Source organism: Argentina silus (assembly GCF_951799395.1).
Source record: "Argentina silus genome assembly, chromosome: Y".
Classification (NCBI taxonomy): Eukaryota; Metazoa; Chordata; class Actinopteri; order Argentiniformes; family Argentinidae; genus Argentina; species Argentina silus.
The window spans coordinates 37201157-37345335 of record NC_139654.1 but is presented as its reverse complement, the minus strand read 5'-3'; the positions used below and the strand labels follow the sequence as shown (position 1 = coordinate 37345335).

At 43.0% G+C, this 144179-nt stretch overlaps 3 pseudogenes across 3 annotated transcripts; all 3 read left to right on the top strand.

Annotated features, from left to right (window-relative positions):
• Positions 1 to 2488: 2488 nt before the first annotated feature.
• Positions 2489 to 8893, top strand: LOC310824102 (cytochrome P450 3A27-like; annotated as a pseudogene). Its single transcript has 10 exons — positions 2489 to 2584; positions 2680 to 2823; positions 3298 to 3386; positions 3497 to 3645; positions 3967 to 4094; positions 4217 to 4292; positions 4505 to 4665; positions 7440 to 7659; positions 7863 to 8025; positions 8777 to 8893. The product of its transcript is annotated as a cytochrome P450 3A27-like (transcript).
• Positions 8894 to 73809: 64916 nt separating this feature from the next.
• On the top strand, positions 73810 to 137145 carry LOC310824101 (cytochrome P450 3A27-like; annotated as a pseudogene). The gene is made up of 10 exons: positions 73810 to 73880; positions 74050 to 74143; positions 74406 to 74462; positions 132154 to 132253; positions 132387 to 132500; positions 132991 to 133079; positions 133190 to 133331; positions 134190 to 134342; positions 136513 to 136728; positions 136932 to 137145. The product of its transcript is annotated as a cytochrome P450 3A27-like (transcript).
• LOC310823663 (cytochrome P450 3A27-like) lies at positions 78941 to 122211 on the top strand (annotated as a pseudogene). Its single transcript has 4 exons — positions 78941 to 79096; positions 85779 to 85998; positions 86202 to 86364; positions 122149 to 122211. The product of its transcript is annotated as a cytochrome P450 3A27-like (transcript).
• Positions 137146 to 144179: the final 7034 nt, after the last annotated feature.

Below are 144179 nucleotides of genomic sequence, written 5' to 3'. Positions count from 1 at the left end.
TGGTTTCACCAATTTTGACACAGAGAGCTTCCAGAAATATGGGAAACATATTGTGGGGGTGAGTCTGCTAAACTGATCCTGGTTATTGTTAACTATGATGGATATATATATCTCTCAGTGTCTACAGTATACACTCTTAAACCAGGCGGACACTGTGCGATTTTCACAAACACAGACGATCCAACCGACGAAATGGTCTCATACACCAAGACAAATGATCTGTCTTGATGCAAGTACACTGCCCAAGCAACAATTTCATGCTTCCACATTAATAATTTGAATCTGTTATTGAGCGATTTAAGTTTTAAGCTTTTAAGTATTCTGTAGTATGGTCCCAAACACAACTTGTGCGTTGCCAATGTTTGACAACATCCTGGATTCTCATTGGTTGAGGCTCCTATATTGCCTCTGAGCACGTCTCAAACTGCATGAATAAAGAGGAGCCACGACATGTCAGAATTCAAATCGGAAGTGATTGTGTCTTCCCTCCATGTCATTGAAAGGGCAAAAATGTAATTAAAAAAATAAAGAAAAAAAGGGTTCTAAAAGGATTCTTTGGTTGAATAACTCTTATGGGTTCCATTTGCAGTGCCCTGCGTAAGTAATGGGACAAGCATTTTTTCTTCTTTTGCATTATGCAAATGTCCAAATTAAGCACTCATGTTTAGTATTTGGTCCCCAAATACTAAACATGTATTTGTATGCAAAAGTGCAAAAGTCTGTGACCCATTGACCCAACCAGACGCTGGGTATCTTCTCTGGTAATGCTCTGCCAGACCTATATTGCAGCGATTGTTGTTTGTTTTTTTAGGATGTTTTGCCCTCCTCTTCAGCAAATTAAATGCATGTTCTATAGGATTCTATAGGATTCACTTTTTGGCCCTGAATAATTTCCTAGTTGCTATGGCAGTATGTTTTGGGTCATTGTCCTGCTGTATGGTGAAATGCCGTCCAATGAGTTTGGAGCAATTAAGCAATTAAGTTGTACTTGGACTGACAAGATGTTTCTGAACACTTCTGAATTCATCTTCATCAAAGGAGACAAGTGAGCCAGTTACAGTGGAAGCCATACATGCCCAAGCCATAACACCCCCTCCCCCATATTTCACAGATGATGTGGGATGCTGTGGATATTGGGCAGTTCCTTTTTTTCTCCACACTTTACACTTGCCATCACTCTGGTACATGTTTTTCCAGAACTCTGCAGGCTCTTTTAGGTACTTTTTAGCAAACCGTAACCTGGCCAGCCTGTTTTTGTGGCTAAGTAGTGGTTTGCACCTTGCAGTGTAGCCTCTGTAGTTCTGCTGGTGAAGTCTTCTGCGGATGGTAGTCTCTGACTCATTGACGCCTACCTCCTGGAGAGTGTTCCTAATCTATGGGGCAGTTTTTTTTAGTTTTTTTTTTTAATTATGGTGAGCATTTTTTGGTTATCCACTGGAAGTCTTCCTTGCCATTTGCGATTTCTTAGCTCACCAGTGCTTTCTTTCCTTTTAATGAAGTTCCAAACTGTTGATTTTGGTAGGTTTAAGGTTTTGGCTATGTTTCATTTTTTTCTGATATTTCAGCATCATAATGGCTTCCCTGACTTTCAATAACATCTCTTTGGTCCTCATGTTGACAAGACACCAATAGCAGACTGCACAAATTATGTGATGGAACACACCTGACGAACACACCTGTCAAGCCAATTGTCCCATCACTTTAGTGTAGCCTGAAATAGGGGGATTATGCATAAAAATGTTGTAATTTCTGAATGATAAACCAATATGTACACAAATAACATCAAATAAAAGATGAGAATCTCTACGTTCTCATTTCAACTCCAAAAAGAAGAAAAAATGCTTCACTGTCCCATTACTTTCGCACGATACTGTATAACCTTCTGTGGAAAAGGGTTCTACATGGAACCCAAAAGGTTTCTTCAAAGGGAGAGTAGAAGAAGAACCCTTCTAGGTAGCACTTTTTTTCTAAGAGTGCAGGATCTGTGATGGGTCTGTCTGTCTCTATCTACGGTATATATCCGCTTGAATGCCACAGCCTATTTGAGTATTGTTGCTGACCATGTGCATCCCTTCATGGCCACAATTGACCCATCTTCTAATGGCTACTTCCAGCATGATAATGCACCATGTCACAAAGCAAAAGTTGTCTTAAACTGGTTTCATGAACATGACAATGAGTTCAGTGTTCTTCAGTGGCCTTCCCAGGATCTGAATCCAATAGAACACCTTTGGGATGTGGTAGAACGGGAGATTCACATCTTGAAAGTGAACCTGAAAAATCTGCAGGAATTGAGTGATGCAATCATGTCATCATGGACCAGAATCTCAAAGGAATGTTTCCAACATCTTGTGGAATCAATGCCACAAAGAATTGAGGCTGTTTTGAGAGCAAAGGGAGGCCCTACCCAGTATTAGTATAGTGTTCCTCATAAAGTGCTCTGTGAGTGTATATCTAACTATCTTTGTTTTTGCTGGTCTGTAGGATCTATGATGGCCGTCAGCCCATCCTGTGTATCATGGACACAGCCATGATCAAAACCATCCTCATCAAGGAATGCTACTCCCTTTTCACTAACAGGAGGGTAATACGCTAAATTGAAGTTGTTGTATGGGGAAAAAAACATAAGGGCTCCTTAAATAGATAATATCATTGTTATTATAGCATTATTAATATTAGGTTAATCTTGCAGTATATAATAATAATAATTTTTCTAGAATATCTATCTCACGGTATGACGCCGTGTTTATCGCTGAGGATGATGCATGGAGACGGATCCGCAGTGTCCTGTCTCCCTCCTTCACCAGTGGGCGGATCAAAGAGGTACAGTCCCATCTCTCCTCTCCTTCTTTCATTCATTCCTTTATACAACACAAATAAATGAATGACTAACAACTCTGACGCGTGTGTGTGTGTGTGTGTGTGTGTGTGTGTGTGTGTGTGTGTGAGAGTGTGTGAGAGTGTGTGTGTGATTTGTACTATGTGTATAGTGTGTATTCATTGTTGTTTGTTGTTGTGTGAAGCAGCAACTTTAATTAATTAATCCAAGACAAATTTTCATCCGGGACAATAAAGTATATTTGATCTTATCTTCGATAAGTAGTATAGAATAATAGTTCATCTTTGGAGTCACTTATTCTTTGACTATATACATAATGTATCCTGTATGGATGTATATTCTCAGGCTATATAAACATTAAAATAATTCCTGTTTCAAACATGATATTAATATATGTTTTGCACATATTAATCCACGTATCAATCATGATATTTTTCCATGTATCCTTCCCAACTCAGATGCTCAGGATCATGAAGCAGCACTCTGGTAACTTGGTCAGCAATCTGAAGAAGACGGCTGATAACGATGAGCCCATTGAACTAAAGGAGTGAGTATTTATCTCCGAGACGATAAGGTGAATTTGTAATTTCAGTGAACTCCCCCTTTAATTTTGTGGTTGTGGTTCTGGTGGTCAGAGATTGTGTGGTTGTGTTCCAGGTTCTTTGGACCATACAGTATGGATGTGGTCGTCAGTACTTCATTCAGTGTCGACATCGACTCCCTCCACAACCCCTCCGACCCCTTTGTGACCAACTTCAAGAAAATGCTCAAGTTTGACATCTTCAGCCCACTGTTCCTCACAGTCGGTACAACTGCCCCCATATAGCTTTCAGTCATTTTGTGCTTAATAAATGAAGCTATTGATTTCATTGATTAGACTGACATAAACCACACTGCCAATGGTTTGCGCTCTACTCATTTGACAAACACATGGGCCGTGTCCAGAACCAACCTCTAGTTCCTAAATGCTGGACACTTGGAGATCTGAGTGGATTGGATACAGAAGTGTCTAGGGATAGAGCCTAGGAGTTGTTTCTGGACAGGGCTGTGCATTGAATAGGATTGGAGTCACGTATCATGGTATTTCCTGTTCCTGTTTGTAACCGTGGCATTTCCTGTCCATCCAGCATTCTTCCCCTTCATGGGTCCTGTTATGGCAAACATGGAGGTATCCCTATTCCCTGCCTCGGTCACAGATTTCTTCTACGCTGTCTTTCAGAAGATCAAGTCCAATCGCGTGGCTAGCACCAGGAAGGTATGTAAATATAACTGATCAAATATACGATCTTCAGCCAGTATTGTGTAATACAATTGTAGAGATTTGGTAGCATCTGGTAGTTCTCATGTGATTTTGATCTGACGTAAGCCTGCTTCCAGAGTCGGGTAGATTTCCTGCAGCTGATGATAGACTCGCAGAAAGACAGCAACTCAAAGGGAGAGGAGCAGAGTAAAGGTGCCTGCCTTAAACACACACACACACACACACACACACACACACACTGTATACTAGCATCTAACACACACATACAGTACCTGCCTCAAACACCTATACCTACAAACACACCGTGGAAATACTCTACTTCGTCCCTTTCTCACACCTACCACCCCATTTCTCCCACTCTCCCTCTCCTCCCTCTCATTCTCCCCCTCTCTCCATCATCATAGGATTGAGTGACCACGAGATCTTGTCCCAGGCAATGATGTTCATCTTTGCTGGCTATGAGACCACCAGTAGCTCTCTGTCCTTCCTGGCCTACAATCTGGCAACCAACCCTCACATCATGACCAAGCTGCAGGAGGAGATAGACACTGTGTTTCCCAACAAGGTAACCGCTCTGCAGACTCCTATATAGTACTATTCATGTGGAACAGGAAATATGATAGTGACAGTGTTTTAGAGGGTACTGATGAGTGTGTAACCCCTGTGCACTGCAGACTCCTACAGATGGTTAGATAGGTGACAGTATTTTGCAGTGTGCTAATGTGTCTGTAGCATCCCTGTGCAGACTTCTGCCCAGTATTATTCATTTGAAACAGGAAGTAGATAGGTGTTGTTGGAATCTTCAGAATACTTAAAAGGCCAGTACCTGAGGACCTGAGGGATCTACAGGGTATATACCTTAAAAGCATGTCTGACATGCAGTGGTGTGCATGACCATAGAGTGATTTCTAAACTAATACAATCATCTTAAAATAAATTATAAAACTAACAAGTAATCAGTGCAGAGACTTGTGTGATATGTGCTCTCCATCTGACTCGTGCTGCTGCATTTTGTATCATTTGCCAAGAGCTTTCTTTGGTCGACCAGACAAGAGAGTGTTACAGTAATCAAGGCTGCTAGTAATACAAGCATGCATTCGTCTCTCAGTGTCAGCCTGGGAGAGGAAAGGTTGCATCTTTACAGCTGTGTTCTGTAAAGGTCCATGTAATATTCAAGCTTTCTAAAAGCTTCCTAACGGTTGTAATGACTATCTTTAATCGGTAGCGATCAGGGAACAAGATCCCTTATAATAAATCCCTTATGAATAAATATTTCATTTACGAACGCTGTTTTGGTTCGGAAAACACGCTTTTTAAAATGCAGTGTCCTACCTGACATTCGGTTTGCATATAAACATGTTGTGAGTGCCAGGGGTGTTCTAGGGGAGTAGACTGACCTTTCTCTGGTGGCTGCCTCTCCCAATCGTGTGCGCATGCAGAAAAACAACAGCTAATGTCCAACACTGCAAGTTCATTTCGGGGGGATATATTATTATTAGGGAGGATGTTGTTGTTTGGACAACTTCAGACAGAATTTCTCCACGATGGCAGATTTCCGGCAAACTTACTTACTCTTCTTTAAGTGATACAAATATGTTTTAGTCACATTCTTGATATGGGTTTCAAAATTAAGATCTGAGTCAATGGTAACACCTTGTTTTTTTGCCTGGTGCTTAGTGTTACTGTAAGTAGTGTCTTTAAGTGTGCAGACAGTTTGACCAGGACAAGGACAAAGAGCATTTTGGCATCAGCATTAATTAATTAATTCTAAGGTCATTAAGAACCTAGTTAATAACTTAACAACATAGTGCTATCTCAGTGCTATGATCGGCACAAAAGCCAGATTGGAACATGTCAAAGGTACAGTTGGGAAGAAGGAGATTATTTAACAGTTTGAACACCTTTTTTTCAAGAATTATAATTTTTTTGCTTAAAAAGGGAAGGTTGGAGATTGGCCTAAAATCGCTAAGGACTGAAGAGTCTACTCTTCAGTCCTTAGCGAGTCTACTTTTCTTCAGGAGGGGTTTCACCATGGTAGTTTTAGGTGCAGATGAACAGACCCCCACTTTGCTGAGCATTTCTGTATGACCACTGCAAAAGAGTTCATAGTGCTTCCATGTGGTGGAAGGTGGGGTAACAAGTCATCAAACACATCTTCAGGTCTTGCCTGAGTGATTCTCCTCACCTAATATTGTTTCTCTTATCTCAGAAGTATGTTGCAAATTCCTCACATTTGTAGGTGGAGAGCAGATCACCAGGTGTCTTGTGGGCGGGATTTATAAGGCTGTCAATCGTTGAAAAGAGCACTGTTTGAGTTGTTATGATTCATTATCAATTTTGAGAAATGATCCGGCTTGGCGTTTTTTTTATTGCCTTATTAAAAGCAGAAAGATGCTCTCGAAGAATATCAAGGTGGACCTGCAGTTTTTGTCAGCTCAGACTTTCTGCAAATTCTTTTAAATTTGGCCACAGCCTTTTTCAGTTTGACTGGTGCTACAGAGTCGATAGTTGCCCTTAGTTTGGTGTTGAAGCTGGTTACTAAATCATTATCACAGGAGGAAGCTGTTGATGGTGTACTATTCATATTCATATTCATCATGAAATTCTCATCTGCTCAGCGACATGGCTAAATAAGTAATGGAGCGAAAATATATTTTTTCCCTACTTCTAATAGACTGACATGCATTCATGTTTAGCCAGGTTTCAGATAAAAACATTACAGTGCAGCTTTCGCTCTGAGATAAGATCAATAAAGGTTTTGCCAGATAGGGACCTAATATTCAAAAGCACCATGGTAATGTTCTCTGGGCTGTTCGGTGCTGCCCGGCCACAGTTAATGGAATGGATACCAAGTTATTCACATTTGAACCACCTGACAGTTTTCTTGTAGTCTGTCGACTGTGAGAGGAAATAATAGACTATAGCACATTCAGTATTCCAAGCAGTCAATCCACTAAAAGCAGCCCAGTTTAGTGGCATTTTGACTTCTGATTGATCCTTGTGTACATCTATCATTTACATTGTTCAGTGGAATCTAAATGTATTTTCTTCTAACTATCAAGATAACATTATTTAGCGATTTTTTTGTTTATTCATGTACAACAAAAAAGCAAGTCTCTATTACACACGTACATTGAAAGTAATGGCGTTCTGTATGCGGGTGTCATGAAATTAGGCTATGCAGATTAGAATAAGTACAGTACTGTGTTCATTTCCCAAAAAAAGAACACAAAAAACTAACAGCTCTTCAGATTTGCGACGAAAAAGAGTTAGTTCTGGGCTACGGCTACGTGAACGACCAATCACTAGTGCTCATGTGAGTGTAATATCCCTGTTCAGGCTCCTATCCAGTACGAGGCTCTGATGCAGATGGACTATCTAGACAGCGTGATCAACGAGTCTCTCAGGTTGTACCCCATCGACTTGAAAGAGTCGCCAAGAAATCTGTTGAGATCAGCGGCATCACCATCCCCAAGGGTATGGTTGTCATGTTACCCATCTGGACCTTGCACCGTGACCCCGATGTGTGGGAAGACCCAGAGGAGTTCAAACCAGAGAGGTAATGGGCCACATCTTAACCACAACCACAATATCAATCACAACAGCAACGATAAGAGCAGTGTTCCACAAACAACCATAAAACAAACCTAAATGCGACGACCAAACACAAACAGGTTTCTTCAACCATGTATAACCATCATATTACTGTGATTTAATTGATATGTTCTTTAACCCCTCCTCCTCTGAACTCTCCGTGTGTAGGTTCAGTAAGGAGAACAAGGAGAGCATCGACCCATACACCTACATGCCGTTCGGGTTGGGCCCACGGAACTGTATCGGGATGCGATTCGCTCTGGTATTGATGAAACTGGCGATGGTGGAGATTCTACAGAGGTTCAACTTCACCGTCTGCAAAGAGACAGAGGTGAGACAAAATAATGATACAATGATTGTAAATATAATTTTGTACCTATGACTTTGTTGCGTTTCTATATGTAGCAGAGGTGATTTTGGAATCACACTCGCGTGATGAGGTAGCCCTGCCTGAGACATGTAAACTGAAGTGTCGCCCTCAGACCTTGAGGATGTCCTCTTGGCTTAATAGTAGCGTTTGTGTCTTCCACATGGGAGACCCGGGTTTGAACCCCCATACTACAATTCTGTACTTGCGTACTGCATGAGTATGTACTCCCCATTTAATTTCCCAGATTGCATTTTTCAGTACTAGGCGCCAATCATCCTCAGTATAGGCTACCTACTAAAATTTAGTAACTAAATGATGGAAGTGTGAGATTTAAAAAAAAGCTATTTGTATTTCTGCAAAACTCCCTCGAGACTTCATAGGGCCATTTTAATGTATGTCGACCCAAGAGACGTTGTCCAGGAGTTTGAGTTTATTTGAATTTATAGTGCAATGCTACCCGAACGTAACAGTGACACTGTATTAGGTAACATTCATAGTGTAACGCTGACATCTGTTTTACTCGTTCCTTCATACTGTAACGACCCTGTGTAAGGCCCGTTAGCAGCTCCGCCAAGGGAGTTAACTCTCTTGGTGTTGTGGCTAGCGCGGCCGGTTTGTAAGCGGAAGGTTGCGAGTTCGATACCCGCTTAAGGCAAGCTGCTCTGCCCCGCCGTTCGCTACAATACTTTAACTGTGTGTCAACTCTCACCAGATCCCCATTGAGATGGACCTACAGAACACTCTGATGCCCATACGGCCCATCAAACTCAAGCTGCTGTCCCGCTGCCAGGAGTCCAACGACAACCAGCTCAAAGCAGACAGCCAGTGATGAGGACCTGCCCTGCTGCAGGTCTCTCAGTTATTATGTTACACATAGATCTAGGATAAGCCCCAACACTGGCTACTTTCAAAAATGGGCTTAAAAAAAAAAAGGGCTTCGCTTTTGCCTTAAATTGAAACTAAATTGGCGCTAATAATTGCACTGTGACCCTAAAATGCACTGTGACTTTTATTCTTTTTTTATGTCTTTTATGCGTTTTTATTCTAATTTTTTTTTCATGCTCTTTCCTTTTTATCTATTTTACGTAAAGCACTTTGAATTGCCTCTGTGTATGAAATGTGCTATATAAATAAACTTGCCTTGCCTCGCCTCGCCTCTGGGCTCTGCTGCTACTGTATGCTGCTCTCTTTGTATCTGTCTATTAGTGGAGGTCCAGGACTAGTTGTACAGAGACAGTTGTTGTCTGTCGTCTGCAGTGCAGGGATTTGCATGTGACTTGTGTATGTTTTGTACTCGTCTGGTAGTGGGTCTCTATCATCACGCTAAAAACGTGTGTATAATCACAAACTAAATCATAACATGAGAATGAACAATATGCCATCAAAACATGACAATGAATAGGTGTTAGATTAGATTCAACTTTATTGTCATTGTGCAGAGTACAAGTACAGAGACAACGAAATGTAGTTAGCGTCTAACCAGAAGTGCAAAAGGAGTGCAATGTGAACAATATATACAGGTAGAGCAGTATAAGCAATATATGAGCAGTATAAGTAGTGCAGTATAAGCAGTATATGAGCAGTATAAGCAGTATATGAGCAGTATAAGTAGTGCAGTATAAGCAATATATGTATTAACAGTAACATTATAAACAGAATAAATATAGAATGCAGTATGAACAGTATAAGCAGTATATGAGCTGTATAAGTAGTGCAGTTACCAATGTATTGGGTCTATCTATGGGTATCGTAGTGCAGCAGTAATCAAAATGTACCTGCATTTTATCGTTTGAAGTGCCATCTCATCTGTCATAAGATTTGACTTGTAAAACTGAAAAGTAGGATACAACTAATAGCCTAAATGTATAAACACAGACCACAACCAAAAAACAACATGGGAAAATCGTTTACGCATCCTCTGCAGCAGGAACAGTGCAGAGAAAAAGTATGTACAGTAAACCCCATAACTGAATACACTTCATACGCTTCAGCGCGACACAGAACGCTACATTGAGGTGGCCTATACTGCAACAAAGTTAAAAAAATGAGACAGACACGTGTCTTCAATAACTTGCATGTTTTATCAAAATACAAGCATTCGGCACATTGTTAACTTGTAGGAAAGTTTAATCAGGTTTTATCAATTGTATTTCTTTAAATGTGAAATAAATATCATCAGTGCAGAGGCTATAACACACTACAAAAGTCACATTAAATCACGGAAAGTAGGCTAGGCTAATTAACGGAACTATATGAATATACAGCCCGAGCCCAGTCCAGGGTTCTGAAAGCGACAAGTAACAAGTGTGCCCATCAACGGTCTAGATATTAGGCCTATACAGTGGGGGAAATAATTATTTGATGGTACTTTATGGTATGAGTATGGTACTTTTATTTTAACAAATAGAGACAGAATATCAACAAAGAAGTCCAGAAAAAACACATTATATAAAGTTATAAATTGATTTGAATTTGATCCCCTACAAACCAGCAAGAATTCTGGCTCATACAGACCGGTTATATGCCCATGAGGCACACAGATTACTCCTGTCACTTTAAGAAAGTACTCCTAATCTCTGCTTGTTATGGGTATAAAAGACACCTGTCAATAGAATCAATCTCTTCCATTCCAACCTCTCCACCACCATGGGCAAGACCAAAGAACATTCAAAGGACATCAGGGTAAGAGTTGTAGACCTGCACAAGGCTGGAATGGGCTACAAGACCATCAGCAAAAAGCTTGGTGAGAAGGAGACAACTGTTGGTGCAATTATTAGAAAATGGAAGAAATACAAAATAACCATCAATCGCCCTCGGCCTGGAGCTCCATGCAAGATCTCGCCTCGTGGGGTAAGGATGATCATGAGAAGGGTGAGGATCAGCCCAGAACTATGCGGGAGGAGCTTGGTAATGATCTCAAGGCAGCTGGGACCACAGTCACCAAGAAAACCATTGGTAACACACTACACCGTAACGGATTGAAATCCTGCAGTGCCCGCAAGGTCCCCCTGCTCAAGAAGGCACATGTGAAGCAGTGGACCCATCTGAAGTTTGCCAATGAACACTTAAATGATTCAGAGAAGGCTTGGGAGAAGGTGATGTGGTCAGATGAGACCAAAATTGAACTCTTTGGCATAAATTCGACTCTTCGTGTTTGGAGGGAGAGAAATGCTGAATGCTACAATCCCAAGAACACCATCCCCACTGTCAAACACAGAAGTGGAAACATTATGCTTTGGGGTTGTTTCTCTGCTAAGGGTACAGGACGACTTCACTGCATTGAGGGGCCAATGGACGGGGCCATGTACCGTAAGATCTTGGACAAGAACCTCCTTCCCTCAGCCAGAGCACTGAGGATGGGTCGTGGATGGGTCTTCCAGCATGACAATGACCCAAAACATACGGCCAAGACAACAAAGGAATGGCTCAAGAAGAAGCACACTAAGGTCATGGAGTGGCCTAGCTAGTCTCCAGACCTTAATCCTATAGAAAATTTGCGGAGGGAGCTGAAGCTTCGAGTTGCCAAGCAAAAGCCTTGAAACCTTCAGGATTTGGAGAGGATCTGTAAAGAGGAGTGGACCAAAATCCCTCCTGAGATGTGTGCAAAACTGGTGACCAACTACAAGAAACGTCTGACTTCTGTGCTTGCCAACAAGGGTTTCTCCACCAAGTACTAAGTCATGTTTTGCTTGGGGATCAAATACTTATTTCCTTCGATCAAATGCAAATTAATTTATAACTTTATATAATATGTTTTTCTGGACTTTTTTTTAATATTCTGTGTCTATTTGTTAAAATAAAAGTACCATAAAAATTATAGACCGCTCATTTCTTTGTAATCGGGCAAACTAACAAAATCAGCAGGGGATCAAATAATTATTTCCCCCACTGTACGTAACATTTGGAGATGTGTTAACACGATCAAAGAAAATACGCGGGAGAGGTCCACTGTTTGAGGCGAAAAAAGACAGGGTTCCCAGAGGAAAAATGAATAAAAATGAGTTCCTCACAAAACAAGGAACCCAAAACCATTTCAATGGAAACGATCGGACTTTACCTTGGAACGTAGCGGATGTATGAGCGCGGCTTTGGAATTATTCAAAACAGCGCCCGCGCTGCCACGATCAAAGAGAATACGCGGTAGAGGTCCACTGTTTGATGCGAAAAAATACAACGTTCCCAGAGGAATAAAAACGAAATAAAAATGAAATATCCCATTGTTCCTAACAAAACAAAGAACCCAAAACCATTTCAATGGAAACATCGGACTTTACCTTGGAACGTAGCGGACACATGAGCGCGGCTTCGGAATTATTCAAAACAGCGCCCGCTCTAACACGATCAAAGAGAATACGCGGGAGAGGTCCACTGTTTGAGGCGAAAAAAGACAGGGTTCCCAGAGGAAAAATGAATAAAAATGAGTTCCTCACAAAACAAGGAACCCAAAACCATTTCAATGGAAACGATCGGACTTTACCTTGGAACGTAGACTGTTTGTGGAACGTAAAGTAGTGTACCTACTGAACTCGAACACTGCACCTACGTGACAACCTACCAACCCCTGCAACCCCTGCACCCCCCCCCCGGACAATTGCACTATTACTCCCCTCCCCTGCTCTTACTCAATACCACTGCTCTTCTGTACATATGTCCATACTGTTCATATTTTCTTAATACTACTGTTAGTACACTGCACATATCTCATATCTGTACATACTGTTCATATGGCATTCCATATTTATATTTATTCTGCTATCTACCTTATGTTACTGTTAATACATATATACTGCATTACCTATACAGCTCATATGCTGCTACACTGTTCATACTGTAACTTATTTATTCTGCTTATAATGCTACTGCTTACTCATATACTGCTTACACTGCACTACTTATGTTATACTGCACTACTTACTGCTCATATATTGCACTACCTGTATATACTGTTCATTGCACTTTCTGCTATTTTGCACTTCTGGTTAGACGCTAACTGCATTTCGTTGTCTCTGTACTTGTACTCTGCACAATGACAATAAAGTTGAATCTGATCTAAAAAAAATGTTTTCGCTGACTGGCGGCACAAGGGTGTGGGTTGGGTGGAGCTCCGCTGTTTGAGGCGAAAAATGACAAGGTTCCCAGAGGAATAAAAAAAAAAATGCCTTTATGCACCGGACACCATAAACAAAGTACCTTCTGGAAAAATAAACTTCTTCGAATCCAAGCCAGCTCTGTGATATTCTAGAAGGTCAGAGTTTAGCAGTTAGCACAGTAACATTGTTGCGAAGAGGTGTATAAATATGATCAGACTTTTTTCTGATAAAATAGTTGTTTTTTTGTTCAACAGTACCACTTTGTCTGTTTTTCCATTTTCTTGAAGCATCTGCACTCGATTTCCAGCCAGCATCATAGTCATGACAGTGAAAGTGTCCAAACAGGTGACCTGAAAAAATATCAAAAGGGGGATGAGGAGAAGAAAGCGGATCTCCACACTGATGAAACATGGGCAGATGAAGAAGATACTAGCGAAAGAAAACAAAAACATGGAGAGGAAAAACTGTCTGTGGAGTATAAGGCAGCTATTAAAGAGAATGACAACATTTGGATGAACTTTCGTTCATCTTGGTCTAATAATGGAATTAGTCTAGTCGTGGTGTGGGCCAGGAGTGACTGCAACCTATAATAAGCCTTCTTTACTTTGCTACAGCCATCGCTGGCCGACATTGTCATTCACTGCCATCAACGGAAATCAATGTTTCCCACATTATATTTCATGCCAACGTCAATCAAAAGTAACCTCAGATTGTTATGGAAATCTTTCAGTGAACAACAACAAACGATGTTTGGTCTCAGTTGAGAGTTTTAATGCATATAGAAAGTATTATACAACGTTGGTCAGCTGGATCAGCATTCCTTCACCAACAGTGTGGATTCAGATACTGATGCTGTGGCTGAGGAGAAGACCATCCTTAACTCCAATGCTCATACGTCATAGGTCTAGGGGTAAACATATCTTGCACCTGTTTGCTGACCAAGAAGCTGGGAAAGAAGCGTAGGCGTTGTGAGCCACTATCTCAAACCTCAGCCTGCAGTTAGGAGTGTTCCAAGGTCACATAACATCTTTGATACAAGAGAAGGAGCAGTCGGTTTTGGTTCTTCCTCAGTCACATAATTAAAAATAACAAAGTACATTGGGTCACAGAAAGGTCAATACATTTAATATAAAACTAAAACAAAATAGTACAAATATTTTTTGCCATTACAAAACCAAGTACTGTAACAAAGTGATGAAGGCTTATCAAAGGTTACAGATGCATAGTCTTGAACCAAAATAAGAAAAACATACAATAATGATTGCTTTGATAATGATAATTATGGCTTTAAAAGACCCAGAAAACAACCAAAATATTGTATGATGAAAAGTAAGAGATTCCCCAGACTGATGAAGAATAATGGACAGATGCCAAAAATAGAAATGAGACATTTTGTTTAATATACTGTGAAGGGGAGGATCAGGTGAAAGTAATAACGGGAGTGGAGAAAACAAGGGAACAAAGCTTTAGTCACAGTGAAAAGGTAATTAGTGAACAGGAGAGAAGTGCCATCAAACTTACTTGAGATTTTTTGATCATTTTGAGTTACAATTCTAGTGTTTCTTTTTTGTTCATCTGGTTCACTTTCTTACCTCTGTATCTATCTAGTTTTCCCGTCTTTTCCAAGGGTAAACAGACCCGAGTTCAATACCCAACAGCCACACTTGGCAGAGTAGACAGCGAACACAATGCAAAGGTGGGCTAACGGAAAACTGTTTTGATAGATTCAACAGTTTAGATTGTAGATTCATTGATAGGTTGGTTGATTGATTTACATTGAGCAGGACCTCTCCCTTTATGTTCCTTCCTCAGATGTCTATCCACAGCTGGGCAATGGTAATTTGCTGAAATGAACTGTGTATTAACAGTCAGGAGAATTCAAAAGGTAAAAAACCAAGTCACCAGCGTGGCTGCGGGGCTGAAGCCAGATTTATTTTGAATGGCCAAACCTGAATAAAGTATTCATTCAGTAAGACGAGTTATGGTTTAGAATGTTTGTAGAGCACACACATACACTCACCGGCCACTTTATTAGGTACACCTTGCTAGTACCGGGTTGGACCCCCTTTTGCCTTCAGAACTGCCTTCATTCTTTGTGGCATAGATTCACCAAGGTGCTGGAAAACATTCCTCAGAGACTTTGGTCCATATTGACATGATGGCATCACGCAGTTGCTGCAGATTTGTAGGCTGCATCTCCATGATGTGAATCCCCCGTTCCACCACATCCTGCTGGGAGTAGCCATCAGAAGATGGGTACACTGTGGTCATAAAGGGATGGACATGGTCAGCAGCAATACTCAGGTAGGCTGTGGCGACAAAGAAACAAACATCTGTTAATACTTAGACACCTGTTCTGTCCTCATACATAGCTGAACACCTCTAAACACCTCCCAAGAGTCTGGAGACAGAATGTCAGTCTGACTTCAGGTTTATTGATTTAGAAAGAGTGAAACTGAGAAAGAGAAACAATAATCAATGATATGGTTTCACATCCACACATTGCCTTGCCATACATCACAGAGATGACCTAACAAAGAAATAGCGACATATAGCTACAGATGTTGTATGATGCAACAATACACAGGTAAAGATCATTTTATGCCACGTCCTACACATTTGGGGTAGTCAATAGTCCTAGGAGAAGCACACCTGTTAACCATCTCAATTCCATCTCTCCTTTCAGTCATAGGGTGAGGGTTAGGGTAGGAGTTTCTCATAGAAGTCTGTCTGTGTGTGGTAATGCTGATCTGCACTGTGACTGCAGCCTTTTAGGAAGTGAATAGGTTGGTTTCACATACACTAAAATATGTGTACTTCAAGTAATCTTGTCTGTCTACAAGAGGGCAGCATATCATCATTTCAGATCTGCGATCAATGAAGGGGCCCAACAGTTTAAATAAATCATATTAATATCTATTGTTAAAGTTGAAGGGTTCTCCCTCGACAGACTCTCTCTCAATGTGAAGAATTACTTTGATGTATTTGAAAATAATCTTCTACATGCAGATGCATCATTTACTACTATGTAGTAGTTGTCATTCACTCATGGCCTGTCTGAAGGTGTTGAGCAGGACAGGTCTCAGCACTCATCCACTCAAGGTCTCTGATCCAGCACTCCTGTCTTCCTTTCTTTCTCACTATCTTTAGGATCGATCCCCATTAGCTGCCGCCATTAACAAACACATATACACTCACTGGGCTCTTCATTAGGAACACTATATTAATACTGGGTAGGGCCTCCCTTTGCTCTTAAAACAGCCTCAATTCTTCGTGGCATTGATTCCACAAGATGTTTGAAACATTCCTTTGAGATTCTGGTCCATGATGACATGATTGCATCACGCAATACCTATAGATTTTTCAGGTGCACTTTCAAGCTGTGAATCTCCCGTTCTACCACTTCCCAAAGGTGTTCTATTGGATTCAGATCCAGTGACTGGGAAGGCCACTGAAGAAAACTGAAGCACTTACACATGGCCACATTATTATGGGGGTTATACGTCCTGTCATCTATAATTGTCTTATCATTATTCTTATTACTAATTTATTACATGGCCCCAGCATTTTCTTTTTATCTTGTAATTGTTATTATCTATTTATATAGGCAGGCCTGCTATGATTTTAAAATCAACACCTTACTTTGCACTTTCGCCCACGTAGCACTTCTTCTCCTAAAGCATTCACACCCTGATGGTTCAATAGCGCTCCAACAAATTCTTCTTGACTTCCCTCTAGTGTCCATTTTTTGGCAGCGGCACACACAGTCCACCCTTTTCCAAAACATTGGTGAAATGGTAGAAGCAGGCCCCAGGGTAACTGTCAATTTATATGTTGGGGTTGGTGAAAGGAGGAATTTTGTTCAGGTTACAATCCCCCAATATCAGTGTCGGTTTGTGGCCTTCAAAATTCCAATCTGTCACCTTATGTTGTAGTCTGGCTTTGTGTTACCAGGGAGTTTTCGATTTTTCCTTCACACTGGCGTCACCTGTTGATGAAAGGAGGAAAGGTGAGATGACATCATCAGCGTGTATGGAGATGTGACTGTGTAGCTGAAGGGTGCACATGGTTGTTAAAGGGATAGAGATGGCTGCTACAGAGGCCCGAGGTTGACGCCTCGCAGGACGGCAACAGGAAGGACTGCAGGGGGAAGATAAAGACATCAGGAGATTTACGAGAATATGTGTTATGTATTATAATATATTAAGATAATACATCATAATTATCATTATTATAGAATTATAATTATATAATATAATTCCAGGAGATTGTCCCTCTCCTTCTCCTGACTGCACACACACAATCTCTATTTTCATCCTGAGAATGAGTGTGTTCGAGTCAAATTTCTAAGAATGTGTCTTCGATGGAGTGATACTGTCCGTCCACTAGAGGGCAGTCCAATGCAACTCATCTCATCTCATAGGGTCATTCAGATCAACACTCCATTCAAAAGCAAGTGGAGGAAATCAAATAAGCATTACACTATGTATGTGTGGGGGGACATGCAGCGTTCGGCCTGTAGAGGGAGCTACAGGACCGTGGCCAGGGTTATGTCGGCGAGGCTCCGTTGCACACCTGTTGCAAATGAAGCCTCGTTGACTAGATGCTTAAGATGTGTGTGCCTCTGCTTTTTCAGGAGGTGGGCTGGGAACGAAGGAGCAGGTTCCGAGAGAGAGAGACGACTGGAAAGTCGCTGAACTTTGAAACGGGCTGAAAAGCCAAATTGACCACTGTGCTAATAAACGGGAGCTACATTCCCTCACTACCATACTGCGTCTGCCTCCGTACGAACAAACATTATTACAGTATGTATATGTATTTCTATCATATCTTGCTACAGTGAAAATACTAGGTTTGTAGGTTCATTTCGTTTGTTTAATCTGGTCCGGGTCCTTATCGTGTAAAAACATTACTCTTCATACTTTTAGACAATATTAAACAATAACAACACCGAGCCCATGGTACTTCTGCACATCTGTATCTGGTGGAAGACCTTGTTGACGAAGATGATGTTGTCCCGCCAGTTGGACAGCGTGCTGCTGTTGGAATGGCTCTTCTCTGTCTCGGCAGGCCTGTTGGGCTCCCCCTCCTCCCCAGTCCTTCTCCTTCCTGAGAATTGCACATAACTTGATTTCTAGATTGGAGTGTTACAATTTCTATTGTGGCTTCTTTTAACAACACAACGAAATAACAAAAACACTCCTTTCAAATAGCCACTGTCGAAGCTGGAGCGGGGTTAATAACACACAATCCAAGATAGAGAAAAAAGCGGAGATCAAAAGTTAGAATTCAAACCAAAATAGCATTTATTATGCATTAACGTTCAACAAAAATATTCTCTGTGGCTCTTCAATGCCATAAACAAAATATATTGATCCCGAATTGTTTCTTTCAATTTGTGACAATAACTTTTGTTAGTTTGCAGTAGCTTGTGGTGATTGTTTGTGGTCAAAAAGCTGTTCCACTTCCCCGTCTAACTCGGATTCTCTCCAAAAACAGGTGCCGCGGCTTTCCACCAATTAAATAGACACCTCCCATAGCGGACCCAGAATCGAAGAAAAAAAAGAATTCACAGGTTCTTGACAGAACAAAAGCATAGATGTAGAGTAGTAGACCGTACATGAAGAGTTTGACTGTAAGACATGGTTATGGTACAGTATAGCACCGTGCTTTGTTAGTCTACTGGGGTAGGCCAGGGCAGTGAACTCACAGGTCCTCAGGGCCTCCTCTGCGTCAGGTTCCTGGTGGTTGACGGCGATGCCCTGGTGTGACCTCTCCTGGAAGAAGGGTAGTCTGTCTACCAGCTCGCCCTCTAGGAAGGCTCCTTCTTCCACCTCCTCCTCCTCCTTTTCCTCCACCACCACCTCCTTCAAATCTTCCTCCTCTCCCCTATCTGGCAATGGCAACTCTTCCTCCTCCTCTGATTTTGGAATGGATTGGACCCTGTGGGCGGGGCTTGCAGACCCAGAGAGGAAGTGACTTCTTTTTCTAAGGGACACAAAGTTGTTGGTGGAATCTATGTTCTTTCAGAAGTCAGAATTAAAGCTCATACCTTCAGAGAGGCGTTCACAACTTTAAAACATTGTAAAATGTAAAAATCTGTGTACAGTACAATGAATTAATTCAAATGCAGTATTTTCTCTCTGCGCTAAAACACATTTCATTCATGTCAACGTACCGATTGTCTTGTCTTTGTTGACCTTCCAGGAGAGAGGTCCCTCATGCACCATCTTCCTCTTGGTGAGATCCATATTCGACAGGAGAATGTGAATCATCAAATCATCATCAAAACTTCAGTTTCTTCTTTTCTTTTTCTGAACATTTTTGGCTTTTACAGAGTAGAAAACAATCATAATGCCTGTTACGACTCCAGATGACAACTCGTCTACGTCTAGGGGCGGTAGAGGAGTCGCAACAAAAAGGTAGTGCCACGGACTTATTGCAGGAATTAAACAGGCACAAACCACAGTGTAAACTATATACAATTATTTATTTCCTCTGGGAAAACACAACACAAGACACACGCCAAGGAGAAAAGGGAACTATGAGCGGTGCCAAAGCAAAGAAATCATAAACAAAGGTGATGTCCTAAACTAGTGCAATAGTAATCTATACTACCAGGGCTATGCTAAAGTGCTATGCTACACTAGACTAGAACATACATGGGGCGGCACCCACTCCTAACCTGGTGAATTGTAACAGAGATGAGCCTACGTGTTGGAAATGTAAACCCATGGGTCTCTTACCTATTCACCTTACCCCTATGGCGTACATTTAACAGACAGACAAATATTGAGAAAAAAACTATACGTAAACAATGACGCAAGTATACCAAAAGAGAACTAAATGTAAATAAGTACGTCGGAGGTTTCGAACAACTAAGCAACAGCGAATCGACAGCAAACATAAGCTACGGTACAACTGGGTCGACTCTCGAGGGGAAGGCCAGCGGAGCTTTTAAATGACACGGACAGCCCTCTGATTGGTCAGGAATGGTGATGACTGATTGGGACGAATGGCCAATTGCTGACGGACACCTGAATGTAGAGTGACAGGTCAAGGGAAAAACAGAAGGAAACACAAAACACAACAAGGAAACGCACATGTAGGAGTGGGAACGTAACAATGCCAAACAAGAATACAAGGCTACGGATAACAGACGCAAGGGAATAACTTACAGAAATTCAAAATAATCAAACAGGAACCTTAAAGGGAAACTTTCTGATTAGAAGTGAATGGGAGAGTAGTGGAGCGCCTCCTCACCTTGAACTATGAGATCATGGGGTTCTCACTCTGCTTCAGTAAGGACAGGTCTAACCGTCTCTGGTAGTCCTCTAGTCCCTGTAAGGATAGGAACGTGCACACACACACTTATGAGCACTGAACAATCACACATGTTGTCCTGTGGTAAATCATGAATCATTATATTACTAACCAAAACATTGAACATACCACAAAAATAATGACAGGTGCTTGCTAATATGCATTCTGACCAACTTGTGCAGCTCAGTGGCATTCTAAACGACCTGCTCCTTCATTTTAAGCATTTAAATCACAGTCCTGGTTGTCCGATCACAAGTATTATCCGATTACCAGTATCAAGTCCTAATTTACGGAAACAAGTAATATGAGATCGGCACACCCCTCATCGGCATGTGACCACCAATGTTGGGTCTAATCAATGGCGTCTATTCACACGGTCCTGGTTACCTGTTTGTTCTCTGCCTCTTTGACGGCCTGGTTAACATAGTTGAGTATCTTCCTGCAGCAGTCTCCTGTCCTCTTCACCTTGTCCCTCTCCTCCATCTCCTCTAGGGGTCAAAAACAACAACCAAACGTCAACCAGTCATCCATCAACTCATCATCTCATTGTTAATGTGGGCCGATAAGTGCACTACACCAGAAAGTGAGCAAGTGTTTTGAGCTGGAGGGGGTGGGTTGGGGGGTGTTAGGTAAAGGGGGCGGAGGTGCAAAAAAGGGAGGTGAAAGAGAAAGCAGTTTTAAAAAGACAAGGTTTAAAAAGTGTGCAGGTGAGGCGAAAAACACATAGGGGGCTTGTAGGAGAACCTCACCACAGGAACATACATGTATTGTAGTCGTTGTGAAATCGTAGTAGTCTATGGTACGTGTGTACTTGGCTATGCTCTCAAGCAGTAGAGGATACTTGGTCAGCCTCTGCATCTCCACAGGAATGATGTCCTTCAGCTGCAGTCGGCGACACTGGCGGTTACTCTCGGTTATTCTCCGCCGTACCGTGGTGGGCGGACAGAGAGGCGGTCGAAATCCACATCAACCTGCTCAGACAATAAAACTATAGGACACTGGTTAGAAGACCCTAGCCTACCTAACTTGCGGTTACTTTCCTGATTCAACTTTGTGTCTACCTTCTTGATTCAACTTGCTTTACCTTCCCTGGCTCCCCCTTCCCCCTTCCTCTTTCATCGTTAGCTGCTCCGCCTTTTTCTTGTTGTGACCGTCTAATTGTCACCTCCGATTTCCATCCCCAAACCTTCCAATCTACCTTCCGCGACCCGTTCCGTAACTTCTTTATCTTACCAGCAGCATGGTACAAACAGTTGACCTTTTAAAACATTTTCGAAAACATTTTACTGTATTACTATATGCTGAGTAAAAGTGATTCTTAATTGAAGAGTTTCATGTTTAGGCTCAGACTGATTCATTTCACATTCTAGGGTTCCATATACACTCATACACACATCACACACTCACACAGACACATCTTATACACTCATATAACACAGCACACACTCACACATCTTACACACTCACACATAATCATACAAATATAGACACCCACTCATTCTTACATTCTCACACATACAAATACACTCTCAAGCACACATACATACATGCAAATACACACAGTTGTTGGTTATACCTACGTTTGATTCCCAGGGTATAAGACACCAATTGTGATTAGGATATCTCAAGCTGATTCCAAAGCTGCTTCCTAACATATTTCTTTAATCTCACAGTGATATCCTAGATAACCAATAATACAATATTGTTCTCTTTTGACAAATTGCAGAAAAGAGTGAAAATCAAGACATTTTACAATAACCCTAAAAACAATTACTGCAAAAGGAAAGACAAAAGGGAAAATGGAGAAAGGGATTACCATAGTAACTCCAGTAGAAATATTAGAGAATAAAAACCCTCTTTTGAATAACCAAATAAGAGAGATGTCAGAAAAATGGGAAAAACGAACCAGTAAGAATTATACTAAGTGGCCTAAGGAAGGGACATTTGATGTTGCAGTGTGTAAGGAAATGGGAACACTGGTAAAAAAACCCACAAACCTTGAGTTAATTCAAAAAAGAGACAGGAGAAAAGAGAGAGAGAAATAGACCTTTAGATTTTAAAATTGTTAAAACAGTAGGATTCTCGGGACAAGCGCAGTTAATTCCAATGGCAACTCCAGTAAGTCTGAAGATAGGAGACAGAGCCCACAACCCTGCCCATACTGATCTCTGACCAGACACCGGTGAATCTCTTGGGGAGGGATGCATTATGCATGCTGGGGATGAAAATATGGTGTTCCCCAGAAGGTGTATATGTAGATAATACGGCAATAAAGACACAAGAAATACCAATAAATGCAAGCGCAAATGTTTACTGGTTAGAGGAAATAAACCATGAAATAGAGCAAACTTGGTTAAAATGGAGAAAATGTATTGAAGCCCAATTGCCAGATGCACGAAAACCACGATTTGACTACCACTGCACAATGCAGTTTGACTCAAATTGCGACTCCTACCAAGAACAAACTAAAAATGTGGTTGTCCCATTAATGTCACAATACATCATAGTGGGAAAACAGGGAGCAGCTATGAAAATAGATGAATCAGAATTTGTACAAAAATGGTATAATATACCTAATGCTGCTCCTCATGTGTCATTAATGGTAAATAAAGGGTATAGAGCAAGAGACTTGGGACCAATGATGAGAACCGCATTAAAAAGTGACTGGAAAAAAACAAGTAACCCATTGGTAAAACATTCTGCAGACAAGGAATTCATAAAAATAATATGTGCCACGCCTATGAATGGTATACCACAGGAAGTAGCCATATTGGTTAAACAACAAGTTCAGATGAAAGAAAAATCAGATAATCAATTGAGCGATGACATGGAAAAACAGATTCCAGAAAGTCTCTGGTCAAAACATGACACTGACGTGGGCTTAGTAAAATCAGCAAGCCCTATAATTATGAGAACAAAACAGGGCAGTGTATTACCAAGAAAAGCCCAATATCCTATGAAACCTGAAGCTGAGGAAGGAATAAGCAAAACAATAGAGGGTTTGATAGCAGCGGGAGTTTTAGAAAGAATAAACAGCCCGTGCAATACCCCCCTTCTTCCAATTCTAAAAGCAGATAAGTCAAAATGGAGATTGGTGCATGACTTAAGAGCAGTAAATGAGGTGGTGCAGGATTGGCCAGCAGAAGTACCAAATCCTCATACACTGTTAACAAATGTTCCTCCGACAGCCAAATACTAGACAGTGATAGATTTATGCTCAGCTTTTTTCAGTGTACCGTTAGCAGAAGAAAGTTGGTACTTGTTTGCATTCACCTACAGAGGACAACAATACACATACACTAGAATACCTCAAGGGTTCAAACATTCGCCTCATGTGTTCAACCAGGTGCTAAAAGCAGATCTAGAAGACCTGGAGATAAACAGCACAGTAATCCAATACGTGGAAGATTTGATTGGAACAATGTCATGAGGACTCCATAAGAGTTCTCCAAAAATTGGCAAAGGGGGGACACAAAGTGTCAAAAACTAAATTGCAGTATTGCTTACCTCAGGTTGACTATCTGGGAAGAACTATAGCGCATGGGTCAAAAGCAATATCACCAGGACAATTAGAAGGCATAAGTAAAACACCAAAACCAGTAAATGTGGGCCAAATGATGACATTCTTGGGAATGACAGGATTCAGCGGAGATTGGATAGAGGACTATGCGATAAAAACAGCAGCTCTGAGGGTGCTGATGAAAACAGCGGGTCAGCAGAACTTAAGAGCCCCTTTAATATGGACAACAGAAGCTACAATGGCATTTGAAATGTTGAAAAAAGAAATGCAGCTATGCACTATGCCTATGAGAAGGCCTCGTCAATCACAACGGGCTACCCAATAACAATATACACACACATCACAAGACAGTGGAACTGTTAGAACAGAGAAGGTTTGTTCTCTTTCATAATATTTCGTTCGATGTCTCACTATGGGATGCACGCCTGCTGCAGCCCTCAGAAGCATTAATCTCATTACACCAATCCTGATTGGCTGGTAAACGTGTGCGTCCGCCTCAGGTAGTCCCACCTACCATAAATAGCGCAGGCGGACGGCACCACGTCATTCAAACACCTCTTCTCACTCGGAGCATATCTCGCGTCCAGGGCTAACTAGCTTAACTGTCCACAGACAGATCTTACCTAGCTTCTGTCGCCGGGCGCTACTAGCCTTGGAGATTTTCTTTTGCTTCGTCGATCACACCAGATCGAAGTTGAACCCAGTGCTTTCCTTGTCCTCCACGACTTGGTCAGCACTGTCCTCGACGCCCCACCACGGCAGTTCGAGCACCGAGCATTAGCGCACCAGCTAATTTTTCGGCTTCTTCAGTTAGCACACCAGCTAACTGTCTCGACTCCCTGCCTGCACACCAGCTCGCGAGGAATGGAGGCTAAAACCCCTCACACCAGAGGGCACGGAGACTCTGGAGCCCGACTCTGTCGCTGCGGGAATAAGATAGCGAGTAAGGATCCACACCAGGTCTGCTCGAGCTGCCTGGGGCTGGAACACGCCCGGCTAGCTATCGACGTCCCCGGCTCGTGTCACTGCTGTGCGGTGTACACCGTCAAGAGTCTCCGCAGACGGCTAGCACGCCAAGCTAGCTTGTCTGGACATGACCCCTATCTCCCTTCCGACGGCGCCGCCGTCAAGGCTGGAGAGGAGGCGGGGGTCGCCGCGGTGGCGACACCGGAGGCTAGCGCCAGCTGGGGCTCCCAGCTCGACCTGGCCGCGGTTCCCCCGCAGGAGGAAGACGTCCTTGAACTGGACTATGGGGACGATGAATATAGTCCCTCGGAACTCCTCATATCAGAGGATGAGGAAGAGGACGACATATTCATCACTCCGGCCCGGGCTGCGCAGCCCGCGGCCTCCGTCGCCTCTTGGGACGGAGGTGAGAGTAGCACACCAGCTTCTCCCCTCCCCAGCTCGGACATGTTCGACGTGTGCAAACTCGCCGCTGCCCGGCTGGCCATCCCCTGGCCCGCTGTCGTAGCTGAGACTACTAGGCTTATCAAGCTGAGTTATGTGAGGTTTTTGTGCAAACTCAGGACCCAGTCACGTGGGAGGAGATACCGGTCATTACCGACCTGTGCCTCCGTGTCCAACGCTGCGCGGTCCAGGCCACGGGAAGAGCGATGGGAACTATGGTTCTGCAGGAACGAGCGCGGTGGCTCAACCTCGCCAACCTGTCAGACAGAGAGAAGGACGACGTGCTGGACATGCCCATCGTCCCGGAGGGGATTTTTGGTTCCGCGTTGGCATCAATGCAACGGCGGTGTGAAGCCAAAAAGAAGGAGGACGAAGCTCTCCAGCTCTGCCTCCCCCGGAAGCCCCCGGCTCCCTCTCCGCCTGCGCAGCGAAAAACCTTCGCACAGGCTGCTTCCCAAGGCTCGCGGTTTAAGTTTCCTAAACCACCGAAGCCCCAGCCCGCCCCGCCCGCTCAGCCCGGTCGGGCCGGCTGGTCCAAGAAACCCCCGGCCTCGGCTGCAGCTCCGCCGGCACAGCCCGCGCAGGCTGCCGCCTACCAGCCCAGGAGGAAGAAGAGAGCGGTCTGACCGCCCCTCTCTCCACCGGTGATTCAGCTGGATGTTCCCCGTTCTCCGGCTTCACCTGTTCGGCTTTCGAGCGTGCGAGCAGGGGCCCCCCACGCCCCCATCTCCCAGCTGCCACGGACCGTGCCAGAGCGAGCCGGGAGAGATGGACATTTGACAGCAGAGGGTTCAGCAGTTGCCCCTCTCTCATGTCCACAAGCACGCACGCACACACACGTTTTCATAAAGAAAAGAAAATGTGTCCCGCTGCCGCATCCAGGCCGAGTGCCGAGGGCGCAGCTAATAAAAAAAAAAAGCCAAAATTATCAAAATAAGCAGCGCGGTGGCAACACCCGCTGTCCCGCCTCGGCGGAAGGCCGCAGCCTTCCCCGAGGCGGGGGTTGTGAGGTCCCCGCCGCTGCGCTGTCCTCCTGGGCAGACGCACGCAGCGCTGCCTGGGCGCAGTGTCACTATTCTACCAAGAGAGGGCGCCACCGCACCGCGGCTGGAGCCTCTCATGGTGGAGAGACTGCAGTGTGTGTCCACTCTCTCCCTCAGACGCGAGAGATGGGCTGCGCTCGCAGCTTCACCCTGGGTGTTACAGACGATCTCGAGGGGATACAGGCTGCAGTTCGCCGCTGTCCCTCCGCGATTCGCCGGTATAATACACTCCCAGGCTCAGGGAGAGTCAGCTCGCGTTTTACAGGAGGAAATCCTCTCACTGTTAAACAAAGGAGCAATTTGTGTCGTTCCTCCCGCACAGTGTCAGAGCGGTTTTTACTCCAGGTATTTTCTGGTTCCCAAACGAGGGGGGAGCGGGATTCGCCCTATCCTGGATCTACGTGCTCTGAACAAATTTCTCAGGAAATACAAGTTCAGGATGCTAACACATACATCCCTGCTGCGCCTTGTGCGACAGAACGATTGGTTCACTTCTGTCGATCTGAAAGACGCGTATTTCCACGTCCCGATCTATCCTCCCCACAGAAAGTATCTGAGATTCGCTTTCCAGGGGATCTGTTACGAGTACCGCGTGCTCCCTTTCGGTCTGTCTTTAAGCCCGAGGGTGTTTGTGCGGTGCACGGAAGCGGCAATAGCCCCGCTGAGACGGCAGGGCATCCGCTTGGCCACATATCTGGACGACTGGCTGCTGTTGGCACAGTCGGAGCAGGAGGCCAGGGCGCACACGCGTATTCTCATACAACACCTATTCGATCTGGGTTTCGTGATAAACGCGGAAAAGAGCATGCTGTCCCCGGCACGGGACATAATCTTTCTGGGATTGTGTCTGGACTCGGTGACTTTCACAGCGCGCCTCTCGGCGGAACGAGTGAAAACTTTCAGGGCATGTCTCGCGCTTTTTCATCCAGGCAAATCTGTTCAATTCAGATTATGTCTTCGGTTACTCGGGTTGATGGCGTCTGCCATCATCGTAGTCCATCTCGGTCGCCTCCACATGAGGGAATTCCAGTTTTGGGTGGCCTCATGCGGGCTGGATCCCGTGCGTCATGGCGCACGGAGAGTGCTGGTCACACCGGGGTGCGTCAGGGCGCTGCGCCACTGGCGAGCCCCGTCTTTTCTGACACACGGGGTGCCCATGGGCGCCGTCCTGTCCAGGAAGGTGGTCACTACGGACGCCAGCCTGACAGGTTGGGGCGGAATTCACGAGGGCCGGTCTGTGAGGGGCCGCTGGAGTGTGGATCTCCAGCGGTCTCACATCAATTTTCTGGAACTTTCAGCGGTGTTCCTCTCCCTGAAACGTTTCCTTCCGTCTCTCATGGGTCATCATGTCCTGGTGAGGACGGACAATACGACGACGGTGGCGTACATCAACCGCCAGGGCGGGTTGCGCTCCCGTCAGTTGCATATGCTGGCACGCAAACTGATCCTGTGGAGCTGCGGTCGTCTCCTCTCCCTGAGAGCGACGCACGTCCCGGGAGCCCTGAACATGGGCGCAGACCTGCTGTCCAGGGGCGCGCCAGTATACGGGGAGTGGGCTCTACACCCGGAGATTGTGGAACAGTTGTGGGCCCGTTACGGTCGGGCCACGGTGGATCTGTTCGCGTCGAGAGAAAACGCGCAGTGCGCGCTGTTTTACTCTCTGCGCAGCACGAACGCTCCCCTCGGCGTAGACGCACTAGCGCACGCCTGGCCGCACGAGCTTCTTTACGCGTTCCCTCCACTGGCCTTGATACCCCCCACTCTGTCCAGAGTGAGAGAGCACGGCCATGCACTGGTTTTGATAGCTCCGCATTGGCCTGCGATGCATTGGCTGGCGGAGATATATCGGTTGCTGCGCGCTCAGCCCTGGCAGCTCCCGCTGCGCAGGGACCTGCTATCGCAGGGGGGAGGGACGGTTTTCCACCCGCACCCAGAACGCATGGCGCTGTGGGCTTGGCCCCTGAGTGGCTCAATCTGTCAGCTGTGGGACTCTCACAACGTGTGATTTCCACTATACAAAGTGCTCGAGCCTCCTCCACTAGGTCTCTGTATGACTGTAAGTGGAGAGTGTTTGAGGGTTGGTGCCACGAAAACGGCCACATTCCATTTCAGTGTCCAGTAGGAGTGATATTGTCATTCTTGCAGGACCTGATTGACAAACGAAAAGCCTTCTCCACGGTTAAAGTGTACTTGGCAGCTATCGCCGCCTGTCACGTGGGGTTTGGGAAGCAAACTGCGAGCCAGCACCCGCTGGTTTGCCGTTTCATGAAGGGAGCGCGCAGGCTTCTCCCCGTGTCCAGACCACTGGTACCACCATGGGATCTGGCTGTGGTTCTGGAGGGGCTTAAAGGCCCTCCTTTTGAGCCACTGGAGGGGGCAGACTTGAAATACGTGTCTCTCAAGACAGTGTTGTTACTGGCCCTGGCTTCAGCTAAACGGGTTAGTGACATCCATGCGCTTTCGGTGCATCCGTCATGCGCTCAGCTCTTCCCGGGGGATGTGAGGATGATTTTGAAGCCCAACCCGGCCTTTGTGCCTAAGGTGGTGGGCTCGTGTTCTCCTGTTGACCTCGTGGCCTTCGCTGCCTCACCGGGAGAGCAGCGGCCACATGCGTTGTGTCCAGTCCGTGCGGTGCGCACTTACATGGGTAAGACGGAGGGTTTCAGGAGGAGCGATCAGCTGTTCGTCTCCTGGGCTAATCCTCATAAGGGGAAACCTATCACAAAGCAGCGCCTATCCCACTGGGTGGTGGAGGCGATTGCTTTGGCCTATACGAGTCAGGGTTTGCAGCCACCTGTGGGCCTGCGAGCGCACTCGACTCGGGGCTTGGCCACATCCTGGGCCTTGTTCAGGGGAGTTTCTGTTCAGGACATCTGTGCTGCAGCGAGTTGGTCCTCGCCTCTCACTTTTGTCCGTTTCTATATGCTGGACGTCTCCGCTCCGTGCGTGGCACGCGCGGTTTTGCTGTCCTGATTAGAACAGAGTATTTTTCCCTGCGGGTTGGTGGACGCTTGATAAGCTTGTCTGGCAATACGGGAGCTACCATATCCCATAGTGAGACATCGAACGAAATATTATGAAAGAGAACTTTAGGTTATTTACATAACCCCGGTTCTCTGAGTAATATGAGTGAGATGTCTCACCAGACAGCCCTTCTTGCTTGGGCGAGTGAGAAGAGGTGCTTATCTTGAATGACGTGGTGCCGTCCGCCTGCGCTATTTATGGTAGGTGGGACTACCTGAGGCGGACGCACACGTTTACCAGCCAATCAGGATTGGTGTAATGAGATTAATGCTTCTGAGGGCTGCAGCAGGCGTGCATCCCATAGTGAGACATCTCACTCATATTACTCAGAGAACCGGGGTTATGTAAATAACCTAAAGTTCTAACACAAGCTAGGAACCTGTCATATTTGTCATTATTAACATACCCAGACATCACTATCAAGAGATGTAGCACAGTAAATCCAGCTGAGTTAATACCACTGGCAGATGAAGGGGAAGAACATGATTGTATAGCACACTCGCTAACATTCACCAGGTTAAGACCAGATTTAGAATCAACACCCTTACTATATGCAGAAGAGACATATTTTGTAGATGGTTCATGTTATCGAGATCATTTAGGAAATCATGCAGGGTACGGCATAGTCAAACAAATAGGGCAGACATTCAGCTGTCCACAACCGTGTTCTGCCCAGTTGGCAGAACTAAGGGCACTGACAGAAGCCTGTAAAATGGGGGAAGGCAAATCAGTGAACATTTTTAATGACTCAGCGTATGCGCATGGAGTCGGTCATCTGTTTGGGGCAGTATGGAAACAGAGAGGCTTTTTGAAAAGTGATGGGTCACCCATACAGCATTGTGAGCAAATTAAGGAATTGATGTCGACTATGATGAAACCAAAACGGTTAGCGATCATCAAATGTCAGGCGCACCAGAAAGGCAATGATTACATTATTCAGGGCAATAATGCTGCTGATGAAGCGGCAAAGCGAGCCTCGAAGTGTGAGGTGGCCGTGTTGGCCCCAATGGTATTAATAGAACCAATAACGCAGCTAGAGGATATAATACGCATGCAACAGATTGCAGGGCCGTATGAGCAATCCATGTGGCTCCAAAGGGGGGCAAAAGGAGACTCTACAGGATTGTGGAGATTGCATGAGGGTACGATAGTGGCACCTACGGTGCTACTGGGGATTTTGATCGCTGATGCGTATGGTTTTGACCATTGCGCAAGGAGGGAAGTTTTGAGAAAGATAAAACTCCAAGGGTATTGGTCACCCTATTTACAGGCAATGGTAGAAAATGCATTGGCAGAATGCACAGTATGCGCACAAAACAATGTGAGAAAGGAATCAAAACACCCTTAGGACACATACCGGTTCCAGACGAACCATTTAAACATTTGGTAATGGACTATGTAGACAGGATAAAAAAGGTCAATGGAAAAGATACATGCTTGTTGTCATAGATAGATTTAGCAGATGGGTAGAAGCAACGCCATCGGCAGAATTAGGGGCAGGAACAGTGGTTAAATTTCTAACAAGAGAAGTAATACCCAGATTTGGAATACCTAATGAGATTAGCTCAGATAATGGTGCAGCATTTATTCAGAAAACTGTGAAACAAGTCATACAGCAGTTAAGGATAAAGCAAAGATTGAGTTGTGTCTACCATCCACAATCACAAGGAATGGTAGAAAGAATAAATGGTACCCTCAAAACAAAGCTGAATAAGATATGTGCCTTATAATATATACCTTACTAAGGACCACCACTGGAACAACTCCAGATGGAACTAAAGCAGTACATGAAACAACTAACTGAGATACATAAAGTTATATATTCACAGGAAAAAGACTAGCAGCCGGAGCCGGAGCCACCCCTGCCCAATCCGATAACTCCAGGAGACCAGGTGTACATCAAAGTCTTCCGGAGGAAGTGGAACGAGCCAAGGAGAGAGGGACCGTACGAGGTAGTGCGAGCCACCCCCACTGCAATACAAGTCCGAGGGAGTCTAACCTGGTACCACTTGAACCACTGCACCAGGGTCCCGAGGCAAGAAGAAAAAGCAAACCAGAGAAGAAGACGAAGGAACGGGTAAGATCGTACAGGAGCACAGAGGAAATGAAGGAACAGGTACAGAGGCTGAACAGGGGCCGGAAATCCAGCCCCCAGCCGAACGGGAAGGACAGTAGAGCCTGGGGGATCCTGGGGAAGTGACTAGTGATATATAAAGTAATAATACTAATCTATATGCTGTCCCAAATAGAACAGGCCCTGCCTAGAGAATTGAGTCAGGAAGTGAAGCAAACACAGGTTGAAACCAAAAGAGATAGGGACAGAGAATATAAGGTAAATACATTATGGGAACAGGCAAAGCAAAATTATTGGTATAAATGGGGAGAGTTTACAGCCCAGTCAGTAACAGAAGGAGATTGCCTCATGTGTAGTCCATCACCACTTAAAAAACTACGAGTTGTACCTAACCCACACACATACCAGGCATGTGCACAGTTATATAAAAAGTCCTGTCCCATAGAAGAATCAAAACGACCATATTGTCCAGCCGAATGTTTGGGTATCTTAAGCAACACCAGATACCATCCGTTTTATGATCAAACTTTTAGAGACCAATTCAGAAAAATAGATGTGAGAATAGATGAGAAAAAGAGGGAGATCCCCGGATTCAATTGATTGGAAGCAAAAGTTTGAATGCTTCGACAAACCACTTAACACAACATATGGCACCGCAAACCTGGGGAAATTTAAAGGGGACTGTCACGTCACGTGGCGTATTGTACCTTGGAATATGGAACAACCTAGGCCAAAAGTAGCTTATAACCAAGCAATATACCAATGCGACCCGTAAGGTAGTACTAAAGTAGCCCTAACATGTTTGAGACAGAAGAAGAAGTATCCAATGAGAGGCGCAGGATAAAACAAGATAGGCAAAGAAACTGTTCTGGACCACTGGTACTGAGATTAGGGGCTCCTGGGGCACCAGGAGGCATACCTCTAATCGATATATATCTTAGCCAGAATGAGCCAGTGGCAGATTACTAGTGGGTATGTGGAGAAGGAAGGCTAATGGCGGCATTACCCGCTGATTGGTCAGGAATATGTGCTAGGGTTCGGAATCGGAATAAATATCATGACTTTAAAATACCTCTCCGCACGTTTTAAAGTTTGATCAGTCTAAATAGCTTGAACGCTGTAGGAGGAGTAGCATACCAAAAAATCGGAAGAATTGGAATAATAATGATAAGAAAAAGAAGAATAAGTATGAGCAATAACAATAGTTAGACTCTCTCTGAACCACTCAATATTTGTTGTGAAACAACACAGCACAAGTCCAAAATGCATGTAGGTGACTAGCAAGCTAGCTAGTTCAAGCTAAAGCTAACAATGCTACCATTGCTACTAACTGACAAATAGTCATGCCATTACCCAGATACATTTGTTGACTGTGTCTACTACTGTAAAATGTAATTAAACGTCACATACCCGCTTCGAAGTCGCTCTCGCTGTCCTCCCAACGGGAGCCCTGCAAAAAAGAAAAACAACAACAACAACCTGTCGTAGAAACGGCTGCCCCAGTCCACGCACAGCCAATCCTGAAAAACACGAAGGCATTTTTCAGGCCTTCCTTGCTAATGCTAGTGTCGTAGATTTTAAGTTATAATACTTAAAAATAAAATACCGTTAACCAGAGCTGTTGATTCATTCAGACTTTATTCCCGCAGAACATGAGCCGACCCCGTTATCTCCTCAGTCACCTGTCTTTATAGATTTCACAGGTTAACGCCTTCTATTCAACGTGTTTCTGATTCCTGTCTACATACACCAATAACATTCAAGAACTACATTTCGTCATCAAGTTTTGTCTAATCAGGCCTTTTGTTCTGACTGTTTGACTTTGTTTATTACGTAATAGTCTTAGTCTTGAATGTTAGTCTTGGTTGCGATAAAAGTTTCCTCTGCACAGCCTCAGCTTTTAACCCACTAACAAAACGGTCACGGAGTGCATCATTAAGATGTGCACCAAACTCACAATGAGTTGAAAGTTGCTTCAAAGCTACTATGTAATCAGACATAGACTCACCGTCTTGTTGATTTTTTTTTTGGAAAACGGAAACGTTCCGCGATGACAAGCGGTTTCGACTTGTAATGCTCACTGAGCGACTCGCTTAGCTCCTCGTAGGTTTGTGTGTTAGGTTTTTCAGGACTGACTAAATTCTTTAAAAGTCTGTAGGCATCCGCTCCGATTACCGACAGAAACACGCTGACCTTTTTGTCAGTGTCCACCTCGTTTGCGATCATCCACTGTTCCAGTCTTTCCAAGTAAGATTCGAAATCTTCCTGTCCTTCTTTGTATTCAGCTAACGCACCGATTTGGAAACTAGCTATCTTGCTAGCTTGTAGTCGCCTTTAGCTACTTAGCTTCCGTTTGCTAGCCTCTTTCTTTCGAGCTACAAAGTTCGTTTATTGCGTTCTACTTGCTGCAAAGTTGTCTCTCGTCACTGGGATCATCTTTCATTAGATATCCCATCCTCGTCGCCAAATTGTAATATATTTAGAGTTATATATATTCACGGTTTCAATAACGGAGACCGAACATTACGTGGATGCTCGTTTACTGATCAATTTTAAGACAGAGTACAGCGCATGTGCACAACAGCTAAGGACTCTTACACAGCCAATAGGGAAAGCCCTTATTAATACATTGGAAACACAAAGTTGTAATAATGCCAATACATTACAGTGACGTATTTTTGTGTTGAAAATACATGTCATGCATCATTATTACAGAATAATTACTGCTACTGACAATTGTCGTTGCTAGGATTGCGTGTTTCTTGTGCCATTTCCCCAGCAACGTGTGTGTAAGACTAGAGTGGTAGGTTAGAACAGAGCCAAATAAGGTGTAATTAAGCCATTACAACAACAACAATCAAATGACCACACAAACCTGACATCACTGTCCTGCCCTCCCATCAGGCAGAATATCTAGCATGTGTGTGTGAGTGTTGTACATAGTCAGAAGGTAGTCCTAGATGATGTACCAGGAAGAACGAAACCCAGATAACAATTCCCAAACCTATCACTAGGTAACATAGAGTAGGCCATTAGAACACAAATCCAATAAGTGTTGTTCAATATGCTTCAGCTGGGTAGTTGAGACCTAGTGACTTTGGAGTCTGCTATTGATGTCTGTCAACATGAAATCTGTCAAGAAATCTGCCTTATTTCACTCTATGGGAAATCCCATAGGAATGATTTTCGTCCAGTGGAGAGATAGAAATAGAAATTCAGCAAAGTGTCTTATTGGTCAATAATGGTCTGTAATGAGAGTTGGTGTCATTACAGATTCACACAAAACAAACTCAAGCAGTAGTCAGTCACCATTTCAAGTTATATTTAATAGTCTAGGACAGTTCAGATTAAAATACATGTTCATCTGGGTTTAAAGGTGAGAGCATAAAACCTCTTCTGATAGAGAGGGACTTCAGAAATGTAATTGGATATAGGGCCATTGCAGATTTTGTCCACAGCCACTCCCATGGCAGTCATAAAAAACAATTCAAAAAAACATTGCTAATGCTTATATGTGAAACACCAAATTTCCTGATTCATGGCTCATTCTGAGAATTGGAATCATATACCAGCTATATACTAACTATGTATAACTTTGGTTTGTGGTCTCACTGAGGTCCAGCTCTCCACCCAGGGCACTGCAGAAGGACACAGCACGCCTCACCGCCCCCCTCTCACAGGGACCAGGTACAGGAGCTGCAGGAGGAGGGCTTTGCTGGAGCTGAGGAGAGACAGAGGAGGGAGCGTACATTGTACAATGAGAAATCCTCCTCATCAGAGATCAGTGTGTCTGTCCTTACGCCAGACGGACTGTGTCTAAGTGGAATAGCTGGTCTAGTCTGGCCTCCTCTACCTCACAGTCTTCGTTAAAGCTAAAGCTAACAATGCTACCACCGTTGCTACTGACGGACTAACAGTCATGCCATTACACAGATGCATTTGTTTACTATGTGTCTACTGTAAAATGTAATTAAACGTGACATACCTACCACCGAGGCATTTCTCAGTACCTTTCGTTGCTAATGCTCATGGCTTAGTTATGCTAGCTCTCAGAAAACCAGCGGGTTCTCCTCAATGTAAACATCAACAGAAGTGTGTTGCTGTGTAGCGCTGGATTCCATAGAACGCTGCTCATGTTCTATTTCTAGAGGTCACATGGTAACGCATTTTTGAAAAGTCTTTATGATGCATGTCATCTATGATTATTATGAATTATTTTCAAAATGGTGTGTTGCTATGCAACCTTTCAATATAGAACATTAGCAACATTCTATGGAATGTTCAATCCGCTCCAGATAACAACAAACTTGAGCTGATGTTTACATCGACACAAACCAGCTGATTTTCGGAGCAAAACGGGCTGAAAAATGCCTCAGTGTTTTTCAGGTTTTGACTGCGGCCTGCCGTTTTTACTTCCGTGTTTTCTTTTTTGCTGGGTCCGCGATCGTGAAGAGGGAAGCGACGGCAGCGACTTCGGAGAGGGTATGTGACGATAGTTGGACCATATCTGAACGATAGATACGTGTTGCTAAAACAACACGGCACAAGTCGAACATGCATGTTGGTGACGAGCAAGCGAGCTAGTTCAAGCTAAAGCTAACAATGCTACCACCGTTGCTACTGACGGACTAACAGTCATGCCATTACACAGATGCATTTGTTTACCACGTGTCTACTGTAAAATGTAATTAAACGTGACATACCTGCTTCGAAGTCGCTGTACTCTCAAAAAGAAAACAGGAACAACAACCTGTCGTAGAAATGGCAGTCCGCTATCCATGCACTCCCGCAGCCAAACCTGCGTTTCTCAGTACCTTTCGTTGCTAATGCTAGTGTTGTAGTAATGCTAGCGCTCAGAAGACTAGCTGGGTCTCGTCAATGTCAACATCATCAGAGGTGTGTTGCTGCGTAGCGCTGGATCAAACATAGAAGGCTGCTCATGTTCTATTTCTAGAGGTCACATGGTAACGCATTTTTGAAAAGTGTTCATGATACATGTCATGCATCATTATTACTCATTATTTTCAAAACGGTGTGTTGCTATGCAACCTTTCAATATAGAACATTAGCAACATTCTATGGAATGTTCAGTCCGCTCCAGATAACAACAGACTTCAGTTGATGTTCACATCGACACAAACCTGCTGATTTTCTGAGCAAAACGGACTGAAAAATGCCTCGGTGTTTTTCAGGATTGGCTGCGCGAGTGCTGGACTGCGGTCTGCCGTCTCTACGACGGGTTGTTCGTGTTTTCTTTTTTGCAAGGTTCGCGATCGTGAAGAGGAAAGCGACAGCGACTTTGAAGAGGGTATGTGACATTTAATTACATTTTACAGGAGACACATATCTCACAAATTGTGTGTGCAATGATTATTTTGCCAGTTAGAAGCAATGATAGCATTGTTAGCTGCTAGGTGGCTAAGTAACCCGTTGACAGTGTCTAAGGGCGTTGCTAAGAGTTACCTTTAGCTTGAACTAGCTAGCTTGCTAGCCACCTCCATGCATTTTAGCTAAAGAGATGTGTGTATGTGTGTGTGTTGTGAGTAGCAGACAGACATCTCTGTGGTGAATACCGTCCTGCGTATGGGACCGGATGGGCAGCTGTCCTCCACTGCGTGGTCGGGGGCTGACTCTTTCTCCACACCCGCTCAGCAGCAGTACACTGATCCTGAGTCACAGGGCCAGAACTGCTATGAGGTCAAACTTAACACTTAAGCCTTTACCATATTATCAAGCCTTTACCATATTATCACTTAGTAACTCCACCGGTTTACATGCGTCATTCTCTCCCATAGCCTCTATTTGACCACCAAGAGGACTGAGGACATTGCCCTGAGGGTCACCACCCTACGCCAGGCCTTCACAGTGAGTCAACCACCCTTTCTCTGTGCTTTCTCTCTTCTGTCTTCTGTCAGATGGTGTTTCACTATTTTTTCCCCCTTTACCAGACCCTGCGCAGTTCCACCCAGAGCAAGAACCAGCTGTACGTGGCTGGGAAGGTCCAGCTGGGAGCACTGGTTCAGGCCAATCACAAGGTAAGACATTGGCTTCCTCCAACAGAGTGAATTATCAAGAGAAAATGTAACAACCGTTTACTGACATTGTCTCTCTTGTTCTGTATAGGACGAGGCACAGTTCATCCGTGCCTATGATGACCTTGTTGGGTACCTGAGTGATCCCTCCAAACAGGGTGACATTGAGATGGAGCTGGCAGAACATCAGGTTAGTTCATTCACTTCAGTAGTCTCACATTGATTACCTGTGCCTGTATTGGGTCCTTCTTTTTAATATCATTGCTATTTTGTTGTAAATGTTTTTGTCTTTTGTTAGATTAGCCATGTCAACCTCATAGACATCCTCTATGAGCTGGTTCTGTTTGGGGTGATGGTGGGGAGGCCCCTGGTGGTGGTGAGTACTGTTCTTATACTGAAGACTGTTACAGGGTGACTTTGTTGACAAGTTCATATGACTCTCTGCTCTCTCCTCCTATGTTTGCTGTTAGCAACCTGGTGGTTTTGTGGAGCGTCTGTACTCTCTCCTACACTCCTGCCTGCCTGCCAGCAACATGAAACCAGAGGCTGAGCGATGCCTGCTGCACCTGAAGGTACAGACAAGTTCTGATGTTGTTACTGTTCCTTCTCTCTAGTATTTAGCATCCAATCTATTGTTCAGTTTAAATGAGTACTGTGAACTAGCAGTAACTCAGAGCCTTACCTCAGGGCGGGCTGATGATGCTTCTGGACGACATGTTTGGTCAGGAGGTTCCCTGGTACTTCAACACGGAGTCTCTGGTCGTTGGAGTCTCGAGCCTCCTGGAGCACCACCTTCAGCTTCTCATGGCGTCCTTCTGAGGGGGCACGCACACACACACACACACACACACACACACACACACGCTATTAAGTAATCGGAATAAGTCATTTTAAATGATTGGAAGTAATTTTATTCTTACCACTAAAGTTGCACTCCCCCTCCCCCTCTCTTTCTCTTTTTTTCTGTCTTTCTTTTTTAGGAATTCCACAGGGTCAAACTCCATCAGTAACCGCAAAGGATACTTCAGTGAAATCCAATAAGTATTCTAGTTAAAGTTTAAATAATAACCTCACATGCCTTCTTGTTATGTCCCCCCCTCTCTCCCTTTCCCCTCTCTCTCTCTGATATGCAGGGCCACAGGAGTCTCATTGTCTTTACTTACATACACTTATTACATATATTTGCAAATAAATGAGTGATGGAGTATCTCAAATTGATTTAATGTCTCTGTGTTTTCTTTTCTTTTGGTGACACTTAACACTAAGGTTTCCTTTTATAATGGGTTTATAATTCAGTTTGCACATTATAAGCATGTGTTGCATTTACAGCATTAGTAACAGTGCAGCCACATATTTTCAAATTATTTGAATTGTCACTATCTATGAATGAATCATTAAAGAGAAGCTACGGGATATGGCAATAACTATTTCTGTATTATTTAACCTCTTATTTTGTGTCTGAATTATCAATGCATAGTTTGTACAAATATAATCAATTGAATCACTGTTTTATCTCATTCAGCCACAGACTCCCTAGTTTATCATCGCCAACTTTAGAAGCAGCATTACTGTTAAGTGTGTCGATGTCACTGGTCTACGTGGAATCCACACACATACGCACCACACTGAGGGCATGTAACAGGGACCCGTTTCCAACTCATTAGCGCTACATTGAGAACTGTAGGCTGAGATTATAGAAATTATCTCGTAGAATCACTTTAATAGTCAAGAAACTACTCAGGAATCATACCACAATTAAACTTGAAAAAGTTCCAGAAGAAACATTGTTTCTCTTTAACAGAGCAATATCCAAGACTGCGTAAAGAGGGAGAAAAATATCTTTCTTAAAGATCAGATTTTAGTAAATAGATATTATTGCACAAAATTGGGCTATAAGAATCTCAAAGACAGAATCAAACATTTCACTCTCTATAGTAGTGATTTTGGTGTCTAGTGTCAGAGGAACATATTTCATCCCCACATTAAGTAAACACAAATAAACTAATTCATATGTAATGTCCTCCAACTTTCCATCAAGAATAAAGACACACTGTGTACTGTGTACCAGTATAGTAACACTACGACTAGAATATATAGACTTGCAATGGAATTTGGCCTTGGAGGGCTACAGGTCCTAGGCCCCCCATTCCCTAGCATCTGATTTCATGTCTCTGCATTGTGTACTGGTTATGGCATGGTACCACTAGGTGAAAGGTCGAGAGGCACATAGAATATTGTACAATTCCAACAGTCCCCTCTTTGATTATTTTAAACAAAGTATAATAATCAAGAATTACCAAAATGAATAATAAAAACATGAAAAAATATAAAAGTAACAATAGGAAATATAAAAGAACCACTTTCCTCATCTTACTAGTGAGTGAGATCTGCTTGTCCTATTTTACACATACAATACGTTGAGTTGACACCATGAGCATCATGTACAGGACTGAGTGAGCGCTGCAAAACATGTTTGTCTACTGATGCTGTATCTTGAACCGTCATCTGCGTTTAACTCACTCACCGCCAAAGAATTCCGGTACACTCACCACCTGGAGTGCCAAGTGTTTTATGTGGTATTCACCTAGCAATAATACTTGGATTGGCTACAAAATGAAGTCGCCCTTGGTGCTCTAGAATGTTGACAATTTGGCGCAAACAACGCTTAGGTTGTGGGTTATATTTCTGCTGGGACCATACATACTGAAAAAAGTATGCACTCACTGCAATGTAAGTCGCTTTGGATAAAAGCGGTAGCTAAATTGCATATATTATTATATATTAGTCTCATTTCCCAATATTTCTCGTGATTACGTAGTACCATTAGCCAATTTATCCATCTCCTCTGCCAAAGTCCTGATATCAGTCAGGGCATAGTAAACACCGACAGGAGCTACAACAGAGAGAAGAAAATGTTGAATACCTGTAGTGTGAGACAGTTTGAATATTACATCAGTCTTAAGTAAACGTCTAGTGTACTGTCCTCCTTCAAGTGTATCTAACCAAAATTAGACAGCCACAAACAGAAAATAAATTAGACAGCCCAAAAATTAGACAGACACGCAAACACAAAATAAATATAACATTGAGTGCTAAAAACAACGCATTAAATGCAGAGCAGAATAATTAGTGCTATTGACAATTGTCGTTGCTAGTATTGCGTCTTTCTTGTGCCATTTCCCTAGATTCACATGACCGTACCTGTTTTCAATTAGTGGCATTTTGGTTAATAAAATGGAGAGCACGCTCCGAAGTTAGCTCTGGCTTCAGTCTCCGTTATTAAAACCCAACACCTATCACAGAGTTAGAGTAGTAACATAGAGTAGGCCATTAGAACACAAATAAATAAGTGTTGTTCAATATGCTTCAGCTGGGTAGTTGAGACCTAGTGACTTTGGAGTCTGCTATTGATGTCTGTCAACATGAAATCTGTCAAGAAATCTGCCCTATTTCACTCTATGAGAAATCCCATAGGAATGATTTTCGTCCTGTGGAGAGATAGAAATAGAAATGTAGTAAAGTGTCTTATTGGTCAATAATGGTCTGTAATGAGAGTTGGTGTCATTACAGATTCACACAAAACAAACTCAAGCAGTAGTCAGTCACCATTTCAAGTTATATTTAATAGACTAGGACAGTTCAGATTAAAATACATGTTCATCTGGGTTTAAAGATGAGAACATAAAACCTCTTCTGATAGAGAGGGACTTCAAAAATGTAATTGGATATAGGGCCATTGCAGATTTTGTCCACAGCCACTCCCCCATGGCAGTCATTAAAAAACAATTTAAAAAAACATTGCTAATTATGTGAAACACCAAATTTCCTGATTCATGGCTCATTCTGAGAATTGGAATCATATACCAGCTATATACTAACTATGTATAACTTTGGTTTGTGGTCTCACTGAGGTCCAGCTCTCCACCCAGGGCACTGCAGAAGGACACAGCACGCCTCACCGCCCCCCTCTCACCTCCCACAGGGACCAGGTACCGGAGCTGCAGGAGGAGGGCTTTACTGGAGCTGAGGGGAGACAGAGGAGGGAGCGTACATTGTACAATGAGAAATCCTCCTCCCTCCTCCTCATCAGAGATCAGTGTGTCTGTCCTTACCCCAGACGGACTGTGTCTAAGTGGGATGAGCTCTGTGCTGTGTCCCTCTGCTCCTATGCTGACAGGTCCACAAAGGAGGAGCAGGAGAAATCCAGCCTGTGCTGCAGAGCTCTGAGCTGCTCTGCTGCTGCCCCCTGCTGGATGTGTGAGGCAGTGCAGCAGTGGAGGAACCTCAGCAGCAGCCTCCTGTCAACACTGCAGCAAGGGATACAGGGTCAGCTGTACCTGGTGGAAGACCTCGTTGATGAAGATGATGTTGTCCCGCCAGCCGGACAGCGTGCTGCTGTTGGAGTGGCTCTTCTCTGGCTCGGCAGGCCCGTTGGGCTCCCCCTCCTCTCCAGTCCTTCTCCTTCCCCTGGAGAATTGCACAACTTTTTTTTATAGATTGGTGTTACAAATTCTTTAGCTGAGTAGTTTTACTGAGTTAATACCTATGTCTGATCTAAATTTCATGTGAATGGCTGCAATGGAAATATGTTGAATTAAACATTTGTTGATGTGTTGAATACTTATTTTCCCCCACTGTATATACACACTCACTGAGCACGTTATTAGGAACACTATACTATACTCGGTAGGGCCTCCCTTTGCTCTGAAAACAGCCTCAATTCTTTGTGGCATTGATTCCACAAGATGTTTATAACATTTCTTTGACTTTCTGGTCCATGATGACATGATTGCATCACGCGATTGCTGTAGATTTTTCAGGTGCACTTCCAAGCTGTGAATCTCCCGTTCTACCACATCCCAAAGGTGTTCTATTTGATTCAGATCTGGTGGCTGGGAAGGCCACTGAAGAACACAGAACTCATTGTTATGTTTCTGAAACCAGTTTGAGACGACTTTTGCTTTGCGACATGGTGCATTATCATGCTGGAAGTAGCCATTAGAAGATGGGTAAATTGTGGGCATGAAGGCATGCACATGGTCAGCAACAATACTCAAATAACCTATACTAATCTTTACTTTGCTACAGCCATCGCTGGCTGACATTGTCATTCACTGCCATCAACGGAAATCAATGTTTCCCACATTATATTTCATGCCAACGTCAATCAAAAGTAACCTCAAACCAAGTACTGTAACAAAGTGATGAAGGCTTATCAAAGGTTACAGATGCATAGTCTTGAACTAAAATAAGAAAAACATACAATAATGATTGAATGGGTGGACTATGGCTTTAAAAGACCCAGAAAACAACCAAAATATCGTATGATGAAAAGAAAGAGATTCCCCAGACTGATGAAGAATAATGGACAGATGCCAAAAATAGAAATGAGACATTTTTTTTAATATACTGTGAAGAGGAGGTGAAAGTAATAAAGGGAGTGGAGAAAACAAGGGAACAAAGCTTTAGTCACAGTGAAAAGGTAATTAGTGAACAGGAGAGAAGTGCCATCACACTTACTTGAGATTTTTTGATCATTTTGAGTTATAATTCTAGTGTTTCTTTTTTGTTCATCTGGTTCACTTTCTTACCTCTGTATCTATCTACAGTTTTCCCGTCTTTTCCAAGGGTAAACAGACCCGAGTTCAATACCCAACAGCCACACTTGGCAGAGTAGACAGCGAACACAATGCAAAGGTGGGCTATTGGAAAACTGTTTTGATAGATTCAACAGTTTAGATTGTAGATTCATTGATAGGTTGGTTGATTGATTTATATTGAGCAGGACCTCTCTCTTTATGTTCCTTCCTCAGATGTCTATCCACAGCTGGACAATGGTAATTTGCTGAAATGAACTGTGTATTAACAGTCAGGAGAATTCAAAAGGTAAGAGGAGACTAACAGCAAAAATATGTATAAAAAGTAGCTTGAGTAGAAAAAATGTGAAACAATAAGCCTACAACAAAAACCAAGTCACCAGCGTGGCTGAAGCCATATTTATTTTGAATGGCCATACCTGAATAAAGTATTCATGCAGTAAGTTATTAGGCTTCTTTATTAGGTACACCTTGCTAGTAACGGGTTGGAATCCCTTTTGCCTTCAGAACTGCCTTAATTCTTTGTGGCATAGATTCAACAAGGTGCTGGAAACATTCCTCAGAGATTTTGGTCCATATTGACATGATAGCATCACGCAGTTGCTGCAGATTTGTAGGCTGCACCTCCATGATGTGAATCTCCCGTTTCACCACATCCCAAAGGTGCTCGATTGAATTGAGATCTGGTGGCTGTGGAGGCCATTGGAGTACAGTGTCACTCATTGTCATGTTCAAGAAACCAGTTTGAGATGATTTGAGCTTTGTGACATGGCACGTTATCCTGCTGGAAGTAGCCATCAGAAGATGGGTACACTGTGGTCATAAAGGGATGGACATGGTCAGCAGCAATACTCAGGTAGGCTGTGGCGACAAAGAAAGAAACAAACCTGTTCTGTCCTCATACATAGCTGAACACCTCTAAACACCTCCCAAGAGTCTGGAGACAGAATGTCAGTCTGACTTCAGGTTTATTGACTTAGAAAGAGTGAAACTGAGAAAGAGAAACAATAATCAATGATATGGTTTCACATCCACACATTGCCTTGCCATACATCACAGAGATGATCTAACAAAGAAATAGCGACATATAGCTACAATGTGTTGTATTAACATTGAAATATAGTATCCTCTCTTAGCTAACATAACCAAGAATACCCAATGTGTTCTTATATAATGCTAGTATGGTCTCACATGAAGAAATAAAAGGTAAGTTTACATAATCACCATGAAAGCCAATAGTACAAGCTAAACTAGCATCTTCCACAACACAAACACTTGTCTACAGTGGGATATTACTGATATCCTCGCCACAGATGTTGTATGATGCAACAATACACAGGTAAAGATAATTTTATGCCACGTCCTACACATTTGGGGTAGTCAATGGTCCGAGGAGAAGCACACCTGTTAACCATCTCAATGCCTCTCCTTTCAGTCATAGGGTGAGGGTTAGGGTAGGAGTTTCTCATAGAAGTCTGTCTGTGTGTGGTAATGCTGATCTGCACTGTGTGACTGCAGCCTTTTAGGAAGTGAATAGGTTGGTTTCACATACACTAAAATATGTGTACTTAACCCTCCTATTATGTTAGGGGTCAATTTGACCCGATTCAATGTTTACTGTCTCTAAAAACATGGTTAAGATACTTTTTTCAGCTATTGATTTATTTAAACTGTTGAGCCCCTTCATTGATCGCAGATCTGAAATGATGATATGCTGCCCTCTTGTAGACAGACAAGATTACTTTAACCCTCCTATTATGTTCAAATAAACTTACAACTTTGATGTTTCGGGTCAATTTGACAACTGTAAACATGCAGAAAATGATTTTAACTGAAAGTCTTAACCAAGTTTCTCTCTCAGCTACTTTAGGCCTTTCTACTGACCATCTTTATAGCCCAGTAAATAATACATGACTGCCCCCAACCTCCCCTTATACATCAAGTATTGATTGTATATGACAATTGCGAAATATGCAAATCACTGTACTCTCATTCATTGACCTAAAATGAAAAACAAATTATGTTTTGGTGTTTGCAGGGCTTTATGTTGATATTAAGTGCTCATTAAAGAGTTCAAATGCAGATTGTATGTCTTGTATATGACTGCTAGCATATCTGGTGGGGCCTGGAACCATTTTGTTGACATTAGCTGCAGTCAGTCTACCCTGTCTTGTAACTGGGGATCCAGACCATAGGAGCTTTCCATTTTTGGATGTCATGTTTCTTGGTGGTTGAGATATGACAAGGGGGTTTATTTGTGTTTGAGAAACCACAGGAGGGTCAGAATGTCCTATCTCACTGGCGTCATTCTCGTCAGAGGAGGATGCCGCATAATCAGGGTCCTCAACATTATCCTCTGTCTCAGACACATCCTCATCTATATCACTTCCATCCTGAAAGATCTGTGACAGAACCTCAGTGGCAGCAAATCTTTTCCTCTGTCTGGTGGTCATTTTCAAAATGTTTAGTTGAGGCACAAATGCAAAGAGAATGGTTTAGAGGGCTGTGTGTGCAGCCCTTATTATAAGGTTGTCCCCGCCCCCATGTTGCTTGAATTATCAAAGCTCTCGCAAGAACTATGTTTGCCCCATCCCATATACTGCAAGAATTATCAGTGTTGTTGTGAGAACGACGTTTGCCCCACCCCACATACTGCGAGAATTATCAGAGTTGTTATGAGAACTGTCATAGTTGTTATGAGTCCTGTCAGAGTTCTCGCGGGAAATATGTCCTCCCTCTCTCATTGCTTCTTGAATGATCAGAGATCTCGTGGGAACTATGTTTTCTCCTCACAGACACACACACACACACACACACGGATGGACACACACACAGACACACACACACACACACACACACACACACAAGGAAAGACACACACACACACACACGGATGGACACACACACACACACACACGGATGGACACACACACACACACACACACACGGATGGACACACACACAGACACACACACACACACACACACACACAAATGAACGTGTAGGTGCCCTCAGTATCATCCAACACAACAAAAACGAGATGGAAATCAGGGTTTTATAGAACAATAGTGCTAGGGGTCAAAATGACCCCAACACGACCGATGCGTACAAAATGTGTACAGGACATGTTTTTAATTTTTTGGGGTTAATTTCATGTTTGCCATGTTTACCCCATCAAGTTAGGAAAAGTCATAAAAAATCTAGCTGAAAAAAGTATGTTAACCATGTTTTTAGAGACAGTAAACATTGAATCGGGTCAAATTAATCTATTGTTAAAGTTGAAGGGTTCTCCCTCGCCAGACTCTCTCTCAATGTGAAGAATTACTTTGATGTATTTGAAAATAATCTTCTACATGCAGATGCATCATTTACTACTATGTAGTAGTTGTCATTCACTCATGGCCTGTCTGAAGGCAACAGGAAGGACTGCAGGGGGAAGATAAAGACATGAGGAGATTTACTAGAATATGTGTTATGTATTATAATATATTAAGATAATACATCATAATTATCATTATTATAGAATTATAATTATATTATATAATTCCAGGAGATTGTCCCTCTCCTTCTCCTGACTGCACACACACAATCTCTATTTTCATCCTGAGAATGAGTGTGTTCAGTCAAATTTCTAAGAATGTGTCTTCGATGGAATGATACTGTCCGTCCACTAGAGGGCAGTCCAATGCAACTCATCTCATCTCATAGGGTCATTCAGATCAACACTGCATTCAAAAGCATGAATTGTAGGTTTGTTTCGTTTGTTTAATCTGGTCCGGGTCCTTATCGTGTAAAATCGTTACTCTTCATACTTTTAGACAACATTAAACAATAACAACACCGAGCCCATGGTACTTCTGCACATCTGTACCTGGTGGAAGACCTTGTTGACGAAGATGATGTTGTCCCGCCAGTTGGACAGCGTGCTGCTGTTGGAATGGCTCTTCTCTGTCTCGGCTCTTCTCTGTCCCCCTCCTCCCCAGTCCTTCTCCTTCTCCTTGAGAATTGCACATAACTTGATTTATAGATTGGAGTGTTACAATTTCTATTGTGGCCTCTTTTAACAACATAACGAAATAACAAAAACACTCCTTTCAAATAGCCACTGTCGAAGCTGGAGCGGGGTTAATAACACACAATCCAAGATAGAGAAAAAAGCGGAGATCAAAAGTTAGAATTCAAACCAAAATAGCATTTATTATGCATTAACGTTCAACAAAAATATTCTCTGTGGCTCTTCAATGCCATAAATAAAATATATTGACCCCGAATTGTTTCTTTCAATTTGTGACAATAACTTTTGTTAGTTTGCAGTAGCTTGTGGTGATTGTTTGTGGTCAAAAAGCTATTCCACTTCCCCGTCTAACTCAGATTCTCTCCAAAAACAGGTGCCGCGGCTTTCCACCAATTAAATAGACACCTCCCATAGCAGACCCAGAATCGAAGAAAAAAGAAGAAGAAAATAATAGAAAAAATAATTCACAGGTTCTTGACAGAACAAAAGCATAGATGTAGAGTAGTAGACCGTACATGAAGAGTTTGACTGTAAGACATGGTTATGGTACAGTATAGCACCGTGCTTTGTTAGTCTACTGGGGTAGGCCAGGGCAGTGAACTCACAGGTCCTCAGGGCCTCCTCGGCTTTAGACGGGGGGATTCCAAAGGCGTCAGGTTCCTGGTGGTTGACGGCGATGCCCTGGTGTGACCTCTCCTGGAGGAAGGGTAGTCTGTCTACCAGCTCGCCCTCTAGGAAGGCTCCTTCTTCCACCTCCTCCTCCTCCTCCTTTTCCTCCACCACCACCTCCTTCAAATCTTCCTCCTCTCCCCTATCTGGCAATGGCAACTCTTCCTCCTCCTCTGATTTTGGAATGGATTGGACCCTGTGGGCGGGGCTTGCAGACCCAGAGAGGAAGTGACTTCTTTTTCTAAGGGACACAAAGATGTTGGTGGAATCTATGTTCTTTCAGAAGTCAGAATTAAAGCTCATACCTTCAGAGAGGGGTTCACAACCTTAAAACATTGTAAAATGTAAAAATCAAAATGAGAAGTGTACGGTACAATGAATTAATTCAAATGCAGTATTTTCTCTCTGCGCTAAAACACATTTCATTCATGTCAACGTACCGATTGTCTTGTCTTTGTTGACCTTCCAGGAGAGAGGTCCCTCATGCACCATCTTCCTCTTGGTGAGATCCATATCCGACAGGAGAATGTGAATCATCAAATCATCATCAAAATTTTAGTTTCTTCTTTTCTTTTTCTGAACATTTTTGGTTTTTACAGAGTAGAAAACAATCATAATGCCAAACAAGAATACAAGGCTACGGATAACAGACGCAAGGGAATAATTTACAGAAATTCAAAATAATCAAACAGGAACCTTAAAGGGAAACTTTCTGATTAGAAGTGAATGGGAGAGTAGTGGAGCGCCTCCTCACCTTGAACTATGAGATCATGGGGTTCTCACTCTGCTTCAGTAAGGACAGGTCTAACCGTCTCTGGTAGTCCTCTAGTCCCTGTAAGGATAGGAACGTGCACACACACACACACACACACACACACACACACACACACACACACACACACACACACACACACACACACACACACACACACACACACACACACACACTTATGAGCACTGAACAATCACACATGTTGTCCTGTGGTAAATCATGAATCATTATATTACTAACCAAAACATTGAACATACCACATAAATAATGACAGGTGCTTGCTAATATGCATTCTGACCAACTTGTGCAGCTCAGTGGCATTCTAAACGACCTGCTCCTTCATTTTAAGCATTTAAATCACAGTCCTGGTTGTCCGATCACAAGTATTATCCGATTACCAGTATCAAGTCCTAATTTACGGAAACAAGTAATATGAGATCGGCACACCCCTCATCGGCATGTGACCACCAATGTTGGGTCTAATCAATGGCGTCTATTCACACGGTCCTGGTTACCTGTTTGTTCTCTGCCTCTTTGACGGCCTGGTTAACATAGTTGAGTATCTTCCTGCAGCAGTCTCCTGTCCTCTTCACCTTGTCCCTCTCCATCTCCTCTAGGGGTCAAAAACAACAACCAAACGTCAACCAGTCATCCATCAACTCATCATCTCATTGTTAATGTGGGCCGATAAGTGCACTACACCAGAAAGTGAGCAAGTGTTTTGAGCTGGAGGGGGTGGGTTGGGGGGTGTTAGGTAAAGGGGGCGGAGGTGCAAAAAAGGGAGGTGAAAGAGAAAGCAGTTTTAAAAAGACAAGGTTTAAAAAGTGTGCAGGTGAGGCGAAAAACACATAGGGGGCTTGTAGGAGAACCTCACCACAGGAACATACATGAATTGTAGTCGTTGTGAAATCGTAGTAGTCTATGGTACGTGTGTACTTGGCTATGCTCTCAAGCAGTAGAGGATACTTGGTCAGCCTCTGCATCTCCACAGGAATGATGTCCTTCAGCTGCAGTCGGCGACAGAGAGGCGGTCGAAATCCACATCAACCTGCTCAGACAATAAAACTATAGGACACTGGTTAGAAGACCCTAGCCTACCTAACTTGCGGTTACTTTCCTGATTCAACTTTGTGTCTACCTTCTTGATTCAACTTGCTTTACCTTCCCTGGCTCCCCCTTCCCCCTTCCTCTTTCATCGTTAGCTGCTCCGCCTTTTTCTTGTTGTGACCGTCTAATTGTCACCGCAGCCGCAACAGCAGCCCAGCGTAGATCCGGGGGTCTGTTCAGCACAAGTCTGAAGAGACGATTATCAGGGTTGCCTTTTATACAGTTTAAACATAATGGTAGGCGCCGCCAAGGCTATCGGCTGATGGGCTTGTGCTTACATGAGAGAGGGCGGGAGAGAATGAACAATGGGGAGACTTTCTTACTGATCAATCAGCGCTTTCTTACTGATCAATCGGCATTCAACATTTCACACCTATCGGCAAGATATGTCTGTTCCCCCATTACTGTGCTCCCTCACCACTCCCTCCGAAATCACCGCTGTTCATATGGTAAATTATACAGTGCTTCTCAGAACAATGGCTATAGAACTTTAGAGGTGTGGCAAGAGAAAATGTAATCACAGTATTTACACAAGTTGTATCATATGAAAGTGTATAACCTGAAAACAGTTAAATCAATGTATTTGGTAAAAAAAAAAGCTCCTTCTTCGAGCCGGATTTGAACCAGCAACCTAAGGATTACTGTTATTGAACATACAGTCCTGTGCTTTACCAACTGCACCAGGGCTGGAGAAGACAAGTTTGTCTGTTAAGGGGGGGTAAGAAGGTGTGAAAAAGAGGGAAGAGAAAGAGAGAGAAATTGAGGCTTCTTTTCCATTATCTACTAGTTTATTTGTCAGTATGTAGTCTAAACGATTAAAGAAAAAGAAAAAATGACGCCTTTTCCGTTTTTTTGAATAGGGGGAAGAGTGGATTCGAAAGGTCACCGGTTCGAATCCCACCAGCACCAGAAATAAAAACAGGCAAAGTTTCCCAAAGTGTTGTTTTGTGTAAATTCAAGATCCCTTGAGCCAATATGTTGCTTCTTGTGACATAACAAACAGACGTTTATGTACACTCGCTGTTGTTTGACTGCTATGGGCCTACAGGTCTGTTACTTGTGTGTGTGTGTAACTTTGTTTATGCATCTGAAATTATCAGTTATAAAATTATCAGACCTCTGTTTCTTTCTCTTATGGACTGCATCACTCGCTATTAGCAATGTGTCAAATTGATTAAATAAAACTCAGATAAAAGATTTATATTTGAAAATAGAATTTTTTTTATTGAAATAAACACAAAAAACCTGTGAGCTGCCTCCTACACATTGGGCAGCACACCCTGACCTTACACAGATGGTAGGGCATCCTCGCCAGGAGCCTGTGGGTGAAGAAGTGCTCTGGTGTTGGGGCCTGGTTGTAAATGAGCACTGGTATCGGTGCTCGTACCAGAGCTTCAAGTTTGGCCGCAGCCTCTGGTTCTCCCACAGAGTGGAGGCAATCATTGGCTGGCTGCTGAAGACATACAGATACAACAACAATCGATACCACTGATAATGGGATCCTTTTTCAGCATGACAAATATGCTCAATGTCATGGCATATACAACCTACCTTATATCTGTTTAATCTGTTGGTGTATTTCTCAGACAAACTTCACCTTCTGGTGGAGAGCATACCACCTCTTCTGACTGGGGGCTGGCCTGTCCTCTACATCAGAGGGCCAAACCCCAGTGGTGGCAGAGGTCTTGAGGCGAGACAGCCACTCACTGTCCTGTCCCCCATGGCCCTGTGCTTCTTGGTCGCCATCTGAGGCCAACAAGAGGAAGAATGTCAATCTAACTGTCAAAGTCTGTCATGGGACTAGGAGCAATATATCTAACTGTGAAAGTCTGTCATGGGACTAGTATAATCAATGAAATCTGTCTACCTGTCATCAATCATAAGCCTTTATCACCATACACTTAATTGTCAATAAAAATGGTTATGAATCAAATCAATCTGTCTAGAATGGATCACTCTCTGCACTTAACAGTAAAATGAAAAGACACAGCGGACAGTTTCAACATTTCGGCAGCAAACAAGTGACAAAACACATATTTCATCATCGGAGATCTTATCTTAGTGATTCAACTAATATAAGGAAGTTATTCAAGTTGGTTTTAGTGACTTGACACAGATTTTCAGCAATCGTACAGCTAGCTTACCTTAGGTAGCACTCGAACTCGCTCGTATCCGTCTCTCGTTAACAGCGAACTCATAGTGTGTTGTTATAAACTGATTAAAGTATTAATTCAGCATAACATTTCCATTGATCAAATCAATATATCATTCAATCAAGTTTTCAGCGAACGTAGAACTAGCGTCTGTCTCTCGTCAACAAACAACGAGAAGTGCTGCAAGTGTGTTGCTATGAACTGATAAGACAAGAAAGTATTAATATATATAAACAATTCCATTGATCAAATCAATATATCAAGCCAGGTTACCGGTGTGATCTGAGCAGTGTGACAAAAGCCCACAGTCACCCGCCCACAAAATGGCGCACAAATGGAATGGAGCGCTGCGATTGGCTCTGCTAATGGGCAGTAATGGCGCACTAACGGAATGCGGCGTTGCGATTGGCTCTGCTAATGGACACTAATGGCGCACTAACGGAATGGGGCGCTGCGATTGGCTCTGCTAATGGAGCTAATAGAAAATTTATCAGTCTTACGTGCTCTGTTTAGCGCCAGCCGGGCCACTTGGTATTGTCGAGAGCCTCCTTGAGACCGAGGATTATTGGAATAATCCCCCTTCTGAAGCTCTGAGTGACATTCCCAGGTGGAAATGCAGGTCGGGAGAGGGCCAGACTTTCGACAGGGGACATAGCAGAGAGGGAGAGAATAGAGATTAGTGTTGGCATGCCAGAGACCACTCAGTACACCAGATGAATTAGTCTGACCCTCTGGTGTCTTTAAACTCAGGATGCCACTACCTACCAGTCAATAAAAAATAAATAAAAAAAAACATCAAATCAAATCAAATCAAATCAAATCTACTTAACCACAGAGTTGGAGAGCAGTGTTGGGATTCATTTATTTTTTAAAACATGCACAACGTTAAATTAGCGCCAATAGGCGGGCAAAAATATTTTCGGTTGAGTGGAGATAACGATCATCAGCTAGCAATAGCAAAACATCTTTTCATATACATTTACATTCATGTTTTTAAAATGCTTTTTAACAGCCAATTAGAAGGCTTGATATTAACAGCCAATAAGAGGGCTGTATTTAACAGCCAATCAGAAGGCTCGATATTAACAGTCAATCAGGGGGCTGTATTTAACAGCCAATCAGAGGGCTCTATTTAACAGCCAATCAGAGGGCTCTATTTAACAGCCAATCAGAGGGCTCTATTTAACAGCCAATCAGAGGGCTGTATTTAACAGCCAATCAGGGGGCTCTATTTAACAGCCAATCAGAGGGCTGTATTGAATAGCCAATCAGAAGGCTCGATATTACAGCCAATCAGAGGGCTGTATTTAACAGCCAATCAGAAGGCTCGATATTCACAGCCAATCAGGGAGCTGTATTTAACAACCAATCAGAAGGCTTGATATTAACAGCCAATCAGGGGGCTCTATTTAACAGCCAATCAGAGGGCTCTATTTAACAGACAATAAAGCTATTATACTGTATTTAACAGCCAATCAGAAGGCTCGATATTACAGCCAATCAGAGGGCTCGATATTAACAGCCAATCAGGGGGCTCTATTTAACAGCCAATCAGACTGCTGTATTTAACAGCCAATCAGAAGGCTCGATATTAACAGCCAATCAGGGGGCTGTATTTAACAGCCAATCAGACTGCTCTACTTAACAGCCAATCAGAGGGCTCTATTTAACAGCCAATAAAGCTATTATACTGTATTTAACAGCCAATCAGAAGGCTCGATATTACAGCCAATCAGAGGGCTGTATTTAACAGCCAATCAGAAGGCTCGATATTACAGCCAATCAGAGGGCCCGATATTACAGCCAATCAGAGTGCTGTATTTAACAACCAATCAGAAGGCTCGATATTAACAGCCAATCAGGGGGCTCTATTTAACAGCCAATCAGAGGGCTCTATTTAACAGCCAATAAAGCTATTATACTGTATTTAACAGCCAATCAGAAGGCTTGATATTAACAGCCAATCAGAATGCTCGATATTACAGCCAATCAGAGTGCTGTATTTAACAGCCAATCAGGGGGCTGTATTTAACAGCCAATCAGAGGGCTGTATTTAACAGCCAATCAGAAGGCTCGATATAATATATACCTTACAAAGAACCACCACTGGAACAGCTCTAGATGGAACTAAAGCAGTACATGAAACAACTAACTGAGATACATAAAGTTATATATATTCACAGGAAAAAGACAAGCAGCCGGAGCCGGAGCCACCCCTGCCCAATCCGATAACTCCAGGAGACCAGGTGTACATCAAAGTCTTCCGGAGGAAGTGGAACGAGCCAAGGAGAGAGGGACCGTACGAGGTAGTGCGAGCCACCCCCACTGCAATACAAGTCCGAGGGAGTCTAACCTGGTACCACTTGAACCACTGCACCAGGGGTCCCGAGGCAAGAAGAAAAAGCAAACCAGAGAAGAAGACGAAGGAACGGGTAAGATCGTACAGGAGCACAGAGGAAATGAAGGAACAGGTAAAGAGGCTGAACAGGGGCCGGAAATCCAGCCCCCAGCCGAACGGGAAGGACAGTAGAGCCTGGGGGATCCTGGGGAAGTGACTAGTGATATATAAAGTAATAATACTAATCTATATGCTGTCCCAAATAGAACAGGCCCTGCCTAGAGAATTGAGTCAGGAAGTGAAGCAAACACAGGTTGAAACCAAAAGAGATAGGGACAGAGAATATAAGGTAAATACATTATGGGAACAGGCAAAGCAAAATTATTGGTATAAATGGGGAGAGTTTACAGCCCAGTCAGTAACAGAAGGAGATTGCCTCATGTGTTGTCCATCACCACTTCAAAAAACTACGAGTTGTACCTAACTCACACACATACCAGGCATGTGCACAGTTATATAAAAAGTCCTGTCCCATAGAAGAATCAAAACGACCATATTGTCCAGCCGAATGTTTGGGTATCTTAAGCAACACCAGATACCAACCGTTTTATGATCAAACTTTTAGAGACCAATGCAGAAAAATAGATGTGAGAATAGATGAGAAAAAGAGGGAGATCCCCGGATTCAATTGATTGGAAGCAAAAGTTTGAATGCTTCGACAAACCACTTAACACAACATATGGCACCGCAAACCTGGGGAAATTTAAAGGGGACTGTCACGTCACGTGGCGTATTGTACCTTGGAATATGGAACAACCTAGGCCAAAAGTACCTTATAACCAAGCAATATACCAATGCGACCCGTAAGGTAGTACTTCCCCCTAACATGTTTGAGACAGAAGAAGAAGTATCCAATGAGAGGCGCAGGATAAAACAAGATAGGCAAAGAAACTGTTCTGGACCACTGGTACTGAGATTAGGGGCTCCTGGGGCACCAGGAGGCATACCTCTAATCGATATATATCTTAGCCAGAATGAGCCAGTGGCAGATTACTAGTGGGTATGTGGAGAAGGAAGGCTAATGGCGGCATTACCCGCTGATTGGTCAGGAATATGTGCTAGGGTTCGGAATCGGAATAAATATCATGACTTTAAAATACCTCTCCGCACGTTTTAAAGTTTGATTAGTCTAAATAGCTTGAACGCTGTAGGAGGAGTAGCATACCAAAAAATCGGAAGAATTGGAATAATAATGATAAGAAAAAGAAGAATAAGTATGAGCAATAACAATAGTTAGACTCTCTCTGAACCACTCAATATTTGTTGTGAAACAACACAGCACAAGTCCAAAATGCATGTAGGTGACTAGCAAGCTAGCTAGTTCAAGCTAAAGCTAACAATGCTACCATTGCTACTAACTGACAAATAGTCATGCCATTACCCAGATACATTTGTTGACTGTGTCTACTACTGTAAAATGTAATTAAACGTCACATACCCGCTTCGAAGTCGCTCTCGCTGTCCTCCCAACGGGAGCCCTGCAAAAAAGAAAAACAACAACAACAACCTGTCGTAGAAACGGCTGCCCCAGTCCACGCACAGCCAATCCTGAAAAACACGAAGGCATTTTTCAGGCCTTCCTTGCTAATGCTAATGTCGTAGATTTTAAGTTATAATACTTAAAAATAAAATACCGTTAACCAGAGCTGTTGATTCATTCAAAGACTTTATTCCCGCAGAACATGAGAGCCGACCCCGTTATCTCCTCAGTCACCTGTCTTTATAGATTTCACACAGGTTAACGCCTTCTATTCAACGTGTTTCTGATTCCTGTCTACATACACCAATAACATTCAAGAACTACATTTCGTCATCAACTTGTCTAATCAGGCCTTTTGTTCTGACTGTTTGACTTTGTTTATTACTTAATAATCTTAGTCTTGAATGTTAGTCTTGGTTGCGATAAAAGTTTCCTCTGCACAGCCTCAGCTTTTAACCCACTAACAAAACGGTCACGGAGTGCATCATTAAGATGTGCACCAAACTCACAATGAGTTGAAAGTTGCTTCAAAGCTACTATGTAATCAGACATAGACTCACCGTCTTGTTGATTTTTTTTTTGGAAAACGGAAACGTTCCGCGATGACAAGCGGTTTCGACTTGTAATGCTCACTGAGCGACTCGCTTAGCTCCTCGTAGGTTTGTGTGTTAGGTTTTTCAGGACTGACTAAATTCTTTAAAAGTCTGTAGGCATCCGCTCCGATTACCGACAGAAACACGCTGACCTTTTTGTCAGTGTCCACCTCGTTTGCGATCATCCACTGTTCCAGTCTTTCCAAGTAAGATTCGAAATCTTCCTGTCCTTCTTTGTATTCAGCTAACGCACCGATTTGGAAACTAGCTATCTTGCTAGCTTGTAGTCGCCTTTAGCTACTTAGCTTCCGTTTGCTAGCCTCTTTCTTTCGAGCTACAAAGTTCGTTTATTGCGTTCTACTTGCTGCAAAGTTGTCTCTCGTCACTGGGATCATCTTTCATTAGATATCCCATCCTCGTCGCCAAATTGTAATATATTTAGAGTTATATATATTCACGGTTTCAATAACGGAGACCGAACATTACGTGGATGCTCGTTTACTGATCAATTTTAAGACAGAGTACAGCGCATGTGCACAACAGCTAAGGACTCTTACACAGCCAATAGGGAAAGCCCTTATTAATACATTGGAAACACAAAGTTGTAATAATGCCAATACATTACAGTGACGTATTTTTGTGTACATTACAGTGACGTATTTTTGAAAAGTGTTGAAAATACATGTCATGCATCATTATTACAGAATAATTACTGCTACTGACAATTGTCGTTGCTAGGATTGCGTGTTTCTTGTGCCATTTCCCCAGCAACGTGTGTGTAAGACTAGAGTGGTAGGTTAGAACAGAGCCAAATAAGGTGTAATTAAGCCATTACAACAACAACAATCAAATGACCACACAAACCTGACATCACTGTCCTGCCCTCCCATCAGGCAGAATATCTAGCATGTGTGTGTGTGAGTGTTGTACATAGTCAGAAGGTAGTCCTAGATGATGTACCAGGAAGAACGAAACCCAGATAACAATTCCCAAACCTATCACTAGGTAACATAGAGTAGGCCATTAGAACACAAATCCAATAAGTGTTGTTCAATATGCTTAAGCTGGGTAGTTGAGACCTAGTGACTTTGGAGTCTGCTATTGATGTCTGTCAACATGAAATCTGTCAAGAAATCTGCCTTATTTCACTCTATGGGAAATCCCATAGGAATGATTTTCGTCCAGTGGAGAGATAGAAATAGAAATTCAGTAAAGTGTCTTATTGGTCAATAATGGTCTGTAATGAGAGTTGGTGTCATTACAGATTCACACAAAACAAACTCAAGCAGTAGTCAGTCACCATTTCAAGTTATATTTAATAGTCTAGGACAGTTCAGATTAAAATACATGTTCATCTGGGTTTAAAGGTGAGAGCATAAAACCTCTTCTGATAGAGAGGGACTTCAGAAATGTAATTGGATATAGGGCCATCGCAGATTTTGTCCACAGCCACTCCCATGGCAGTCATTAAAAAACAATTCAAAAAAACATTGGTAATTATGTGAAACACCAAATTTCCTGATTCACGGCTCATTCTGAGAATTGGAATCATATACCAGCTATACACTAACTATGTATAACTTTGGTTTGTAGTCTCACTGAGGTCCAGCTCTCCACCAAGGGCACTGCAGAGGGACACAGCACGCCTCACCGCCCCCCTCTCACAGGGACCAGGTACAGGAGCTGCAGGAGGAGGGCTTTGCTGGAGCTGAGGGGAGACAGAGGAGGGAGCGTACATTGTACAATGAGAAATCCTCCTCCCTCCTCCTCATCAGAGATCAGTGTGTCTGTCCTTACCCCAGACGGACTGTGTCTAAGTGGGATGAGCTCTGTGCTGTGTCCCTCTGCTCCTATGCTGACAGGTCCACAAAGGAGGAGCAGGAAAAATCCAGCCTGTGCTGCAGAGCCCTGAGCTGCTCTGCTGCTGCCCCCTGCTGGATGTGTGAGGCAGTGCAGCAGTGGAGGAACCTCAGCAGCAGCCTCCTGTCAACACTGCAGCAAGGGATACAGGGTCAGTTGCACCTGGTGGAAGACCTCGTTGATGAAGATGATGTTGTCCCGCCAGCCGGACAGCGTGCTGCTGTTGGAGTGGCTCTTCTCTGGCTCGGCAGGCCCGTTGGGCTCCCCCTCCTCTCCAGTCCTTCTCCTTCCCCTGGAGAATTGCACAACTTTTTTTTACAGATTGGTGTTACAAATTCTTTAGCTGAGTAGTTTTACTGAGTTAATACCTATGTCTGATCTAAATTTCATGTGAATGGCTGCAATGGAAATATGTTGAATTAAACATTTGTTGATGTGTTGAATACTTATTTTCCCGCACTGTATATACACACTCACTGAGCACGTTATTAGGAACACTATACTATACTCGGTAGGGCCTCCCTTTGCTCTGAAAACAGCCTCAATTCTTTGTGGCATTGATTCCACAAGATGTTTATAACATTTCTTTGACATTCTGGTCCATGATGACATGATTGCATCACGCGATTGCTGTAGATTTTTCAGGTGCACTTTCAAGCTGTGAATCTCCCGTTCTACCACATCCCAAAGGTGTTCTATTTGATTCAGATCTGGTGGCTGGGAAGGCCACTGAAGAACACAGAACTCATTGTTATGTTTCTGAAACCAGTTTGAGACGACTTTTGCTTTGCGACATGGTGCATTATCATGCTGGAAGTAGCCATTAGAAGATGGGTAAATTGTGGCCATGAAGGCATGCACATGGTCAGCAACAATACTCAAATAGGCTGTGGCATTCAAGCAATATGATTGATTGGTATTAACAGGCCCAAAGAGTGCCAAATGAACATTCCCCACACCATTACACCACCTCCACCATGAGAATGTGTACAGGTGTTCCTAATAAAGTGTTTGTTGATTGTATATATAATATATATATATATATATTTGTATTTATTATACTACAGCATGTATTATACTTCATCACTTTCATATTTATTTGTGTCTCTGTGTGTGGTTTACATATGTATGTATATATAGTGTGTGATTTTCTCGAATTGTAGGACATCAGCACTTATTACCGTCTACCTTTTTCTAAAATGTTTGTTAATATATCACAACACTTACGCATGGCCACTTTATTATGGGGGTTTTACGTCCTGTTATCTCTAATTGTCTTATCACTATGCGTATTACTAATTTATTACATGTCCCCAGCATTTTCTTTTTATCTTAAAATTGTTATTATCTATTTATATAGGCAGGCCTATATTTGCACTTTCGCCCACGTAGCACTTAATCTCCTAAAGACCATTTGGGAAGACGTGATATCTGCACCCTAAGATCTAAGTGTCATTTCGATGAGGTCTGTAGCTGAGGCCATAAAGCACAGCAAACAAATAATCATGTGTTTAAATATCCTTGTCGTTTTGAAAAATGACCATTGTCACCTGCACAGGAATGCCATGCGGCCAACAATGAAGAAATGTGCTTCTCGAATCTATCATTAACGACTGTTTCCACACGCTTTTTTCATTGCATTGCCATATTATCAGTTGGTCATTGATGCGTCACGAATAACGACAATGCGTCGAAAATTAAAGAAATGTAAACATGAATTATGTTATAAGCATCGAAAAGCTGTATGCGTAAAGGCGTCTCACAGTGGCTTGCCTGAAAAAAAAACAAAGGAATTTGTAGCGCCCCTTTGCTGGTCTGGGCAATTAATAGGGGTGGCTAACCTGAATTCTTTAAATAAAATGTTATCTCTAACTATTATTGTATTTTTACTTTGTCTGTTCACATTAACACAGTCCCACCAATTACATGTCTTTTGTTATTTTATTCAAATCAGTCTTCTTTCACTGATATTAAATCCCCAAAATAGATTGCATGAAATGAAATACAGTAACACTTAACGTGCACACACAAATATCCAAATGTAAATGGTAAACACTGTAAACCTCAATGAAAAGAAATAAAACCTATTCTAAAGCCGGCAATGATAACTACGACAACAATACCAAAGTCCAGTGCGTTGCAGGCCTGGCGCGTGTAGCTTGCGTGCGTTGTAGCTCACCTAAAATGGCGGCTCCTTCACTCTCACGAGCTAGACGACAAAAACCAAACTCCCAGTTCCTTAAGCCGGCAGCCTCGCGAAGCTCCTCTCTCGGCAACCGGGGTAGTTCTCTCAAACGGCAGGAATCTTTTGTGCCACTGTCTCTCCCGGTGGCTATCGACGTTTTGAACTCCCGTGTTGGTCGAACACACAGCCCATAAGCCTCCGAAGAAAAACTAGCTCTCTCACTGTAGGCTAGGCTAAGCCAGGTGGTTGACCGTCGGAACGGTTACTCCTCTGCAGAGAAATTGTTCCAAAACAGGTCATACGCCGAACGTAATAACTTATAAGATGCACGGGTTGTGCACTCGCATTATTACCTTGTTCTAAACACAGAAATAAGTGGGCTACCTATTTCCACAATATTAACCAGCACAGCAGCATATTCCATGCGTTCTCTTCGTTCGCCATCCCGAATCTAACTTCTCCTTCTCATCCACCTGACACCTGACCTTCATCTCACTTTTTCATTGGCTCATGAAAATAAACAAAATGCACAAACTTTACATTTGAATCTTTTCTGACAGAAATCAAAAATAAATTCCTTTACAATATTGCCAGCATTGTGAACACAGTATTTAAGAAAACAAAATACATTTTACATCAGGTAAATAATTCAATACATGAACTTAACCCATGAAACTCTATTCAATATCAAACATAGTAATAGTTTTACCCTTTTTAAGTCCTATGTATTCTATTAATGAACTTATTCTATTTATACTATTTATTAGTTCCTATTTATTAATCAAAGAACTTTTAATAGTTAGGCCTAATTTTCCATAGGGCTACAAATTGGAGACACATGTGCTTACAGGGGCGTCGAACCGGCGGCTCCCCTTGATGGAGCAAAGTTGTTACATTGACAAAGACAAGCTCCGCGCTCATGGGCAATTTGTAGGGGGCAACTGTGCTGCGAGTATCTAAGCAGTCGTATTGACTGGATGAAATGCAATGTTTCAAACAGATCTGATGAATTCACCTGCTTTGAAAAAGTGTGCGTCAGGGAGTGCTTTTGACACGAAGCAAAAATCTACAGTCAAGCGTCCTTCAGCAGACAGCCTTGTGTTCTTTAGTCATGAGACTTGTCAAAACGGCAGAAAAAAATGGTCACAAACGAAATATTGTTTCTACACTTAAAATGAACAAAGAAAAAATGAGCTAGCCTGATATAACTCATGTTCATGACGATGCAAATGTAAAGAGATTTCGAACTGTTCTGTTGCACACGTTGTGACTCATTTTATTTTTCTACAAGAATCATTTACCATGACGGGAATCGAACCCGGGCCGCCCTGCGTTAAAAGGCAGATTCCTATCCGCTAGACCAAGACGTGATATGTGCACCCTAAGATATCGAAGTGTCACTTCGATGAGGTCTGTAGCCGAGGCCATAGAGCATACCAAACAAATAATCAGGTGTTTAAATATCCTTGTCGTTTTGAAAAATGACCATTGTCACCTGCACAGGAATGCCATGCGGCCACCATTGAAGAAATGTGCTTCTCAAATCTGTCATTATAGTAAATTTAAAGACAAATACTAGCCTTAGTAATCCCACACCTAGGGGAAAAGGTCACAAGGACACCAGATAGTCCTGGAACATCTCAGAGGGGTGAGATCACTTAGGTGGGGGCTGACTAGGGGGTATGGATGCTTTGAAGTAGAGTGGTATACAGCTGTGTAAACATCATCAGGTGATCTGGGGACAGGATGGATGGGTGATAAACACAGTTGTAAACAGCCAAGACAAAAGGGCTTTAGAAAACAGCCTAGGTCAATTGATCTCTACAGTAGACTGATCGGCGCCAAGCCAAAGGGGGCGTAGCCCCGGCATGACGAAATGTAGTTCTTGAATATTATTGGTGTATGTAAACAGGAAGTAGATGTTTGTTGAATGAAGGGTGTTGACCTATGTGAAGTCTATAAAAAGACAGGTAACGGAAGTGAAAAGTGTGTTCAACTTTGCAAACCTGACCCGGCTTTGTTCTCTGTGAATAAAGTCTCTGAATGAATCAACAGCTCTGGTTAACGGTATGTTATTTCAAAATACCATGATTTAAATTCCACTACATATTTGGCGTCACGAACAGGATGGATAAATAAGGCTCGCATCGTGAACTATCGTTGAGAAGGGGACCGGACAATTTATACAAATTTAATGAGCTCAAAAACAAAGTAAGCAGAATTCGTGCTTTTAGTATAGAAAATTTGTATAGATCGCCCTGGACCTTTGGCCTCCGTGGTGGAACACGTACATGAGTCTTACCCATAAAGACATAGACACATACACATAATTATACCAATATAGACACATACTCATTCATACATTGTCATACATACAACCACATTCTCAAACACATATACATACATGCAAGTACATAAGTTGTTGGTTATATCTATATTTGATTCCCAAGGTGTAAGACACCAATTGTGATTAGGATATCTCAAGTTGAGTCCAAAGTGGTTGCCTAACATATTTCTTTAATTATACAGTAGAATCCTAGATAACCAATAATACAATATTGTTCTCTTTTGACAAATTACAGAAAAGAGTGAAAAGTAAGACATTTTACAATAACCCTAAAAAATAATTACTGCAAAAGGAAAAATGGAGAAAGGGATTACCCTGGTAACTCCAGTAGAAATATTAGAGAATAAAAACTCTCTTTTAAATAACCAAATAAAAGAGATGTCAGAAAAATGGGAAAAACTAACCAGTAAGAATTATACTAAGTGGCCAAAAGAAGGGACATTTGATGTTGCAGTGGGTAAGGAAATGGGAACACTGATAAGAAACCCCAAAACTCGAGTAAAGTCAAGAAAGAGAGAAATAGATATGTTAAAATTGTTCAAAACAGAAGGAGAAGCAATGTTAAAAGAAGAGAAGGGAAGTGAAGTGAGAAAGGGATCTAGAAGCCCTATAGAGCTGGATTGTTATGCAAAATTAGAAGAAGGTGTGTGGAGGTCAGAGTCAAGGCAAGAGAAGAGGACTAAACCATTGGAAGCCGGAGTAAGAGAGAAATATTAGGAGAAGACATGAGGAAAGATCCAGGAATACTGAACGAGAGTTGAGGAATAGGGAAAAGATAGGTCACCCAGATAGATATCATTGCCCCATCCTGATAAAAGGAAATCAAGGACACTATGTGCCCTGGGGTATGCAGGATGTGCAGGGAATAGTTAGCGGATTACTTAACATACATGATGGAGCAGGTAAAGGGATTAGAAGCCTTGAGGAAGAGACTGCAGGGAAACTGCTGGCGGTGGGAGACCTCATAGCCCTGTTGGCCAAGGTACTGGGGGAGGCAAAGATGGAAGACGTTCTCATAAGCTGTGGACTGAAAGAAGCAAAGGACAATACCAGAGCCGATGGGATGTCATTTGACCAGACCAGAAATGAGAGGTGGACAACCCTGAGAGAAGAATATCCACAAAGGATGGATATTAAGACCCTGAAGGGAGACCCACTGGGAGAGACTGAGGATCCTGCCACATACCTGCACCAGCAACCAAAGAAGTGGAAACTAGAGACTGAAGTCGACCCAGAGGGAGACCCACTGATGACAACTCTGTTCAGAACCGCAGTGGTAGATGCCATGTCCCCTCCGGTGAAAAGCAGGTTAGAGGATGTGGTGGGACTCACGTCCAAAACACACAAGGATGAGTCAAGGCTAAAGGAGCAAGAAAAGGGGGACCAGAGAAGGTTAACACAGCTCCAGCTGGGGGAACTCACAAAACAAAAACAAGGCGTAATGGGCGCCGAAACCAAGAAACCAGTTCCATACAGAGCCATACCAGAACCACTTCCAGTGCTGAGACCTCAGGGACAAGAGCAACCCACCGTACTTGTAGTTCAGGTGCATACGCAGCAGCCCCAGCAGTTTAAGCCAGGGAAGGGCAGAAAGAGACCCCAAGGACGGTTCCAAAGAACAAACCCAAAAGGTCCATCTGACATGTGCTGGACATTTCCAAAGGGATTGTACTAATCCGAAATCGAGGGAGAATAGTAAACAGGGCTATAGTCAGCAACAGCAGAGGCCTCCACAAGGACCGGCCAATCCATATAGGGGACTAAATTATGGTTACTAGCTTCCAGTATTAACCACAGAAGCTGATCAAGAACCAATGCTGTAGGTTCAAATAGAAGATAGGAGATAGAGCCACAACCCTGCCCATACTGATCTCTGACCGGACTCCGGTGAATCTCTTGGGGAGGGATGCAATATGCATGCTGGGGATGAAAATATGGTGTTCCCCAGAAGGTGTATATGTAGATAATATGGTAATAAAGATACAAGAAATACCAATAACTGCAAGCGCAAATGTTTACTTGTTAAGGGAAATAAATGATGAAATAGAGCAAAATTGGTTAAGATGGAGAAAAGTTATTGAAGCCCAATTGCCAGATGCAAGGAGACCACGATTTGACTTAAATTGCAACTCCTGCCAAGAACAAATCTGGCAGGAGCAAACCAAAAATCTGGTTGTCCCATTAATGTCACAATATATTATAGGGGAAAACAGGGAGCAGCTATACAAATAGATGAATTAGAATTCGTACAAAAGTGGTATAATAGACCTAATGCTGCTCATCATGGGTCATAAATGGTAAATAAAGGGTATAGAGCAAGAGTCTTGGGACCAATGATGAGAACCACATTAAAAAGTATTTGGAAAGAAACAAGTAACCCATTGGTAAAACATTTTGCGGATAAGGAATTCATAAAAATAATATATACCACAGGGAGTAGCCATATTGGTTGAACAACAGGTTCAGATGAAAGAAAAGTCAGATAATCAATTAAATAGAACCAATAACGCAACTAGAGGATATGATACGCATGCATCGGATTGCAGGGCCATTTGAGCAATCCATGTGGCTCTGAAGGGGGGCGAAGGTGGACTCTACAGGATTGTGGAGATCATATGAGGGTACTATAGTAGCGCCTACTGGGCTACTGGGGATTTTTGATCACTGGTGCGCATGGTTTTGACCATTGCGCAAGGGGGGAAGTTGTGAGAAAGATAAAAAATCCAAGGGTATTGGGCACCCTATGTACAGGCAATGGTAGAAAATGCATTTAAACTTATAGGTTAATTTATTAAAAACATTTAAATTACAAATTTGGTAATGGAATATGGAGACATGATAAAAAAGGTAATTGGGAAGAGATACATGCTTGTTGATATAGATAGATTCAGAAGATGGGTAGAAGCAGGGAACAGGGGTTACATTTCTAACAAGAGAAGAAATACCCAGATTTGGAATAACTAATGAGATTAGCTCAGATAATGGTGCAGTATGTATTCAGAAAACTGTGAAACAAGTCATACAGCAGTTAAGAATAATGCAAAGATTGGGTTGTGTCTACCATTCACAATCACAAGGAATGGTAGAATGAATAAATGGTACCCTCAAAACAAAGCTGAATAAGATATGTGCCAGCACAAAGCTTAATTGTGTAAATGCCTTGCCACTTGTATTAATGAACTATCGCATGCAGACTAACAGAAACACGAATTTAACACCGCATGAAATGCTTACGGGTCGACCCATGCCATTGCTAACAATAAGAGGACCTTACAAAGGACCACCGCTTGAACAACGCCAGATAGAATTGATACAATATATGAATTGATTAACTGAGATACACAAAGTTATATGTTCACAGGAAAAAGACAAGCAGCTGGAGCCGGAGACACCCCTGCCCAATCCGAGAACTCCAGGAGACCAGGTGTACATCAAAGTCTTCAGAAGGAAGTGGAACGAGCCAAGGAGAGAGGGACTGTACGAGGTAGTGAGAGCCACCCCCACTGCAATACAAGATCGAGGGAGCCTAACCTGGTACCACTAGAACCACAGCACCAGGGTCCCGAGGCAAGAACTCAGGCAAACCAGAGAAGAAGACGAAGGAATGGGTGAGATCGTACAGGAGCACAGAAGGAATGAGGGCACAGACTTTGGGAAATTAGACTGGTTTGACAACATCCTAGGATCATGGGGAGGAATGTTGGCGAAAATGGGAATAATGGTTGTGATAGTGATTGTAGTGTTAGGACTGTTATTTTGTTGTATAATGCCTGTTTTGAGATCCTTTTTTATACAGAGCACAATTAAGCAGATGAGTGTAACCAGAGGGATAGCTCCAATGGCACTCAACAGAATGGGAGGCCAACTAGACCTATATCCTGTTCTCGACTGGGGAGGCAGCAGTGAGTCTTCTGCCCCCTCATCCGATGATGACGAGATCGTCTACACTCCCAGCCAGGACTAGCAAGCGCTAACAGCTACACCTACATGGGAGAAGCATTGCTACAATCCTCAAGAAAGACGAAACCCTGGCCATACAAGGACTATATTCCCTTTGGGAATATTGACAATTTGAATGGACATTGACGTGTTTTAAAGTGTTATGTGTGACAATTATTGTGTGTAGTACTGATAGAATGACCATGTTGAATGTATGCATAGAGACACAATGGGATGGCTATGGATCAGAGACAGGGGATGGTCCCCTGTGTTGGACATAAAGTCCCATTATAGGTTGATGTGTTGTGTGTTGTTTTATTTTTATTAACAATTTGTGTAATCATTTAAATGTAGTTTAGTTGTTGCTCATGGGGACGGGTGCTCGTTTGCAGACCTGTAACGTGGTTGCTCAATGATTGGATATGGTGAGAACCGTGGGGGAATTTTCCCTAATGAAAGAATGGGTTTTTCGCCCCCACCTGTAAAGGAGGCGTGTCCCCAGGAGCTAATAGAATGTCATGCTGTTGATGTCATACAGGTTATGTTTACTTCTGTGAGTCGCCTATGTATGTTGTCTTGAAATCACTTATATGTTTTATTGCTGTGTCATTGATGTGGGACTATTAAGTCCCAAAGGGGGGAATATATAGTAAATTTAAAGACAAATACTAGCCTTAGTAATCCCACACCTAGGGGAAAAGGTCACAAGGACACCAGATGGTCCTGGAACATCTCAGAGGGGTGAGATCACTTAGGTGGGGGCTGACTAGGGGGTATGGATGCTTTGAAGTAGAGTGGTATACAGCTGTGTAAACATGATCAGGTGATCTGGGGACAGGATGGATGGGTGATAAACACAGTTGTAAACAGCCAAGACAAAAGGGCTTTAGAAAACAGCCTAGATCAATTGATCTCTACAGTAGACTGATCGGCGCCAAGCCAAAGGGGGCGTAGCCCCGGGATGACGAAATGTAGTTCTTGAATATTATTGGTGTATGTAAACAGGAAGTAGACGTTTGTTGAATGAAGGGTGTTGACCTATGTGAAGTCTATAAAAAGACAGGTAACGGAAGTGAAAAGTGTGTTCAACTTTGCAAACCTGACCCGGCTTTGTTCTCTGTGAATAAAGTCTCTGAATGAATCAACAGCTCTGGTTAACGGTATGTTATTTCAAAATACCATAATTTAAATTCCACTACATCATTAACGACTGTTTTCCACACGCTTTTTTCATTGCATTGCCAGATAATCAATTGGTCATTGATGCGTCACGAATAACGACAATGCGTCGAAAATTAAAGAAATGTAAACATGAATTATGTCATTACTGTCTAAGCATCACAAAGCTGTATGCGTAAAGGCGTCAGGAAGACATTCTCGAGACTGCACCTGTAGTGTGTTCACTGTATGTCCACAGGAGTGTAAAGAGGATCAGGCTGCCCTGATGATGGAGGCAGCAGGACCGGCAGCTTTCGCAGCCTACACCCCACTCCCACAGAGGACATCAAGACGGGCCAGGCACACGAGAGAGAGGGCCAGAATGGCTAAAGAAAGAAAGGAAGAGAAGGAGGGTTGGAGGAGGGAGATGGAGGAGAGAGCGGAAGAGGTGGAGGGAGCCCAAAACCTTCTGCATAAGGTGAAGGAGCACACCGATGCAGAGAAGGAGAGGCTGAAGGAGGAGAGAGAGAGGGTGGACAAGGACAGAGAAATGGTGGACAAGGACAGAGAAATGGTGGAGAGGAAGAGGAAGATAGTCAACCATCTTAAAGATAATATGGAGAGGAAGAGGAAAGTGTTGGATAGAGACACTGAGAAAGTGAATGAATGCAATGCAATACTCAGTCGCATTCAAAAGACGCAGGAAAATAACAAAAAGGATTTGGAGGAGAGGATTGTCCAGTTGGAAATAAAGGCGAAAGAGGTGGAGGAGGTGGAGAAAGTGACAAAGGAGATGGAGGAGACTTTCCAGAGGGAGATGGAAAAAACAAGAAATGAGATGAAGAGGAGAGAGAAGGAGGTGGAGGAGAGAGAGAGGGTGGTGCAGGAGAGAGAGAAGGAGGTAAAGAAGAGCGAAGAGAGATTAAAGATGAGTGAGAAGGAGACCGAAACAATGGAGGTGATGAAGAGAAGGGTAGAAGAGGTCGACAGAGAGATGGAGAGAATCCTAGAGGAGAAAGAAATGGAGGTGAAACAAGTGAAAGAGAGGATGGAGGTGATGAAATGGGCAGAGGAGGAGAGAGAAAAAGACAGGAATGAGAAGAAGAAAGAAAAGGATATTGAATGGATGAGAAAGGAGTTGGAGGCGATGAAGAGAGTAGAGGAGGTGGAGAGAAAGAAGGAGAAAATCCTGGAGGAGAAAGAATGCGACGTTAAACGTGTGAGAGAAGAGATGGATGTGATGATAAAGAATATGGTGGAAAGGAGGGAGAGGGAAGTGAAAGAGGAGATGAGGATGAAGACAGAGATGGAGAGAGAGAGGGAGAAGATTGAAAAGGAGAAAGAAAAGGTTATTGAATGGATGAGAAAGGAGATGGAGGCGGGTATGAGAGAAGAGAGAAGAAGAGATGGAGAGAGAGATGGAGAGAATCCTGGAGGAGAAAGAAAGGGAGGTGAAACAAGTGAAAGAGAGGATGGAGGTGATGAAATGGGCAGAGGAAGAGAGAGAGAGAAACAGGAGTGAGAAGGAGAAAGAAAAGGATTTTGAATGGATGAGAAAGGAGTTGGAGGCGATGAAGAGAGTCGAAGATATGGAGAGAGAGATGGAGAGAATCTTGGAGGAGAAAGAATGTGACGTTAAACACGTGAGAGAAGAGATGGATGTGATAAAGAATATGTTGGAAAGGAGGGAGAGTGAAGTGGAAGAGGAGATGAGAAAGATTACAGAAGATGTCGTGAAGTGGATGAAGACAGAGATGGAGAGGGAGATGGAGAAGATTGAGAAGGAGAAAGAAAACGATATTGAATGGATGAGAAAGGAGATGGAGGCGGGTATGAAGACAGTAGAAGAGATGGAGAGAATCCTGGAGGAGAAAGAAATGGAGGTGAAACAAGTGAAAGAGAGGATGGAGGTGATGAAATGGGCAGAGGAGGAGAGAGAGAGAGACAGGAGTGAGAAGGAGAAAGAAAAGGATTTTGAATGGATGAGAAAGGAGTTGGAGGCGATGAAGAGAGTAGAGGAGGCCGAGAAAGAGATGGAGAGAATCCTGGAGGAGAAAGAAATGGAGGTGAAACAAGTGAAAAAGAGGATGGAGGTGATGAAATGGGCAGAGGAGGAGAGACAGAGAAACAGGAATGAACAGGAGAAAGAAAAGGATATTGAATGGATGAAAAAGGAGTTGGAGGCAATGAAGAGAGTAGAAGTGGTCGAGAAAGAGATGGAGAAAATCCTGAAGGAGAAAGAAGATGACGTTAAACGCATGAGAGAAGAGATGGATGGGATGATAAATAATATGGTGGAAAGGAGGGAGAGGGAAGTGAAAGAGTTGATGACAAAGATTACAGAAGATGTCGTGAAGAGGATGAAGACAGAAATGGAGAGAGAGAAGGAGAAGACTGAAAAGAAAAGAGTAATGGCGGCGAACCTGGAGTTTGCCAGAGAGAGCATGGAGAGGGCTTTCCATAAAGGGAAACAAAATACAGGTATGCCCTCCATTATCTGCTTACAGAGCATTCTAATCATGATCCTTTTGGCTTCTCAAATCACCTCAAAATAATTTAGATTTTATCTATACAAATGATAAGACAATTTTTCTCTTACAGATATTTCAACACAGAGACAATTCTGGAAATCCACAACTATCCCAAACTTACTACCACAATAACTACCCTGCATACTACCACTATAACTACACTTGCCGTTTCAATTCTCTTTCATTAAAGTCATATTCAAAGGCAAACTGTATGTCATGTTTGAAATGCTGTATTTTACAAGTTGCATAGCTGTAAACTATGTTGAGTGATGATGAGTTTAGGAAGAAAAGGTATGTAAAAAATGAATACTCCTGCACACACGATTGTTACCTCTGCTTATTTATTGTGTCGACGTTTCGGTTTATGACCTTTATCAAAACATTTTTATCTGTGAGGTCTGTATTCCTAACACCACAAAAAGACAAAGTGGTGGTGTTTGTGTTTTTTACATTTACAAGTTGAGGAAGAAAAAACATGGCACATGTATGCACATGGGTTAGATTAGAAACAATCTGGGTAAACCTTAATTTGAAGAGGTATGCATGAGGTCTGTTATGTTTTTCTCTATATCCCATAATATTGATTACAATGATCAACATATTTGTACCCTGAAAAGAACCCAAACTGAACAAGTTCCCCATTATAAGTACCTGGGCATTTAGATAGATGATACACTTTTAAAATACATGTTGAAAAAGTGATCAACAGTTTGCGAGTTAGACTTGTACTTGTTTTGTAAAGAAATGTCTTGCTTCACCTTTGATAATAGGAGGAAGATTGTCTTGGCAACGCTCCTCCCTGTCCGTGATTATGGTGACACAATTTAAAATCACACGACAGCCTCAATTCTTAAACCACTAGACCCGATTTATCACTCTGCTCTGCAGTTCATTTGTAGGCATGTTTTCTGTACCCACCATTGTCTTTTGTATCTGTCTGTGGGTTGGGATTCTTTGACGTTGAGAAGGGCTTATCATTGGATTTCATCTGTATATAAAGCAGTTCTTTTAAAACTCCCATTTTACCTCACATCATTGCTTTTATGGCGACTTAGTGGCGATCAAACTTGCAGCTTGTTACTATTTAATGTGCTACAAGTGATTACAGAATTGAGAAGAACTTTTTAGCTGCTGTGCTCCTCAGATATGGAATGATCTTCAGGCTAGACTGAGGTTGGAGCACTTGGTCCCTTACACTTGTACCATCATCTGCTTTTTAGTGGACAATATATGCAATAAATACCTTTTTTACACAAACATCTTGAATCAGAATGGGTCAGCCCTAGCCTCTTACACAAACAGGGTCAGAGTCAATGGGTACAAAACTGGAGCAAACGTGTGTATACCAAGATACTGTACCTCGACTCCTTTCCATTCCAAAAGAAATGTGTCCCTTTCCCTTCACTCAAATGTTGTGGATGACATGTACATAAAGCCACACACTGATGCAGGTGTGATGTTATGAGAGCTTTAGCATTTAGCATTTCCTGTGTCCAGGCGTTCTATTCACTTCTAATAGGACAAATGAAGGTACACTTGCCTCATAAGGCTCATTCTTGTTTCATTTGTCCTATTAGCTCCTACTGACCTCACTTTACACAGACACAGAGGAGGAGAGACTCAAACTCATTAGAAGTTTATTACTGGATCAGTTTACAAAACAAAACAAAACTGCATGGAGCGTACAGTACAGCAGAGCTTGGAGTACCAGACATGAACACACACATCGGAGCTGTCACAGTGGTATACCTTGGATCACACACAGACACACACACACACACACACACACACACACACACACACACACACACACACACACACACACACACACACACACACACACTCACTCTCTCTCAGGGCTGCATGCGGATAGCTCCATCCAGTTTGATGACCTCTCCATTGATCATGGGGTTCTCAGCCAGTGATGTCACCAGGTGGGCAAACTCTGCAGGGTCTCCCAGGCGCGAGGGGAAGAGCACTTGGCGGGCTAGGAATGAACGCACCTTCTCAGGTAAACCCGCCAGGAGAGGAGTGGAGAACAGACCTAAGGAGAGGGAGAGAGAGGTTGTCTGATATGGAGAGGAAGGGGGTGGGGGGGAGTGTGTGAAAGAGTGCGTATGTATGTGTGTGTGTTTACTGACTGGGTGCGATGGTGACCACACGGATGTCCATGGGTGCCAGGTCTCGGGCGATTGGTAGAGTCATCCCAACAATACCCCCCTTAGAGGCTGAATACGCAGCCTGACCCACCTACAGAGAGAGAGAGTGAGAGTGAAGGAAGGGGCTGTTGAGACAGTGTTTGTGTGTGTGTGTGTGTGTGTGTGTGTGTGTGTGTGTGTGTGTGTGTGTGTGTGTGTGTGTGTGTGTGCGTGCGTGCATGGTGCAATAGAGGTCTTGGCGATCTGTTGGTTCTTGTGTGTGATTGGCTGATGGTACTGCAGCATGTTGACCTCTTCCTCACTGCAGAGTCTACTACAGTTGGAGCAGTCAGAGAGCACAGCCTGGGCCCCTGCAACCAAACATACACCCTGAAATATGGTTTGGACAAAGGATCCCAATGTCAAGATAATATTGCTGTAGGGAGGCTACTCTATGACACAATACCATGTGGAAATGTCAATGATTTTCTAAAGATGAGTGGATAGTGGATAGTGGATAGTGGATAGTGGATAGTGGATAGTGCCTGGTGGGGTCGCAGACTTCAGGCAGATTGTTGACCTAATACGAAACATTAGTACTTTATTTGGACATTATATGATACTTTTGAAGCCCTGAAATAGTGGGAGTATGTTTACAAATGTTTTTTTAAAAACCCATTGAATTAAAGTTGAGAATCTCTACTTTGACCCCATAATAATTGTTTGATTTCAAATCCAAGTGTAGAGCTAAAAGAACAGAAAATGCTTCCTCTTTCCAATACTTATGAAGAGCACTGTATTCATGTTAATCAGTTGCTTCATTACTGTAATATGTGATGTTGTTTTGAACTAGTATTTTGAAATTCTGTTTTTAGGAGCCAATGATATAAAACAAGTGCATACATGTAAAGAACATAACACATTTTTAGAGGAGTTCAAATATGTAAAATTCAGTATTACTCGAAAGAAAATATTTGCCCAAAAATATTTGCCCCATAGTCCTTCTTGAATCAATGGGTCTGCAAACTATTAAAACCCGATAGGGATCAAACAGGCAGCAACTATTAGCAGGATGTTAAGATAAAGGCCGACAATAACATCACTGAGTTTTGCCCTCTGCGCAGGGATCCCCTTTCAATCATTCACTAGCCATGGCTTCAACTTCACCTCTCACATACTCTTTCGCCTGTGTTTCATGATCTGAAACAAGGTGTCATGACGGGATAAAATAATCACTTCAGCAGACGTGTCCGGGGTTACTCAGAAGAAGCGATTGAACCTGTAAAGATGGGTTACCTTCCGTACTTCTCCACCGAGACATGAACTCTCCTTGCCTTACTCATCACTCTGATCGTAGTGTAAGAAGTTTTAATAAAAAATATTATTTGTTAGTTAGTTAGTTGTGATAATACATACAAATGATAGTATTGATAATTACAGTTATCTAACAGTTTCAATGATACCTATGACTTGATCGTTTTGCTTTTGTTTCAAGTCAGATTGTTGATTTATATTTGTTCCGACCAGGTATGGATACTGGCCATATGGAATATTCAAAAAACTAGGCATTCCTGGTCCTAAACCCATCCCTTTCCTCGGGACGATAATGGGATATAAGAAGGTTTGTAGAGATTAAGCCCATAAACAACAACATTGTAGACTCATCCATGATGTGTGTTGTTGTGGTGAAAGCCATGGGAGCTGAATATGAATTGTTTTACCCAGAAAAATGGGCAATAAAGCTTTTGAACGAAAACGAAAAGAGAGGAGTGGGAGCCGGTCTGTAGTGGAAAAGGGCCATCATAGACTAAGCCACAATTCAGGTTTATGACAAGCATTTATGAACTGGCTATTTTTTTGTTTAGTTTTTTTGTTCCCAGGGTGGTTTCACCAATTTTGACACAGAGAGCTTCCAGAAATATGGGAAACATATTGTGGGGGTGAGTCTGCTAAACTGATCCTGGTTATTGTTAACTATGATGGATATATATATCTCTCAGTGTCTACAGTATACACTCTTAAACCAGGCGGACACTGTGCGATTTTCACAAACACAGACGATCCAACCGACGAAATGGTCTCATACACCAAGACAAATGATCTGTCTTGATGCAAGTACACTGCCCAAGCAACAATTTCATGCTTCCACATTAATAATTTGAATCTGTTATTGAGCGATTTAAGTTTTAAGCTTTTAAGTATTCTGTAGTATGGTCCCAAACACAACTTGTGCGTTGCCAATGTTTGACAACATCCTGGATTCTCATTGGTTGAGGCTCCTATATTGCCTATGAGCACGTCTCAAACTGCATGAATAAAGAGGAGCCACGACATGTCAGAATTCAAATCGGAAGTGATTGTGTCTTCCCTCCATGTCATTGAAAGGGCAAAAATGTAATTAAAAAAATAAAGAAAAAAAGGGTTCTAAAAGTAAGTAATGGGACAAGCATTTTTTCTTCTTTTGCATTATGCAAATGTCCAAATTAAGCACTCATGTTTAGTATTTGGTCCCCAAATACTAAACATGTATTTGTATGCAAAAGTGCAAAAGTCTGTGACCCATTGACCCAACCAGACGCTGGGTATCTTCTCTGGTAATGCTCTGCCAGACCTATATTGCAGCGATTGTTGTTTGTTTTTTTAGGATGTTTTGCCCTCCTCTTCAGCAAATTAAATGCATGTTCTATAGGATTCTATAGGATTCACTTTTTGGCCCTGAATAATTTCCTAGTTGCTATGGCAGTATGTTTTGGGTCATTGTCCTGCTGTATGGTGAAATGCCGTCCAATGAGTTTGGAGCAATTAAGCAATTAAGTTGTACTTGGACTGACAAGATGTTTCTGAACACTTCTGAATTCATCTTCATCAAAGGAGACAAGTGAGCCAGTTACAGTGGAAGCCATACATGCCCAAGCCATAACACCCCCTCCCCCATATTTCACAGATGATGTGGGATGCTGTGGATATTGGGCAGTTCCTTTTTTTCTCCACACTTTACACTTGCCATCACTCTGGTACATGTTTTTCCAGAACTCTGCAGGCTCTTTTAGGTACTTTTTAGCAAACCGTAACCTGGCCAGCCTGTTTTTGTGGCTAAGTAGTGGTTTGCACCTTGCAGTGTAGCCTCTGTAGTTCTGCTGATGAAGTCTTCTGCGGATGGTAGTCTCTGACTCATTGACGCCTACCTCCTGGAGAGTGTTCCTAATCTATGGGGCAGTTTTTTTTAGTTTTTTTTTTAAATTATGGTGAGCATTTTTTGGTTATCCACTGGAAGTCTTCCTTGCCATTTGCGATTTCTTAGCTCACCAGTGCTTTCTTTCCTTTTAATGAAGTTCCAAACTGTTGATTTTGGTAGGTTTAAGGTTTTGGCTATGTTTCATTTTTTTCTGATATTTCAGCATCATAATGGCTTCCCTGACTTTCAATAACATCTCTTTGGTCCTCATGTTGACAAGACACCAATAGCAGACTGCACAAATTATGTGATGGAACACACCTGACGAACACACCTGTCAAGCCAATTGTCCCATCACTTTAGTGTAGCCTGAAATAGGGGGATTATGCATAAAAATGTTGTAATTTCTGAATGATAAACCAATATGTACACAAATAACATCAAATAAAAGATGAGAATCTCTACGTTCTCATTTCAACTCCAAAAAGAAGAAAAAATGCTTCACTGTCCCATTACTTTCGCACGATACTGTATAACCTTCTGTGGAAAAGGGTTCTACATGGAACCCAAAAGGTTTCTTCAAAGGGAGAGTAGAAGAAGAACCCTTCTAGGTAGCACTTTTTTTCTAAGAGTGCAGGATCTGTGATGGGTCTGTCTGTCTCTATCTACGGTATATATCCGCTTGAATGCCACAGCCTATTTGAGTATTGTTGCTGACCATGTGCATCCCTTCATGGCCACAATTGACCCATCTTCTAATGGCTACTTCCAGCATGATAATGCACCATGTCACAAAGCAAAAGTTGTCTTAAACTGGTTTCATGAACATGACAATGAGTTCAGTGTTCTTCAGTGGCCTTCCCAGGATCTGAATCCAATAGAACACCTTTGGGATGTGGTAGAACGGGAGATTCACATCTTGAAAGTGAACCTGAAAAATCTGCAGGAATTGAGTGATGCAATCATGTCATCATGGACCAGAATCTCAAAGGAATGTTTCCAACATCTTGTGGAATCAATGCCACGAAGAATTGAGGCTGTTTTGAGAGCAAAGGGAGGCCCTACCCAGTATTAGTATAGTGTTCCTCATAAAGTGCTCTGTGAGTGTATATCTAACTATCTTTGTTTTTGCTGGTCTGTAGGATCTATGATGGCCGTCAGCCCATCCTGTGTATCATGGACACAGCCATGATCAAAACCATCCTCATCAAGGAATGCTACTCCCTTTTCACTAACAGGAGGGTAATACGCTAAATTGAAGTTGTTGTATGGGGAAAAAAACATAAGGGCTCCTTAAATAGATAATATCATTGTTATTATAGCATTATTAATATTAGGTTAATCTTGCAGTATATAATAATAATAATTTTTCTAGAATATCTATCTCAACGGGCCTCTGTATGACGCCGTGTTTATCGCTGAGGATGATGCATGGAGACGGATCCGCAGTGTCCTGTCTCCCTCCTTCACCAGTGGGCGGATCAAAGAGGTACAGTCCCATCTCTCCTCTCCTTCTTTCATTCATTCCTTTATACAACACAAATAAATGAATGACTAACAACTCTGACGCGTGTGTGTGTGTGTGTGTGTGTGTGTGTGTGTGTGTGTGTGAGAGTGTGTGAGAGTGTGTGTGTGATTTGTACTATGTGTATAGTGTGTATTCATTGTTGTTTGTTGTTGTGTGAAGCAGCAACTTTAATTAATTAATCCAAGACAAATTTTCATCCGGGACAATAAAGTATATTTGATCTTATCTTCGATAAGTAGTATAGAATAATAGTTCATCTTTGGAGTCACTTATTCTTTGACTATATACATAATGTATCCTGTATGGATGTATATTCTCAGGCTATATAAACATTAAAATAATTCCTGTTTCAAACATGATATTAATATATGTTTTGCACATATTAATCCACGTATCAATCATGATATTTTTCCATGTATCCTTCCCAACTCAGATGCTCAGGATCATGAAGCAGCACTCTGGTAACTTGGTCAGCAATCTGAAGAAGACGGCTGATAACGATGAGCCCATTGAACTAAAGGAGTGAGTATTTATCTCCGAGACGATAAGGTGAATTTGTAATTTCAGTGAACTCCCCCTTTAATTTTGTGGTTGTGGTTCTGGTGGTCAGAGATTGTGTGGTTGTGTTCCAGGTTCTTTGGACAATACAGTATGGATGTGGTCGTCAGTACTTCATTCAGTGTCGACATCGACTCCCTCCACAACCCCTCCGACCCCTTTGTGACCAACTTCAAGAAAATGCTCAAGTTTGACATCTTCAGCCCACTGTTCCTCACAGTCGGTACAACTGCCCCCATATAGCTTTCAGTCATTTTGTGCTTAATAAATGAAGCTATTGATTTCATTGATTAGACTGACATAAACCACACTGCCAATGGTTTGCGCTCTACTCATTTGACAAACACATGGGCCGTGTCCAGAACCAACCTCTAGTTCCTAAATGCTGGACACTTGGAGATCTGAGTGGATTGGATACAGAAGTGTCTAGGGATAGAGCCTAGGAGTTGTTTCTGGACAGGGCTGTGCATTGAATAGGATTGGAGTCACGTATCATGGTATTTCCTGTTCCTGTTTGTAACCGTGGCATTTCCTGTCCATCCAGCATTCTTCCCCTTCATGGGTCCTGTTATGGCAAACATGGAGGTATCCCTATTCCCTGCCTCGGTCACAGATTTCTTCTACGCTGTCTTTCAGAAGATCAAGTCCAATCGCGTGGCTAGCACCAGGAAGGTATGTAAATATAACTGATCAAATATACGATCTTCAGCCAGTATTGTGTAATACAATTGTAGAGATTTGGTAGCATCTGGTAGTTCTCATGTGATTTTGATCTGACGTAAGCCTGCTTCCAGAGTCGGGTAGATTTCCTGCAGCTGATGATAGACTCGCAGAAAGACAGCAACTCAAAGGGAGAGGAGCAGAGTAAAGGTGCCTGCCTTAAACACACACACACACACACACACACACACACACACACACACACACACACACACACACACACACACACACACACACACACACACACACACACACACACACACACACTGTATACTAGCATCTAACACACACATACAGTACCTGCCTCAAACACCTATACCTACAAACACACCGTGGAAATACTCTACTTCGTCCCTTTCTCACACCTACCACCCCATTTCTCCCACTCTCCCTCTCCTCCCTCTCATTCTCCCCCTCTCTCCATCATCATAGGATTGAGTGACCACGAGATCTTGTCCCAGGCAATGATGTTCATCTTTGCTGGCTATGAGACCACCAGTAGCTCTCTGTCCTTCCTGGCCTACAATCTGGCAACCAACCCTCACATCATGACCAAGCTGCAGGAGGAGATAGACACTGTGTTTCCCAACAAGGTAACCCCTCTGCAGACTCCTATATAGTACTATTCATGTGGAACAGGAAATATGATAGTGACAGTGTTTTAGAGGGTACTGATGAGTGTGTAACCCCTGTGCACTGCAGACTCCTACAGATGGTTAGATAGGTGACAGTATTTTGCAGTGTGCTAATGTGTCTGTAGCATCCCTGTGCAGACTTCTGCCCAGTATTATTCATTTGAAACAGGAAGTAGATAGGTGTTGTTGGAATCTTCAGAATACTTAAAAGGCCAGTACCTGAGGACCTGAGGGATCTACAGGGTATATACCTTAAGAGCATGTCTGACATGCAGTGGTGTGCATGACCATAGAGTGATTTCTAAACTAATACAATCATCTTAAAATAAATTATAAAACTAACAGGTAATCAGTGCAGAGACTTGTGTGATATGTGCTCTCCATCTGACTCGTGCTGCTGCATTTTGTATCATTTGCCAAGAGCTTTCTTTGGTCGACCAGACAAGAGAGTGTTACAGTAATCAAGGCTGCTAGTAATACAAGCATGCATTCGTCTCTCAGTGTCAGCCTGGGAGAGGAAAGGTTGCATCTTTACAGCTGTGTTCTGTAAAGGTCCATGTAATATTCAAGCTTTCTAAAAGCTTCCTAACGGTTGTAATGACTATCTTTAATCGGTAGCGATCAGGGAACAAGATCCCTTATAATAAATCCCTTATGAATAAATATTTCTGTAACAAAGTCCGATGGTACACAGAGGCAGACGCAGCGTTTACGTGGAGGGAACAACTTTCCCGTTTATTCATACAGTTTTTAAATGTTCGTTGGGACTTTCCCGTCCCCGCTTTCCAGCCTTTCCAGGCTCCGCGACTTTCCAGTCGACGTTCTCTCTCCTGTCTCCAGCTTCTCTCTCCTGTCTCCAGCTTCGCTCTCCTGCTTAGCTCCCCTACTGAAATGGCAGAAGCACACACACATCTTAAACATTCGCCGGCGAGACTTAATTCGCAGCAGGTGTGCAACAAAAGTCTCGCCGACACAACCCCGGCCACGGTCCTGTAGCTCCCTCTACAGGCCGAACGCTGCATGTCCCCCCACATACCCCCACCGCCCGACACAGGCCGGGGACCCGACGGCCGACGACCTACTCCCCCCCCCCTGCACGGGAGAGGAAGTCTGCCACGACCATCTGCTCCCCCGGTCTGTGCACGACGGAAAAGTTGAAGGGCTGCAACGCGAGGTACCACCGGGTGATCCTCGCGTTTACATCCTTCATGCGGTGGAGCCACTGGAGGGGGGCATGGTCGGAGTAGAGGGTGAAGGCGCGACCCAGCAGGTAGTAGCGGAGGGTGCCGACCGCCCACTTGATGGCCAGGCACTCCTTCTCCACGGTGCTGTACCGGCCCTCCCTCTCCGACAGCTTACGGCTCAGGTACAGCACCGGCCGGTCGGCCCCCTCCACGCGCTGGGTCAGCACTGCTCCCAGCCCTCTATCCGACGCGTCCGTCTGTAGGGAGAAAGGGAGGTTAAAATCAGGCGCATACAGGACCGTTTCTCCACAAAGAGCCCCCTTAAGGGCCTCGAACGACCCCTGGCACTGGCCCGACCATTGGACCGGATCCGGGGCACCCTTCCGGGTGAGGTCCGTCAAGGGACTGGCCAGCTCTGAAAACCCAGGTACGAACTGGCGGTAATATCCCGCCAGCCCCAGGAAGGCCCTCACCTCCTTCTTTGTCTTGGGCCGGGGAGAGGCGGCGATGGCCGCAGTCTTTTCAATCTGCGGTCGCACCTCCCCCCGTCCCAAGTGGTACCCCAGATACCGGATCTCCCTCCGCCCGATCACGCACTTTTTCGGGTTGGCCGTTAGCCCCGCCTGCCTCAGGGACCGCAGAACAGCAGCCACCCTCCGCACATGCTGCGGCCAGGTGTCACTGTGGACGACAATGTCGTCCAGGTAGGCCGCAGCATAGGCGGCGTGCGGCCGCAGAATACGGTCCATGAGGCGCTGAAAAGTGGCTGGGGCTCCGAACAACCCGAAAGGGAGCACGGTGAACTGGAATAACCCGAGCGGAGTGGAGAATGCCGTTTTCTCCCGGGACACCGGCGAGAGTGGAATCTGCCAGTATCCCTTCGTGCAATCCAATGTCGTGAAGTACCTGGCCGTACCAAGCCGGTCCAAGAGCTCGTCGACCCGGGGCATCGGATATGCATCGAACTTGGAGACCGCATTAACCCGTCTATAATCCACACAGAACCGTATAGTCCCATCTGGCTTGTTGACAAGCACGATGGGGCTACACCAATCACTGCGGGACTCCTCGACCACACCCAGCTCCAGCATGGCTTCCAACTCCCGGCACACAACGTCTCGTTTGTGCACCGGCAACCTATAGGGACGCGTGCGCACCGTTAAACCCGGCTGCGTTTCTATATGGTGGTCGATGAGCGTAGTCCGACCGGGCAGGGGAGAGAACACGTCGGCGAACTTAAGCTGCAAATCTGCAACGTCCGCGGCCTGGCTAGCAGAGAGATGGTTATCAATATCGACCGGAGTGCTACCTTTCGATTTTGGGACTTCCGGACCGAACTCCTCTCTCTCTGGAACTATCGTAGCCAGAGCAACAGTGACCACGTCGTTCCATTTTTTTAGGAGATTGACGTGATACACCTGCAAGCTATCCCCCCGGTCCGAGCGTATAACCTCATAATCCACGTCCCCCATGCGACGTGTGACCACAAACGGCCCTTGCCACTTCGCGAGTAATTTCGTGCTGGAGGTGGGTAACAGTACGAGCACCTTGTCTCCCGGTGTAAACTCTCGTAGGGTAGCCCCCCTGTCATACAGGCGTTTCTGACGCTCCTGGGCTTGCAGCAAATGCTCACGTGAGATAGCCCCTAGGGCGTGGAGCTTTGTGCGCAAGTCGAGGACGTACTGGATCTCATTCTTACTGTCGCTAGACCCTTCCTCCCAATTTTCTTTAAACAGGTCTAGGACACCCCGGGGCTTACGGCCGTAGAGTAATTCAAACGGGGAAAACCCGGTGGAAGCTTGGGGAACTTCCCGCACCGCAAACAACAGGGGATCTAGCCATTTATGCCAATTCCGACTATCCTCGTGGACAAACTTCCGGATCATTGACTTCAAGGTCCGATTGAACCGCTCACAAAGGCCGTCCGTGGCCGGGTGGTAAACACTGGTTCGAATCGCCTTGATGTTCAGCAAGCCATACAGTTCCTTGAGGGTGCGTGACATAAAATTAGTGCCCTGATCGGTGAGAATCTCTTTCGGGATTCCCACGCGGGAGATGACTTGAAACAATGCTTGCGCTACACTCCTGGCAGAGATATTGCGCAGAGGTATTGCCTCGGGGTATCGGGTGGCGTAATCTATCAAGACCAACACAAATCGATAACCCTGTGTGCTCCGCTCAAATGGCCCGATAATATCCATCGCAATGCGGTCGAATGGGTTCTCGACCAATGGTAAGGGCCGCAAGGGGGCCCGTGGGATGGCCGGGGGATTTACTAACTGACATTCCCGACAGGACGCGCACCACCTACGCACCTCTGCCCGAATCCCCGGCCAATAAAATCGAGCCATTATACGGTGCAGTGTTTTGTCATACCCTAGATGGCCCTGGGGGCGGTGGTACTGGACCCAGGCGGCGGTGCGGGCCGGGAGCCCCGCGAGGAACTGCTCCAATACCACCCGGTTCCCGACCTCCACCGCCGAGTTGTTCTCGGGGTCCAGCCACCGCCATGCGCTGTCCCCCAGCCGCTGGGCGAAGGCGAAGGGCCGGCACCCCTCCTCCATGGACATGGCCCGGAACCGGCGCCGGTGTTCCTCCGGTGTCAGGCCCAGGCGGTCCCGAATCGCCCGGGCCAGGGACTGGTAATCCCGTTGGGCGGCCGCCGGCAAACTGTGGGCCGCGAGCTGCGCCTCCCCTGACAGGAGGGGCAGCAGATGGTAGGCCCACTCTCGGTCCGGCCACCCCGAGATCCTCGCCGTCCCCTCGAACACCGCGCGGAACGCCTCTGGGTCGTCCAGGTCCCCCATCTTCTGCAGCTGGACCTTGGGGGGACCTGGTGCCGCTCCGGTCCCCGGCGCCGGCCCGCCGGGCCTGTCCGCGAGCCTCGCCGCCGTCAGCTCCTTTAGTGTCGCCTGCTGGGTCTGTTGCAGGGCCGTCTGTTGCTCGAGAACGAGCGTTATCCTTGCTATCGCCGCTGTTAGCGCGTCCATCTTGCCTTTTTCCTGTGTCCCAGGTTGGGCGCCAATGTAACAAAGTCCGATGGTACACAGAGGCAGACGCAGCGTTTACGTGGAGGGAACAACTTTCCCGTTTATTCATACAGTTTTTAAATGTTCGTTGGGACTTTCCCGTCCCCGCTTTCCAGCCTTTCCAGGCTCCGCGACTTTCCAGTCGACGTTCTCTCTCCTGTCTCCAGCTTCTCTCTCCTGTCTCCAGCTTCGCTCTCCTGCTTAGCTCCCCTACTGAAATGGCAGAAGCACACACACATCTTAAACATTCGCCGGCGAGACTTAATTCGCAGCAGGTGTGCAACAAAAGTCTCGCCGACACAACCCCGGCCACGGTCCTGTAGCTCCCTCTACAGGCCGAACGCTGCATGTCCCCCCACAATTTCATTTACGAACGCTGTTTTGGTTCGGAAAACACGCTTTTTAAAATGCAGTGTCCTACCTGACATTCGGTTTGCATATAAACATGTTGTGAGTGCCAGGGGTGTTCTAGGGGAGTAGACTGACCTTTCTCTGGTGGCTGCCTCTCCCAATCGTGTGCGCATGCAGAAAAACAACAGCTAATGTCCAACACTGCAAGTTCATTTGGGGGGATATATTATTATTAGGGAGGATGTTGTTGTTTGGACAACTTCAGACAGAATTTCTCCACGATGGCAGATTTCCGGCAAACTTACTTACTCTTCTTTAAGTGATACAAATATGTTTTAGTCACATTCTTGATATGGGTTTCAAAATTAAGATCTGAGTCAATGGTAACACCTTGTTTTTTTGCCTGGTGCTTAGTGTTACTGTAAGTAGTGTCTTTAAGTGTGCAGACAGTTTGACCAGGACAAGGACAAAGAGCATTTTGGCATCAGCATTAATTAATTAATTCTAAGGTCATTAAGAACCTAGTTAATAACTTAACAACATAGTGCTATCTCAGTGCTATGATCGGCACAAAAGCCAGATTGGAACATGTCAAAGGTACAGTTGGGAAGAAGGAGATTATTTAACAGTTTGAACACCTTTTTTTCAAGAATTATAATTTTTTTGCTTAAAAAGGGAAGGTTGGAGATTGGCCTAAAATCGCTAAGGACTGAAGAGTCTACTCTTCAGTCCTTAGCGAGTCTACTTTTCTTCAGGAGGGGTTTCACCATGGTAGTTTTAGGTGCAGATGAACAGACCCCCACTTTGCTGAGCATTTCTGTATGACCACTGCAAAAGAGTTCATAGTGCTTCCATGTGGTGGAAGGTGGGGTAACAAGTCATCAAACACATCTTCAGGTCTTGCCTGAGTGATCCTCCTCACCTAATATTGTTTCTCTTATCTCAGAAGTATGTTGCAAATTCCTCACATTTGTAGGTGGAGAGCAGATCACCAGGTGTCTTGTGGGCGGGATTTATAAGGCTGTCAATCGTTGAAAAGAGCACTGTTTGAGTTGTTATGATTCATTATCAATTTTGAGAAATGATCCGGCTTGGCGTTTTTTTTATTGCCTTATTAAAAGCAGAAAGATGCTCTCGAAGAATATCAAGGTGGACCTGCAGTTTTTGTCAGCTCAGACTTTCTGCAAATTCTTTTAAATTTGGCCACAGCCTTTTTCAGTTTGACTGGTGCTACAGAGTCGATAGTTGCCCTTAGTTTGGTGTTGAAGCTGGTTACTAAATCATTATCACAGGAGGAAGCTGTTGATGGTGTACTATTCATATTCATATTCATCATGAAATTCTCATCTGCTCAGCGACATGGCTAAATAAGTAATGGAGCGAAAATATATTTTTTCCCTACTTCTAATAGACTGACATGCATTCATGTTTAGCCAGGTTTCAGATAAAAACATTACAGTGCAGCTTTCGCTCTGAGATAAGATCAATAAAGGTTTTGCCAGATAGGGACCTAATATTCAAAAGCACCATGGTAATGTTCTCTGGGCTGTTCTGTGCTGCCTGGCCACAGTTAATGGAATGGATACCAAGTTATTCACATTTGAACCACCTGACAGTTTTCTTGTAGTCTGTCGACTGTGAGAGGAAATAATAGACTATAGCACATTCAGTATTCCAAGCAGTCAATCCACTAAAAGCAGCCCAGTTTAGTGGCATTTTGACTTCTGATTGATCCTTGTGTACATCTATCATTTACATTGTTCAGTGGAATCTAAATGTATTTTCTTCTAACTATCAAGATAACATTATTTAGCGATTTTTTTGTTTATTCATGTACAACAAAAAAGCAAGTCTCTATTACACACGTACATTGAAAGTAATGGCGTTCTGTATGCGGGTGTCATGAAATTAGGCTATGCAGATTAGAATAAGTACAGTACTGTGTTCATTTCCCAAAAAAAGAACACAAAAAACTAACAGCTCTTCAGATTTGCGACGAAAAAGAGTTAGTTCTGGGCTACGGCTACGTGAACGACCAATCACTAGTGCTCATGTGAGTGTAATATCCCTGTTCAGGCTCCTATCCAGTACGAGGCTCTGATGCAGATGGACTATCTAGACAGCGTGATCAACGAGTCTCTCAGGTTGTACCCCATCGACTTGAAAGAGTCGCCAAGAAATCTGTTGAGATCAGCGGCATCACCATCCCCAAGGGTATGGTTGTCATGTTACCCATCTGGACCTTGCACCGTGACCCCGATGTGTGGGAAGACCCAGAGGAGTTCAAACCAGAGAGGTAATGGGCCACATCTTAACCACAACCACAATATCAATCACAACAGCAACGATAAGAGCAGTGTTCCACAAACAACCATAAAACAAACCTAAATGCGACGACCAAACACAAACAGGTTTCTTCAACCATGTATAACCATCATATTACTGTGATTTAATTGATATGTTCTTTAACCCCTCCTCCTCTGAACTCTCCGTGTGTAGGTTCAGTAAGGAGAACAAGGAGAGCATCGACCCATACACCTACATGCCGTTCGGGTTGGGCCCACGGAACTGTATCGGGATGCGATTCGCTCTGGTATTGATGAAACTGGCGATGGTGGAGATTCTACAGAGGTTCAACTTCACCGTCTGCAAAGAGACAGAGGTGAGACAAAATAATGATACAATGATTGTAAATATAATTTTGTACCTATGACTTTGTTGCATTTCTATATGTAGCAGAGGTGATTTTGGAATCACACTCGCGTGATGAGGTAGCCCTGCCTGAGACATGTAAACTGAAGTGTCGCCCTCAGACCTTGAGGATGTCCTCTTGGCTTAATAGTAGCGTTTGTGTCTTCCACATGGGAGACCCGGGTTTGAACCCCCATACTACAATTCTGTACTTGCGTACTGCATGAGTATGTACTCCCCATTTAATTTCCCAGATTGCATTTTTCAGTACTAGGCGCCAATCATCCTCAGTATAGGCTACCTACTAAAATTTTGTAACTAAATGATGGAAGTGTGAGATTTAAAAAAAAGCTATTTGTATTTCTGCAAAACTCCCTCGAGACTTCATAGGGCCATTTTAATGTATGTCGACCCAAGAGACGTTGTCCAGGAGTTTGAGTTTATTTGAATTTATAGTGCAATGCTACCCGAACGTAACAGTGACACTGTATTAGGTAACATTCATAGTGTAACGCTGACATCTGTTTTACTCGTTCCTTCATACTGTAACGACCCTGTGTAAGGCCCGTTAGCAGCTCCGCCAAGGGAGTTAACTCTCTTGGTGTTGTGGCTAGCGCGGCCGGTTTGTAAGCGGAAGGTTGCGAGTTCGATACCCGCTTAAGGCAAGCTGCTCTGCCCCGCCGTTCGCTACAATACTTTAACTGTGTGTCAACTCTCACCAGATCCCCATTGAGATGGACCTACAGAACACTCTGATGCCCATACGGCCCATCAAACTCAAGCTGCTGTCCCGCTGCCAGGAGTCCAACGACAACCAGCTCAAAGCAGACAGCCAGTGATGAGGACCTGCCCTGCTGCAGGTCTCTCAGTTATTATGTTACACATAGATCTAGGATAAGCCCCAACACTGGCTACTTTCAAAAATGGGCTTAAAAAAAAAAAGGGCTTCGCTTTTGCCTTAAATTGAAACTAAATTGGCGCTAATAATTGCACTGTGACCCTAAAATGCACTGTGACTTTTATTCTTTTTTTATGTCTTTTATGCGTTTTTATTCTAATTTTTTTTTCATGCTCTTTCCTTTTTATCTATTTTACGTAAAGCACTTTGAATTGCCTCTGTGTATGAAATGTGCTATATAAATAAACTTGCCTTGCCTCGCCTCGCCTCTGGGCTCTGCTGCTACTGTATGCTGCTCTCTTTGTATCTGTCTATTAGTGGAGGTCCAGGACTAGTTGTACAGAGACAGTTGTTGTCTGTCGTCTGCAGTGCAGGGATTTGCATGTGACTTGTGTATGTTTTGTACTCGTCTGGTAGTGGGTCTCTATCATCACGCTAAAAACGTGTGTATAATCACAAACTAAATCATAACATGAGAATGAACAATATGCCATCAAAACATGACAATGAATAGGTGTTAGATTAGATTCAACTTTATTGTCATTGTGCAGAGTACAAGTACAGAGACAACGAAATGTAGTTAGCGTCTAACCAGAAGTGCAAAAGGAGTGCAATGTGAACAATATATACAGGTAGAGCAGTATAAGCAATATATGAGCAGTATAAGTAGTGCAGTATAAGCAGTATATGAGCAGTATAAGCAGTATATGAGCAGTATAAGTAGTGCAGTATAAGCAATATATGTATTAACAGTAACATTATAAACAGAATAAATATAGAATGCAGTATGAACAGTATAAGCAGTATATGAGCTGTATAAGTAGTGCAGTTACCAATGTATTGGGTCTATCTATGGGTATCGTAGTGCAGCAGTAATCAAAATGTACCTGCATTTTATCGTTTGAAGTGCCATCTCATCTGTCATAAGATTTGACTTGTAAAACTGAAAAGTAGGATACAACTAATAGCCTAAATGTATAAACACAGACCACAACCAAAAAACAACATGGGAAAATCGTTTACGCATCCTCTGCAGCAGGAACAGTGCAGAGAAAAAGTATGTACAGTAAACCCCATAACTGAATACACTTCATACGCTTCAGCGCGACACAGAACGCTACATTGAGGTGGCCTATACTGCAACAAAGTAAAAAAAATGAGACAGACACGTGTCTTCAATAACTTGCATGTTTTATCAAAATACAAGCATTCGGCACATTGTTAACTTGTAGGAAAGTTTAATCAGGTTTTATCAATTGTATTTCTTTAAATGTGAAATAAATATCATCAGTGCAGAGGCTATAACACACTACAAAAGTCACATTAAATCACGGAAAGTAGGCTAGGCTAATTAACGGAACTATATGAATATACAGCCCGAGCCCAGTCCAGGGTTCTGAAAGCGACAAGTAACAAGTGTGCCCATCAACGGTCTAGATATTAGGCCTATACAGTGGGGGAAATAATTATTTGATGGTACTTTATGGTATGAGTATGGTACTTTTATTTTAACAAATAGAGACAGAATATCAACAAAGAAGTCCAGAAAAAACACATTATATAAAGTTATAAATTGATTTGAATTTGATCCCCTACAAACCAGCAAGAATTCTGGCTCATACAGACCGGTTATATGCCCATGAGGCACACAGATTACTCCTGTCACTTTAAGAAAGTACTCCTAATCTCTGCTTGTTATGGGTATAAAAGACACCTGTCAATAGAATCAATCTCTTCCATTCCAACCTCTCCACCACCATGGGCAAGACCAAAGAACATTCAAAGGACATCAGGGTAAGAGTTGTAGACCTGCACAAGGCTGGAATGGGCTACAAGACCATCAGCAAAAAGCTTGGTGAGAAGGAGACAACTGTTGGTGCAATTATTAGAAAATGGAAGAAATACAAAATAACCATCAATCGCCCTCGGCCTGGAGCTCCATGCAAGATCTCGCCTCGTGGGGTAAGGATGATCATGAGAAGGGTGAGGATCAGCCCAGAACTACGCGGGAGGAGCTTGGTAATGATCTCAAGGCAGCTGGGACCACAGTCACCAAGAAAACCATTGGTAACACACTACACCGTAACGGATTGAAATCCTGCAGTGCCCGCAAGGTCCCCCTGCTCAAGAAGGCACATGTGAAGCAGTGGACCCATCTGAAGTTTGCCAATGAACACTTAAATGATTCAGAGAAGGCTTGGGAGAAGGTGATGTGGTCAGATGAGACCAAAATTGAACTCTTTGGCATAAATTCGACTCTTCGTGTTTGGAGGGAGAGAAATGCTGAATGCTACAATCCCAAGAACACCATCCCCACTGTCAAACACAGAAGTGGAAACATTATGCTTTGGGGTTGTTTCTCTGCTAAGGGTACAGGACGACTTCACTGCATTGAGGGGCCAATGGACGGGGCCATGTACCGTAAGATCTTGGACAAGAACCTCCTTCCCTCAGCCAGAGCACTGAGGATGGGTCGTGGATGGGTCTTCCAGCATGACAATGACCCAAAACATACGGCCAAGACAACAAAGGAATGGCTCAAGAAGAAGCACACTAAGGTCATGGAGTGGCCTAGCTAGTCTCCAGACCTTAATCCTATAGAAAATTTGCGGAGGGAGCTGAAGCTTCGAGTTGCCAAGCAAAAGCCTTGAAACCTTCAGGATTTGGAGAGGATCTGTAAAGAGGAGTGGACCAAAATCCCTCCTGAGATGTGTGCAAAACTGGTGACCAACTACAAGAAACGTCTGACTTCTGTGCTTGCCAACAAGGGTTTCTCCACCAAGTACTAAGTCATGTTTTGCTTGGGGATCAAATACTTATTTCCTTCGATCAAATGCAAATTAATTTATAACTTTATATAATATGTTTTTCTGGACTTTTTTTTTTTATATTCTGTGTCTATTTGTTAAAATAAAAGTACCATAAAAATTATAGACCGCTCATTTCTTTGTAATCGGGCAAACTAACAAAATCAGCAGGGGATCAAATAATTATTTCCCCCACTGTACGTAACATTTGGAGATGTGTTAACACGATCAAAGAAAATACGCGGGAGAGGTCCACTGTTTGAGGCGAAAAAAGACAGGGTTCCCAGAGGAAAAATGAATAAAAATGAGTTCCTCACAAAACAAGGAACCCAAAACCATTTCAATAGAAACGATCGGACTTTACCTTGGAACGTAGCGGATGTATGAGCGCGGCTTTGGAATTATTCAAAACAGCGCCCGCGCTGCCACGATCAAAAAGAATACGCGGTAGAGGTCCACTGTTTGATGCGAAAAAATACAACGTTCCCAGAGGAATAAAAACGAAATAAAAATGAAATATCCCATTGTTCCTAACAAAACAAAGAACCCAAAACCATTTCAATGGAAACATCGGACTTTACCTTGGAACGTAGCGGACACATGAGCGCGGCTTCGGAATTATTCAAAACAGCGCCCGCTCTAACACGATCAAAGAGAATACGCGGGAGAGGTCCACTGTTTGAGGCGAAAAAAGACAGGGTTCCCAGAGGAAAAATGAATAAAAATGAGTTCCTCACAAAACAAGGAACCCAAAACCATTTCAATGGAAACGATCGGACTTTACCTTGGAACGTAGCGGATGTATGAGCGCGGCTTTGGAATTATTCAAAACAGCGCCCGCTCTCACACGATCAAAGAGAATACGCGGTAGAGGTCCACTGTTTGATGCGAAAAAATACAACGTTCCCAGAGGAATAAAAACGAAATAAAAATGAAATATCCCATTGTTCCTAACAAAACAAAGAACCCAAAACCATTTCAATGGAAACGATCGGACTTTACCTTGGAACGTAGACTGTTTGTGGAACGTAAAGTAGTGTACCTACTGAACTCGAACACTGCACCTACGTGACAACCTACCAACCCCTGCAACCCCTGCACCCCCCCCCCCGGACAATTGCACTATTACTCCCCTCCCCTGCTCTTACTCAATACCACTGCTCTTCTGTACATATGTCCATACTGTTCATATTTTCTTAATACTACTGTTAGTACACTGCACATATCTCATATCTGTACATACTGTTCATATGGCATTCCATATTTATATTTATTCTGCTATCTACCTTATGTTACTGTTAATACATATATACTGCATTACCTATACAGCTCATATGCTGCTACACTGTTCATACTGTAACTTATTTATTCTGCTTATAATGCTACTGCTTACTCATATACTGCTTACACTGCACTACTTATGTTATACTGCACTACTTACTGCTCATATATTGCACTACCTGTATATACTGTTCATTGCACTTTCTGCTATTTTGCACTTCTGGTTAGACGCTAACTGCATTTCGTTGTCTCTGTACTTGTACTCTGCACAATGACAATAAAGTTGAATCTAATCTAAAAAAAATGTTTTCGCTGACTGGCGGCACAAGGGTGTGGGTTGGGTGGAGCTCCGCTGTTTGAGGCGAAAAATGACAAGGTTCCCAGAGGAATAAAAAAAAAAATGCCTTTATGCACCTGACACCATAAACAAAGTACCTTCTGGAAAAATAAACTTCTTCGAATCCAAGCCAGCTCTGTGATATTCTAGAAGGTCAGAGTTTAGCAGTTAGCACAGTAACATTGTTGCGAAGAGGTGTATAAATATGATCAGACTTTTTTCTGATAAAATAGTTGTTTTTTTGTTCAACAGTACCACTTTGTCTGTTTTTCCATTTTCTTGAAGCATCTGCACTCGATTTCCAGCCAGCATCATAGTCATGACAGTGAAAGTGTCCAAACAGGTGACCTGAAAAAATATCAAAAGGGGGATGAGGAGAAGAAAGCGGATCTCCACACTGATGAAACATGGGCAGATGAAGAAGATACTAGCGAAAGAAAACAAAAACATGGAGAGGAAAAACTGTCTGTGGAGTATAAGGCAGCTATTAAAGAGAATGACAACATTTGGATGAACTTTCGTTCATCTTGGTCTAATAATGGAAATAGTCTAGTCGTGGTGTGGGCCAGGAGTGACTGCAACCTATAATAAGCCTTCTTTACTTTGCTACAGCCATCGCTGGCCGACATTGTCATTCACTGCCATCAACGGAAATCAATGTTTCCCACATTATATTTCATGCCAACGTCAATCAAAAGTAACCTCAGATTGTTATGGAAATCTTTCAGTGAACAACAACAAACGATGTTTGGTCTCAGTTGAGAGTTTTAATGCATATAGAAAGTATTATACAACGTTGGTCAGCTGGATCAGCATTCCTTCACCAACAGTGTGGATTCAGATACTGATGCTGTGGCTGAGGAGAAGACCATCCTTAACTCCAATGCTCATACGTCATAGGTCTTGGGGTAAACATATCTTGCACCTGTTTGCTGACCAAGAAGCTGGGAAAGAAGCGTAGGCGTTGTGAGCCACTATCTCAAACCTCAGCCTGCAGTTAGGAGTGTTCCAAGGTCACATAACATCTTTGATACAAGAGAAGGAGCAGTCGGTTTTGGTTCTTCCTCAGTCACATAATTAAAAATAACAAAGTACATTGGGTCACAGAAAGGTCAATACATTTAATATAAAACTAAAACAAAATAGTACAAATATTTTTTGCCATTACAAAACCAAGTACTGTAACAAAGTGATGAAGGCTTATCAAAGGTTACAGATGCATAGTCTTGAACCAAAATAAGAAAAACATACAATAATGATTGCTTTGATAATGATAATTATGGCTTTAAAAGACCCAGAAAACAACCAAAATATTGTATGATGAAAAGTAAGAGATTCCCCAGACTGATGAAGAATAATGGACAGATGCCAAAAATAGAAATGAGACATTTTGTTTAATATACTGTGAAGGGGAGGATCAGGTGAAAGTAATAACGGGAGTGGAGAAAACAAGGGAACAAAGCTTTAGTCACAGTGAAAAGGTAATTAGTGAACAGGAGAGAAGTGCCATCAAACTTACTTGAGATTTTTTGATCATTTTGAGTTCCAATTCTAGTGTTTCTTTTTTGTTCATCTGGTTCACTTTCTTACCTCTGTATCTATCTACAGTTTTCCCGTCTTTTCCAAGGGTAAACAGACCCGAGTTCAATACCCAACAGCCACACTTGGCAGAGTAGACAGCGAACACAATGCAAAGGTGGGCTAACGGAAAACTGTTTTGATAGATTCAACAGTTTAGATTGTAGATTCATTGATAGGTTGGTTGATTGATTTACATTGAGCAGGACCTCTCCCTTTATGTTCCTTCCTCAGATGTCTATCCACAGCTGGGCAATGGTAATTTGCTGAAATGAACTGTGTATTAACAGTCAGGAGAATTCAAAAGGTAAAAAACCAAGTCACCAGCGTGGCTGCGGGGCTGAAGCCAGATTTATTTTGAATGGCCAAACCTGAATAAAGTATTCATTCAGTAAGACGAGTTATGGTTTAGAATGTTTGTAGAGCACACACATACACTCACCGGCCACTTTATTAGGTACACCTTGCTAGTACCGGGTTGGACCCCCTTTTGCCTTCAGAACTGCCTTCATTCTTTGTGGCATAGATTCACCAAGGTGCTGGAAAACATTCCTCAGAGACTTTGGTCCATATTGACATGATGGCATCACGCAGTTGCTGCAGATTTGTAGGCTGCATCTCAATGATGTGAATCCCCCGTTCCACCACATCCTGCTGGAAGTAGCCATCAGAAGATGGGTACACTGTGGTCATAAAGGGATGGACATGGTCAGCAGCAATACTCAGGTAGGCTGTGGCGACAAAGAAACAAACATCTGTTAATACTTATAGACACCTGCTCTGTCCTCATACATAGCTGAACACCTCTAAACACCTCCCAAGAGTCTGGAGACAGAATGTCAGTCTGACTTCAGGTTTATTGACTTAGAAAGAGTGAAACTGAGAAAGAGAAACAATAATCAATGATATGGTTTCACATCCACACATTGCCTTGCCATACATCACAGAGATGACCTAACAAAGAAATAGCGACATATAGCTACAGATGTTGTATGATGCAACAATACACAGGTAAAGATCATTTTATGCCACGTCCTACACATTTGGGGTAGTCAATAGTCCTAGGAGAAGCACACCTGTTAACCATCTCAATTCCATCTCTCCTTTCAGTCATAGGGTGAGGGTTAGGGTAGGAGTTTCTCATAGAAGTCTGTCTGTGTGTGGTAATGCTGATCTGCACTGTGACTGCAGCCTTTTAGGAAGTGAATAGGTTGGTTTCACATACACTAAAATATGTGTACTTCAAGTAATCTTGTCTGTCTACAAGAGGGCAGCATATCATCATTTCAGATCTGCGATCAATGAAGGGGCCCAACAGTTTAAATAAATCATATTAATATCTATTGTTAAAGTTGAAGGGTTCTCCCTCGACAGACTCTCTCTCAATGTGAAGAATTACTTTGATGTATTTGAAAATAATCTTCTACATGCAGATGCATCATTTACTACTATGTAGTAGTTGTCATTCACTCATGGCCTGTCTGAAGGTGTTGAGCAGGACAGGTCTCAGCACTCATCCACTCAAGGTCTCTGATCCAGCACTCCTGTCTTCCTTTCTTTCTCACTATCTTTAGGATCGATCCCCATTAGCTGCCGCCATTAACAAACACATATACACTCACTGGGCTCTTCATTAGGAACACTATATTAATACTGGGTAGGGCCTCCCTTTGCTCTTAAAACAGCCTCAATTCTTCGTGGCATTGATTCCACAAGATGTTTGAAACATTCCTTTGAGATTCTGGTCCATGATGACATGATTGCATCACGCAATACCTATAGATTTTTCAGGTGCACTTTCAAGCTGTGAATCTCCCGTTCTACCACTTCCCAAAGGTGTTCTATTGGATTCAGATCCAGTGACTGGGAAGGCCACTGAAGAAAACTGAAGCACTTACACATGGCCACATTATTATGGGGGTTATACGTCCTGTCATCTATAATTGTCTTATCATTATTCTTATTACTAATTTATTACATGGCCCCAGCATTTTCTTTTTATCTTGTAATTGTTATTATCTATTTATATAGGCAGGCCTGCTATGATTTTAAAATCAACACCTTACTTTGCACTTTCGCCCACGTAGCACTTCTTCTCCTAAAGCATTCACACCCTGATGGTTCAATAGCGCTCCAACAAATTCTTCTTGACTTCCCTCTAGTGTCCATTTTTTGGCAGCGGCACACACAGTCCACCCTTTTCCAAAACATTGGTGAAATGGTAGAAGCAGGCCCCAGGGTAACTGTCAATTTATATGTTGGGGTTGGTGAAAGGAGGAATTCTGTTCAGGTTACAATCCCCCAATATCAGTGTCGGTTTGTGGCCTTCAAAATTCCAATCTGTCACCTTATGTTGTAGTCTGGCTTTGTGTTACCAGGGAGTTTTCGATTTTTCCTTCACACTGGCGTCACCTGTTGATGAAAGGAGGAAAGGTGAGATGACATCATCAGCGTGTATGGAGATGTGACTGTGTAGCTGAAGGGTGCACATGGTTGTTAAAGGGATAGAGATGGCTGCTACAGAGGCCCGAGGTTGACGCCTCGCAGGACGGCAACAGGAAGGACTGCAGGGGGAAGATAAAGACATCAGGAGATTTACGAGAATATTATGTATTATAATATATTAAGATAATACATCATAATTATCATTATTATAGAATTATAATTATATAATATAATTCCAGGAGATTGTCCCTCTCCTTCTCCTGACTGCACACACACAATCTCTATTTTCATCCTGAGAATGAGTGTGTTCGAGTCAAATTTCTAAGAATGTGTCTTCGATGGAGTGATACTGTCCGTCCACTAGAGGGCAGTCCAATGCAACTCATCTCATCTCATAGGGTCATTCAGATCAACACTCCATTCAAAAGCAAGTGGAGGAAATCAAATAAGCATTACACTATGTATGTGTGGGGGGACATGCAGCGTTCGGCCTGTAGAGGGAGCTACAGGACCGTGGCCAGGGTTATGTCGGCGAGGCTCCATTGCACACCTGTTGCAAATGAAGCCTCGTTGACTAGATGCTTAAGATGTGTGTGCCTCTGCTTTTTCAGGAGGTGGGCTGGGAACGAAGGAGCAGGTTCCGAGAGAGAGAGACGACTGGAAAGTCGCTGAACTTTGAAACGGGCTGAAAAGCCAAATTGACCACTGTGCTAATAAACGGGAGCTACATTCCCTCACTACCATACTGCGTCTGCCTCCGTACGAACAAACATTATTACAGTATGTATATGTATTTCTATCATATCTTGCTACAGTGAAAATACTAGGTTTGTAGGTTCATTTCGTTTGTTTAATCTGGTCCGGGTCCTTATGGTGTAAAAACATTACTCTTCATACTTTTAGACAATATTAAACAATAACAACACCGAGCCCATGGTACTTCTGCACATCTGTATCTGGTGGAAGACCTTGTTGACGAAGATGATGTTGTCCCGCCAGTTGGACAGCATGCTGCTGTTGGAATGGCTCTTCTCTGTCTCGGCAGGCCTGTTGGGCTCCCCCTCCTCCCCAGTCCTTCTCCTTCCTGAGAATTGCACATAACTTGATTTCTAGATTGGAGTGTTACAATTTCTATTGTGGCTTCTTTTAACAACACAACGAAATAACAAAAACACTCCTTTCAAATAGCCACTGTCGAAGCTGGAGCGGGGTTAATAACACACAATCCAAGATAGAGAAAAAAGCGGAGATCAAAAGTTAGAATTCAAACCAAAATAGCATTTATTATGCATTAACGTTCAACAAAAATATTCTCTGTGGCTCTTCAATGCCATAAACAAAATATATTGATCCCGAATTGTTTCTTTCAATTTGTGACAATAACTTTTGTTAGTTTGCAGTAGCTTGTGGTGATTGTTTGTGGTCAAAAAGCTGTTCCACTTCCCCGTCTAACTCGGATTCTCTCCAAAAACAGGTGCCGCGGCTTTCCACCAATTAAATAGACACCTCCCATAGCGGACCCAGAATCGAAGAAAAAAAAGAAAAAAAAGAATTCACAGGTTCTTGACAGAACAAAAGCATAGATGTAGAGTAGTAGACCGTACATGAAGAGTTTGACTGCAAGACATGGTTATGGTACAGTATAGCACCGTGCTTTGTTAGTCTACTGGGGTAGGCCAGGGCAGTGAACTCACAGGTCCTCAGGGCCTCCTCTGCGTCAGGTTCCTGGTGGTTGACGGCGATGCCCTGGTGTGACCTCTCCTGGAAGAAGGGTAGTCTGTCTACCAGCTCGCCCTCTAGGAAGGCTCCTTCTTCCACCTCCTCCTCCTCCTTTTCCTCCACCACCACCTCCTTCAAATCTTCCTCCTCTCCCCTATCTGGCAATGGCAACTCTTCCTCCTCCTCTGATTTTGGAATGGATTGGACCCTGTGGGCGGGGCTTGCAGACCCAGAGAGGAAGTGACTTCTTTTTCTAAGGGACACAAAGTTGTTGGTGGAATCCATGTTCTTTCAGAAGTCAGAATTAAAGCTCATACCTTCAGAGAGGCGTTCACAACTTTAAAACATTGTAAAATGTAAAAATCTGTGTACAGTACAATGAATTAATTCAAATGCAGTATTTTCTCTCTGCGCTAAAACACATTTCATTCATGTCAACGTACCGATTGTCTTGTCTTTGTTGACCTTCCAGGAGAGAGGTCCCTCATGCACCATCTTCCTCTTGGTGAGATCCATATTCGACAGGAGAATGTGAATCATCAAATCATCATCAAAACTTCAGTTTCTTCTTTTCTTTTTCTGAACATTTTTGGCTTTTACAGAGTAGAAAACAATCATAATGCCTGTTACGACTCCAGATGACAACTCGTCTACGTCTAGGGGCGGTAGAGGAGTCGCAACAAAAAGGTAGTGCCACGGACTTATTGCAGGAATTAAACAGGCACAAACCACAGTGTAAACTATATACAATTATTTATTTCCTCTGGGAAAACACAACACAAGACACACGCCAAGGAGAAAAGGGAACTATGAGCGGTGCCAAAGCAAAGAAATCATAAACAAAGGTGATGTCCTAAACTAGTGCAATAGTAATCTATACTACCAGGGCTATGCTAAAGTGCTATGCTACACTAGACTAGAACATACATGGGGCGGCACCCACTCCTAACCTGGTGAATTGTAACAGAGATGAGCCTACGTGTTGGAAATGTAAACCCATGGGTCTCTTACCTATTCACCTTACCCCTATGGCGTACATTTAACAGACAGACAAATATTGAGAAAAAAACTATACGTAAACAATGACGCAAGTATACCAAAAGAGAACTAAATGTAAATAAGTACGTCGGAGGTTTCGAACAACTAAGCAACAGCGAATCGACAGCAAACATAAGCTACGGTACAACTGGGTCGACTCCCGAGGGGAAGGCCAGCGGAGCTTTTAAATGACACGGACAGCCCTCTGATTGGTCAGGAATGGTGATGACTGATTGGGACGAATGGCCAATTGCTGACGGACACCTGAATGTAGAGTGACAGGTCAAGGGAAAAACAGAAGGAAACACAAAACACAACAAGGAAACGCACATGTAGGAGTGGGAACGTAACAATGCCAAACAAGAATACAAGGCTACGGATAACAGACGCAAGGGAATAACTTACAGAAATTCAAAATAATCAAACAGGAACCTTAAAGGGAAACTTTCTGATTAGAAGTGAATGGGAGAGTAGTGGAGCGCCTCCTCACCTTGAACTATGAGATCATGGGGTTCTCACTCTGCTTCAGTAAGGACAGGTCTAACCGTCTCTGGTAGTCCTCTAGTCCCTGTAAGGATAGGAACGTGCACACACACACACACACACACACACACTTATGAGCACTGAACAATCACACGTTGTCCTGTGGTAAATCATGAATCATTATATTACTAACCAAAACATTGAACATACCACAAAAATAATGACAGGTGCTTGCTAATATGCATTCTGACCAACTTGTGCAGCTCAGTGGCATTCTAAACGACCTGCTCCTTCATTTTAAGCATTTAAATCACAGTCCTGGTTGTCCGATCACAAGTATTATCCGATTACCAGTATCAAGTCCTAATTTACGGAAACAAGTAATATGAGATCGGCACACCCCTCATCGGCATGTGACCACCAATGTTGGGTCTAATCAATGGCGTCTATTCACACGGTCCTGGTTACCTGTTTGTTCTCTGCCTCTTTGACGGCCTGGTTAACATAGTTGAGTATCTTCCTGCAGCAGTCTCCTGTCCTCTTCACCTTGTCCCTCTCCTCCATCTCCTCTAGGGGTCAAAAACAACAACCAAACGTCAACCAGTCATCCATCAACTCATCATCTCATTGTTAATGTGGGCCGATAAGTGCACTACACCAGAAAGTGAGCAAGTGTTTTGAGCTGGAGGGGGTGGGTTGGGGGGTGTTAGGTAAAGGGGGCGGAGGTGCAAAAAAGGGAGGTGAAAGAGAAAGCAGTTTTAAAAAGACAAGGTTTAAAAAGTGTGCAGGTGAGGCGAAAAACACATAGGGGGCTTGTAGGAGAACCTCACCACAGGAACATACATGTATTGTAGTCGTTGTGAAATCGTAGTAGTCTATGGTACGTGTGTACTTGGCTATGCTCTCAAGCAGTAGAGGATACTTGGTCAGCCTCTGCATCTCCACAGGAATGATGTCCTTCAGCTGCAGTCGGCGACACTGGCGGTTACTCTCGGTTATTCTCCGCCGTACCGTGGTGGGCGGACAGAGAGGCGGTCGAAATCCACATCAACCTGCTCAGACAATAAAACTATAGGACACTGGTTAGAAGACCCTAGCCTACCTAACTTGCGGTTACTTTCCTGATTCAACTTTGTGTCTACCTTCTTGATTCAACTTGCTTTACCTTCCCTGGCTCCCCCTTCCCCCTTCCTCTTTCATCGTTAGCTGCTCCGCCTTTTTCTTGTTGTGACCGTCTAATTGTCACCTCCGATTTCCATCCCCAAACCTTCCAATCTACCTTCCGCGACCCGTTCCGTAACTTCTTTATCTTACCAGCAGCATGGTACAAACAGTTGACCTTTTAAAACATTTTCGAAAACATTTTACTGTATTACTATATGCTGAGTAAAAGTGATTCTTAATTGAAGAGTTTCATGTTTAGGCTCAGACTGATTCATTTCACATTCTAGGGTTCCATATACACTCATACACACATCACACACTCACACAGACACATCTTATACACTCATATAACACAGCACACACTCACACATCTTACACACTCACACATAATCATACAAATATAGACACCCACTCATTCTTACATTCTCACACATACAAATACACTCTCAAGCACACATACATACATGCAAATACACACAGTTGTTGGTTATACCTACGTTTGATTCCCAGGGTATAAGACACCAATTGTGATTAGGATATCTCAAGCTGATTCCAAAGCTGCTTCCTAACATATTTCTTTAATCTCACAGTGATATCCTAGATAACCAATAATACAATATTGTTCTCTTTTGACAAATTGCAGAAAAGAGTGAAAATGAAGACATTTTACAATAACCCTAAAAACAATTACTGCAAAAGGAAAGACAAAAGGGAAAATGGAGAAAGGGATTACCATAGTAACTCCAGTAGAAATATTAGAGAATAAAAACCCTCTTTTGAATAACCAAATAAGAGAGATGTCAGAAAAATGGGAAAAACGAACCAGTAAGAATTATACTAAGTGGCCTAAGGAAGGGACATTTGATGTTGCAGTGTGTAAGGAAATGGGAACACTGGTAAAAAAAACCACAAACCTTGAGTTAATTAAAAAAAGAGACAGGAGAAAAGAGAGAGAGAAATAGACCTTTAGATTTTAAAATTGTTAAAACAGTAGGATTCTCGGGACAAGCGCAGTTAATTCCAATGGCAACTCCAGTAAGTCTGAAGATAGGAGACAGAGCCCACAACCCTGCCCATACTGATCTCTGACCAGACACCGGTGAATCTCTTGGGGAGGGATGCATTATGCATGCTGGGGATGAAAATATGGTGTTCCCCAGAAGGTGTATATGTAGATAATACGGCAATAAAGACACAAGAAATACCAATAAATGCAAGCGCAAATGTTTACTGGTTAGAGGAAATAAACCATGAAATAGAGCAAACTTGGTTAAAATGGAGAAAATGTATTGAAGCCCAATTGCCAGATGCACGAAAACCACGATTTGACTACCACTGCACAATGCAGTTTGACTCAAATTGCGACTCCTACCAAGAACAAACTAAAAATGTGGTTGTCCCATTAATGTCACAATACATCATAGTGGGAAAACAGGGAGCAGCTATGAAAATAGATGAATCAGAATTTGTACAAAAATTTTATAATATACCTAATGCTGCTCCTCATGTGTCATTAATGGTAAATAAAGGGTATAGAGCAAGAGACTTGGGACCAATGATGAGAACCGCATTAAAAAGTGACTGGAAAAAAACAAGTAACCCATTGGTAAAACATTCTGCAGACAAGGAATTCATAAAAATAATATGTGCCACGCCTATGAATGGTATACCACAGGAAGTAGCCATATTGGTTAAACAACAAGTTCAGATGAAAGAAAAATCAGATAATCAATTGAGCGATGACATGGAAAAACAGATTCCAGAAAGTCTCTGGTCAAAACATGACACTGACGTGGGCTTAGTAAAATCAGCAAGCCCTATAATTATGAGAACAAAACAGGGCAGTGTATTACCAAGAAAAGCCCAATATCCTATGAAACCTGAAGCTGAGGAAGGAATAAGCAAAACAATAGAGGGTTTGATAGCAGCGGGAGTTTTAGAAAGAATAAACAGCCCGTGCAATACCCCCCTTCTTCCAATTCTAAAAGCAGATAAGTCAAAATGGAGATTGGTGCATGACTTAAGAGCAGTAAATGAGGTGGTGCAGGATTGGCCAGCAGAAGTACCAAATCCTCATACACTGTTAACAAATGTTCCTCCGACAGCCAAATACTAGACAGTGATAGATTTATGCTCAGCTTTTTTCAGTGTACCGTTAGCAGAAGAAAGTTGGTACTTGTTTGCATTCACCTACAGAGGACAACAATACACATACACTAGAATACCTCAAGGGTTCAAACATTCGCCTCATGTGTTCAACCAGGTGCTAAAAGCAGATCTAGAAGACCTGGAGATAAACAGCACAGTAATCCAATACGTGGAAGATCTGATTGGAACAATGTCATGAGGACTCCATAAGAGTTCTCCAAAAATTGGCAAAGGGGGGACACAAAGTGTCAAAAACTAAATTGCAGTATTGCTTACCTCAGGTTGACTATCTGGGAAGAACTATAGCGCATGGGTCAAAAGCAATATCACCAGGACAATTAGAAGGCATAAGTAAAACACCAAAACCAGTAAATGTGGGCCAAATGATGACATTCTTGGGAATGACAGGATTCAGCGGAGATTGGATAGAGGACTATGCGATAAAAACAGCAGCTCTGAGGGTGCTGATGAAAACAGCGGGTCAGCAGAACTTAAGAGCCCCTTTAATATGGACAACAGAAGCTACAATGGCATTTGAAATGTTGAAAAAAGAAATGCAGCTATGCACTATGCCTATGAGAAGGCCTCGTCAATCACAACGGGCTACCCAATAACAATATACACACACATCACAAGACAGTGGAACTGTTAGAACAGGGAAGGTTTGTTCTAACACAAGCTAGGAACCTGTCATATTTGTCGTTATTAACATACCCAGACATCACTATCAAGAGATGTAGCACAGTAAATCCAGCTGAGTTAATACCACTGGCAGATGAAGGGGAAGAACATGATTGTATAGCACACTCGCTAACATTCACCAGGTTAAGACCAGATTTAGAATCAACACCCTTACTATATGCAGAAGAGACATATTTTGTAGATGGTTCATGTTATCGAGATCATTTAGGAAATCATGCAGGGTACGGCATAGTCAAACAAATAGGGCAGACATTCAGCTGTCCACAACCGTGTTCTGCCCAGTTGGCAGAACTAAGGGCACTGACAGAAGCCTGTAAAATGGGGGAAGGCAAATCAGTGAACATTTTTAATGACTCAGCGTATGCGCATGGAGTCTGTCATCTGTTTGGGGCAGTATGGAAACAGAGAGGCTTTTTGAAAAGTGATGGGTCACCCATACAGCATTGTGAGCAAATTAAGGAATTGATGTCGACTATGATGAAACCAAAACGGTTAGCGATCATCAAATGTCAGGCGCACCAGAAAGGCAATGATTACATTATTCAGGGCAATAATGCTGCTGATGAAGCGGCAAAGCGAGCCTCGAAGTGTGAGGTGGCCGTGTTGGCCCCAATGGTATTAATAGAACCAATAACGCAGCTAGAGGATATAATACGCATGCAACAGATTGCAGGGCCGTATGAGCAATCCATGTGGCTCCAAAGGGGGGCAAAAGGAGACTCTACAGGATTGTGGAGATTGCATGAGGGTACGATAGTGGCACCTACGGTGCTACTGGGGATTTTGATCGCTGATGCGTATGGTTTTGACCATTGCGCAAGGAGGGAAGTTTTGAGAAAGATAAAACTCCAAGGGTATTGGTCACCCTATTTACAGGCAATGGTAGAAAATGCATTGGCAGAATGCACAGTATGCGCACAAAACAATGTGAGAAAGGAATCAAAACACCCTTAGGACACATACCGGTTCCAGACGAACCATTTAAACATTTGGTAATGGACTATGTAGACAGGATAAAAAAGGTCAATGGAAAAGATACATGCTTGTTGTCATAGATAGATTTAGCAGATGGGTAGAAGCAACGCCATCGGCAGAATTAGGGGCAGGAACAGTGGTTAAATTTCTAACAAGAGAAGTAATACCCAGATTTGGAATACCTAATGAGATTAGCTCAGATAATGGTGCAGCATTTATTCAGAAAACTGTGAAACAAGTCATACAGCAGTTAAGGATAAAGCAAAGATTGAGTTGTGTCTACCATCCACAATCACAAGGAATGGTAGAAAGAATAAATGGTACCCTCAAAACAAAGCTGAATAAGATATGTGCCTTATAATATATACCTTACTAAGGACCACCACTGGAACAACTCCAGATGGAACTAAAGCAGTACATGAAACAACTAACTGAGATACATAAAGTTATATATTCACAGGAAAAAGACTAGCAGCCGGAGCCGGAGCCACCCCTGCCCAATCCGATAACTCCAGGAGACCAGGTGTACATCAAAGTCTTCCGGAGGAAGTGGAACGAGCCAAGGAGAGAGGGACCGTACGAGGTAGTGCGAGCCACCCCCACTGCAATACAAGTCCGAGGGAGTCTAACCTGGTACCACTTGAACCACTGCACCAGGGTCCCGAGGCAAGAAGAAAAAGCAAACCAGAGAAGAAGACGAAGGAACGGGTAAGATCGTACAGGAGCACAGAGGAAATGAAGGAACAGGTACAGAGGCTGAACAGGGGCCGGAAATCCAGCCCCCAGCCGAACGGGAAGGACAGTAGAGCCTGGGGGATCCTGGGGAAGTGACTAGTGATATATAAAGTAATAATACTAATCTATATGCTGTCCCAAATAGAACAGGCCCTGCCTAGAGAATTGAGTCAGGAAGTGAAGCAAACACAGGTTGAAACCAAAAGAGATAGGGACAGAGAATATAAGGTAAATACATTATGGGAACAGGCAAAGCAAAATTATTGGTATAAATGGGGAGAGTTTACAGCCCAGTCAGTAACAGAAGGAGATTGCCTCATGTGTAGTCCATCACCACTGAAAAAACTACGAGTTGTACCTAACACACACACACATACCAGGCATGTGCACAGTTATATAAAAAGTCCTGTCCCATAGAAGAATCAAAACGACCATATTGTCCAGCCGAATGTTTGGGTATCTTAAGCAACACCAGATACCATCCGTTTTATGATCAAACTTTTAGAGACCAATTCAGAAAAATAGATGTGAGAATAGATGAGAAAAAGAGGGAGATCCCCGGATTCAATTGATTGGAAGCAAAAGTTTGAATGCTTCGACAAACCACTTAACACAACATATGGCACCGCAAACCTGGGGAAATTTAAAGGGGACTGTCACGTCACGTGGCGTATTGTACCTTGGAATATGGAACAACTGTCAGAAAACGTGTTCTTTATTTGAAGGAGAAGACAAACTACTTCTTAATTTTAGCTATTTATTTATATGTCAAAATTCTAGACTTGTACAAGGACCACTTTTGGCGAAGAAAATCACAGTCAGCAAGCTGTTAATCTGTAACCAACCTTCCAAAAATGGATACATTCAAAATGTCAAACCAAGCATTTTACAGTATACAGAATGATTATGATTGGCTATTTGGTTGGGGAGGAGCCGCGGTTTAGACTTGGCTCTCCTCTCGTTGGTGCTTTAGGCTGGTCCCAGCCCCTGACACTCGATCCGTTCCAGGTAGAGATATCGCCGGTCCGTTCCCTCTGGGGAACGAGTTGACCTGCTGAAGAAAACATACACCTACTCTGATTTGTCCTTTCCTAGCCTAATATTTTCCATTACATCATTCTTAAGTTATGTGTGTGTTGCAGCATCTATCTTGATGACCTGACCCTTACCTCTTCATGTATTAATCCAAGTACCATGGAACTAATGCTTGATTCATTTCTCATTTATCAACAGGCCATCACATTAGTAAATTTCAGATGATTAAAAAACATAAATACAATTGATTTGCATATGGAATATCAAATACAATTAGTAAATTTAATCACCCTAAATAAAGAACTGAATAGCTTTATTTACTCGTCTGCTATTGAGCATTATAATGCAACTGTTTTTATAAAAATAATTTCTAACAAAACCCTCCTTTCACACCTTTTAAGGTGTGAACCAAAAATAAATTGTTTTTTATAAAAAATTCTCAACAAAACCCTCCTTTCACACCCCTTAAGGTGTGAACTAAACCTTTACCACAGGAGTCTTGGGTGTTGCGGTCTCAGGCTCTGCCTCCACCTGCCGTACCTGGTTAGACAAAACTCGAGACAAGTTAGTCAATGCATTCATGTAGTCATTGCAATTTATGTGCCAAATGTCTAAGGACGGCAGGTGGCCTCCATGTCTTGGAGGACCTGGCATTTGAGCGACCTGTCAACAACTCATGGGGCGTTAGATGTGTTTTGCTGTTTGATGAGTTCCTCATCAACATCAGTGCTAGGGGAAGTGCATCTAGCCATGTCAATCTGGTGTCATGGCATACTGGTTGGGAATGAGTTCATTCCTTAGCCATTTTACTTCAGTGCTGGCTGTCTCTTTTTTACAGGGAGTGGCTTCCACCCATTTAGTGAACCTATCCACCATTACTAGTAGGTATCTGTAGCCTTTCACTCTGTTGTCTGCACCCATATCTGATGTCCTTGAATGGTGCGTCTGGTACTGGGAACTTTCCCATGGGACACTTGTAGACCATCTTTGGGTCGTGGTCATTGCATGTGTCACATTCTGTCACATAGTTTTCCACCATGCTGGTCATGTATGGATGAATTTTGATTTTAATCAAATTACCGGCCTGTATAGATGGGGTCAAGCAGTAGTTCCAAAACTTGAACACTATATGGAGCTAATCAGTAATTGCTGAACATAAACATTAAATGGAGCTTAATCATTAATTACTGAACATGAACACTAGTTGGAGCTAATCAATAATTGCTAAACATGAACATTAAATGGAGCTAATCAATAAAGCTGAACTTGAACACTAGATGAAGCCAAAACACTAGTTGCTCTGCTTTAAGGAAGTAACGAGACAAAGAAAACTTTTCAGGGTGGGGCCGGCCTCCCACTTACTGAACAACCACAACAACAGTAGAGCGAACGCTCGCACAATTTTTATAACAGTTTACACCAACATGTTTTCATCAGTATGTCACTTTCTTTTACTTTCAAACACAATTACTCTCCAAACGCTCTCACCTCCCTCAGCTTCAATGCTTTACTTACTCACACAACCTGGTCCCATACGCTCTCCACTCATAACAACATTAACTCTAACACACAACAAATATAATTTATCAGGACTTTAACCTGAATGGGACTTTAACCCAAAACAAAAAAATTACAGGGACTTTAACCCTGAGGGCCTCTAACCCAGAACAATAGAATTTACAGGGACTTTAACCCTGAGGGCCTCTAACCCAGAACAATAGAATTTACAGGGACTTTAACCCTGAGGGCCTCCAACCCAGAACAATAGAATTTACAGGGACTCTAACCCTGAGGGCCTCCAACCCAGAACAATAGAATTTACAGGGACTCTAACCCTGAGGGCCTCCAACCCAGAACAATAGAATTTACAGGGACTTTAACCCTGAGGGCCTCCAACCCAGAACAATAGAATTTACAGGGACTCTAACCCTGAGGGCCTCCAACCCAGAACAATAGAATTTACAGGGACTTTAACCCTGAGGGCCTCCAACCCAGAACAATAGAATTTACAGGGACTCTAACCCTGAGGGCCTCCAACCCAGAACAATAGAATTTACAGGGACTCTAACCCTGAGGGCCTCCAACCCAGAACAATAGAATTTACAGGGACTTTAACCCTGAGGGCCTCCAACCCATTTATCAGGACTTTAACCTGAAAGGACTTGAACCTAAAACAAAAAATTTACAGGGACTTTAACCCTGAGGGCCTCTAACCCATTTATCAGGACTTTAACCTGAAAGGACTTGAACCTAAAACAAAAAATTTACAGGGACTTTAACCCTGAGGGCCTCTAACCCATTTATCAGGACTTTAACCTGAAAGGACTTGAACCTAAAACAAAAAATTTACAGGGACTTTAACCCTGAGGGCCTCTAACCCATTTATCAGGACTTTAACCTGAAAGGACTTGAACCTAAAACAAAAAATTTACAGGGACTTTAACCCTGAGGGCCTCTAACCCATTTATCAGGACTTGAACCTGAAAGGACTTGAACCTAAAACAAAAAATTTACAGGGACTTTAACCCTGAGGGCCTCTAACCCATTTATCAGGACTTGAACCTGAAAGGACTTGAACCTAAAACAAAAAATTTACAGGGACTTTAACCCTGAGGGCCTCTAACCCATTTATCAGGACTTTAACCTGAAAGGACTTGAACCTAAAACAAAAAATTTACAGGGACTTTAACCCTGAGGGCCTCTAACCCATTTATCAGGACTTTAACCTGAAAGGACTTGAACCTAAAACAAAAAATTTACAGGGACTTTAACCCTGAGGGCCTCTAACCCATTTATCAGGACTTTAACCTGAAAGGACTTGAACCTAAAACAAAAAATGTACAGGGACTTTAACCCTGAACAATAGAATTCTGACATATATTACTTTGATTGTTAAATTTTCATTAACGGTTTCATTACGTATACATAGATTTGTAAATTTGGTAGTTGGTTTACTCTTACCTCCTCCACACTCACAGTCTACACTATTCAAAGTTAACTATGCAGAATTCGGTTTATAACAACAGGTTTCTGCTTACCTTTTTGTTTTTGGCCAGCCTCTGTGAGTGTTGAGGGGTTACAAGAAAACAACTCCGTCTGGCTTCCGTCTCCCGGACTTCGCCGTCGGTTCAATTCGGTCCAATTTCTTCTCTTCAAATCACGTCGGGACGTCACCAAATTTGTCAGAAAACGTGTTCTTTATTTGAAGGAGAAGACAAACTACTTCTTAATTTTAGCTATTTATTTATATGTCAAAATTCTAGACTTGTACAAGGACCACTTTTGGCGAAGAAAATCACAGTCAGCAAGCTGTTAATCTGTAACCAACCTTCCAAAAATGGATACATTCAAAATGTCAAACCAAGCATTTTACAGTATACAGAATGATTATGATTGGCTATTTGGTTGGGGAGGAGCCGCGGTTTAGACTTGGCTCTCCTCTCGTTGGTGCTTTAGGCTGGTCCCAGCCCCTGACACTCGATCCGTTCCAGGTAGAGATATCGCCGGTCCGTTCCCTCTGGGGAACGAGTTGACCTGCTGAAGAAAACATACACCTACTCTGATTTGTCCTTTCCTAGCCTAATATTTTCCATTACATCATTCTTAAGTTATGTGTGTGTTGCAGCATCTATCTTGATGACCTGACCCTTACCTCTTCATGTATTAATCCAAGTACCATGGAACTAATGCTTGATTCATTTCTCATTTATCAACAGGCCATCACATTAGTAAATTTCAGATGATTAAAAAACATAAATACAATTGATTTGCATATGGAATATCAAATACAATTAGTAAATTTAATCACCCTAAATAAAGAACTGAATAGCTTTATTTACTCGTCTGCTATTGAGCATTATAATGCAACTGTTTTTATAAAAATAATTTCTAACACAACCTAGGCCAAAAGTAGCTTATAACCAAGCAATATACCAATGCGACCCGTAAGGTAGTACTAAAGTAGCCCTAACATGTTTGAGACAGAAGAAGTATCCAATGAGAGGCGCAGGATAAAACAAGATAGGCAAAGAAACTGTTCTGGACCACTGGTACTGAGATTAGGGGCTCCTGGGGCACCAGGAGGCATACCTCTAATCGATATATATCTTAGCCAGAATGAGCCAGTGGCAGATTACTAGTGGGTATGTGGAGAAGGAAGGCTAATGGCGGCATTACCCGCTGATTGGTCAGGAATATGTGCTAGGGTTCGGAATCGGAATAAATATCATGACTTTAAAATACCTCTCCGCACGTTTTAAAGTTTGATCAGTCTAAATAGCTTGAACGCTGTAGGAGGAGTAGCATACCAAAAAATCGGAAGAATTGGAATAATAATGATAAGAAAAAGAAGAATAAGTATGAGCAATAACAATAGTTAGACTCTCTCTGAACCACTCAATATTTGTTGTGAAACAACACAGCACAAGTCCAAAATGCATGTAGGTGACTAGCAAGCTAGCTAGTTCAAGCTAAAGCTAACAATGCTACCATTGCTACTAACTGACAAATAGTCATGCCATTACCCAGATACATTTGTTGACTGTGTCTTCTACTGTAAAATGTAATTAAACGTCACATACCCGCTTCGAAGTCGCTCTCGCTGTCCTCCCAACGGGAGCCCTGCAAAAAAGAAAAACAACAACAACAACCTGTCGTAGAAACGGCTGCCCCAGTCCACGCACAGCCAATCCTGAAAAACACGAAGGCATTTTTCAGGCCTTCCTTGCTAATGCTAGTGTCGTAGAATTTAAGTTATAATACTTAAAAATAAAATACCGTTAACCAGAGCTGTTGATTCATTCAGACTTTATTCCCGCAGAACATGAGAGCCGACCCCGTTATCTCCTCAGTCACCTGTCTTTATAGATTTCACACAGGTTAACGCCTTCTATTCAACGTGTTTCTGATTCCTGTCTACATACACCAATAACATTCAAGAACTACATTTCGTCATCAAGTTGTGTCTAATCAGGCCTTTTGTTCTGACTGTTTGACTTTGTTTATTACGTAATAGTCTTAGTCTTGAATGTTAGTCTTGGTTGCGATAAAAGTTTCCTCTGCACAGCCTCAGCTTTTAACCCACTAACAAAACGGTCACGGAGTGCATCATTAAGATGTGCACCAAACTCACAATGAGTTGAAAGTTGCTTCAAAGCTACTATGTAATCAGACAGACTCACCGTCTTGTTGAAAACGGAAACGTTCCGCGATGACAAGCGGTTTCGACTTGTAATGCTCACTGAGCGACTCGCTTAGCTCCTCGTAGGTTTGTGTGCTAGGTTTTTCAGGACTGACTAAATTCTTTGCTAAGTCTGTAGGCATCCGCTCCGATTACCGACAGAAACACGCTGACCTTTTTGTCAGTGTCCACCTCGTTTGCGATCATCCACTGTTCCAGTCTTTCCAAGTAAGATTCGAAATCTTCCTGTCCTTCTTTGTATTCAGCTAACGCACCGATTTGGAAACTAGCTATCTTGCTAGCTTGTAGTCGCCTTTAGCTACTTAGCTTCCGTTTGCTAGCCTCTTTCTTTCGAGCTACAAAGTTCGTTTATTGCGTTCTACTTGCTGCAAAGTTGTCTCTCGTCACTGGGATCATCTTTCATTAGATATCCCATCCTCGTCGCCAAATTGTAATATATTTAGAGTTATATATATTCACGGTTTCAATAACGGAGACCGAACATTACGTGGATGCTCGTTTACTGATCAATTTTAAGACAGAGTACAGCGCATGTGCACAACAGCTAAGGACTCTTACACAGCCAATAGGGAAAGCCCTTATTAATACATTGGAAACACAAAGTTGTAATAATGCCAATACATTACAGTGACGTATTTTTGAAAAGTGTTGAAAATACATGTCATGCATCATTATTACAGAATAATTAGTGCTACTGACAATTGTCGTTGCTAGGATTGCGTGTTTCTTGTGCCATTTCCCCAGCAACGTGTGTGTAAGACTAGAGTGGTAGGTTAGAACAGAGCCAAATAAGGTGTAATTAAGCCATTACAACAACAACAATCAAATGACCACACAAACCTGACATCACTGTCCTGCCCTCCCATCAGGCAGAATATCTAGCATGTGTGTGTGAGTGTTGTACATAGTCAGAAGGTAGTCCTTAGATGATGTACCAGGAAGAACGAAACCCAGATAACAATTCCCAAACCTATCACTAGGTAACATAGAGTAGGCCATTAGAACACAAATCCAATAAGTGTTGTTCAATATGCTTCAGCTGGGTAGTTGAGACCTAGTGACTTTGGAGTCTGCTATTGATGTCTGTCAACATGAAATCTGTCAAGAAATCTGCCTTATTTCACTCTATGGGAAATCCCATAGGAATGATTTTCGTCCAGTGGAGAGATAGAAATAGAAATTCAGCAAAGTGTCTTATTGGTCAATAATGGTCTGTAATGAGAGTTGGTGTCATTACAGATTCACACAAAACAAACTCAAGCAGTAGTCAGTCACCATTTCAAGTTATATTTAATAGTCTAGGACAGTTCAGATTAAAATACATGTTCATCTGGGTTTAAAGGTGAGAGCATAAAACCTCTTCTGATAGAGAGGGACTTCAGAAATGTAATTGGATATAGGGCCATCGCAGATTTTGTCCACAGCCACTCCCATGGCAGTCATAAAAAACAATTCAAAAAAACATTGCTAATGCTTATATGTGAAACACCAAATTTCCTGATTCATGGCTCATTCTGAGAATTGGAATCACATACCAGCTATATACTAACTATGTATAACTTTGGTTTGTGGTCTCACTGAGGTCCAGCTCTCCACCCAGGGCACTGCAGAAGGACACAGCACGCCTCACCGCCCCCCTCTCACAGGGACCAGGTACAGGAGCTGCAGGAGGAGGGCTTTGCTGGAGCTGAGGAGAGACAGAGGAGGGAGCATACATTGTACAATGAGAAATCCTCCTCATCAGAGATCAGTGTGTCTGTCCTTACGCCAGACGGACTGTGTCTAAGTGGAATAGCTGGTCTAGTCTGGCCTCCTCCACCTCACAGTCTTAGTTAAAGCTAAAGCTCACAATGCTACCACCGTTGCTACTGACGGACTAACAGTCATGCCATTACACAGATGCATTTGTTTACCATGTGTCTACTGTAAAATGTAATTAAACGTGACATACCTACCACCGAGGCATTTCTCAGTACCTTTCGTTGCTAATGCAAATGGCGTAGTAATGCTAGCGCTCAGAAGACCATATCTGAACGATAGTTAGACAACCACTCGATACGTGTTGCTAAAACAACACGGCACAAGTCGAACATGCATGTTGGTGACGAGCAAGCGAGCTAGTTCAAGCTAAAGCTAACAATGCTACCACCGTTGCTACTGACGGACTAACAGTCATGCCATTACACAGATGCATTTGTTTACCACGTGTCTACTGTAAAATGTAATTAAACGTGACATACCTGCTTCGAAGTCGCTGTACTCTGAAAAAGAAAACAGGAACAACAACCTGTCGTAGAAATGGCAGTCCGCTATCCATGCACTCCCGCAGCCAAACCTGCGTTTCTCAGTACCTTTCGTTGCTAATGCTAGTGTTGTAGTAATGCTAGCGCTCAGAAGACTAGCTGGGTCTCGTCAATGTCAACATCATCAGAGGTGTGTTGCTGCGTAGCGCTGGATCAAACATAGAAGGCTGCTCATGTTCTATTTCTAGAGGTCACATGGTAACGCATTTTTGAAAAGTGTTCATGATACATGTCATGCATCATTATTACTCATTATTTTCAAAACGGTGTGTTGCTATGCAACCTTTCAATATAGAACATTAGCAACATTCTATGGAATGTTCAGTCCGCTCCAGATAACAACAGACTTCAGTTGATGTTCACATCGACACAAACCTGCTGATTTTCTGAGCAAAACGGACTGAAAAATGCCTCGGTGTTTTTCAGGATTGGCTGCGCGAGTGCTGGACTGCGGTCTGCCGTCTCTACGACGGGTTGTTCGTGTTTTCTTTTTTGCAAGGTTCGCGATCGTGAAGAGGAAAGCGACAGCGACTTTGAAGAGGGTATGTGACATTTAATTACATTTTACAGGAGACACATATCTCACAAATTGTGTGTGCAATGATTATTTTGCCAGTTAGAAGCAATGATAGCATTGTTAGCTGCTAGGTGGCTAAGTAACCCGTTGACAGTGTCTAAGGGCGTTGCTAAGAGTTACCTTTAGCTTGAACTAGCTAGCTTGCTAGCCACCTCCATGCATTTTAGCTAAAGAGATGTGTGTATGTGTGTGTGTTGTGAGTAGCAGACAGACATCTCTGTGGTGAATACCGTCCTGCGTATGGGACCGGATGGGCAGCTGTCCTCCACTGCGTGGTCGGGGGCTGACTCTTTCTCCACACCCGCTCAGCAGCAGTACACTGATCCTGAGTCACAGGGCCAGAACTGCTATGAGGTCAAACTTAACACTTAAGCCTTTACCATATTATCAAGCCTTTACCATATTATCACTTAGTAACTCCACCGGTTTACATGCGTCATTCTCTCCCATAGCCTCTATTTGACCACCAAGAGGACTGAGGACATTGCCCTGAGGGTCACCACCCTACGCCAGGCCTTCACAGTGAGTCAACCACCCTTTCTCTGTGCTTTCTCTCTTCTGTCTTCTGTCAGATGGTGTTTCACTATTTTTTCCCCCTTTACCAGACCCTGCGCAGTTCCACCCAGAGCAAGAACCAGCTGTACGTGGCTGGGAAGGTCCAGCTGGGAGCACTGGTTCAGGCCAATCACAAGGTAAGACATTGGCTTCCTCCAACAGAGTGAATTATCAAGAGAAAATGTAACAACCGTTTACTGACATTGTCTCTCTTGTTCTGTATAGGACGAGGCACAGTTCATCCGTGCCTATGATGACCTTGTTGGGTACCTGAGTGATCCCTCCAAACAGGGTGACATTGAGATGGAGCTGGCAGAACATCAGGTTAGTTCATTCACTTCAGTAGTCTCACATTGATTACCTGTGCCTGTATTGGGTCCTTCTTTTTAATATCATTGCTATTTTGTTGTAAATGTTTTTGTCTTTTGTTAGATTAGCCATGTCAACCTCATAGACATCCTCTATGAGCTGGTTCTGTTTGGGGTGATGGTGGGGAGGCCCCTGGTGGTGGTGAGTACTGTTCTTATACTGAAGACTGTTACAGGGTGACTTTGTTGACAAGTTCATATGACTCTCTGCTCTCTCCTCCTATGTTTGCTGTTAGCAACCTGGTGGTTTTGTGGAGCGTCTGTACTCTCTCCTACACTCCTGCCTGCCTGCCAGCAACATGAAACCAGAGGCTGAGCGATGCCTGCTGCACCTGAAGGTACAGACAAGTTCTGATGTTGTTACTGTTCCTTCTCTCTAGTATTTAGCATCCAATCTATTGTTCAGTTTAAATGAGTACTGTGAACTAGCAGTAACTCAGAGCCTTACCTCAGGGCGGGCTGATGATGCTTCTGGACGACATGTTTGGTCAGGAGGTTCCCTGGTACTTCAACACGGAGTCTCTGGTCGTTGGAGTCTCGAGCCTCCTGGAGCACCACCTTCAGCTTCTCATGGCGTCCTTCTGAGGGGGCACGCACACACACACACACACACACACACACACACACACGCTATTAAGTAATCGGAATAAGTCATTTTAAATGATTGGAAGTAATTTTATTCTTACCACTAAAGTTGCACTCCCCCTCCCCCTCTCTTTCTCTTTTTTTCTGTCTTTCTTTTTTAGGAATTCCACAGGGTCAAACTCCATCAGTAACCGCAAAGGATACTTCAGTGAAATCCAATAAGTATTCTAGTTAAAGTTTAAATAATAACCTCACATGCCTTCTTGTTATGTCCCCCCCTCTCTCCCTTTCCCCTCTCTCTCTCTGATATGCAGGGCCACAGGAGTCTCATTGTCTTTACTTACATACACTTATTACATATATTTGCAAATAAATGAGTGATGGAGTATCTCAAATTGATTTAATGTCTCTGTGTTTTCTTTTCTTTTGGTGACACTTAACACTAAGGTTTCCTTTTATAATGGGTTTATAATTCAGTTTGCACATTATAAGCATGTGTTGCATTTACAGCATTAGTAACAGTGCAGCCACATATTTTCAAATTATTTGAATTGTCACTATCTATGAATGAATCATTAAAGAGAAGCTACGGGATATGGCAATAACTATTTCTGTATTATTTAACCTCTTATTTTGTGTCTGAATTATCAATGCATAGTTTGTACAAATATAATCAATTGAATCACTGTTTTATCTCATTCAGCCACAGACTCCCTAGTTTATCATCGCCAACTTTAGAAGCAGCATTACTGTTAAGTGTGTCGATGTCACTGGTCTACGTGGAATCCACACACATACGCACCACACTGAGGGCATGTAACAGGGACCCGTTTCCAACTCATTAGCGCTACATTGAGAACTGTAGGCTGAGATTATAGAAATTATCTCGTAGAATCACTTTAATAGTCAAGAAACTACTCAGGAATCATACCACAATTAAACTTGAAAAAGTTCCAGAAGAAACATTGTTTCTCTTTAACAGAGCAATATCCAAGACTGCGTAAAGAGGGAGAAAAATATCTTTCTTAAAGATCAGATTTTAGTAAATAGATATTATTGCACAAAATTGGGCTATAAGAATCTCAAAGACAGAATCAAACATTTCACTCTCTATAGTAGTGATTTTGGTGTCTAGTGTCAGAGGAACATATTTCATCCCCACATTAAGTAAACACAAATAAACTAATTCATATGTAATGTCCTCCAACTTTCCATCAAGAATAAAGACACACTGTGTACTGTGTACCAGTATAGTAACACTACGACTAGAATATATAGACTTGCAATGGAATTTGGCCTTGGAGGGCTACAGGTCCTAGGCCCCCCATTCCCTAGCATCTGATTTCATGTCTCTGCATTGTGTACTGGTTATGGCATGGTACCACTAGGTGAAAGGTCGAGAGGCACATAGAATATTGTACAATTCCAACAGTCCCCTCTTTGATTATTTTAAACAAAGTATAATAATCAAGAATTACCAAAATGAATAATAAAAACATGAAAAAATATAAAAGTAACAATAGGAAATATAAAAGAACCACTTTCCTCATCTTACTAGTGAGTGAGATCTGCTTGTCCTATTTTACACATACAATACGTTGAGTTGACACCATGAGCATCATGTACAGGACTGAGTGAGCGCTGCAAAACATGTTTGTCTACTGATGCTGTATCTTGAACCGTCATCTGCGTTTAACTCACTCACCGCCAAAGAATTCCGGTACACTCACCACCTGGAGTGCCAAGTGTTTTATGTGGTATTCACCTAGCAATAATACTTGGATTGGCTACAAAATGAAGTCGCCCTTGGTGCTCTAGAATGTTGACAATTTGGCGCAAACAACGCTTAGGTTGTGGGTTATATTTCTGCTGGGACCATACATACTGAAAAAAGTATGCACTCACTGCAATGTAAGTCGCTTTGGATAAAAGCGGTAGCTAAATTGCATATATTATTATATATTAGTCTCATTTCCCAATATTTCTCGTGATTACGTAGTACCATTAGCCAATTTATCCATCTCCTCTGCCAAAGTCCTGATATCAGTCAGGGCATAGTAAACACCGACAGGAGCTACAACAGAGAGAAGAAAATGTTGAATACCTGTAGTGTGAGACAGTTTGAATATTACATCAGTCTTAAGTAAACGTCTAGTGTACTGTCCTCCTTCAAGTGTATCTAACCAAAATTAGACAGCCACAAACAGAAAATAAATTAGACAGCCCAAAAATTAGACAGACACGCAAACACAAAATAAATATAACATTGAGTGCTAAAAACAACGCATTAAATGCAGAGCAGAATAATTAGTGCTATTGACAATTGTCGTTGCTAGTATTGCGTCTTTCTTGTGCCATTTCCCTAGATTCACATGACCGTACCTGTTTTCAATTAGTGGCATTTTGGTTAATAAAATGGAGAGCACGCTCCGAAGTTAGCTCTGGCTTCAGTCTCCGTTATTAAAACCCAACACCTATCACAGAGTTAGAGTAGTAACATAGAGTAGGCCATTAGAACACAAATAAATAAGTGTTGTTCAATATGCTTCAGCTGGGTAGTTGAGACCTAGTGACTTTGGAGTCTGCTATTGATGTCTGTCAACATGAAATCTGTCAAGAAATCTGCCCTATTTCACTCTATGAGAAATCCCATAGGAATGATTTTCGTCCTGTGGAGAGATAGAAATAGAAATGTAGTAAAGTGTCTTATTGGTCAATAATGGTCTGTAATGAGAGTTGGTGTCATTACAGATTCACACAAAACAAACTCAAGCAGTAGTCAGTCACCATTTCAAGTTATATTTAATAGACTAGGACAGTTCAGATTAAAATACATGTTCATCTGGGTTTAAAGATGAGAACATAAAACCTCTTCTGATAGAGAGGGACTTCAAAAATGTAATTGGATATAGGGCCATTGCAGATTTTGTCCACAGCCACTCCCCCATGGCAGTCATTAAAAAACAATTTAAAAAAACATTGCTAATTATGTGAAACACCAAATTTCCTGATTCATGGCTCATTCTGAGAATTGGAATCATATACCAGCTATATACTAACTATGTATAACTTTGGTTTGTGGTCTCACTGAGGTCCAGCTCTCCACCCAGGGCACTGCAGAAGGACACAGCACGCCTCACCGCCCCCCTCTCACCTCCCACAGGGACCAGGTACCGGAGCTGCAGGAGGAGGGCTTTACTGGAGCTGAGGGGAGACAGAGGAGGGAGCGTACATTGTACAATGAGAAATCCTCCTCCCTCCTCCTCATCAGAGATCAGTGTGTCTGTCCTTACCCCAGACGGACTGTGTCTAAGTGGGATGAGCTCTGTGCTGTGTCCCTCTGCTCCTATGCTGACAGGTCCACAAAGGAGGAGCAGGAGAAATCCAGCCTGTGCTGCAGAGCTCTGAGCTGCTCTGCTGCTGCCCCCTGCTGGATGTGTGAGGCAGTGCAGCAGTGGAGGAACCTCAGCAGCAGCCTCCTGTCAACACTGCAGCAAGGGATACAGGGTCAGCTGTACCTGGTGGAAGACCTCGTTGATGAAGATGATGTTGTCCCGCCAGCCGGACAGCGTGCTGCTGTTGGAGTGGCTCTTCTCTGGCTCGGCAGGCCCGTTGGGCTCCCCCTCCTCTCCAGTCCTTCTCCTTCCCCTGGAGAATTGCACAACTTTTTTTTATAGATTGGTGTTACAAATTCTTTAGCTGAGTAGTTTTACTGAGTTAATACCTATGTCTGATCTAAATTTCATGTGAATGGCTGCAATGGAAATATGTTGAATTAAACATTTGTTGATGTGTTGAATACTTATTTTCCCCCACTGTATATACACACTCACTGAGCACGTTATTAGGAACACTATACTATACTCGGTAGGGCCTCCCTTTGCTCTGAAAACAGCCTCAATTCTTTGTGGCATTGATTCCACAAGATGTTTATAACATTTCTTTGACTTTCTGGTCCATGATGACATGATTGCATCACGCGATTGCTGTAGATTTTTCAGGTGCACTTCCAAGCTGTGAATCTCCCGTTCTACCACATCCCAAAGGTGTTCTATTTGATTCAGATCTGGTGGCTGGGAAGGCCACTGAAGAACACAGAACTCATTGTTATGTTTCTGAAACCAGTTTGAGACGACTTTTGCTTTGCGACATGGTGCATTATCATGCTGGAAGTAGCCATTAGAAGATGGGTAAATTGTGGGCATGAAGGCATGCACATGGTCAGCAACAATACTCAAATAACCTATACTAATCTTTACTTTGCTACAGCCATCGCTGGCTGACATTGTCATTCACTGCCATCAACGGAAATCAATGTTTCCCACATTATATTTCATGCCAACGTCAATCAAAAGTAACCTCAAACCAAGTACTGTAACAAAGTGATGAAGGCTTATCAAAGGTTACAGATGCATAGTCTTGAACTAAAATAAGAAAAACATACAATAATGATTGAATGGGTGGACTATGGCTTTAAAAGACCCAGAAAACAACCAAAATATCGTATGATGAAAAGAAAGAGATTCCCCAGACTGATGAAGAATAATGGACAGATGCCAAAAATAGAAATGAGACATTTTTTTTAATATACTGTGAAGAGGAGGTGAAAGTAATAAAGGGAGTGGAGAAAACAAGGGAACAAAGCTTTAGTCACAGTGAAAAGGTAATTAGTGAACAGGAGAGAAGTGCCATCACACTTACTTGAGATTTTTTGATCATTTTGAGTTATAATTCTAGTGTTTCTTTTTTGTTCATCTGGTTCACTTTCTTACCTCTGTATCTATCTACAGTTTTCCCGTCTTTTCCAAGGGTAAACAGACCCGAGTTCAATACCCAACAGCCACACTTGGCAGAGTAGACAGCGAACACAATGCAAAGGTGGGCTATTGGAAAACTGTTTTGATAGATTCAACAGTTTAGATTGTAGATTCATTGATAGGTTGGTTGATTGATTTATATTGAGCAGGACCTCTCTCTTTATGTTCCTTCCTCAGATGTCTATCCACAGCTGGACAATGGTAATTTGCTGAAATGAACTGTGTATTAACAGTCAGGAGAATTCAAAAGGTAAGAGGAGACTAACAGCAAAAATATGTATAAAAAGTAGCTTGAGTAGAAAAAATGTGAAACAATAAGCCTACAACAAAAACCAAGTCACCAGCGTGGCTGAAGCCATATTTATTTTGAATGGCCATACCTGAATAAAGTATTCATGCAGTAAGTTATTAGGCTTCTTTATTAGGTACACCTTGCTAGTAACGGGTTGGAATCCCTTTTGCCTTCAGAACTGCCTTAATTCTTTGTGGCATAGATTCAACAAGGTGCTGGAAACATTCCTCAGAGATTTTGGTCCATATTGACATGATAGCATCACGCAGTTGCTGCAGATTTGTAGGCTGCACCTCCATGATGTGAATCTCCCGTTTCACCACATCCCAAAGGTGCTCGATTGAATTGAGATCTGGTGGCTGTGGAGGCCATTGGAGTACAGTGTCACTCATTGTCATGTTCAAGAAACCAGTTTGAGATGATTTGAGCTTTGTGACATGGCACGTTATCCTGCTGGAAGTAGCCATCAGAAGATGGGTACACTGTGGTCATAAAGGGATGGACATGGTCAGCAGCAATACTCAGGTAGGCTGTGGCGACAAAGAAAGAAACAAACCTGTTCTGTCCTCATACATAGCTGAACACCTCCCAAGAGTCTGGAGACAGAATGTCAGTCTGACTTCAGGTTTATTGACTTAGAAAGAGTGAAACTGAGAAAGAGAAACAATAATCAATGATATGGTTTCACATCCACACATTGCCTTGCCATACATCACAGAGATGATCTAACAAAGAAATAGCGACATATAGCTACAATGTGTTGTATTAACATTGAAATATAGTATCCTCTCTTAGCTAACATAACCAAGAATACCCAATGTGTTCTTATATAATGCTAGTATGGTCTCACATGAAGAAATTAAAGGTAAGTTTACATAATCACCATGAAAGCCAATAGTACAAGCTAAACTAGCATCTTCCACAACACAAACACTTGTCTACAGTGGGATATTACTGATAGTCCTTTCGGTCCCTGCACTGATGGACACTATAAAGAATTATGGAGAACTCTCTGGTTATCAAATCAACCAATCAAAATCAGAGGCAATGATGTTAGTTGGACAATGGCCAATTCAAATGTCAGGAAGGCTTGATTTCCACTGGTCTCAAGGATTTAGATACTTGGGAATTACTATAACAACTGACCTATCAAAATTGTTTAAAGCCAACTATGGGAAATTGATGGGCCACATAAAAGGGGACCTTACAAGATGGGAAATTCTACCACTCAAGAATAGAAACGATAAGAATGAAGATTTTGCCAAGATTGCTTTTTCTCTTCCAATCACTACCTATCTATGTTCCTGCTTCCACCTTTACTATATTGGATAAATGGCTGTCCAAGTTTATTTGGCAAAGCAAGCGACCCAGACTTAAATTTAAAAGACTACTCTGCCCAAAAGACAGGGGAGGCCTGGACTTACCTAGCCTGAAAAAATATTATTGGGCAGCCCAACTCAGATCAATGATTGCTTGGATATCCCAAGACACTGACACTATATGGGTGGGAATGGAACAGAGTGAATGCCCAAATTTGCCTTTAGATTCAATACCATTCTTAAACCAAGACATATGGGGGAAAAAGAAAATTGCTAATGTATGGAGCAAGAACACCTTAAAAATATGGTCAATCTTGAGGAAGAAACTACAACTTCCCATGACCATTTCCAGAGCTATAATGATAGCAAACAACTGTGAGTTCTCTCCATCTAGGCTGGACAAGGGATTCCTAAAATGGAAGGAAAGGGGTTTAGTGGTTTTGGACCAGCTGTTTGACGGAGCAGTCCTAAAATCATTTGAACAGCTCAAAGAGGAATATGATTTACCAAACCAAGACTTCTTTAGGTACTTACAAATTAGACACTATCTACAAAGTCATAAAGAATGGGAACAGCTCTGTTCCTTACCAACAAAATTGGAACACCTCTTCATATCAACAACTAAAGGAATAGTGAAGACAAAGTTCATATCACATATTTACAAGATATTGCAGGAAGAGTTAAAAGAAGATAACTTAGATATTAAAGAAAAATGGGAACTAGAAATGAACACAATAATCCCAGATGAGCAATGGGAGACTTCATGCAGACAGGGACATAGGATATCCAGTAGTCCAAACTGGAAGGAATTTGGATGGAAAATGAAAATGAGATACTTTAGAACTCCACTTATAACATCAAAATGGAGCAACACCTCAGATCATTGCTGGAGGGGTTGTGACTTGGTGGGAGATCACACACATATATTTTGGGACTGCCCAAAGATATCAGAATACTGGCAAAATGTACAAAAAGAAATAAAAAAATGTCTCCATATAGATTTACCTCTTAAACCATTACACTTTATACTAGGGGTACTGCCAACTGATCTTGAAGAGAACAGTCAAACATACTTGCTGAGAATCCTCTTTTTAATAGCGAATAAGGTAATCACAGCCTCCTGGCTGAGGCCACACCCTCCAACAATTACACAATGGAGGGAAAGAATCCAAAACGTTTACAACATGGAATATACAACAGCATTATTACAACTGAAAGTAGATGTATTCCTAAATAAATGGTCATCCATTGCCCTACATTTTCATTTGATATGATTGAAATGCAGATTATTATTATATATTTTTTTAAAGATTATTGTTACTGTTATTATTATTGTTGTTATTGTTATTATTATTGTTGTTGTTATTGTTATTGTTGATGATGATAATGGTGATAATGTTGTTGAACATTACCTTATAATTTACCAAATGTAATCTATACTGTATGTATGTGGTATTGCTGAGATAATGATCATACCTCACATATATATTGGTTAAGATGAAAGATATCCATGGACTGTTAACCTTTCTGTGGACTTACCCGCGGCACCTTACTGTACCATCAAAAAGATTTGTTGTGACATACTGTATGACTGCAATTTATAAAAGGAAATGATAATAAAAAGTTAAAAAAAAAAAGAAAAAAAGAAAAGTGTACTGTAGTAGTATTGTTGTAGTTGGCTACACCTCAGCCTATGATTCTCATGGGGCGTTAGATTGTCTCTGATAGAATCCTACGGTTCAGCTCGACATTCAACGACGATTTTCACCTTCTGAGCTAGCAGGCTAACCTGTGAGCTCTCAATTCTTTGTTATTGTTGAACCCTAGCTCAACAATAATTCCTCAGGTTATTATTATAACTTGCTAGGTCACATGTGTAGGCTACAGCTAGCACTTGGGACAGTCGGCTAACTAAGTTACTTGTTGTTTCCGGACAGCTGAGAACCTTGGCTAGCTTTGACAAGCTAATATTGAGAAATATTAGCACCCTGTTTGCAGGAGGGTTGGCCACCTTGTGTTTGTAGCCCTAGGACTACTGAGCACTTTCTAGTTTGACATAATTCCTAGCTAGTTACCTCGTATAATGATCTAGAACATGCCAGTTCTCTCTAGTGTGGGACCAGTGCCATATCTAACTATGCGGGTACCAGTTCCCTGTGGTAGCACGATGGTATAGCAATGCTGAGGTGTATTGTACCTGCTTGTTGCATCGTGCGCTGTATCTAAACTAACCCCACAACTAAGTCAACTAATAAACATGGGCTACGCATATCTTAAACATGCCTGTGTGTGTGTGTTTGTGTGTGTGTGTGTGTGTGTGTGTGTGTTTGCATACATGTGTTTTTTCGGGGATGCAGAGAAAGTCTTCCAGCTGTTCCAATGAGAACATCCATCCATCCATCCATACATAGACCTATGCATTTAATTCTGGTTTGTTTATAACTAAGAGGAAGACACAGTTATCATCAAAAACCACTAGTTATCATCAAAAATGATGGTCACAGTTTGCTAAAAAAAGTACCTAAAAAGCCTGCAGAGGTCTGCCTAAGTTTGGGGAAAAAAGGATCTGCCCAAGATTTACAGCATACCACCTCATCTGTGAAACATGGTGCAGGGGGTGTTAGGTTTGGGCATGTATAGTTGCCATTAGAACTTGTTAACTTGTCTTAATTGATGATTGTACCTGCTGACGGCAGCAGCAGAATGTATTCTGAAGTGCACAGAAACATCTTGTCTACTTGAGTGCAAGCAAATGCGTCCAAATGCATTGGATGGCGCCACACCATACAATAAAACAATGCCATAGCCAAAACACTGCCATAGCAACGAGTGGAAAGATCTTGATTGGCCAAGTCAATCTTCAGATTAAAATTCAATTGAACATGCATTACATTTCCCTAATGATAAGAATTTAGGCAAAAAGACCTCAAAACAAACAACAACTGAAGATGGCTGCAGTACAGGCCTAGCAGAGCATCACCAAAGAAGATGCTCAGCGTCTGGTAGGGTTAGTGGGTTGCAGACTTCAGGCAGTTATTGTCCACTAAATACTAGTGGATTGTCCACTAAATACTAAACATGACTGCTTCATTTGGACATTTGATAAGTCTGTACCATTACTTTTGGGTACACTGAAATAGGGGGACTATGCATAAAAAGTGAGGTAATTTTTGAATGGTGAAACCAATGTGTACACAAATACCATCAAATAAAAGCTAAAAATCTCTACTTTAACCTTGTAGTAATTGTTTAATTTCAAATCCAAACGTTTGGAGTATAGAGCCGAAAGAACAAAAAAAAATTTGTTGTCTCATTACTTACACAGGCAGGGGTTTGGGAAAGTGAACAACATTTGACGGTGAATACATACTGTATGTCAAACCCCAGCCTGACCACTCCGTTCTTCCACCTCGGCTGGCCGCCTCTAAGAGGATGCAGTGGTCGCGCTCGTTGGTCACGGCTTTTCACTGTCTTGGCGCCCCGGTGGTGGAACGAGCTTCCCAGTGCGGTCAGGACTGCAGAGTCACTACCTATCTTCTGCCGTAGATAGAAGACCCATCTCTTCAGGCTACATCTGGACTGTCCCTCCTAAAGACCTCTTCACCTTCCACTACCCACCTGTACAGTTCCTCTACTGTAAAGCATTTTTAAAAAGCATTGTGACTGCCAATGGCCCCTGGTCCTAGCATAGTTTTGTTTTTCTTATTGTAGTGGTGTCCGTGTACACAGAGGCAGACGCAGCGGTGTAGTGAGGGAAAGGTCCCGTTTATTCATACAGTCAGTAATCGTTCAATCAGAGTTCGTTGGCTTTCCAGCCTCGTCAGAGCGTCTCTCTCTCTCCACTGTCCGCTCTCCTCGCCTTTCTCGCCGTTTCCAGCCTAGCTACCGAAATGGCAGAAGCACACACATCTTAAACATTCGCCGACGAGACTTAATTCGCAGCAGGTGTGCAACAAAAGTCTCGCCGACACAACCCCGGCCACGGTCCTGTAGCTCCCTCTACAGGCCGAACGCTGCATGTCCCCCCACATACCCCCACCGCCCGACACAGGCCGGGGACCCGACGGCCGACGACCTACTCCCCCCCCCCTGCACGGGAGAGGAAGTCTGCCACGACCATCTGCGCCCCCGGTCTGTGCACGACGGAAAAGTTGAAGGGCTGCAACGCGAGGTACCACCGGGTGATCCTCGCGTTTACATCCTTCATGCGGTGGAGCCACTGGAGGGGGGCATGGTCGGAGTAGAGGGTGAAGGCGCGACCCAGCAGGTAGTAGCGGAGGGTGCCGACTGCCCACTTGATGGCCAGGCACTCCTTCTCCACGGTGCTGTACCGGCCCTCCCTCTCCGACAGCTTGCGGCTCAGGTACAGCACCGGCCGGTCGGCCCCCTCCACGCGCTGGGTCAGCACTGCTCCCAGCCCTCTATCCGACGCGTCCGTCTGTAGGGAGAAAGGGAGGTTAAAATCAGGCGCATACAGGACCGTTTCTCCACAAAGAGCCCCCTTAAGGGCCTCGAACGACCCCTGGCACTGGCCCGACCATTGGACCGGATCCGGGGCACCCTTCCGGGTGAGGTCCGTCAAGGGACTGGCCAGCTCTGAAAACCCTGGTACGAACTGGCGGTAATATCCCGGGCCCTCACCTCCTTCTTTGTCTTGGGCCGGGGAGAGGCGGCGATGGCCGCAGTCTTTTCAATCTGCGGTCGCACCTCCCCCCGTCCCAAGTGGTACCCCAGATACCGGATCTCCCTCCGCCCGATCACGCACTTTTTCGGGTTGGCCGTCAGCCCCGCCTGCCTCAGGGACCGCAGAACAGCAGCCACACTCCGCACATGCTGCGGCCAGGTGTCACTGTGAATGACAATGTCATCTAGGTAGGCCGCAGCATAGGCGGCGTGCGGCCGCAGAATACGGTCCATGAGGCGCTGAAAAGTGGCTGGGGCTCCGAACAACCCGAAAGGGAGCACGGTGAACTGGAATAACCCGAGCGGAGTGGAGAATGCCGTTTTCTCCCGGGACACCGGCGAGAGTGGAATCTGCCAGTATCCCTTCGTGCAATCCAATGTCGTGAAGTACCTGGCCGTACCAAGCCGGTCCAAGAGCTCGTCGACCCGGGGCATCGGATATGCATCGAACTTGGATTATTAACCCGTCTATAATCCACACAGAACCGTATAGCCCCATCTGGCTTTTTGACAAGCACGATGGGGCTACACCAATCACTGCGGGACTCCTCGACCACACCCAGCTCCAGCATAGCTTCCAACTCCGTGCACACAACGTTTCGTTTGTGCACCGGCAACCTATAGGGACGCGTGCGCACCGTTAAACCCGGCTGCGTTTCTATATGGTGGTCGATGAGCGTAGTCCGACCGGGCAGGGGAGAGAACACGTCAGCGAACTTAAGCTGCAAATCTGCAACGTCCGCGGCCTGGCTAGCAGAGAGATGGTTATCAATATCGACCGGAGTGCTAACTTTCGATTTTGGGACTTCCGGACCGAACTCCTCTCTCTCCGGAATTACCGTAGCCAGAGCAACCGTGACCACGTCGTTCAATTTTTTTAGGAGATTGACGTGATACACCTGCAAGCTATCCCCCCGGTCCGAGCGTACAACCTCATAATCCACGTCCCCCATGCGACGTGTGACCACAAACGGCCCTTGCCACTTCGCGAGTAATTTCGTGCTGGAGGTGGGTAACAGTACGAGCACCTTGTCTCCCGGTGTAAACTCTCGTAGGGTAGACCCCCTGTCATACAGGCGTTTCTGACACTCCTGGGCTTGCAGCAAATGCTCACGTGAGATAGCCCCTAGGGCGTGGAGCTTTGTGCGCAAGTCGAGGACGTACTGGATCTCACTCTTACTGTCGCTAGACCCTTCCTCCCAATTTTCTTTAAGCAGGTCTAGGACACCCCGGGGCTTACGCCCGTAGAGTAATTCAAACGGGGAAAACCCGGTGGAAGCTTGGGGAACTTCCCGCACCGCAAACAACAGGGGATCTAGCCATTTATGCCAATTCCGACTATCCTCGTGGACAAACTTCCGGATCATTGACTTCAAGGTCCGATTGAACCGCTCACAAAGGCCGTCAGTGGCCGGGTGGTAAACACTGGTTCGAATCGCCTTGATGTTCAACAAGCCATACAGTTCTTTGAGGGTGCGTGACATAAAATTAGTGCCCTGATCGGTGAGAATCTCTTTCGGGATTCCCACGCGGGAGATGACTTGAAACAATGCTTGCGCTACACTCCTGGCAGAGATATTGCGCAGAGGTATTGCCTCGGGGTATCGGGTGGCGTAATCTATCAAGACCAACACAAATCGATAACCCTGTGTGCTCCGGTCAAATGGCCCGATAATATCCATCACAATGCGGTCGAACGGGTTCTCGACCAATGGTAAGGGCCGCAAGGGGGCCCGTGGAATGGCCGGGGGATTTACTAACTGACATTCCCGACAGGAAGCGCACCACCTACGCACCTCTGCCCGAATCCCCGGCCAATAAAATCGAGCCATTATACGGTGCAGTGTTTTGTCATACCCTAGATGGCCCGCCATGGGGTTGAAATGAGCCGCCTGGAAGACCATTTCGCGGCGGCTGCGGGGAACCAACAACTGGGTTACTTCCTCCTGACTATGTGAGTCACGACTTACTCGATATAACCTGTCGCTGATAATCGCGAAATAGGGGTAGGCGCGCACCGTGTCTGGCCGTATCAAAGTACCATCAATTGCTATCACTTGGTCAAAGGCTGATCTTAGGGTCTCGTCACGAGACTGCTCGAGGGGGAAGTCGCCTAGCAGCGGATAGTTCGGCGGGGAAGTCTCGGGGTGAGGCGCCCCCGCCGGCTCCGGCTCCCCGGCAGTGTCGCGAGGCGCCGCCTCGGCACAGAGCACATTACACGCCACACACCTCCCTAGCTGTCGTGCACGCATCCCGGTAGCCCTCTTTACCGCTTGAGGAAACCCCTCCCAATCCACGCCTAGAATCAGGGGATGCGTGAGGCGTGGGCTAACCGCCGCCTGTACACTATGGTTTTTCCCCTCAAAATGAATTTCGATAGCGACCACCGGATATTCGTGAATGTCCCCATGCACACACCTCACCCGCACCCTCGATGCCTTCAACAATGCCCCCGGCCGAACCAGGCGCTCCTGGATCATGGACTGCATGCAGCCCGAATCCAAGAATGCCTAGTGCGTATCATGTTGTATCCTTACCGGAATACGATACGCCGCTCCTGGTCCGGGGGGAGGGCCCGGTATGTCGCCGATGCGGACGACCTGTCCCACGTCCATCGCCTGACATTCGGCCTGCACGTGGCCCGGCCGTCCGCACCGCCAACACACCCCCCCTGTCGCTCGAGGTGCTCCCTGTGGGGCTGGGGTCGGTTCTGGGCGTCGGCCCCCCCCCCCTTGCCGCGGGGCCGGGGTTGGTCGTTGTGGCCCCCGCGGTGGGAGGGAGAGATGGTCCTCAGCCAGTCCCACGGCGGTCTTGAGGTTCTGGGGGCGGTGGTACTGGACCTTGGGGGGACCTGGTGCCGCTCCGGTCCCCGGCGCCGGCCCGCCGACCCTGGTGAAGTCCTGGAGGAGTTTTTTTTATTAATTTTTCCAGAGAACAGATTGGTGTTGAATTGTGGGATATATGAAGGATTGCCCCTTTTAAAAGGCTACCCATTTTTAATTGGCAATTATGGCACTTGAAAGTAGCCAAATATCCCTCTGATAAAAAAAACAACCTAAAAACTTGACATCAAAGATGAGCATGGAAATTAACAGGCCATGTAGCAATTAAGTTTGTTTTATTTTCTAGTGCATGAGGTTATTCGCAGGTTACCTAAATGTTAACCTCGTCCCCAGGCTATTGCTCACAGCGCATATAAGTCTGGAATAACGACGACTCAAACCTGGCCGTAGGGTGGTTACTGATTAAAGTATTTGTTATTATTTGATTTCAGCTAATCACACGGCTGCAAGGTGTAGCTTTTTATCAGAAATGTGTGGAATGTGCTGTGGAAGATGATTGATGCGAGGTAAAGCCCATGGCTATGCCCCGTCCCCATTTTTGACGCTCTTGCTCTTGGCTTAATGAAGGCCAATGAAGTTTAACGCATTGGTCCAACAGACCTTTTGGGCATTTGGGCAGAAGTGTCTGGGAACGAGACTACTTAAATCTTAACATAATATTAACATAATCTTCAGCAGTACATGCTAAGCACAGTGTATCTATGAGAAGATATTCAGCACTTTGCTCGTACAAAAGTCCTACAATTCCGAAGCGAGTATAAACCAAGGCAATAATTAATATTAAATACATTTAACTACATTCATAAAGTTCTTCATAACCAACATCAGGGAGATGTGACCAGAGAGGTGGTGAGTGGATCCTGGCTATAAGGGCACACTCTTGCCAACACACATTCTGGTGTGACATGTGCGATGTCTTATTGATCTATGTTGCTTTGGCTGTCTCCACGTGTGGATCATTGTAATCAGGGGTGGGGCTGGCCTTTTAAACACCTGTGCTTTGTTTCATTCAGGGAAAACAAAGAGATTTTTAACATTTCTTTTAAAGAGACAACACACATTTTCTGCCATGCCTCTATCAATTGATTTGGCTTTAATCAATGGTTTCTTCTTGATGTTGTGTACATGTTTTCATGCCTATGTCACCTTTCAGAGGAAATCAAGGAACCTATCCAGATCTGATGTCGTATTAGATGAGTCAAACCCTGTCAGAACATAGTTTGCTTTTGCTAGATTATTTTCTTTTCTTGTCTAGTATTGGTATACATGGTCGAAATTATGCACTCATATTTAGTATTTGGTCGACACTACTTTGTATGCAAACCGTCTGGGACCCATTGACCCCACCAGGTGCTGGGTATTTTTTCTGGTGATATTCTGCCAGGCCAGCCATCTTCAGTTTTTGAGGTCTTTTTGCCCATAATCTTACCATCAGAAAATGAAATGCATGTTCAATAGGATTTAAATCCAAAGATTGACATGGCCAGTCAAGAACTTTCCACTTTTTCGCCCTGAAAATCTCCCTAGCTCCAATGGCAGTATGTTTTGGGTCATTGTCTTACTGTTTGATGAAGCGCCATCCAATGAATTTGGAAGCATTGCTTTTACTCGACCAGACAAGATGTTTCTGTACACTTCAGAATACATTCTGCTGCTGCTGTCAGCAGTAACATCATCAATTATGATAAGTTAGCAAGTTCTAGTGGCAGCTATACATGCCCAAACCATAGCATCCCCTCCACCATGTTTCACAGATGAGATGGTATGCTGTAAACCTTGGGCAGATCCTTTTTTCTCCAAACTTTCCTCTAGCAATCACTCTGATAATATTCACCTTATCTGTCCACAAGACTTTTTTCCACACCTCTGCAGGCTTTTTAGGTACTTCTTAGCAAACTCTAACCTGACTATCCTTTTTAAGGATAACTAGTGGTTTGCATCTTGCAGTAAAGCCTCAGCCATTTGCGATTGCTGAGCTCATCAGTGCTTGATTTTGGCAAGCCTAAGGTTTTGACTATGTTTCAGATTTTTCAGCTTTCACCATTTGTCAATTGCTTTGCTATTGTAATGTATCTCACACCTTGTCCTTTGTTGGGAATGATATTTAAGGAGAGGGACAGCGAGATATTCTTTGAGTTTTGGGTTAGGCCCATCACGGGCATCATTCTCCCGCGTTGGGGAAAAATAAAAAAGTTTTTATTTCAAATCCAAAAAGAAGAAAAAATGCTTCACTGTCCCATTACTTACGCACGGTACTGTATAACGTTTTGTGGAAAGGGTTCTACATGGAACCCAAAAGGTTTCTTCAAAGGGACAGTGGAAGAAGAACCCTTTTTGGTTCTAGGTAGCACTTTTTTTCTAAGAGTGCAGGATCTGTGATGGGTCTGTCTGTCTCTATCCACGGTATATTTGCTTGAATGCCACAGCCTATTTAAGTATTGTTGCTGACCATGTGCATCCCTTCATGGCCACAATTGACCCATCTTCTAATGGCTACTGCCAGCATGATAATGCACCATGTCACAAAGCAAAAGTCATCTTAAACTGGTTTCATGAACATGACAATGAGTTCAGTGTTCTTCAGTGGCCTTCCCAGGATCTGAATCCAATAGAACACCTTTGGGATGTGGTAGAACAGGAGATTCACATCTTGAAAGTGAACCTGAAAAATCTGCAGGAATTGAGTAATGCAATCATGTCATCATGGACTAGAATCTCAAAGGAATGTTTCCAACATCTTGTGGAATCAATGCCATGAAGAATTTAGGCTGTTTTGAGAGCAAAGGGAGGCCCTACCCAGTATTAGTATAGTGTTCCTCATAAAGTGCTCTGTGAGTGTATATCTAACTATCTTTGTTTTTGCTGGTCTGTAGGATCTATGATGGCCGTCAGCCCATCCTGTGTATCATGGACACAGCCATGATCAAAACCATCCTCATCAAGGAATGCTACTCCCTTTTCACTAACAGGAGGGTAATACGCTAAATTGAAGTTGTTGTATGGGAAAAAAAACATAAGGGCTCCTTAAATAGATAATATCATTGTTATTATAGCATTATTAATATTAGGTTAATCTTGCAGTATATAATAATTATTATTTTTCTAGAATTTCTATCTCAACGGGCCTCTGTATGACGCCGTGTTTATCGCTGAGGATGATGCATGGAGACGGATCCGCAGTGTCCTGTCTCCCTCCTTCACCAGTGGGCGGATCAAAGAGGTACAGTCCCATCTCTCCTCTCCTTCTTTCATTCATTCCTTTATACAACACAAATAAATGAATGACTAACAACTCTGACGCGTGTGTGTGTGTGTGTGTGTGTGTGTGTGTGTGTGTGTGTGTGTGTGAGAGAGAGTGTGTGTGTGATTTGTACTATGTGTATAGTGTGTATTCATTGTTGTTTGTTGTTGTGTGAAGCAGCAACTTTAATTAAGTAATCCAAGACAAATTTTCATCCGGGACAATAAAGTATATTTGATCTTATCTTCGATAAGTTCAATGGTCAGATGACAGAGTATAGAATAATAGTTCATCTTTGGAGTCACTTATTCCTTGACTATATACATAATGTATCCTGTATGGATGTATATTCTCAGGCTATATAAACATTTAAATAATTCCTGTTTCAAACATGATATTAACCCATGTTTTGCACATATTAATCCATGTATCAATCATGATATTTTTCCATGTATCCTTCCCAACTCAGATGTTCGGGATCATGAAGCAGCACTCTGGTAATTTGGTCAGCAATCTGAAGAAGACGACCGATAACGATGAGCCCATTGAACTAAAAGAGTGAGTATTTATCTCCGAGACGATAAGGTGAATTTGTCATTTCAGTGAACTCCCCCTTTAATTTTGTGGTTGTGGTTCTGGTGGTCAGAGATTGTGTGGTTGTGTTCCAGGTTCTTTGGACCATACAGTATGGATGTGGTCGTCAGCACTTCATTCAGTGTTGACATCGACTCCCTCCACAACCCCTCCTACCCCTTTGTGACCAACATCAAGAAAATGCTCAAGTTTGACATCTTCAGCCCACTGTTCCTCACAGTCGGTACAACTGCCCCCATATAGCTTTCAGTCATTTTGTGCTTAATAAATGAAGCTATTGATTTCATTGATTAGACTGACATAAACCCCACTGCCAATGGTTTGCGCTCTACTCATTTGACAAACACATGGGCCCTGTCCAGAACCAACCTCTAGTTCCTAAATGCTGGACACTTGGAGATCTGAGTGGATTGGATACAGAAGTGTCTAGGGATAGAGCCTAGGAGTTGTTTCTGGACAGGGCTGTGCATTGAATAGGATTGGAGTCACGTATCATGGTATTTCCTGTTCCTGTTTGTAACTGTGGCATTTCCTGTCCGTCCAGCATTCTTCCCCTTCATGGGTCCTGTTATGGCAAACATGGAGGTATCCCTATTCCCTGCCTCAGTCACAGATTTCTTCTACGCTGTCTTTCAGAAGATCAAGTCCAATCGCGTGGCTAGCACCAGGAAGGTATGTAAATATAACTGATCAAATATACGATCTTCAGCCAGTATTGTGTAATACAATTGTAGAGATTTGGTAGCATCTGGTAGTTCTCATGTGATTTTGATCTGACGTAAGCCTGCTTCCAGAGTCGGGTAGATTTCCTGCAGCTGATGATAGACTCGCAGAAAGACAGCAACTCAAAGGGAGAGGAGCAGAGTAAAGGTGCCTGCCTTAAACACACACACACACACACACACACACACACACACACACACACACACACACACACACACACACACACACACACACACACACACACACACTGTATACTAGCATCTAACACACACACATACAGTACCTGCCTCAAACACCTATACCTACAAACACACCTACCACCCCATTTCTCCCATCATCATAGGATTGAGTGACCATGAGATCTTGTCCCAGGCAATGATGTTCATCTTTGCTGGCTATGAGACCACCAGTAGCTCTCTGTCCTTCCTGGCCTACAATCTGGCAACCAACCCTCACATCATGACCAAGCTGCAGGAGGAGATAGACACTGTGTTTCCCAACAAGGTAACCGCTCTGCAGACTCCTATATAGTACTATTCATGTGGAACAGGTGATAGTGACAGTGACAGTGTGATAGTGACATGATAGTGACAGTGTTTTAGAGGGTACTGATGAGTGTGTAACTGCTGTGCACTGCAGACTCCTACAGATGGTTAGATAGGTGACAGTATTTTGCAGTGTGCTAATGTGTCTGTAGCATCCCTGTGCAGACTTCTGCCCAGTATTATTCATTTGAAACAGGAAGTAGATAGGTGTTGTTGGAATCTTCAGAATAGTTAAAAGGCCAGTACCTGAGGACCTGAGGGATCTACAGGGTATATACCTTAAAAGCATGTCTGACATGCAGTGGTGTGCATGACCATAGAGTGATTTCTAAACTAATACAATTATCTTAAAATAAATTATAAAACTAACAGGTAATCAGTGCAGAGACTTGTGTGATATGTGCTCTCCATCTGACTCGTGCTGCTGCATTTTGTATCATTTGCCAAGAGCTTTCTTTGGTCGACACAACAGCTAATGTCCAACACTGCAAGTTCATTTCGGGGGGATATATTATTATTAGGGAGGATGTTGTTGTTTGGACAACTTCAGACAGAATTTCTCCACGATGGCAGATTTCTGGCAAACTTACTTACTCTTCTTTAAGTGATACAAATGTGTTTTAGTCACATTCTTGATATGGGTTTCAAAATTAAGATCTGAGTCAATGGTAACACCTTGTTTTTTTGCCTGGTGCTTAGTGTTACTGTAAGTAGTGTCTTTAAGTGTGCAGACAGTTTGACCAGGACAAGGACAAAGAGCATTTTGGCATCAGCATTAATTAATTAATTCTAAGGTCATTAAGAACCTAGTTAATAACTTAACAACATAGTGCTATCTCAGTGCTATGATCGGCACAAAAGCCAGATTGGAACATGTCAAAGGTACAGTTGGGAATAAGGAGATTATTTAACAGTTTGAACACCTTTTTTTCAAGAATTATTATTTTTTTGCTTAAAAAGGGAAGGTTGCAGATGAACAGACCCCCACTTTGCTGAGCATTTCTGTATGACCACTGCAAAAGAGTTCATAGTGCTTCCATGTGGTGGAAGGTGGGGTAACAAGTCATCAAACACATCTTCAGGTCTTGCCTGAGTGATCCTCCTCACCTAATATTGTTTCTCTTATCTCAGAAGTATGTTGCAAATTCCTCACATTTGTAGGTGGAGAGCAGATCACCAGGTGTCTTGTGGGCGGGATTTATAAGGCTGTCAATCGTTGAAAAGAGCACTGTTTGAGTTGTTATGATTCATTATCAATTTTGAGAAATGATCCGGCTTGGCGTTTTTTTTATTGCCTTATTAAAAGCAGAAAGATGCTCTCGAAGAATATCAAGGTGGACCTGCAGTTTTTGTCAGCTGAGACTTTCTGCAAATTCTTTTAAATTTGGCCACAGCCTTTTTCAGTTTGACTGGTGCTACAGAGTCGATAGTTGCCCTTAGTTTGGTGTTGAAGCTGGTTACTAAATCATTATCACAGAAGGAAGCTGTTGATGGTGTACTATTCATATTCATATTCATCATGAAATTCTCATCTGCTCAGCGACATGGCTAGATAAATAATAGAGTGAAAATATATTTTTTCCCCACTTCTAATAGACTGACATGCATTCATGTTTAGCCAGGTTTCAGATAAAAACATTACAGTGCAGCTTTCGCTCTGAGATAAGATCAATAAAGGTTTTGCCAGATAGGGACCTAATATTCAAAAGCACCATGGTAATGTTCTCTGGGCTGTTCGGTGCTGCCCGGCCACAGTTAATGGAATGGATACCAAGTTATTCACATTTGAACCACCTGACAGTTTTCTTGTAGTCTGTCGACTGTGATAGGAAATAATAGACTATAGCACATTCAGTATTCCAAGCAGTCAATCCACTGCTTGGAATTGGAAAGCAGCGCAGTTTAGTGGCATTTTGACTTCTGATTGATCCTTGTGTACATCTATCATTGGTGTCATGAAATTAGGCTATGCAGATTAGAATAAGTACAGTACTGTGTTCATTTCCCAAAAAAAGAACACAAAAAACTAACAGCTCTTCAGATTTGCGACGAAAAAGAGTTAGTTCTGGGCTACGGCTACGTGAACGACCAATCACTAGTGCTCATGTGAGTGTAATATCCCTGTGCAGGCTCCTCTCCAGTACGAGGCTCTGACGCAGACTATCTAGACAGCGTGATCAACGAGTCTCTCAGGTTGTACCCCATCGACTTGAAAGAGTCGCCAAGAAATCTGTTGAGATCAGCGGCATCACCATCCCCAAGGGTATGGTTGTCATGATACCCATCTGGACCTTGCACCGTGACCCCGATGTGTGGGAAGACCCAGAGGAGTTCAAACCAGAGAGGTAATGGGCCACATCTTAACCACAACCACAATATCAATCACAACAGCAACGATAAGAGCAGTGTTCCACAAACAACCATAAAACAAACCTAAATGCGACGACCAAACACAAACAGGTTTCTTCAACCATGTATAACCATCATATTACTGTGATTTAATTGATATGTTCTTTAACCCCTCCTCCTCTGAACTCTCCGTGTGTAGGTTCAGTAAGGAGAACAAGGAGAGCATCGACCCATACACCTACATGCCGTTCGGGTTGGGCCCACGGAACTGTATCGGGATGCGATTCGCTCTGGTATTGTTGAAACTGGCGATGGTGGAGATTCTACAGAGGTTCAACTTCACCGTCTGCAAAGAGACAGAGGTGAGACAAAATAATGATACAATGATTGTAAATATAATTTTGTACCTATGACTTTGTTGCGTTTCTATATGTAGCAGAGGTGATTTTGGAATCACACTCGCGTGATGTGGTAGCCCTGCCTGAGACATGTAAACTGAAGTGTCGCCCTCAGACCTTGAGGATGTCCTCTTGGCTTAATAGTAGCGTTTGTGTCTTCCACATGGGAGACCCGGGTTTGAACCCCCATACTACAATTCTGTACTTGCGTACTGCATGAGTATGTACTCCCCTTTTAATTTCCCAGATTGCATTTTTCAGTACTAGGCGCCAATCATCCTCAGTATAGGCTACCTACTAAATGATGGAAGTGTGAGATTTAAAAAAAAGCTATTTGTATTTCTGCAAAACTCCCTCGAGACTTCATAGGGCCATTTTAATGTATGTCGACCCAAGAGAGGTTGTCCAGGAGTTTGAGTTTATTTGAATTTATAGTGCAATGCTACCCGAACGTAACAGTGACACTGTATTAGGTAACATTCATAGTGTAACGCTGACATCTGTTTTACTCGTTCCTTCATACTTTAACTGTGTGTCAACTCTCACCAGATCCCCATTGAGATGGACCTACAGAACACTCTGATGCCCATACGGCCCATCAAACTCAAGCTGCTGTCCCGCTGCCAGGAGTCCAACGACAACCAGCTCAAAGCAGACAGCCAGTGATGAGGACCTGCCCTGCTGCAGGTCTCTCAGTTATTATGTTACACATAGATCTAGGATCAGCCCCAACACTGGCTACTTTCAAAAATGGGCTTAAAAAAAAAAAAGGGCTTCGCTTTTGCCTTAAATTGAAACTAAATTGGCGCTAATAATTGCACTGTGACCCTAAAATGCACTGTGACTTTTATTCTTTTTTTATGTCTTTTATGCGTTTTTATTCTAATTTTTCTTTCATGCTCTTTCCTTTTTATCTATTTTACGTAAAGCACTTTGAATTGCCTCTGTGTATGAAATGTGCTATATAAATAAACTTGCCTTGCCTTGCCTTGCCTCGCCTCGCCTCTGGGCTCTGCTGCTACTGTATGCTGCTCTCTTTGGATCTGTCTATTAGTGGAGGTCCAGGACTCGTTGTACAGAGACAGTTGTTGTCTGTCGTCTGCAGTGCAGGGATTTGCATGTGACTTGTGTATGTTTTGTACTCGTCTGGTAGTGGGTCTCTATCATCACGCTAAAAACGTGTGTATAATCACAAACTAAATCATAACATGAGAATGAACAACATGCCATCAAAACATGACAATAAATAGGTGTTAGATTAGATTCAACTTTATTGTCATTGTGCAGAGTACAAGTACAGAGACAACGAAATGCAGTTAGCGTCTAACCAGAAGTGCAAAAAAGCAGAAAAGTGCAATGTGAACAATATATACAGGTAGAGCAGTATAAGCAATATATGAGCAGTATAAGTAGTGCAGTATAAGCAGTATATGAGCAGTATAAGCAGTATATGAGCAGTATAAGTAGTGCAGTATAAGCAATATATGTATTAACAGTAACATTATAAGCAGAATAAATATAGAATGCAGTATGAACAGTATAAGCAGTATATGAGCTGTATAAGTAGTGCAGTTACCAATGTATTGGGTCTATCTATGGGTATCGTAGTGCAGCAGTAGTCAAAATGTACCTGCATTTTATCGGTTGAAGTGCCATCTCATCTGTCATAAGATTTGACTTGTAAAACTGAAAAGTAGGATACAACTAATAGCCTAAATGTATAAACACAGACCACAACCAAAAAACAACATGGGAAAATCGTTTACGCATCCTCTGCAGCAGGAACAGTGCAGAGAAAAAGTATGTACAGTAAACCCCATAACTGAATACACTTCATACGCTTCAGCAAGACACAGAACGCTACATTGAGGTGGCCTATACTGCAACAAAGTAAAAAAAATGAGACAGACACGTGTCTTCAATAACTTGCATGTTTTATCAAAATACAAGCATTCGGCACATTGTTAACTTGTAGGAAAGTTTAATCAGGTTTTATCAATTGTATTTCTTTAAATGTGAAATAAATATCATCAGTGCAGAGGCTATAACACACTACAAAAGTCACATTAAATCACGGAAAGTAGGCTAGGCTAATTAACGGAACTATATGAATATACAGCCCGAGCCCAGTCCAGGGTTCTGAAAGCGACAAGTAACAAGTGTGCCCATCAACGGTCTAGATATTAGGCCTATACAGTGGGGGGAATAATTATTTGATGGTACTTTATGGTATGATTATGGTACTTTTATTTTAACAAATAGAGACAGAATATCAACAAACCAGCAAGAATTCTGGCTCATACAGACCGGTTATATGCCCATGAGGCACACAGATTACTCCTGTCACTTTAAGAAAGTACTCCTAATCTCTGCTTGTTATGGGTATAAAAGACACCTGTCAATAGAATCAATCTCTTCCATTCCAACCTCTCCACCACCATGGGCAAGACCAAAGAACATTCAAAGGACATCAGGGTAAGAGTTGTAGACCTGCACAAGGCTGGAATGGGCTACAAGACCATCAGCAAAAAGCTTGGTGAGAAGGAGACAACTGTTGGTGCAATTATTAGAAAATGGAAGAAATACAAAATAACCATCAATCGCCCTCGGCCTGGAGCTCCATGCAAGATCTCGCCTCGTGGGGTAAGGATGATCATGAGAAGGGTGAGGATCAGCCCAGAACTACGCGGGAGGAGCTTGGTAATGATCTCAAGGCAGCTGGGACCACAGTCACCAAGAAAACCATTGGTAACACACTACACCGTAACGGATTGAAATCCTGCAGTGCCCGCAAGGTCCCCCTGCTCAAGAAGGCACATGTGAAGCAGTGGACCCATCTGAAGTTTGCCAATGAACACTTAAATGATTCAGAGAAGGCTTGGGAGAAGGTGATGTGGTCAGATGAGACCAAAATTGAACTCTTTGGCATAAATTCGACTCTTCGTGTTTGGAGGGAGAGAAATGCTGAATGCTACAATCCCAAGAACACCATCCCCACTGTCAAACACAGAAGTGGAAACATTATGCTTTGGGGTTGTTTCTCTGCTAAGGGTACAGGACGACTTCACTGCATTGAGGGGCCAATGGACGGGGCCATGTACCGTAAGATCTTGGACAAGAACCTCCTTCCCTCAGCCAGAGCACTGAGGATGGGTCGTGGATGGGTCTTCCAGCATGACAATGACCCAAAACATACGGCCAAGACAACAAAGGAATGGCTCAAGAAGAAGCACACTAAGGTCATGGAGTGGCCTAGCTAGTCTCCAGACCTTAATCCTATAGAAAATTTGCGGAGGGAGCTGAAGCTTCGAGTTGCCAAGCAAAAGCCTTGAAACCTTCAGGATTTGGAGAGGATCTGTAAAGAGGAGTGGACCAAAATCCCTCCTGAGATGTGTGCAAAACTGGTGACCAACTACAAGAAACGTCTGACTTCTGTGCTTGCCAACAAGGGTTTCTCCACCAAGTACTAAGTCATGTTTTGCTTGGGGATCAAATACTTATTTCCTTCGATCAAATGCAAATTAATTTATAACTTTATATAATATGTTTTTCTGGACTTTTTTTTTTAATATTCTGTGTCTATTTGTTAAAATAAAAGTACCATAAAAATTATAGACCGCTCATTTCTTTGTAATCGGGCAAACTAACAAAATCAGCAGGGGATCAAATAATTATTTCCCCCACTGTACGTAACATTTGGAGATGTGTTAACACGATCAAAGAAAATACGCGGGAGAGGTCCACTGTTTGAGGCGAAAAAAGACAGGGTTCCCAGAGGAAAAATGAATAAAAATGAGTTCCTCACAAAACAAGGAACCCAAAACCATTTCAATGGAAACGATCGGACTTTACCTTGGAACGTAGCGGATGTATGAGCGCGGCTTTGGAATTATTCAAAACAGCGCCCGCGCTGCCACGATCAAAGAGAATACGCGGTAGAGGTCCACTGTTTGATGCGAAAAAATACAACGTTCCCAGAGGAATAAAAACGAAATAAAAATGAAATATCCCATTGTTCCTAACAAAACAAAGAACCCAAAACCATTTCAATGGAAACGATCGGACTTTACCTTGGAACGTAGACTGTTTGTGGAACGTAAAGTAGTGTACCTACTGAACTCGAACACTGCACCTACGTGACAACCTACCAACCCCTGCAACCCCTGCACCCCCCCCCCCGTACAATTGCACTATTACTCCCCTCCCCTGCTCTTACTCAATACCACTGCTCTTCTGTACATATGTCCATACTGTTCATATTTTCTTAATACTACTGTTAGTACACTGCACATATCTGTACATACTGTGCATACCTGTTTATACTGTTCATATGGCATTCCATATTTATATTTATTCTGCCATCTACCTTATGTTACTGTTAATACATATATACTGCATTACCTATACAGCTCATATGCTGCTACACTGTTCATACTGTAACTTATTTATTCTGCTTATAATGCTACTGCTTACTCATATACTGCTTACACTGCACTACTTATGTTATACTGCACTACTTACTGCTCATATATTGCACTACCTGTATATACTGTTCATTGCACTTTCTGCTATTTTGCACTTCTGGTTAGACGCTAACTGCATTTCGTTGTCTCTGTACTTGTACTCTGCACAATGACAATAAAGTTGAATCTGATCTAAAAAAAATGTTTTCGCTGACTGGCGGCACAAGGGTGTGGGTTGGGTGGAGCTCCGCTGTTTGAGGCGAAAAATGACAAGGTTCCCAGAGGAATAAAAAAAAAAATGCCTTTATGCACCTGACACCATAAACAAAGTACCTTCTGGAAAAATAAACTTCTTCGAATCCAAGCCAGCTCTGTGATATTCTAGAAGGTCAGAGTTTAGCAGTTAGCACAGTAACATTGTTGCGAAGAGGTCAGATGAAGATAAGATATCTTTGAAAAAAAATGTATAAATATGATCAGACTTTTTTCTGATAAAATAGTTGTTTTTTTGTTCAACAGTACCACTTTGTCTGTTTTTCCATTTTCTTGAAGCATCTGCACTCGATTTCCAGCCAGCATCATAGTCATGACAGTGAAAGTGTCCAAACAGGTGACCTGAAAAAATATCAAAAGGGGGATGAGGAGAAGAAAGCGGATCTCCACACTGATGAAACATGGGCAGATGAAGAAGATACTAGCGAAAGAAAACAAAAACATGGAGAGGAAAAACTGTCTGTGGAGTATAAGGCAGCTATTAAAGAGAATGACAACATTTGGATGAACTTTCGTTCATCTTGGTCTAATAATGGAATTAGTCTAGTCGTGGTGTGGGCCAGGAGTGACTGCAACCTATAATAAGCCTTCTTTACTTTGCTACAGCCATCGCTGGCCGACATTGTCATTCACTGCCATCAACGGAAATCAATGTTTCCCACATTATATTTCATGCCAACGTCAATCAAAAGTAACCTCAGATTGTTATGGAAATCTTTCAGTGAACAACAACAAACGATGTTTGGTCTCAGTTGAGAGTTTTAATGCATATAGAAAGTATTATACAACGTTGGTCAGCTGGATCAGCATTCCTTCACCAACAGTGTGGATTCAGATACTGATGCTGTGGCTGAGGAGAAGACCATCCTTAACTCCAATGCTCATACGTCATAGGTCTAGGGGTAAACATATCTTGCACCTGTTTGCTGACCAAGAAGCTGGGAAAGAAGCGTAGGCGTTGTGAGCCACTATCTCAAACCTCAGCCTGCAGTTAGGAGTGTTCCAAGGTCACATAACATCTTTGATACAAGAGAAGGAGCAGTCGGTTTTGGTTCTTCCTCAGTCACATAATTAAAAATAACAAAGTACATTGGGTCACAGAAAGGTCAATACATTTAATATAAAACTAAAACAAAATAGTACAAATATTTTTTGCCATTACAAAACCAAGTACTGTAACAAAGTGATGAAGGCTTATCAAAGGTTACAGATGCATAGTCTTGAACCAAAATAAGAAAAACATACAATAATGATTGAATGGGTGGACTATGGCTTTAAAAGACCCAGAAAACAACCAAAATATTGTATGATGAAAAGTAAGAGATTCCCCAGACTGATGAAGAATAATGGACAGATGCCAAAAATAGAAATGAGACATTTTGTTTAATATACTGTGAAGGGGAGGATCAGGTGAAAGTAATAACGGGAGTGGAGAAAACAAGGGAACAAAGCTTTAGTCACAGTGAAAAGGTAATTAGTGAACAGGAGAGAAGTGCCATCAAACTTACTTGAGATTTTTTGATCATTTTGAGTTCCAATTCTAGTGTTTCTTTTTTGTTCATCTGGTTCACTTTCTTACCTCTGTATCTATCTACAGTTTTCCCGTCTTTTCCAAGGGTAAACAGACCCGAGTTCAATACCCAACAGCCACACTTGGCAGAGTAGACAGCGAACACAATGCAAAGGTGGGCTAACGGAAAACTGTTTTGATAGATTCAACAGTTTAGATTGTAGATTCATTGATAGGTTGGTTGATTGATTTACATTGAGCAGGACCTCTCCCTTTATGTTCCTTCCTCAGATGTCTATCCACAGCTGGGCAATGGTAATTTGCTGAAATGAACTGTGTATTAACAGTCAGGAGAATTCAAAAGGTAAAAAACCAAGTCACCAGCGTGGCTGCGGGGCTGAAGCCAGATTTATTTTGAATGGCCAAACCTGAATAAAGTATTCATTCAGTAAGACGAGTTATGGTTTAGAATGTTTGTAGAGCACACACATACACTCACCGGCCACTTTATTAGGTACACCTTGCTAGTACCGGGTTGGACCCCCTTTTGCCTTCAGAACTGCCTTCATTCTTTGTGGCATAGATTCACCAAGGTGCTGGAAAACATTCCTCAGAGACTTTGGTCCATATTGACATGATGGCATCACGCAGTTGCTGCAGATTTGTAGGCTGCATCTCCATGATGTGAATCCCCCGTTCCACCACATCCTGCTGGAAGTAGCCATCAGAAGATGGGTACACTGTGGTCATAAAGGGATGGACATGGTCAGCAGCAATACTCAGGTAGGCTGTGGCGACAAAGA